Genomic DNA, 124,165 nt, shown 5'->3' with positions numbered 1-124,165 from the left:
GCAGGGGCTGGGAATCTAATAAATGCCTGGAAATAAAATTACAGTATATTTTTAATAAGAAAACATTTCTGCAGTTAACCAGAAACTTATTTTTATAATTATATATAGGAGAAACTTCAAGTAGGAAATTACTTTTAACAGAAGTACTACTTACTTATTAAGTGGTAAATGATAGATATAACTATTATAATTAAAAATAGCAGAAGCACTTAGTGGCTAATACTTATTGATTCATTGACAATAGGCTAGCACTAAAAAAATACAAGAGTTATATTTAATAAAATGTTCTCTGCTCAATATTACCTATTTTTATACTGCTCTTGAAATAATGATGGCAAGTTCTGTATTTTAAAATCAGGTTGAAGCATGATCTAGTTTCTTTGTACCCCTGACTTCTTTTTAAGAAAGTTTTTTAGCTTCACAAGTTCTGTAAGGACACCTCACAAACCATTAATTTCAGCTCTGATAGACAAAGCAGGCAAAGAAGACAGTTCACATTCTTTATTATTGGGCAGAAAAATGACACCCTAAAATACAACTTTCCCTGAGCACCACTTTACTACCGTTTCTTCAATGAATGAGTAAATGAGATGCAAGGCCAAACCAGCATCTCTGGGTTAAAATTCCAAAGTGTTGACAGGAGGACCCTCAAGCCATTGGCCCACAGTACAAATGGAAGCTTAACAAGCAAATTAGAACTTCCACCTGGAAATTAGGAAGCTGAATAGCTTGTGTGAGTATAAAACATTAACCTCTTCCCCCAAATCCATTTACAGTTCCTCAGTGGAAGTGTTAGTTTCGCAGCTTAAAAGATACATGGAAGAAGCATGAAGATGAGAGAGTCATAGAATCTTAATTGTTATGGCAACAAAAGGTGGAAGGTCTTAATGTCCCAGCCTAACAGGACCTGTGTTTATACAGGAACATCCAGAGTCAGCAACCAAGGAGTACAGGACAGGATGAGACAGCTCCAGGGTGGGCACTGCCCTCCACAAAGCCTCTGGAATCTCTTTCTTTGGTTGACCAGGCCTAATCACCTAAGCTTCTTTCTTTTGTCTCTTCCTCTTGGGGGTACATCCCACCTCCTAACCTCATTAAAGCTTCTTTCCACTCTGAGCAGAGTGTGAAAATGGTCCTTTTTCCTCAGTCCTAGAGACTCCAAGTCCAAAAGCTACTCCAAAAAAGGAGGAGTTAGAATTTTGGCTGAAATTGCCCCTTTTCCTTATATCCTATAACAATTAGGATGTAAGGCATGCTAAAGGAAAGAATGTACAATGAAAGAACCAAAGGACAGGTTGTTTGGGCTCTTCTTATAAAATATGGTTATCTAAACACATAATGGGGTCATGACTGGGCAGAAAGAGGGCTTAATTCTTTGTGAGAAGTATCAAATAACACCCTTCCTTTTGGCTTTCCCAGAAACGGGAATCTTTTGGGAGAAAAAGGAATTAAACACCTCTCTTGAGTTTAGACAAAGAGATATCTGGTCAACAAAGTAAACCAGTGGGCAACGGCAGGGAGCAGGAGGTAGTGTGGCCAGGGGGCAGGGCTGGGCATTAGAATTTGGATTGCAAAAGGGAGCACTGAGTAGGCTGCTTGCTGGCAACCGAAAATAAACTCAAAATGAACTGAACGACCAGGAAAAGCTCTTATCACCCTTATCAAAACTCCCAAGGGAATGGCACTCCAAGGAGGAAGTTCTTTAATTCAGCTGCTACTTTTCTAATTTGTGTTCTCAGCCAGTCAGGTTTGTCCTCATGTTGTTTCCTCTCAAGGTAGCAGAATGGCTGCTCCAGAAATCACCTCCACATACAATGTCCTGAGGAAGAAGCAGGCATTTCATCCTTACTCCTTTTAGAAACCTCCCAGTACATATACTGTCATGTCTCAGTGGTCAGAACTATACCATATGTCTGGCCCCAAGCAATCCCTGATGCAGGAAATGCGATTGCCATGTTTGAATGAGATGATAAAGATTCGGAGGTGAAATGCTCCAGGTGAAGTAATTATTAACTTTACTTATAGACAAAGGGAAGGAACATTATAAGATATTAAATGTGTCAGTTAGTAGGTTCCTTTAAACCTTTCTGCCCTCTGAATTGTTAGTTTTCCTCCTTCTTTTTTAAACACTTTTATTAACTTTTTAAGACTATGTTGTTCACTGAAAACTTTTTGCTAAAATATTAAAAAGAACAAATTTTAAATGATTCAAAATTCCACCAAATGAGTTATCTCCTTCTAATGGAATAAATGTTTATTGAAAAAATTTTTAAAAGGTTAACATTTTACAAAGAACTAATTTTAAATGATTCATAATCCTGCAGAGATACCCCCACTAATGTATTAGTAAGTATCTCTTCCATCTGTTATTTGTATACTATCTATACGTACACAAACAAAAATTGGGATTATAGTGCGTATACCACTGAGTGGCCTGCTTTTTTTCAGTAAATGTTACTGTGATTGTTTACATTTCCTTTCTCATCGTAGTAAACTAATGGTATAAATCATATTATTTGGAACACCTTCACCACCAATACGTATATATAGTCTACAGTTCTCTTTTGAAATCACTAATTGCAAAAGAGTTCCATTTCACATTGTCACAGGATGAGGTTCTTGGTTCCAGCTGTGTGTGGGGGTGTAGAGGGCGAAGTGGTCTGGTCAGAAAAGAATTAAATGTTATTCACTAAAGTCAAATAGACCAACGTTAATTCCTCTGTGAAGCATTACCTGACTCTTGTCTGATCTGAGGAGATTTCCCATTCTTGTGCTCCAGTGCTATCTGTTGTGTGTGTGCTTAGAAGCCATTCTGCTCCTCTACGGTAACATCCATGAGTTGTGCTATCATGGGGAAAGCAGGGGTGACCTCTGATTCATTGCTGTATCCTCAGGGCCTGGTACCAGCAGACACATTGAATATGTGTCTTATCGAACAAGTGAAAGAATGAATTAATTAATGCATTCACAGGAGAACAAGCTCAGGATTTTATTTGCTCATTTCCTGCAATGCTTTATCTATTTAAAAAAAGAAGCAAAGTGTGATTTATTCCAACAATACCTTGACTATTTTTTGTATGTTTAAGTATCAATGAGGCATGTGTCTAAAAAAACCAGATGTCTATAAAAATCAAGCAATAATTTGACAACCAGGTGATGGATGCTAAGGAACTGCATTTTTCTGTGCACCCATGGTGTATGAAGTATGGCCTAGATTCATATCTTACATTAAACATCTTCCTTAGAATTATCTAAAAAGTCTGAATTTGCCTGGCATGTCAAGGTATATAAGTTATTCCCACAGCTATCCTGCTGCTGCTATTAAAAATCATATGGTTCTATACACAGAATATAATTTTCACATCATCATCTGTTCTGAACCCTGGGTTGTTTAGATCACAGACTGAGATTCCTCCTTAGCACGAAAGCATTTCACCGGCAACAAATGTTAGTCACCTAAAATCACCATTGAGGTGACTAAGCACAAAAATTAAGAGATATACAATGTTTCTATGTATTCAAAAGAGAAATAAAATCGAACTGGAGATGGTCTGCAAATTTTGAAAGACTATTGTTCACCACTAGAAGAACACAATTGAGGTTTTGCTTTACTCTGCTTAAAATAGGAAGTGGAGCCCAAACCTTAGCAAAGGGAAGTCCAAAGGGTGATGAGGGACTGTGCTAAATTTGAGAACCCAGGAATTGTAATTGGAATAAATATCTCACTAGTTTACTGCTGTTAGCCAGAAATATTTTATTGCAAATAACAGAATCCCAAATCAAATTAATAAAAGTTAAAAAAAAAGCCTTCAGACACTAGGATAGGGTTACTTGGAAGTCAGGGACTAGAACCAGGAACAACTCAACAATTTTTTCTTCCCATCCCAGCCGTCACCTTTATCTTCTGCTTCTTCCTGAGCATCAATCTCATTTTCTTGGGTTTCTTCTTGTGCCAGGGATGTGACAGCCAGCAGTTCTGGAGTCACAGCCAAGTGGCCAAGCTTCCCCCTTCACTTCGGAAAGTTCATGGAAAGATTATGATTTCCCAGTGGTGCCGTTATGTGCTATGATTGGCAGGTTCTCCAGAACCACAGGAAGTGGGAGCAATCAGTTTCCAAGAGGAAAAACCAAACTGTTACAAGAAGAGGGGCAGAAGTCAAGGTAAGCAAAAAAAAAAAAAAAAAAAATCAACACAAGTCCCACTACGCCAACCATGTTTCACAATCATTTTTTATATCACATTCCTCAGTTTTGCCACTATAAAATTACAGGGCAATTCAATTCCTGTCTTATATAATGTCATCTAATACTCACTATTCTAAAGTGTTTTAAACTTTTTCACTCTAGAACACCAAGGGATCACTGTGACAGACACTTGATGGGTTTTACACAGCTCCTTCTATAAAAATGCCAACACGATGAAATTCTAAGCCTTAGTTTTCACAAATTAAAAGAAGTGTTTTTAATTGAAACACAAAAAGTCAAGTTGGAGAAAGATGCATATTTGAAGTACCTCTTCCCAGTTTCTAAGATTTCTAAAAGCATTATTTCCCAGCTCATTAACAACCTGTTATTTAATTATAAGAGTAACAACATTAAGGCTAACAAATATAATGATTTCCAAAAGAAAAATGTTGAGTATTTACAGGTGCCTATGGTGTATGTACAGAGCTTCTCAGCTTTGTGTGCATAAGCTGGTATCCCTGGTTTTCCCTCTGAGATGTGCTTCATAATAATTCATAGTACACTTAAGTGAGGCAAGGTGACCTATAGGTACAGCTACAAAGAAAAGTGCTCATAAGGCACAAACTGTTTATTCTGTAAGCATTTATAGAAAATATTCATTCTTCCTCACCTACAAATCTATGTCTTTGTTTAAAAAAATAAGTGATCAGAATGTGTAAAGAAGTGCTTGCAAGAAGATAATTAGAATCTATTCAAAAGATATTTATCTGCCACAAGTGTGATAAGCCCACTGATAACAAGCTAGTCTCTCCAAATACCCTACATATTCTTCTTGATTTGAATAGTTACTTGTACAAATTAAGCTAACTGAATTCCATCCCGTTAATCTAAAAACACTTAATGTTCTTCTCGTCGTCTTTAGCTCCTACAAATTTTCAGTTTGTTTTCGAACAGTATCAGTTCCATTCCTATGGAATTTAGTGTCTTAGTCTGTCCCCCAAATTCACACATAGTCATCTCCTCTTCCAGGATAAGACATTTATTTCCCTGTGATCTGACACAGTCAAGTTAGGATATAGTAAGGAGAGTTCATTTACAAAGGAACTGATGACCAACACGCAGGAGGGGTGTAGGGAAACTACATGTGATACTGCATGGACCTGAAGCTCGGAGCAGCAGAGCTGTTCCTACTACTAGGCACACAGGGACAAAGACTGCGGAGGTTTTTAAAAGCCAAAGGACAGTGACCCACAGATTGGTGCTGGCCCAGTAGCTGTTACCAGACTCCAGCGAGCTAGGTGCAGAAATTGAGGGCCAATTTTTACCAACTTAGATAGCAATTCAGTAGAGTGATTGTGTATCTGTTCTATCAAATAATAAGAAATGGGGCTTGTATTTTCCTATGTCTCCAGTTTTTATTTCACTTTTTTTAGTAATTCTTTTGCAATGTATCTACAAAAGTAATATCCTGTGACAAATGGGAAATGTAAAAACACAAGCTAGCCCTTCATCACTGATAGTTTAAGCAGTCTGCTCTGAAAAAGATCCCCTGGTCAAGAACTACCCTTCAGTTGAGCAATAAAGGCAGTCAGAGGAGATCCAGCAGGAAAACAGTGCAGGAAACTGATAGCCCATTTTCAGTCTCTTCCCTCCCTCCTCTCTCCTAATGGAGTCCCTATTGACTGAACCCAGTGATATCCACACAGGTATGTATTCAGGGGCAAAGAGCATGATACAAAAGGGAAGATGGGTCTCCACTCCATCCAGCTGCAAGTTTATGACCCCAACATAGTAAGGCCCCCATCACCAGAGTAATGTCATGTGGGACATACTCCCTGTCCCTGTCATCAAACCTATTGCTTCTCTGCTCCAGGTTTACCCTTTAATACACACTCTGCCATAAAGGACAGAATTCCTTTAAGCACTTTTCCTTTACAGGGAGCATCTTGTTAAGCTTTCTCAGATGAGGGCGCTGGAGGGATATGCAGGAGGAAGAAGCTGTCCTGCTTTGTCCAGGTGCTATATGGTGGTCAGCTCTGTGGGTGGAAGACATTTGGCCAGGCTCTGCCCCAGAACATATAGTCTCTCTGCAACCTTGCAACCAAGCATGCATGGTTTTTAAAATAGAAATCATTTTAGAGAGTTGGTATGAGTACTTAAATTAAAAGCACATGAGACATACATATGTTAGCATGATAAAGAATTTTCTTTTAAGTGCATGAATAACTAGTCCAAAAACATACAGTTCTCACAAGGTGAACCATGAAAATGACTTTAATTTTATTCCTTTTACAACTGTTTGGGAGACTGGACACTGGGTAGTCCCACTCCTACACCTAGATGAAAACTCGGGGAGGCTAAGTGAATGTTATAACACAGGAGCCTGGGAGAATATAAAATCTTACATTCAGAAGGGAAGAACTTCTGGGAAGATAGCATCGAGGTAGATAGGCAAAGCTCAACTCTCTCAGGAAAGACAGTGGAAAAAGGGCAAAAACCTACCTGAGGTAGCTGCTTCGGGATCTATACAATGGGAAGGTGCTGCACATCATCCAGGAGGGAGCAAGACAGATAAAGAAGCCAAGGGAAAACCTTGAGTTCCTAGGCCCTGTGGCTGGACACATAATGTATTCCCCACCCTCAAGGCAAAAAAGCCTCAGTAAAACCCCTGGTTCCCTGCAGCCAACTGAGTGGGAGGGAGCATTCCTGGGAAGAAGAGGGGTCTAACAGAGGGTAGAGAGTGGCTTCTTTTCCATGAAATTAGCCAGCTGAGCCCCCTTTGAATCTCAAAAAAAGACCCCAGCCAGCACTAAGGAGGTCCTAGGAAGAGGAGAGAAGAAATCTGATCAGGCAGGCTGACATACCCCACCACCCTGGAGAGAGAGGAACTGGATCAGCAAGGGGGCAGAGGCAGGTGCCCAACCAGCCCAGCTCCACAAACTGTTAGAAGACTAGCTCACCTGAGGGAATGGGGGCAAGACCCCAAGTTAGCTTTCAGAAGCCTATTTAATCTGCGGGACCAGTGTTGCTCAGTGGAGTAATGCTTCTCTTGTATATACAAGGTCCCTGGTTCAATCCCAGTATATCCTCAGAGAAGGGAATCCACTACCTTATCAGGCATTCAGCTGGAATGTATAGATAGGGTTTTTTGGTTGTTGTAGATCTTGGATCTGTTATTTTTTATCAAAACCCCTTTTTTTTCTCCTTTATTTGCTAAAACCAGGTACATCACCTGCAGACGGCAGACTGCAGGGTGATTGATTGATGAATAGAAGCAGCCTGAGAAGCTCCTTAGGGCCTAAGAAGGCAGGCAGTTTTTCCTGGTTTGTTTTTTTGTTGTTATTGTTTTGTTTTAGTTTGTTTTTCACTTTCTCTGTTTCCTTTTTTTCTTTTACTTATTTTTCCAAACTACTTTATTTCCATTCTTTCATTCATTTTTCTATCTTCTGTCTTCTGTTGCTTTTCTTTCGTTCTACCTCTTCTTGTTTGGCCTAATTTCTTATTCCTTTCTCACTCTCTCACTTTTTTTCTTCTTTTCCTCTCTTTTCATCTTTCTGGCCTTTCAATTAACGCGATTCTTTTCTCTATTATGTTTCATTTTTTCTAGTCCACCTTTTTTATTCTTATTCCTTTGTCTTTTTATGATTTTTTAACTCATATTACTTATTTATTCTCCTACCTCTTGTACAGTTGCTTTTCTCCCTTTTTTTATTAGTATTACTATTATTCTTTTTCTCTTCTATTCTCTTCCCTTTTCCCTGGTCCTAATATTTTTTGCAAGGGATTAAAATAAGAGGAACCAAGAGTCAAAAAGAAACCTTACCCCCCTCCACACACACACACAAACAATAAAATTAAACCCTAGAGTAGAAAGAGAAGCTAATCAATCTAATAAGCTCATTAAGATAAATAGATGTCTAGACACCAACAAAAATTGCAGGCCATACTAGGAAACAGAAAGACATGGCCCAGTCTAATGAACAAACTAAAAACAGGAGGAGCTGCAGAATGTGGAACAACTAATCAAGGATGTTCAAATAAATATCATAAATCAACTTAATGAAGTAAAAGAAGAGATAATGGATATTAAGAAGACACTGGGAGAACATACTGAAGAAATTGTAAACATACGTAAAAAGGTAACTGATCTGAGGGTGATGAATGGTACAATGCAAGAAATCAGAAATACACTGGAAGCACATAACAGCAGATTTGAATAAGCAGAGGAAAGAGTCGGTGATATCAAAGACAGTACATCTGAAATCAGACAGATAATAGAAGAGATAAATAAAAAGATAGGAAAAATCCAGCAGGGACTTAGGGATTTGAATGGCAACATGAAACACACAAACATATGCATTACAGGCACCCCAGAGGGAGAAGAGAAGGGAAAGAGGACAGCAGGAATGTTGGAGGAAATAATGGCTGAAAATTTCCCAATTCTTTTGAGGGACATGGACATACATATCCAGGAAGAGCAGCACACCCCAAACAGTATAAACCTGTCAGGCCCATGCAAGACATACACTTATCAATATGTCCAATGCTCAAGATAAAAAGAGAATACTGAAAGCAGCAAGAGAAGAGAGATCTATCACATACAAGGGAAGTTTGCTAAGATTAAGTGCTGACTTCTCATCTTACCCATGGAGGCAGGAAGGCAATTGTATGACATAGTTAAGGTGCTAAAAGAAAAAAATTCCAGCCAAGAATTCTATATCCAGCAAAGTTGGCATTCAAAAATGAGGGAGAGTTCAAAATATTCACAGATAAACAGAAATTAAGAGTTTGTCAAAAAGAAACCTGCCCTTCAAAAAATATTGTACTAAAGAGAAAGTTTCCTTTCAAACTTTCTGCAGTTTGGAAGGAAAAAAAAAAAAAAAAGGAGAAAAGTGTTGGAGGGTAGTGCAGGAATGAAGATTATTGGTAAGAATAATGAAAAAGATAAAAAGAGAAATAAAAATAAAAACATAACATGACATATATAAATCTAAAGACAGTAATAGCAGAGAGCTGACACAACAAGATGATGCAACAAAAAGAAACACAGATTCCAGTGCTGCTGACAACAACAGAAGTGGACAAAGAAGAAAATGCAGCAAATAGAGAACAGACAACTGGGCTTGGGGGTGGGGGGAGAACAGGAAAGAAAGAAAGAAAGAAAGAAAGAAAGGAAAGAAAGGAAGGAAGGAAGGAAGGAAAAAAGAAAGAAAGAAAGAGAAAGTTTAAAAAAAAATAAAATAAATAATAATAAATATTAACATTGAATGTTAAAAAAATTAAACTCTCCAATCAAGAGACACAGATTGGCAGAATAGATAAGAAAATATGATCCATCTATATGCTGTCTACAAGAAACACACCTTAGACCCAGGGATGTAAGGAGGTTGCAAATGAATAGCTGGAAAACAATTTTACATGCCAACAATAACCAATAAAGAGACAGGAGTAGCTTTACTAATATCAGACAAAATAGACTTTAAATGTAAAACTATTGTAAGAGACAAAGAAGGACTCTCTCTATATATATATATTTATATATGGGTAGTCTATCAAGAAGAAAAAACAATCATAAACAATGCAACTAGTCAGGTAGTGAAAAATACATGAGGCAAACATTGATAAAACTAGATGGAGAAATAGAAGCTTCTAAAATTATAGGGGATGGACTTTGATACACCATTATTAGCATTAGACAGAATATCTAGACAGAGGATCAATAAAGAAAAAGAGACTATGAATAATATGTTAGAGGATCTAGACCTATTAGATATATGTAGAACATTACATCCAAATACAGCAGGATATACATTTTTCTCAAGCACACGTGGATCATTCTCCATGATAGACCACATGCTATACCACAGAACAACTCTCAACAAATTCAGAAAGTTTGAAATTATACTAAGTAATTTCTCTGACCATAATGGAATGAAGCTGGAAATCAGTAAGGGGCAGAGAACCATATTAGCCACAAAGATATGGAAGTTAAACAACACACACTTAGACAATCAATGAGTCAAGGAGGAAATTGCAAAAGAAATCAGTAACTACCTTGAAATGAATGAAAATGACAGCACAACATATCAAAACTTATGGGATGCACAAAAGCAGTGCTAAGAGGGAAACTTGTAGCCATAAATGCCAATATTTTAAAAAGAAGAGCTCAAATCAAACACCTAACTGCATACTTGGATAAATTATATATATATATATATATATATATATATTTAAAGATTTATTTATTTATTTATTCCTCCACCCTCCAACCCCCACCCCAGATGTCTGTTCTCTGTGTCTATTTGCTGCTTGTTCTTCTTTGTCTGCTTCTGTTGTCAGCGGCACAGGAATCTGTGTTTCTTTTTGTTGCGTCATCCTGTTGTGTCAGCTTTCCGTGTGTGCAGTGCCATTCCTGGGCAGGCTGAACTCTCCTTCACGCTGGATATCTCTCCTTACGGGGCGCACTCCTTGTGCATGGGGCTCCCCCATGCGGGAACACCCCTGTGTGGCACGGCACTCCTTGTGCGCATCAGCACTGTGCGTGGGCCAGCTCCACACAGGTCAAGGAGTCCTGGGGTTTGAACCATGGACCTCCCATTTGGTAAACGGATGCTCTAACCACTGGGCCAAGTCTGCTTCCCTTGCATAAATTATAAAAAGAACAAAAACCTAATCACAAAGCAAGTAGAAAGAAGGAAATAACAAAGATTAGAGCAGAGTTAAAATGAAAATGGAAATCAGAAAACATGAGAAAAAATTAACAAAACAAAAAGCTGATTTTTTGAAAAAATGAATAAAATGGAAAAACCCTTAGCTAGACTAACAAAAAAAAAAAAGAGAGAAAGAGAGAGAAGATGCAAATAGATATAAGAAACAAGGAAGGGGATATCACTACTGACCCCACAAAACAAAGACTATCATAACAGGATACTTGGAAAAATTGTATGCCAACAAGATGGATAACATAGATGAAATGGACAAATTTCTACAAGCACATAAGCAGCATATATTGATGAAAGAAAAATTGAGGAATTCAACAGACCAATAAGTAACAAGATTGAATCAGTCATCCAAAACCTCCCAACTAAGAGGAGCCCAGGACCACATGGCTTCACAGTTGAATTCTACAAATCATTCCAGAAAGAACCAACACCAATCCTGATTAAACTCTTCCAAAAAACAGAAATGGAGGGAACATTGCCTAACTCATTCTATGATGCCAACATCACCCTAATAGCAAAGCCACACAAAGATCTCAAAAGAAAAGAAAGCTATAGACTGATCTCTCTAATGAACCTAGATGCTAAAATCCTCAACAAAATACTTGCTAATCATATTCGACAACACATCAAACAAATTATACATCACAACCAAGTGTGTTTCATCCCTGGTATTCAAGGATGTTTCAACACAAGAAAAATCAATCACTGTAATATACCACATTAACAGATCAAAAGAAAAAATTACATGATCATTTCTATTGATGCAGAAAAAGCATTTGACAATATACAGTACCCTTTCCTGATTAAAAAAAATGCTTCAAAAGATAGGAATAGAAGGAAACTTCCTCGAAATGATAAAGTGCATATATGAAAAACCCACAGTTACCATCATATTCAATGGTAAAATGCTAAAAGCTTTTTCTCTAGATCTGGAACAAGACAAGGATGTCCACTGTCCCACTCTCTTATTTAACATTGTGTTGGAAGTACTCGCTCAAGCACTTACAAGAAAAAAGATATAAAAGGAATCCAATTTTGAAAGGAAGAAGTAAAAATTTCACTATTTGCAGATGACATGATCTTATACATAGAAAACCCCAAGAAATCTACAACAAAGCTTCCAGAGCTGATAAATGAGTTCAGTAAAGTGGCAGGATATAATAGCAATGCACAAAATCCAGCAGCATTTCTGTACACCAATAATAAGAAATCTGAGAAGGAAATCAAGAAAAAACTCCATTTATGATAGCAACTAAAAGAATCAAATATCTGGGAACAACTTAACTAAAAATGTAAAAGACTTATATGCAGAAAACTATATAACATTGTTAAAGGATACCAAAGAAGACCTAAATAAAAGGAGGAATATTCCCTGTTCATGGATAGGAAGAATAAAGATGTCTATCTTATCCAAACTGATTACAGATTTAATGCAAACCCTATAAAAACTACAGCAGCATTTTTTACTGACTTGGAAACACTACCTATGAAATTTACTTGGAAGGATAAGGGGACCTGAGTAGCCGAAGACATACTGAAAAAGAAAAATGAAATTGGAGGAATAACTCTACCTGAGTTATAAAATATACTACAAAGCTTCAGTGGTCAAACTGCATAGTATTGGCACAAGGGTAGACATACTGACCAATGGAACAGAACTGAGAGTCCTGACATAGATTCTTGCATATACATTCAACTGATATTTGACAAGGCCACTAAGTCACTCAGCTGGAAGAGAATGGCTTCTTCAACAAATGGTGCTTGGAGAACTGGATATCCATATCCAAAAGAATGAAAGAGGATCACCATCTCAAACCCTATACAAAATTAACTCAAGATGGATAAAAAATCTAAATGTAAGAGCCCACACCATAAAGCTCCTGGAAGAAAATTTAGGGAAGCATTATGAGATCTTGTAGTAGGAAATAGTTTCATAAACTTTACAGCCAAATCATGAGCAGTGAAATTTTAAAAAGAGATAAATGGGAACTCCTCAAAATTAAAAAATTTTGAGTTTCAAACAAGTTTGTTAAGAAAGTGAAAAAGCAGCCTACTCCATGGGAGAAAATATTTGGGAGCCATCTATCCAACAGGAGCCTAATATCCAGCATATATAAAGAAATCCTGTATCTTGAAAATAAAAAGATAAGCAACCTATTTTAAAAATGGTCAAATGCTCTCAATAAAGAGATGGAGTGGACATAACCATCCTAGGGTCCACAAGGTGGAGGAATAGAGTATAGATTAGAGTGGACTTACTGATATTCTACTATAGAACTAATGTGATTAGTAATGGAAGAAATTGTAGCCACAGAAAGTGGCCACAGTAGCTGCTGAGTGTAGGGAGAGGAAAGAAGAGATATGATGTGGGGGCATTTTCAGGACTTGGAATTGTCCTGAGTGGTACTGCAGGGACAGATGCTGGACATTGTATGTCCTGCCATGACCCACCAGGTGGCCTGGGGGAGAGTGTAAACTACAATGTAAACCATTATCCATGTGGACCAGCAGTGCTCCAAAATATATTCACCAAATGCAATGAATGTCCCACAATGATGAAAGGGCTTGGTGATGTGGGAGGAATGTGTGTGTGTGTGGGGGGGGGGTATATGGGGACCTCTTATATTTTTTGAATGTAACATTTAAAAAAAAAAAAAAGAGAGAGAGAGAAAAATGGGCAAATGATTTTAACAGTTCTCCAAGGAAGAAATACAAATGGCTAAAAAACACATAAAAGATGCTCAACATCACTAGCTATTAGGGAAATGCAAATCAAAACTACAATGAGATATCATCTTACACCTATTAGACTGGCAGCTGTTAAAAAAACAGAGGACTACACGTGTTGGAGAGGATGTGGAGAAAGGGAGCACTTCTTCACTGCTGGTGGGAATATAAAATGGTGCAACCATTGTGGAGTACAGTTTGGCAGTTCTTCAGGAAGCTAAATAGAGAACAGCCATATAATTCAACAATCCCACTGCTGGGTATATATCCAGAAAGACTGAAAGCAGGGACATGAACAGATACATGCACACCAATGTTCATAGCAGCATTATTCACTATCGCCAAAAGTCGGAAGCAACCCAAATATCCATCAACAGATGAGTGAATAAGCAAACTATGATATATACATACAACGGAATATTAACTCAGCTGTGAGAAGGAATGCAATATTAGCATATGGAATAACATGGATAAATCCTGAAGACCTTATGTTGAGTGAAGTAAGACAGCACTGAAGAGCAAATATTACAAGACCTCACTGATATGAATTAAGCAAATTGAGCAGACTCACAGAGCTAGAATCTGGAAGATAGGTTTACAGGAGACAGAAAATGAGTAGCAAGTAGCAAGCCAATGTCCATATGGATAAAATCTACAATAAGGTGGAAGGATGTAGTTGTGCAGTGGGTGAGCTTGGCAGTGTTGCAGTGTGGTTAGGTTCAGCAGAGCTGGTCTGTAAGGGAAGTGTGGGGAGGGTTTGAATTGGACAATCCATGGAACTGGGGGATGGATCAGGGGAAGGAGTAGGTAAATTCTGGGGATTTGCAGGTCTGTGGTTAAAACTAAAATGTTGGGAATACTTGGGAAACATGGCAGAGGAGGGTTACAGGTGCAGGGTCTTGGATGTGGGTGGGTACATGGGAAAGGATGCACCTGGGGCTGACTTCTATGGAATATGTAAGTATTCATTTTGTCATAGTGTGCTATGTCAGTGGGAGGAGACCCACAAAATAATTTAGGTAATAGTAAGCTCCCATCTTGGGGAGTCTTGCTATGTTCTCAGTTAGAGGGACAAGAATTCCTACAGAATATATGTGGTGCATAATAAAGAAAACAAACCAAATATGTCAAGCCCTCAATATTACTGCAAGTAACTATGAAGCTTATTCTTCAAAAATTGAAACTTAGTGATTACCATAATTTCCAAGGGGAGGGGGATGGAAGAATAGATTAGCTGGAATGTAGCACATTAGAATTGTTCACCATGATCTTGCGATAACAGTTACAGGCCACTTCAAATTTTGTCAAAACCTATAAAAGTGTACGATCCAAAATGTAAACCATAATGTAAACCATTGACCATTGTTAGTAGCAGTGCTTCAATATTTGTATATCAATTGTAACAAATGTACCATCTACAAATAAAATATTATTAATTGGGGAGAGGGGACAAGGGGGAGGACATTGGGTATATGAGAATCACCTAAATTCTCCAAGTGACTTTTCTGTATCCTAAAACTTCTTTAAAGGTAAAATGAAAAAAATAAAACACTAGGGGAATATATGAAAGAAAATGTCACTGTATGTACAAGACAACAGATCTTATAGTGATGAAAGACACAATATCTAAAGTATTTTATTATTTAAATTATTTTAAATTTTTTTATTTTATTTGTTTTTTTGAATTATTTATTTTTCTTGTTAATTTTATTCAATTATTTTGTCAGTTTCATTTTTGGAGAAGTTTTGGATCACAGAGGGGACACAGCAGTGGTGGGGGAAGATCATTTGCATGGGGTGTCAGTGATGGGCAGATGAATGGGAAAAGGTTTACTTGGGGAATGCCAATAAAACACATGAATATGTTCAAGTGTTCATGCGACATTGTCTCATTAGGTGGCGATTCACACAAAAACCAAAAGAATTTGAATTCCCATTCTGGGGAATTCTGCTACATTCTTTGATAGGAAAAGGAGAGTCCTCTGAGTGTAAGGGCAATGCCTAGTGAAGGAAGACAGACCATTATGCCAGGTCCTTGGAATTGATGATTGTACTTATGAACCTTTTCTTGTGAAATTGAACCTTAGCCTAGTATTATATACTGCCTAAGAGTTACTTCCTGAATGTCACCTTGTTGCTCAAATGTGGCCTCTCTCTAAGCCAAACTCAGCATATAAACATACTACCCTCCTCCCAGCATGGGACATGACTTCCACGGATGAGCCTCCCTGGCACCAAGAGATTGTTACCAAGAACTAACTAGCGGAAACGGACTTTGGCCCAGTGGTTAGGGCGTCCGTCTACCATATGGGAGGTCTGCGGTTCAAACCCCGGGCCTCCTCGACCCGTGTGGAGCTGGCCATGCGCAGTGCTGATGCACGCAAGGAGTGCCGTGCCACGCAAGGGTGTCCCCAGTGTGGGGGAGCCCCCACGCGCAAGGAGTGCGCCCGTGAGGAAAGCCGCCCGGCATGAAAAGAAAGTGCAGCCTGCCCAGGAATGGCACCGCCCACACTTCCTGTGCCGCTGATGACAACAGAAGTGGACAAAGAAACAAAAGCAGACAAAGAAACAAGATGCAACAAATAGACACCAAGAACAGACAACCAGGGGAGGGGGGGGAATTAAATAAATAAATAAATCTTTAAAAAAAAAAAAAAAAAAAGAACTAACTAGCAATGCATGTGGAAAAAGACCTTGACTGAAAGGGGAAAATGGTAAATACAAACGAGTTTTTATGGCTAAGAGATTTCGAAGTGAGTCAGGAGGTCATTCCAGAGGTTGCACTTTGCACATCTCAGCAGGATCTCATTGACTACCACAGTAAACAGTGCCTCAACAGCAGGGCTTCTAAGGGCTCTAGAGATATCCAAAAACTATAAGCAGGGCAGACAGCTCAGTAATTTGGCACCCTGTCAATGGGCCTTACTTTGGAATTTATGTTCCCCAGTGTAAAAGAGTTAGACTCCTTTATAGTTTCCCTACACATGGCTCTTCTGCCCCTTTTATTTGAATTAATTATAATTAGCACTATACCTGATAAATATATGTCCCAGGTCCGTTTGTATGCCAATGGAGCCCTAATCTCAGCAGAGTTGCAACATCTTGTCACCAGTTCATTGGACTCACCCAGGACATCTAACAAGGAGAAATGATGGACAACGTCCAACCCAAGGAACAGAGAGTGTCTGCAACTGCAAGCAAGATAGTTCTATCCATCTGCCCCATGAGATCTAGGCCCCTTTCAATTAGAAGCAGAGTGCGCATGACCCGTCTCCAAATTCTCAAGATTGGGGAATGAACAATGGACTAAGGCAGACTTATTATTATTCTACTATAGACTTATTATTGTTGTAGCGATGGAAGAACTCTTATCATTGATGTTAAGGTAGTGGCCACCAGTGGTTCTGAGGGATGGGAGAGGGAAGAATAGGTATAATATGGAGGCATTTTCAGGACACTGGAGTTGTCCTGCATGGCACTGCAGTGATGGATAGACGCCACTGTATATTTAGTCATAGCTTACAAAATTGTATTGAGTGTAAACTGTAGTCAGTGGTTAGAAGCAATGCTTCTATAGGGGTTCATCAATTGTAACAAATGTACCACACTAATGAAGGATATTGTTAATGTGGAAAAGTGTGGGAGGGGGAAAGAGTGGGTCATATGGGAATCCCTTATATTTTTTATGTAGTCTTTATGCAATCTAAAGCTTCTTTAACACCAAAAAAAAAAAATTGTAATTAAAAAAAAAAAGTATTTGAGGGACCCAAGATATAGACAGTACTTTCTAATGCAAACTCTTCTCTTTCAGCACTTTACATGGCTTCAATATGCATAAATTATTTTACCAATCCCCCCTGTGACTTTAAGTCACTGTCTTGGATCAGTTGTTGAAATTATCCAGTCCAATATATCAAACAATATGTCAATCTTTATTCAAAGGTAAGACTCTGGGAAGGAATCTTCTTTCACCCCTCTTTCCACCTTGTTTGCCAACTGTGACTTCTGGGCACTCCAGGGTTAAATGCTTGGGTGGAAGGGAAAAAAGAAGGGATAGAAAAGTTTATACTTAATAGATACTGTCAAAAGATGGCTTCATGTTGTCTTGACCAAACTACTTAAAGCTAAGCCTTTCTCTTGTTGGTCCTTTTAGGATTTTTCAGAAGGACTTCTGCCCAATGATGCATTTTATTTCTCCAATTGGCCCATCTAGCTCAGTCTCTGGTTTTCTGGAACTCCACTACATATTGACCTTCTCTTTTCAAAATAAGACCTTTTCTTGCTCATGATTTTAAATTTTTCCAGACCAGATTTCTTGCCACCACCACCACCACCACCATCATACTCTCCTCCATATGGTTCATGTTGCACCTAAGGAGTATTCATGCATCCTTTGTCCCAACAAACTCTAGGAGTGAAGGTCAAACTGAATGAAACAACTCCCCTTCACTCTCCCTGGAAAGCAGCTTTACAACCCTCCTCCCAGCCTCTATATTTCCTGAAAGGGAGTCAAACACCAGCCCACTCTGCAGTAACTGCCACTTACCCTTAACAAACACTCTGTGTGGCCCACTGATGAAGTCTGCCACAAAATATAGAATGAGACAACTTTTATAAATTTCTCTTATAAAAGCCTTAAAAGAAAGCAGTTCCCATTTAGGACTTTCCTCTGTAACTCATAACTTTTCATCTTTCTTTTTCTTTCCCATGATCCCTGACCATACATCCTTTTGATTACCACAAGGATGGTCATAAATTAGCCATGGATTGCCTCACTGGAATTTTACCACAAATTGATCTATACATTGGGGAAAGCATGCACAATCACTGCAATAGGAATTAGGCCTTTATATAAAGTTTAAAACATGCAAGCCCTACCCATTAGAACTATTCTTAGGTCATCCTTCTGTATATATCCAAATTAAACAAAGTTGAGATTTAGCACTACCTACTTATTATCTACAAAAATCAGACAATAAATAACATTACTAATCCCAACTTTGCTTATGCTAAATAGGTTTAAAAACTCATATATAGAGAAGAGAAAAACATTCAGCATTTACATTTGTTTTTGGCCAATTCCTGCTGATAGTATTTAGTTTCACAGTTTTGGATAGGAATTTGGTAATCAGCAGAATTTATACAAAAAGATCAAAATTGGTAGGAAAAGTTTTGTTTGGGTTTCCTAATGGTAATCACTAAAACTTCTTTGGATTTAGACTGTCCTGTGAAATACACAGGATTTCTAACAGTAAATAAATAGTAATCCCAAAAGGCTGAGATAGAGACTATAATGACAAATACAGACTTGTTAGACAATACTGATTGTAAGGTAAAACTGCTCCAGGTTTGATATGAAGTGATGTGAAAGAAATCATGAGAATCCCTAAAACAAGCAGGCTCCTGAACCAGCTGCATCAGAACCACCTCAACAGTTAACACGCTTTCCAAATGAAAATTGTGCATTGACTACCCAATATCCATTCTTTGTATCTTAGTAGCAGGACCCTGATTTTCTTGATGGCAGTGTATCCAGCTAAAAGCAAACTTCACACCTTCTTTTGTGGGTTGGTGTGGCCCATGTGATTAAGTTCAGATCAGTGAGTATAAGCAGAGGCTGTTGGATATGACTTCTGAGAAAATTCCTTAAAGGGGGATGAAGAGTGAGTGTGAACTTTTCACCTTTCTACCCAATGCTTCTTCCCGCAATGTGGAATTTAGAGTTTAAGACTGAAGCTCTAGCAACCATCTGGGGACAAGAAGCAGTCTTAATGATGGGCGTCCAGGGAAGCACAAGTGACTCAAGCAATTGGGCTCCCGTCTACCATATGGGAGATACAGGGTTCAATTCCCGGGGCCTCCTGGTGAAGGCAAGCTGACCCAAGCAAAGAACTGGCCTATGCAGAGTACTGGCCCATGCAGCAAGCTGGCCTGAGTGGAGAGCTGGCACAGCAAGATATGCAACAAAAAGAGACACAGAGGGGAGACAATAAGAGATGCAGCAGACCAGGGAGCTGAGGTGGTACAAGAGATTGAGCACCTCCTTCCCACTCCAGAAGGTCCCAGGATGGGTTCCTGGTGCTGCCTAAAGTGAAGACGAGCAGACACAAAAGAATGCACAGTGAATGGACATAAAGAGCAAACAATGGGGGAGGGAATAAATAAATAAATCTTAAAAAAAAAAAAAGATGGGAGTTCACAGAACAGAAATATCAAAAGAGCCTCAGGGAAGGGAGTTGCAGGTATAGCTCAAAAGTTAAACACCTGCTTCTCATGTAGGAGGTTCCAGGTTTTATACCCAGTGCATATTTAAAAAAAAAAAGAAAGAAAAAAATCAGCCTGGGCACCTAATGACCTTGCCAGTCCTAGATGTTTCTTCTTGGCTTCTTTTATAGGAAATTAACCTGGCATATATAAGTCCTTTTTATTATATACCATCAAATCCTAAACAGAATGATGCTGGTATTTTCTTGACCTTACCAAATTTCAACAGTAGAGTTTCACTTTCATACAACTATAACTACCTAACAATGCTGCCTGATTGACAGTGACTACAAGTCATTTTGATATGTTAAAATATGGCAGAAATGTGTGTCTTAGAAATGGAACAGGTATTCAGAGTTTTCAGTTTATTCGGCTGCCTTAGCTTATCTGAAACTTTATGAGTAGTCATTGATTCTACAGAAGGTGGGAGTCCCCAATACAAAAAGTGAAATGACCGTGAGCTTTTGTATAGCTTTATGCATGTCCAGCACAGAAAGGAAACTGAGGAAAATTCAGTCTAACACAGGTATTGCAACCCACAGCTGTGTGGAAGGCAACATGTCAGCAAGAAAGCAGCTATAGTATCATCAGTTGGTGAATTTATTTATTATAGGGTTAAGAACCTCTTGTACTGTAATGGACCTTAAATTTCCAGAGGGAGTCTGAAAATCATGGTAGTCTACAAATAAAAAACAAAGTGAGACCCAAAGGAAGAAGATGCCAACCAGAGCATGGAGGAGAGACTGGCAGTTAAAGTTCCCCTGGCACAGGCCAGCAGTAATTAGCTTGGTAACTACACCTACGCTAATTGCCTGGCAAACTCATAGTGCTGTTTGGGTTCTTCTCAATTAATTCACTTTTTTAAAAATAATTTTGTTTTAAAGATTTTTTTTTTTAATTTATTTCTCTCCCCTTCTCCCACCTGGTTGTCTGCTCTCTGTGTCCATTCGCTTTGTGTTCTTCTGTGACCGTTTCTATCCTTATCAGCGGCACCGGGAATCTGTGTTTCTTTTTGTTGTGTCAGCTCTCCGTGTGTGCAGCGCCATTCTTGGGCAGGCTGCACTTTCTTTCGCACTAGACGGCTCTCCTTACGGGGTGTACTCCTTGCACATGGGGCTCCCCTACGCGGGGACACCCTTGCGTGGTACGGCACTCCTTGTTCACATCAGCACTGCTCATGGGCCAGCTCCACACGGGTCAAGGAGGCCCAGAGTTTGAACCACGGACCTCCTATATGGTGGGTGGATGCCCTATCCATTGGGCCAAGTCCACTTCCCATTAAAAAATAATTTAAGTCTCTGGTTAAAGAAATCCTTTTAGAATACCCAACTCAGGTTGGCCTTAGTAAGCATTCAGGGATTATTATAAAATTGCAATTCAAGGACTGTTATAAAACTGGATTCCTTTGTTGACTACACAAAGCAACTGTTCTGGAAATGAACTGTGGCACGACTGGACTTCCAAACTGTGAACAGAGTATCCTCACTTAGGGTGAACCAGTATTGCAACCACACAAAACTTAAACTGGTAAAGGAAAGAAAGTAATATTCCTATAAAATGAATCAGCGATAAACAGATTTAGAAAAAGGAGGTGGTTCTGGAAACTGTTGATGAATTATTATTAACATTATGTATTTTTTACTAGGTAAAATAAAATAAGTAGTCTATAGAGACACAGCATAGCAAATCAATTTTTACTTTTCACTCCCTCCCTGTATTAGAACTATACAGCCCTGCCTTTTGCCCTATGACTTTGCAGCACCTCCCTTACAAGGGCCAATCCTAGCTGACCCACAGCCTGCAAAAGAGCCATCCTGGAGAGCCCAGGCCAGATTACAGCCTCAGACTTTCGGAGCGATTTGTTATTCAGCATTATCATGGGATTAAGAGTCTGATTAGTACTCAATAAATGCTTATTAGTAAGCATTGTTAAAAACTAAATAATGAAAAAATAAAAGTATGTAACCCAATATATGTCAATTTTGACTTGTCATAGTAGCAATCTTTAAAGTCTAAAGACATTGAATATTCACCTAGTACATGAAAAAACTGCGACATTCATTCACTGTAATGAATGCCTTAGTATAAGATGTGTTGGCTGATAGCTTTGTGCTTTTTTCAAATAGTTATTCCGGATAATTTAATCATGGGTTTCCATATCCTACCTTCCACCTTCAACTATAACCTCCAATAAGTAGTATTATTCATTTATTTGTTTGTTTGTTTTGCTCTTTGGGTCTTCATGCCTTCCTGCCTCTGTTCACTTCAGAGTTGAGGAAAATGGCCAAAAAATAAGCAAATGGAGACTATAACAAGAAGCACTCAGAAAATCCACATACACAATGACCTGCACCAAACGAGAATTTGTCAAACTATCTCATATTAATATAATGTTGTAAATAGCTTCTTATCCAAGACATAAAATCTCTTCTTTCAAAAAGTAAAGATTATTTCCTAAGACTGAATGCAAACAGACAAAATAATAAAAATACACTCTATGTTTACTGATATTAATGAACAATTAATCTTTACAGTGTTTGCTTGTTGAATCTCTTTGAAACACATCGCCAAATTCCTTTTTATCTTCCTTCCCCATAATATTTGGTACATGGTAATCACTCAAAAAGATACATATTAAAAATGAAAAATGAATGACACAAAACATAGTTTCAAAGGTGTTTACTATTTAGTGAAACAATAATTTTTTAAATTTTCGGTCACAAAAAGAAATATACAGTGCCATACATGCTAAGTACTCATCGAATTTGTATCATTGCTAAGCAAAACCATTTTATGCTCTATGAGAAGATGTAATTCCTGAGATCATTGTTGGCTTTTATCAATCATTTTCCTCACAGTCAAATCATCTTTCTGTAAGTGACATGGGAGTGTGAATTGGGGCTGGGATGTTCGATTTTAGACTGATTTTCTATACCTGCAAAATGAATAAACAGGCCCTATCTTTTACAAAAGATACAAAAATAGCTGTGGTGTGCTGATTTTTTTTCCCCCCAAAGTATCCCATATAGCAAAAATGTAAGCTAAACACAAAAGGAGTCTTTTCTTGATACACAATCATGCAAAAGAAGCTTGTGTTCTCTAGTTGATCAGTCCTTGATGTATAGCAGCCCAGCTGTTGCTTTGCATTTATTTTAAAACTCTTTGCTAGATAATTGTGCTCATCTTTAAAATTAAATTGCTTAAAATTTCATTCGATTTCTTTCTACAAACCAATATAGTCTTCACATTCACAAAACAAATGCATTGTACACCTGGGAATTGTACTGTTCTGCCATTTGTAGTGGGTGCATCCACGACATAAATTATTAAAAAGAAATTCTGTTTTTTATGGGTTCTGCTAAAGTAAACTCTTAGAGATACAGTATCAAAGGCTGCTCTTACTAGGGATAACAAAACTTTATTGATTTCATAATTCATATTGTTTTAGACAATCTGGCAAGTCCTTAACTGAATATAAAACAGAGCAAAAACTGTGAGCAATTGTTCTTTCTTCAGTTCTTTAAGGCCTTGGAATCATTTATATATCTTTTGTATACATTTTGATTCTCTTCCACATTTTGATGTCCTTGCCCTGAAGAGACTAGAATAAATTAATTGAAGCTAAGCCACTCTGAAACCACTTTAACTTTGACCCTACCATAGAGTTCCAAAGCTTTACATGACCTAGTGTGTATTTTTCTCTGGATCTTGGTGTCTGAGTGATTGTAGAGTCTTGCTTCAGGATGGTTTTCTAATATGTGTGAAACAGGGAAAAGTGGATATTGACGAAGGATCCCATAGATCAGGCACTTTGAACTGGAACTAAAAACCTTTTGAAGGCTTTAGCAACAAATAATGGCCTATTTCACAGATCTGAAACCAATAACTAGTCTTCTTGACCTAGAGTTGAAAACAAATTATCTTTTAACTAAATAGGATCAGCTTAAAAACCCCTTTGGAGATGTTTTATTATTGTTATTATTTATTAAATGCCTTCATTAACAAAATCATTTCATTTTCTATTACTCCAATTCAATTTCTCCTGCAAACAAAGTAATGAGCAGAATGGCTGTGAATCCAGTTAACATTCCAGCATTCTGAACAATGAAGAAGGTGAAATCTGTTTTTCTTCCAGTTATCTTTTCTCTCAGCATCTCATTCATCTCTTGAAACTAGAAGAAAAATACATTGTTAGATAACTGATGCCATCTTGTGGTAAAACATGAAACAGTCATTTATAGATTTGTGTGAGGATAAAATGATCGTTTTTTTACAGATGTTTATTTAGTATAGTTAACATGCTAAGGATAACTAGCCCTTTTATCTATCAACAAGAATCAAATAACTGAAACAGTGTTCTTCTCTAACGATGTCCATCTGTGAGGTGGGAATTATCTCATTCGCTCTTTCTCTCCAGCACACTCTCTCACTTGCTCTCTCTTGCTCTTTGTGCTCCATCCACACCAACTTTCTTTCATGCTTTCAAGTGCATCCAATTCTTTCCAGTCTCAAAATCTTCACACCATGTCATACACCTGAACTCCTCTCCCTCTGATGTTTCAGTGGGCTAAATCCTTCAGATCTAAGCTTAAATCATACCTGAAGAGATGCTTTCCTTAGCCTCTGTAAATTGACATTAGATTCCTTGTTATCATATCTTTTTGTAGATATCAACTTTGCTTTTTTTCAGAACTTTTCTATTATTTATAATTATTTGCTTATTTGTATTTTCTTGTTTAATTTCTGGTTTCCTTATTTCTAGATAGAAAGTCCCATATGATAGGACTGTGCCTATTTTGTTCACTCTAGGGTCCCCAGTGCCTTATGAATTTCTGGACCTGGCACAGAAATATCAATAGATAGTAGCTGATAAAATAAATTTTTAGAAACCACTATACACTAATTCCTGGCTTCTTCAATTTGCTTCCTTCTGCTTGTTCTACCTACACAAAAGGATATGGTCATTAAATAAATTATGCACTATTCTAGGATTGAAGATTGTAATAATCTCACTGCAATGAAAACAACTAAAACCCCTAGCAAGTCCTGTGTTTAAAAGCCATTCTTTCATAAGTACTGTATGATTGTGCTGTTATGAACTAAATATATTGTGTAAACTCATGGAGTTAATAATTAGAGCATAGGTCACCAGAAAACAGAAGGAGTGTAGAGATGGAAAGCTGAGGGTTAATCTTTGCAGAATTGGTAAAAAGGTTGTTTGTAAATCTTTGGAAATGAATAGAAATGTTTAAAGCATATGATGGTATTTTTAACTAGCAATGCTATTGTATGGGTATGACAGTGGTTGAAAGGGAAAGTCTAAGGACATGTATATTCTAGAAGGAAAACTACAAACTGTAACATGGGACGGTATAAGATAGTAAAACCTCATGTAAAACACGAATATGGGGGATACTGAATATATGACTGTTTTTACAAAATATAAACACAAATATACTAGAGAGAAGGAAAAATAATAGCAGCTATATATGGCAGGCAAGGCATAGAGAGATTAAGAGGTGATGAGTTTTGTTTGTTTTTTGTTTATTATGATTATTATGGGAATAATGAAAGTCTCTGGGAACAATTAGAGTGACAAATGCACAGATATGTGATTACACTGAATACCATTGATCATATTCTTTGGATGGATTTATGCCTTATAAATATGAAACAATAAAATTGATTTGTTTTAAAAAAGTCATTCTTTCTTAGCAAAACATTTCCACTGAAAAGGCTACATGAAGAGATCTGTAAATGCCAACTTTCCAAAACATATTCCAAAATAATTTGCTATATATGCGGTGGTGCATTGTACCAAAGTTCTGAGGGATGTACAGAATTCATAGTCAAGCCATGTGCCTGATTTAAGAAAATTTTTGCTTGAATAAAATCAGTGACAGATGGGAAAGCAATCTGAAAATAAGCAAAACTGCTATAAGTATATAGAGCATCTTTATCATTATTATTTCTTTAAATTGAACAACTCTAATAGAGTCTATCCTTTTGTCAGAGAAGAGAGAAATTATGACCTAGAATAAAAATAGAGTGAGAGAGGGATGTTGTGAAAAAATTATATATATATACATAGGTGCACGATGGTTCTCAGTGATGAAATTCTTGCTCTTATAAAGGTCTGTACAAAACAATAAACAGTATTAGACAGTCATAATTTGGAACCAAGAATGCAGATGAGGGAAAAATTAAATTATTAAATTAAATATGTAATACATACTCAGTTCCAAATGCAAAGTAAAGAGTCCTTGGTTTTCATACACTTAGCACACTTTCATTTTATAGAAAGCTGTCCATGGTTCCTTTCAAAATGCAAAGGGCCATTGATACTTCCTCTCTTGCAAACACATACACACCCACAGATAAAGGCAGACATACCATAGACATAAATATATCCTGACCCAAATAAATGTTGTCCAATTTTAATTTTACCAATTTTTATTTATCAGTTTTAGTTTAATCCAAAAGGCTTTTTACTGTTTAGATCTTTGAAATAATGGAATGTTATTTACCCTAGCAAGTTATTCCTCACTAAAAAGAGGGAAAAGCCCTTGGGGACGTGCTATAACAGAAGACAAGGTGCACTCATCATTAGGCAAAAGGAGACCTAGGAAAATATCTCTAATTTAGCAAATATAAATAATTTTATCCTCAATTGATAAAATCATAGATTAAAGAATCCATGGGAATGACTTTCAAATAACTATAAATGCATACAACACAAGGAGAGTTATCTGTTGAGAATATTCTAAATTACAACAGAAAGGCCTTCCACACTGTGAAAAGCAGATCACCATTGGTCAACTCATAACCCAGATGTTCATTTTTAAATTTTAAATTCAAACAAAAGAAAATTTTAAATTTCTTACCATATCTGCCAGAGAAATATAGAGGAACATGCCTCCAGCAAGTGCAAATATAATATTCGGAGCAAAATTGTTGCCCACCAAGATGCCAAAAGCCAGCCCAACATAGCAGGAACATGCAGAAAGGTAGTTAAACAGCAATGCTTGTCGGGTGCTCATTCCTGAACTGAGTAGGATCACAAAGTCCCCTAGAAGAAGAAAATAGCAGGTGAATAGTTTTCCTTGTTTTAATGATATAAAAGATAATCATCAATACCCATCAAGGGCTCCTTCATTTTGACACATCAGCAGAACTTTAAGAGCTGGTCACCTGAAATGAGTCGTTCGACCAACTAGTAAATTGACTTTTACATAGTAGCAGAGACTCTTACCTAACTCATGAGGAAACTCCTCACACAGGATGGCTATAGAAGTGCTGAGTCCCTGAAGAAGAGACAAGGTGAAGGAAGCCCCAATTGCCAGTCCATCAATGAAATTGTGGAGGGCATCACTGAGCGTTATCATCCAGGCAAGTGTCCCTATTTCTGACAGGCTGGGCCCCTTCAAACAGGTACATGAGCTTGACTCCCTTTTTCCATCCTGTAAAATAGCAGAAAATCAGCCAACATGATAACGAAAATTTCTTGAAAGTGTAAGAGATAGAGAAGGAGGTGAGTTATATCTTGACAGAAACAAGTCGTTCCAGCATAAAGTCTTCTATAATGTATAGGAGCCTCTAATAATATAGAAAAAAGGAAACTACAAGTAAGAAGAAAGGAAATGAATCAATTGTCACCCTTGAACAGGTGACTTAAAGACACTTTACTTTAGTTTCTCCTAAAACAATCCTTTTAACTTGTATGAACAAATTCTTAGCACTGATTTCCTAAAATACAACAAATAATAACCGAAGAATTTGATTTATCTGCATACTTTAAAATAAGTGACTCAAAGACAAATTTTAAAGTCCTTGCCATATTTCAGATGAAATGTGAAATCCACATTTAAAGCATCAAATCAAGGACATTCTTGCAAATTATCTGGGCCTCAGTTTCTTCAACTGTGAAATGAAGATAATGTATTAAATGATTCATTTATTTTTTAACATTTATTAAATCTCCACTGTAACTTCCAGGGACTGTGTTGGATATTTTAGGTTGTAATGATGCTCTAAATTTCAATGGTTCTCTTACAAATTTCTTGAAGTGTGATTGCAATAGGCTTGCATTTATCCTAACACTTCTTTATATTTACAACAAAAATGTGGTCTTTTTACTTTAGAGATAAATCGTAAATGTAAAACATAATGAACAATCATGATTTAGTGCATGTTAAATGGGTGACATGGGTAAGAGATGCCCAGGAGGAAGAGGAAATGACTGTCAAAAGATAAACAAAGGTGGTCATGGAAAAAGTCATAGAAGTAGTGACCTGGGTTTTGCTAAAACTTACTATGCAAAATATATATATATATTTTTTTAGTCAAAAGTTATTTTTATCTTCCAATTTGGTTTACCTAATACTTGTTTATAATTTCCTTATTTACTTGTGATGATTTAAAGAAAAGACAGCAAGACTACTGAATCTGTATACAAATACTCTTAATTCTGCAAAGGAAATTAAATGGATGTATTGGCCATGATTCTCTTACTGTTAAGTACAGATATTATTGAGTCCATTTATTATGCCTCATATTAGCCATATAAATTTAGGTCAGAAATGATCCTGTTGGTAGATTAACTGTTATAGATTTTAATACTTTTAGAACAAACCAAAAGAAGGCAAACATTCACAGACTTCTTTTATAACTCACCTGTAACTAAACCATGAGCAGACAGAACACTAAGTTCAAGTCTCTAGTTGTTACAGAGTATTCTCTCTCCTTTTTTTAATATTTGTTTTATTTGTTTGCTTGCATTCTTGTTTCCTTGTTTGACTTGTATACTAAATGTGAAGGGATTTCTATCAACCCTAAGGAGGAAAATCTATCTATTGACAAGTCCACAGTTCTGTAATGTAAGAGAACAGGGTTCTAGCCTGGCTCTGACAATAAATACTGCATAATCTTCAACAAGGTTCTCAACATCTTTTACCTTAGTTATTAATGGAAATGAAGTCCAAAGCAAAGCATAAAGTCATCAAAATGGAAAGAGAAAGAATATGATGCACCAAAGTTTTAAAAGTAGAGGGAGAAAATTTAAAAATAAAAATAAAGGGGTGGGGATGAAGCCAAGAACGTAGCATAATAAGGAGTGCCTGGTGTCAGCTTTTGCTACGGGACAGTTAGTAGTCCCCAGAGCCATCTAAACCACCTATTTGGGGGTCCCAGGAGACCAGAAGAGTATCCTGCAACATCCTTGAAAGCATGGAAGGAGGAGACTGTCCATCTGCAGAGAGGATTCATGAGTAGAGCCCTCCATGCCATAGAGGTCAGTGCCCTTGGAGCAAGCCACCTCATGAGCTATTCCATGACTGGAATTGGAAGCTCCATTTCCCGAAAAATGGGGGAGGAAGACACGGTATGGCACTGACTTTGGCTACTGATTTAGTACATCGGCAGGCTAAAGTAAAACCCTAGGAACAGCTAAACTTTGAGACTGTCCAAGTCAGAAGGAGGCCCATAGCCACCATTTTGATTCTGCCCCAGCATGACAGGAAGCAGGGCTGATTGAAAATCACAGTCCTGGTAGGGACTGGCTTCTTTCCAACCAGACCAAATTGCAGCTCTAGCCTAAACCCCAGGCCCACCCCTAGCAGAGAGGAAGCTGGGGGACCTGCACCACCTGTCTGGGAAACTGCAAGCCACACTGCAGAAGACAGTGCCCATTCTACTATCATCGCGCAAGCCTCCTCAAGAAGCTATTCCATGACTAGAGTTAGAAGCTCCATTTCCCATAAACTGTGGAAGAAGAGACAGTGGTCCACCAACTCAGCTACTGATTAGTGGACTTGACTTGCTAAAATATAATCCTAGAAACAGCTAGGGATTGAGCCTGTCCAAGTTCCAGTAGCTACCATTTTGACTCCACCCCCAGCATGAGGGGAAGCCTGGTTGACTGAAAATCTAGTGAAGTTAATCCAGTTTCTTTCTAAGATCAGACTGCAGCCCTAGCCTAGGCTTTAGCCCCACCTCCAGCAGAGGAAGCTAGCGGGACCTGCACCAGGATCTCCAGGAAACTGCAGGAGTTTTCAGGCCACACGAACTGGTTTGTTGAGTGCCTTCACATCCATCTCCACCTCTGTGCCCCCATAGGACAGAAGGAGGCTGGTGTTCCCTCAAGGCAACTGCAGGCACTTTTGGCTTGCATAAACTTGACCATTGGGCACCTGGGCTCCACCCCCATCCCCAATAGGAAGGAGACTGTCTGTGTTTGTCCAACATCTTTGGGTAACCGCAGGTGCTTCTGGTCCACGCAGCCTGGACTGGTGGGTAGTTGTGGATTCATCCTCACCCCCTAACAGGAAAGGAGAGGGCTGGTGTTCCCAGAGCCTTTCTGGGCAACAGCAGACTCTTTCCGCCTGCATGGACTGAACTGTTTGATGCCTATGGATCCACCCCTACCCCAATACTAAAGGAGGGGTCTGGTGTCTCCACATCCTCTCCAGGCAACAGCAGATACTTTTGGCCTACAGGGACTGAACTGTCAGGTGCCTGTGGATCCAACCCCAAGTCCTAATAGGATAGGAGGGGACTGGGATTCCTCAGGCTTTTCAGGCAATGGCAGGTATTTTCAGCCTACAGGTACTGAACTATTGGACGTTGGTGGTCCATTCCCACCACCTAATGGGCAAAAGGGACAGTACTCCCTCAGTCTTTCAGGACAACTGCAAACATTTTCGGCTCACATGGATTAGCTTGTTAGGCACTCCAGAGGGTACATTCCCACCCCTGGCAAGAAAGGGGTCTTGTTCTTTGTCAGTTTACCTGGGCACTGTGGTCATTTTGGACCCACACAGCATAGATTGCTGCCCACAATAGCTCCATCCCCATCCAAGGTAGGGGAGGAATGGGATTGAAACTTCATCAATCTCTCTGGGCAACCACAGACAGTCTTGTCCTGCCAACTTAGATTATTATATATGGCTCTAGCTCTGTCCTACCCCTGACAGAGGAGGAAGGTGGGAGAAGCTTCATCAGGTCCTGGGGCAACATGGGCAGCTTCAGCCTCCATAGTTTACAGTACCAACTATATTCTCAACTCCTACTACACAATGAGCAAGGGAGAAAACACAAGAAAGCCCTAAACTAAAGGGAAAAACTGCACCCAGAATAAATACATCTAGCAAGCCAGATGTGAAAACACCTACAAAAACTTACAATCCACACCAAGAAACAGGATAATATGGCCCAGTTAAAAGAATAAGGTAAGCCTACAGATGATATAAAGGAGTTGAGACAACTAATCATAGGTGTTCAAACAAATCTCCTTAATAAATTCAATGAGATGGCTAAAGAAATTAAGGATATTAAGAAGACACTGGGGGAGAACAAAGAAGAATTTGAAAGCATACATAGAAAAATAGCAAAGTTTATGGGAATGAAAGGTGCAATAAATGAAATTAAAAACACATGGAAGGAAGCAGATTTGGTTCACCTGATAGAGTGTCTACCTACCACATAGGAGGTCCAGGGTTCAAACCCAGGGCCTCCTGACCCATGTGGTGAGCTGGCCCATGCAGTGTTGATGTGCACAAGAAGTGCCATGCCACTTAGGGGTATCCCCCACATAAGAGAGCCCCATGCACAAGGAGTGTGCAACGTAAGGAGAGCCACCCCATGTGAAAAAAGTGCAGCCTGCCAGGAATGGTGCCACACACACAGAGAGTTGATGCAGCAAGATGATGCAACAAAAGAAGATACACAGATTCCCGGTGCCGCTGACAAGAATACAAGCAGACACAGAAGAACACACAGTGAATGGACACAGAGAGCAGACAACTGAGGGGGGGGGCGCAGAATAAATAAAGAAATAAACACACTAGAGGCATATAAGAGCAGATGTGAGGAAGCAGAAGAAAAGATCAGTGAACTTGAAGACATGGCCTCTGAAAGTGAACATAAAAAGAACAGATGAAGAAAAGAATGGGAAAATTTGAACAGGGTCTCAGGGAACTAAATGATAGCAAGAGACGTGCAAACATACATGTCATGGGTGTCCCAGAAGGGTAAGAGAAGGGAAAAGGGGCAGGAGGAATATTTAAAGAAATAATGGTGGAAATTTTTCCAATCCTACTAAAGAACATAGATGTCTGGGCCAAAGAGTACAACATACTCCCATCTGGATAAATTCAAATAAACCAACTCAGAGCCACATACTAATCAGAATGTCAAATTCCAAGGAAAAAGAGAGAATTCTGTGAGCAGCAAGAGAAAAGCAATGTATAACATATAAGTGATACCCAATAAGATTAAGTGTTGATTTCTCATCAAAAACTATGGAGGCAAGAAGGCAGTGGTATGATATATTTAAGATACTACAAGAGAAAAACTGCCAGTCAAGAATTTTCTGGAAAGATTATCTTTCAAAAATGAGGGTGAGATTAGAATATTCACAGATAAACAGAAACTGAGAGAGTTTATAATAAAAAAAACTGACTTTGCAGGAAATACTACAGGGAGTATTACAGTCTGAAAGGAAAAGACAGGAGAAAGAAGTTTGGAAGAGAGTCTAGAAATGACTGTATCAGTAACAGTAACTAAAAGAATCAAAAATAAAATGACAGATAAAATGCAAAGATCAAAATGGTTGAAATAAGAATTGCCTTTATAGTAATAACATTGAATATTAAAGGATTAAACTCCCCAATCAAAAGACAAAGACTGGTGGAATGGATAAAAGACTCACTTAGACCCAAGGACACCGATAAACTGAAAGTGGAAGGTTGGAAAAAGATATTCCACACATGCAGTACCAAAAAAAAGAAAAAAGAAAAAAAAAAAAAGCTGGGGTAGCTGTATTTATATCAGATGATATAGACTTTAAAAGCAAAACTGTGATTAGAGACAAGGAAGGACATTATATATTAATACAAGGGATGATTGACCAAGAAGAAATAACAATCATAAATGCACCTAACCAGGATGCCCCAAGATACATGAAGTAAACACTGGCAAAACTGAAGGGAGAAATAGACATCTCTACAATAATATTTGGAGACTTCAATACACCACTCTCAGCTTTGGATAGAATATCTGGGCAAAGGATCAATAAAGAAACAGAGAGCTTGAATAATATGATAAATGAACTAAACCTAATAGACAAGTACAGAACAGTGCACCCCAAAACAGCAGGATATACATTCTTTTCAAGTGCTCATGGATCATTCTCCAGGATAGACCATATGTTGGGTCACAAAGCAGATCTCAATATATTTGACAAAATCGAAATTATACAAAGCACTGTGTGATCATAATGGAATAAAGTTGGAAATCAACAAGTGGCAGAAAAAGGGAAAATTCACATGTATATATGGAGATTAAACAAAACACTCTTAAATAATCAGTGGGTCAAAGAAGAAATTTCAAGAGAAATCAATAAATATCTTGAGATGAACGACAATGAGAATATAACATATCAGAATCTATGGGATGCAGTGAAGGTGAATGTTGAGAGGAATATTTAAAGCCCTCAGTGCTTACATTAAAAAAGAAAGCACTAAAATCAATGACCTAACTACACAGCTGGAGGAACTAGAGAAAGAACAGTAAATCAAGCAGAAGGAATGAAATAACAAAGATCAGAGCAGAAATAGATGAAATTGAGAACAAAAAAACAATAGAATTAACAAAACAAAAAGTTGTTTCTTCGAGAAGATTAACAATATTGACAAACACTAGGCTGGACTGACTAAGGAAAAAAAAGAGAGAAGCTGCAAATAAATGAAATAAAAAATGAAAATGGGAACATTATTACTAACCTCACAGAAATAAGTAAGATCATAAGAGGACACAATGAACAACTTTATGCCAAAAAAAAACTAGACAATGTAGACAAAATAGAAAAAAATTTTAAGAATGTACAAACAATCTACACTGACCCTAGAAGAAATAGACCTCAACAAACCAACTAAAGAGGTTGAAACAGTCATCAAATAGCATCCCATAATGAAAAGCCCAAGACCAGACAGTTCCACAGGTGAGTTCTACCATGCATTCAAAGGTTTAATACCAATCTTACTCAAGCTCTTCCAAAATATTCAACAAGAAGGAATGCTACCAAACTCATTCTATGAAGCCAATATCACCCTAATACTAAAGTCAGGCAAAGATATTATGAAAAAAGAAAATTACAGATCCATTTCTCTAATGAATACAGATGCAAAAATCCTCAATAAAATACTTGCTAATCGAATTGAACAACACTTTAAAAGAATTATTCATCATGACCAAGTGGGTATTATGCCAGGCATGCAAGGGTGATTCAACAAAAGAAAATCAATCAGCATAATAACCACATTAATAAATCAAAATCACATGATCTTATCAATTGACACAGAAAAGGCATTTGACAAAATACAGCATCCTTTCTTGGTAAAAATACTACAAAAGATAAGAATTGAAGGAAACTTTTTCAACATGATAAAGATCAAATATGAAAAACCCACGGCTAACATTGTACTCAATGGTGAAAGACTGAAAGCTTTCCCATTGAGTTCAGGGATAAGACAGGGATGTCCATTGTCACCACTGTTTTTCAATATAATGCCAGAGGTTCTAGCTAGAGCAATCAGGAAAGAAAAAAATAAAAGGCATCCAAATTGGAAAGGCAAAAGGAAAACTTTCACTATTCACAGATGATATGATCCTATATCTAGAAAGTCCCGAAAAATCTACCACAAAGTTGCTAGAGTTAATAAACGATTTCAGTAGAGCGTCAGGATACAAGATCAATATGCAAAAATCAGTGGTGTTTCTATACACTAGTAATGTGCAATCTGAGGAGGAAGTCAGGGGAAATTTTCCATTTACAATAGAAAACTACCTTTAATGGTTATTCCTAATTATTCCTAGTATTTAAGAATAAATTTAACCAAGGATGTAAAGCACTTGTATTCAGAAAACTGTAATGCATTGCTAAAAGAAATTTTAAAAAAGACCTAAATGATTGGAAGAACATTTCATGTTCATAGATTGAAAGACTAAATATCATTAAGATGTCAATTCTACCCAAACTGGTATACAGATTCAATGCAATCCCAATAAAAATTCCACAAGTTTTTTTTTAAACAAATGGAAAACACAATTATCAAATTTATCTAGAAGGTAAGAGACCCTGAATAACCAGAAACATCTTAAAACAGAAAAGTGAAGTGGGAGGACTCTCGCTTCCTGACTTTCAATCATATTACCTAGTTACAGTGGTTAAACAGCATGGTATTGGCATAAAGATAGACACATAACCAATGGAACTGAACTGATCGTTCAGAAACTGACCTCTATATCTATGGCCAAGAGATTTTTGACAAGCCTTTCAAACCCATCCAGCTGGGATAGAACAGTCAATTCAACAAATGGAGCTGGGGGAACTGGATAGCCATAGCCAACAGAAAGAAAACCCCTAACTCGCACCTTATACAAAAATTAACTCAAAGTGGATCAAAGAACTAAATATAAAAGCAAGTCCCATAAAGCTCCTAGAAGAAAATGTAGGGAAACATCTTCAAGACTTGGTGGTAGATGGTGGATTCTTAAATCTTCCACTGAAAGCATGAGCAACTAAAGAAAACATGGATAAATGGGACCTCCTCAAACTTAAATAGTTCTGTGATTCAAAGGACTTCATCAAGAAGGTTAAAAGGCAGTCCACTCAATGGAGGAAAATATTTGGAAATCACATATCTGATAAGGGTTTGATTTCCATTCTATATAAAGAGATCATACAACTCAACAAAAAAAGAGCAAGCAATCCAATTAAAAAATGGGCAAAAGATTTAAATAGACATTTCTCCAAAGAGGAAATACAAATGGCCAAAAAGCACATGAAAAAATGTTCCATATCACTAGCTATTAGGGAAATAAATGCAAATCAAAACAATAATAAGATATCATCTAACACTGCATAGAATGGCCATTATTAAAAAACAGACAACAATAAGTGCTGGAGAGGATGTGGAGAAATAGGAACACTCCTTCACAGCTGGTGGGATTGTAAAATGGTGCTGCCTCTGTGGAGGACAGTTTGGTGGTTCCCCAGGAAGCTAAATATAGAACTTCCATGTGATCTAACAATTCCACAACTAGGAATATATCCAGAACTAAAAACTATGACACAAGCAGACATCTGCAGAGCAATGTTCACAGCAGCATTATTCACAATTGCCAAAAGATGGGAACCACCCAAGTGTCCATCAAGCAATGAATAGATAAACAAAATGTGGTATATATGTATGATGGAATACTATGCTGCAGTAAGAAGAAATGAAATTGGGATACATATGATAACATGGATGAATCTTGAAGACATTCTACTAAGCAAAGTAAGCCAGACATGAAAAGACAACTATTGCATGGTGTCATTAATATGAACTAAATACCAAGAATAAACACATGGAGTTAAAACCTAAGAGTATAGGTTATTAGGAGATATGAGGAAGGTTGAGAAGAACTACTGATACTTAATGTATGAAGAAGTTTTAATTAACTTGACTGTAAGTGTGGAAATGGATAGAGTTGACAATAACACATAGTGAGTAACAACTGGTTTATAAAACAGATCGTGGCTGCAAAGGGTGGTCTGGGGAGGTAAATGTCAATTGAAAGAAAGATAAAGAATAATCTAGGGACTGAATAACACAGTGAACCCAGAGGTGGATGAGAATTGTGGTTGAGGATACAAATGCAAGAGTGTTCTTCTGTGAGCTAGAGCAGATGTACATCACTATTGCAGGATGGTGGGAATGTGAAGAAGCATGGGAAAACTACAGTTGGTATGACGTATAGACTGTGGTTAACAGCAATACTATAACATTCTTGCATCAATGCCAAAGATGTACTGTGTTGATAATGGAGGTGTATGGGAAAAGTGTGCCAAATGCACACTGTGGACCATGGTTGGTAGTAATAGTCTGATGATATTATCTCATAATTTGTAACAAATGTTCCACCATGATGTGGTGTGTTGGGGAAGGGGTGTTGTATGGAAATTCTACATATGTGTATGATTGTTTTGCAAGTACACAACCTCTGCAATAAAAATATATTTTTAAAAAATAGGGTGTGTTGGGGGAATAATATAAGAAATGTAAGATAAGGAATATAGTTAGTAGTAATATTTTAATGATGCTCTTGCATAGTTTGTAACAACTGTTTCACAACAATGCAATGTGGAGGGATGATGTATGAGACCCCTGTTTAATGTTATGTATGTTTATTTTGCAAGTTCGCAATCTTTACTATACACTTATTGTTTATGCATGTTCATGTAGGAATGATATACTTCAATAAAATATATATTTTAAAAAATAGAGGGGAAATTAGGGAGAATCCCAACATAAATTTGGAGAGGAAGAAAGCAAAAGATTTTTTCTTTTAAGTACAAAGATTAAAATGAGAAATGAAGGAATTGAAGTGTTTAAAATTATTAAAATGAAGAAAGCAATAGGAGTCATGGAAGCACAAAAGGAGGAGATAGAGGAGTAGGAGTAGAAAAGGAGGAGGACAAGGAAGAAGAGGAGGAAGAAGAGGAGCTGGAGAGAAAAAGACACAGAAATGACTTGGCTATCCTGCTGTTGGATAAGGATCATATAAGTAATGTTTTATCCCTGCTCCAAAGTACTATGCAGGGTAGTATAGAGGATGAATATCTATTTTTACCATGTACAAAATATAAGGTTCAGAAAAAAATTATAAGACTGCATGTGTAGTAGACACCTTTTGTAAAAATAAAAATCATTATAATTGCAGGATGTTCTAAGTACAAATATATCTGGAAGAGTATATACAAAAATGCTCATCATGGTTCTTTCTGGGAAACAGTACTCTAGAAAAATTTTTTTTTAATCTTTTCTAGATGTTCTGAATTTTTGCACTCATTATATATTATTTTAATACTCACAAAATAAAACAATAAACCCATGAGAGGGGTTGGGAAGGTTAGAAAAACAAGAGGGAAAAGTGAATCCATGAGGCCTTGGGAGTTATTATTGGTGAACAAGGTGAAGTTAGTGAAACAGGCTGCCTGCCAGGTTTTGTTGGCATTGAAATATGCATCATTTCCCTCCAAGAGGATGAAATACCTCACTGAAGTGCTCCTTTTGTGTGTGTTTGTGTGTGTTTAACGTCTCCAAGGATTACCTCAATAATCAAATGAAAGAGAAGGCCTGATTATAAATGTCACACAGTCTCTTTCATCAGCCACAGAACATTTGCTTAATGAGCCCATACACAAAGGGGCCATAGTGGTGAGGAGAGAAGTTATTCACAGATTAAGCATTTTTCCCTTACCAGGGTTGATCAGCACTGAAGATCACCCAACCTGTCAAAAGCCAAAGTCAATTAGAATCCCTCAAAAGTCACCATTGTCCAATGGAGTAAGGGGAGCCAGTTGGCTATCTGTCATAACAGGATGATTACATTGGGTCCCTCTCATCATAGTGGGGGTATTCCTTGTACTTACAAGGATAGACACTTACGATATTCTTTACCTGCCTTCAGTGCTTCTGCTAGCACCATAATTCACAGATTTAGAATATGCCTATTATACAGCCATGGCACAAATTGCCTCCAGACTATTTTTCATCAAAAGTAGTAGAGAGACCAAAAAAAAAGTAGTGAGACAATAGGCTCATGTTTGGTTAGAATTCACCAAACATGTCATCTGCCCTCTTATCTAGAAGAAAGTAGCTTGATAAAACTATGTAATGCCCTGCTGAAGACACATCAGGGTGCAGACCGAGAGATAACATCCTGAGAGGATGGAAATCTACCAATAGGATATAGCTATATGCTTCAAACCAGCAAGTAAATATATGATGCCATCTCCCATATAGAGGAAGCACAGATCCTAGAAAAATGAGGTGAAGATGAACGTAGCCAATCTTTTATACCTACTAACCCACTTGAAGATTCTAGCTTCCTATCCCCAAGATCTTGGGTTTGAAAGTCCTAGTGACCAAAGGAGTAATGCTTCCATCAGTTAACCCCTATGCCATTTTCTGATTAATTGAAAGTAGAGACTAATACCTGCAATTTTGGTGCAGATGAGGAAATCACTATATTAGTTAGGATAATGGTACCCATTGATCAAGAGAATTGAGTTGCTGTTACAGAATGCGAACAAGGACAATGCTAGGAACTCAGGAAATTCTCTGGACACCTCCCACTACTTCCTTCCCAATAGATCTGGTCAAGGGGAAATGCCAGTAACCCAATAAATACCACCACACATGCGTATCTAGCAGGAATGAAGGCTTGGGTCACCCACTTGGAAAAGGACCCCAGCCAGTCAAGATGATGACAGACAGTGAAGTAAACTTAGAATGTGTAGTAGAAGGAGGAAGTTATGATTACCAGCTTAGGTCTCAGGACCAGGTATAGAAGTAAGGAGCAGCTACAAGCCTCTTTTCTCTCTCTCCCACTATTCTATATAAAGAACACTGATGGTGGCCAACATTTTAGATCCAAGTTGCAATATAACTGAAATGATATCACATGATAATGCTATGGTAGTTGATGGGACTTTGTGCATCCCTGTGTTGGGGGCATGTACTCAGAGGTTGATGGTACAAAAGGGGGAATATGCCATATAGCGTTCATTTCGCCCTCCAGATCCAATTTCCACACTTTTATTCCCAGCTTTCCAGTCCAAGAAGTATGGGCTCTATCAAAAGACTGCCATGCCCAATGGGGTTAACTACCAGGTCAGATGGCCCCTCTTTGGAAATGGTGTTTATGTGTGATGAATCTGGACTCAGATGGGATCTCCCTTCATAAGACTTTCATGCTAATGTGCTGGAGGTGCAGTTAGTGTTGGGGTTTAAGATATATTTAGGGGATTTGAATCTCTGGACTGACAATGTGATAGCCAGGTCCTGAGCCTCAACAGACTCCAGCACCTACAATCTGATTTTTTGGACTTACCACACTCAGCTAAGATGGAGTTGAAGAAGGACAACCACCACACCATGGAGCCTAGAGTGATTACAACTGAAAGTGGGAGGATTGCATCCAGCATCCATGTGGAATCTGAGCCTCCTCTTGACATAGAGGTGCAATGGACACAACCAATCCAATGTCCACATAGAAGAGGTGGCATTGGATTGGGGAAAGTGGACATGGTGGCTGATGGGTATGGGGAAAGGCAGGAAGAGATGAGAGGTGGAGGCGTCTTTGGGACATGGAGCTGCCCTGGATGGTGCTTCAGAGGCAATCACCGGACATTGTAAATCCTCACAGGGCCCACTGGATGGAATGGGGGAGAGTATGGGCCATGATGTGGACCATTGACCATGAGGTGCAGAGGTGCCCAAAGATGTACGTACCAAATCCAATGGATGTGTCATGATGATGGGAACGAGTGTTGCTGCGGGGGGGAGAGGTGGGGTGGGGGGGTGGGGTTGAATGGGACCTCACATATATATTTTTAATGTAATATTATTACAAAGTCAATAAAAAAAAAAAGAAAAAAAAACTGATTAAAAAAAAAAAAAAGACTGCCATGCCACTGGCTCTGAGTTGGCTCTGAGTTGGTTCTGGTCAAAGAACTCCAATCAAAATTGGAGGAAATGAGAGGGCAATTTCTTCCCTTAGTTTCTGACTTGAGGAGTAACTTGGACTGGCAATATCTCCAATTAAAGATCACAGTGGCTCCTGTCAGGTTCAAGTAACTTCCTTTTCCCTTTGGGCATCCTTCCTTTTCCCTTTGGACATAGGTTAATAGCTCCACTCTTACCAGCCCCAGGTTATTGCACTCTACATCCCACTCACAGTTTTGTAAATTATCCCTTTGGGAATAACCCCTCCTCTATTAATTCTAAGTTGAGTGTAAGTTGTCCATCAGGAAATAACTTTTTTCTCTACTTTTTATTTATCCTTATTTGAACATACCAACTCTTTCTAGAAGGAGCATGACACTAAAGTCTAATGTTTTTCCCATTACAAGGCATTCACTGACTCTATATAGACTATTAATATGTTTTAATAGGTAAAGTAACAAAAAAGAATTATATAGATATTAAAGTATTAAAGTATTATGTATTATGAAGAGGTAAAGGCACTCTACACATGTAAAATTTTAATGTGCTTTGCTTCTATAGCTAGATTTTCTAGAGAACTCAAGGCTGGTACTTTGTAGCTGGTAGTTCCCTTATCCTTTCCCTCACCGTGATGTCAGTCTCAGCTCACTATAACCAAAATGGAACTTCATATGAGAAAGGGGAAATTAATCTACCTTCAATGCATATAACCAAATATAATGGAAATGCTCTTAGTCTCTAGTCATTTGGCTTCAGGAAAACCTCATAACTATTTCTAAAACTCCTTTGCTAATGAATATAGCCAATAACAGGAAAATAACAATTTCTAGAAACCATGAAAACTCTTTCCTTTCTCTCCACCTGTTCTGTGAAATGTGAGCAAAGTTGTTTTGGTCTTCAGAAGCTGCAGTGATTATCTTTCATTTTCAGTTTGGGACAATATCATTTTACCTCCTTGAAAAAATAATTTAGGAGAAACCTGAAGGGTTTTCAAGAAATCAGCTACTATTTTGCCAATGGAATTTAAAGTATATACTAATTAAATATTTACAGTTACTCTAATGGCCTATTTACACCACTCTAAAAGCTGCCTACTGTTGTTACAAATGAGGATAGCATTAAAGTCCTGGTACATATCGAAAACAGGATATCACTTCTTATAAAAGGCCATATAATGAACTCCCCAGCTCACACAACTCTCATTGGTACTGAGGAGTCTTAAAGGGAGTCAGAAAACACCAGGAAACTGGTTAAATTTTAATGTAAATTGGAGAAACTGGTTGCTAGTATCCTGAAAAGTAGTGCTTCCAAAATGCAGGAATATCTGTATTACTCAGCACCAAGGCTTCCAGAGTAATTCAGAGGAGGAACTGAACCCCAAGTGACAGCCGCCTGTTGTGTACTCATTGTTTGACATGAATTATGTCTAGAAGAGATGAACCACTGAAGATCCCACTCAATGCACTAGAAATGATCGATTCGCCCTTCCAAAAAAGAGAAAGTATTCTCTGACTGCCAGAGAAGATCGAGAAACACAAGGCTCTGAGGGCAATAAGCTTGGGAAAAGTGGTAAAGAGGCAAAGAATGATAGATGAGAAGAGGGAAGAGAGCAAGAGTTATCTGCAGCCACCGTGAAAGAATTGGCAATTAGACCATAATAGAGGTGGCAAGAAGTCGGCAGCCTTTCAGCAGAGAACAAAGTGAGCCATATACAAACAGAAACAAGAAACTGTCCTCTGTGCGGGGACAACAAGCACCGTGGTCTTTATTTCAATCGTTTTGAAAAGTAGAGCCCATGTCTACTCCATAGGTGCAGAGTGAGGGTGAGAATACCCAGGGGATAAGTGTACCAGGACCTCAATTACTCTTAAAGATGGAACTGTGGCACTCTGAAGATTTGGTGAACAATGTTTTAAAAAAGGAAGCTGTATACGAGAGAGTTGAGCATGGAAGATACAGGACATACCAACAGAGTACAGAACAGTAACAGTGACAATAATTGTACTTTAACATACTCACTGCTCATTACATTCCTGGCACTGTTCTAAGCATTTTATACATACCAAGTGAATCCTCACAGTAAGCTCATGAGTTACCACTGTTTTACAAAGGGGAAAACTGAGATACAGAGACATTAAGTAGCTTGCCTGAAGTCTCATCTCTATAAAGGGGCAGAACCAAGATTTGAACCCCTATGCCAAACAAGCTAAGTCCGTGATCTCTAGGAAATGCAGGGTTTTATTTTCTGTGTTGTTCATTCTGTTTACCCAGTATCTAGCTCTGCAGATACTCAGTGATTATTTGTTGACAATAATTAAAAATGTAAAAATATGTTTTACCTCATCACAGCTTCAAAAATCATTGTCACATGAATTATCTATTTCAATCTTTCCAAAGAGTAAACCCATTCATGCACAATGTATAAAGGGCATGCACAGAAAAATGTCCGTTAATCAATCTCAACTTAGTCCATCTATATAATATAAAACTCACAAAGTATAGAAGTGTTTTTGTTTGTGGTTTGTCAATTCTTAGCAACCTAAAAGTGTAAAACTAGATAAATCTTCGAAGACAAGGATGATTTCATTTTCATTTTAGCCCAGGGTTTAGAATTTAGTAGACATTCAATAAATGTTTCTTTTAAATAAATGATGGGGAGGGGAGCAAGTTTTTGTGCTTGAAATGATACTCTAGTCAATAGATGACAGAGGGCTTCTACCTGTATCCCAGTGACCATGAAAGAGCAGCAGATGTTCATCAGCAGTCACCTTGCATGAGATACATTCTTCAGAAGATTGTTTAGGGGCAGTGGATAAAACTTAAAAGTAAAAGTAGGGAAGTAGATGTGACTCAAGAGGTTGAGTGACCACCTAACACAGGGGAGATCCCGGGTTCAGTTCCCGGTACCTGCTAAAGGAAACAAGCAAGACAGCAAGCTGACAAGACGGGGCTGGCATGGTAAGCTGACAACATGACACAACAAGGAGAAAGAACGAGGAAACACAACAAGAGACTCCAAAAGCAGACAGTGGATGTGGCTCAAGCATTTGGGCACCTCCCTCTCACAGGGATGTCTCAGGTTTGGTTCTGGATGCCTCCTAAAAAAGAAGACAGAACAGAGCACACACAACAAACAGACGCAGAGAGCAGACAGCAAGGTGGGGAGGGGATAAATAAATACATACATACATACATATATAAATTTAATATAAATAAATAAAAGTAGTAACAACAAAGGCAACTAATATTGAGGGCTTACTGTTTGCAACTAAATACCCTTCAATGAGTAGTACTATCACCATTATTACAGATGAAATAAATGAGATTAATTGAGGTAAGGACTTGACCCAAAGCCACAGAGCTAGAAAAATGGAAAAGCCATGACTTAAACATAGGCTATGTGACTCCTAAGCCTATGCACTAAGAACTAAAAAGCCTGGTCGAGGAAACTCTAAGATTTTTAGATAAGAAATTTCTGAGTTCAGTAGTTTATTATTGTAATGAAGGATTATTTTATTGCTATTTGCCAACTTCCATGCTGGAAGGTGCCAATGATTTAAGTATCTTTGGTTTCGAGTAGCATACAGTAAGCTGATATTCTGAGGTTTGTTACTTTAGATACACTTTATTTTTTTTACTTTTATTTATTTTTTAATTGTATTTTTTTGAAAATACACAGATCACAAAAAAAGTTACCTTAAAAAATATAAGAGGTTCCCATATATACCATACCCCACCCCACCCACTCCTTCCACTTTAAATACCTCTGATGACAGGGGGTAGAAGAGGACACCAACCTCAGTTTTAAAATCTACTTTATATAACCTGTTGTTTACAGACTGCGAGGACAGATGGAAAAATACAGTTGTTTTCTTGACTGGCCCTTCCTAAGTTTGTTACATAAAACGAAATAGCATTTTAGAACCAGAGATTTATTTAAGATCATTACTACTCTAACATTAAAATGGGTTATGATTTACAATTTTCTCCAATGTCATTTTATACCAGCATCTGCTGTGCCCAATCTACTCTATCTTCTTCTCTGTTCCTAAAACTGACCAAGTTCTTTCCTACCATACAAACTTTGCACTGATTATTTCCTTGGCCTTAACATTCTTCTGTTTGCTCTTTGCATGACTAGTTCCTTCTTACAATCCAGATTTTTAGGTTAAATGTTTCCTCCTCAAAGTGGCCATTCCTGACCATCCAAAGTGAAGTAGCCACCTAAAACCCATCACATCACATTTCAATTCCCGGCACAGCATTTGTAACCCTTTGGTGTTGGGCTGTATGCCCCAATGGAATGAACAAAAGTGCCAGGAGAGTAGGAACTTTTTCTACTTCACTATGGGATCTCCATAGTATAGAACAGAGCCTGACATTTGGCAGGTGATACATCATGCATTAAAAAATGACAGGATGCATGATTGAATACCATCTTCCTCACCTTGACTATAATTTCATTGATCTAGCCTGTGGACTAGGGTTTCAAAACATGAAATTTTACCACAAAAGAAGTTTGCTGCAACATGGAAGCCCAATTTAAGATCACCATTATTGTTCTAATATTGCATAACTCTGATACTTTTGTCAAAGTCACAAACACTAAAAATAATTAGGAGAAAAGTGAACTACTGTTGCAAAAGTGATGTCTGCCCAGGAAGAGTGTGGTATAAATCTATTTTCCAAATGCAAAACCAGCATACATTTGACTGTTTATTTTTCAGCCTTGAAAACTATTATTGATGATGTCTCACTTTAGCTTTTCTGACATGTATTTTGTAACCTACTAGTAAAAGAAGTGAAATACAAAACATCAGACCATAGACCTAAATGGTTCATGGAACCTTCAAAGGTAATCTTCACTGATGCTTTCTTAGCTATTGTATGATTCTAATCTTAGTCCACCTTCAGTGAGCTGCTACAAAAGTTTTATAAAGTCACATTCATTAAGCTCTTTGATATTCCTAAATAGAAAGGGATGCAGTAAAATAAAGTCTTTTCTTTTTTATTTGAGTATTCTGGTATCCAATAGAAATAAAAAGCACTAATATTCCAGCCACTTAAAAGAGAACTGGGCTCACACATTGGTCTTCCTACTGATAAGAACTCAAAACTTGCAATACTTCTGAATAAATTAGGCTGATGATTAGCATGGTGAACAAAGTCAAAGGCAGGAAAGAATCACCATAGCTGATAAAAATAAATATGAAGTCATTTATTAAATTGGACTAAGGTCCTCAATAAAGCAGTTAAATTCCCTATCTAAAAAGCAGGCAAAGAGTAAAATCAAGTTTCACCACCAAGTCAATGATTTTTATTCTAACTTGAGGGTATATTTATTAAGAGTGTGCAATTAATTTGGTCTCCAAACACCTTCAATTATTTTTTTAGGAGGTATCAGGGAATAAATTCAGGACCTTGTACATGGAAAGTAGGCACTCAACCACTGAGCTACATCTGCTCCCCAATGAGAGATGGTATTTTTGCCCGGTTTTTTGTTTTGTTTGGTTTTGGGGTTTTTTTGCATTTAGAATGTACAGGGCATAGAACCTCGGACCTCATATTTGGGAATCAGGCATTCAACCACTAGCTACTTCTGCTCCCCACCCGCAATTTTTTATTCACTAAGGTTATCAGTGAAGTATCTATCAGTAGTTATAAAAATGGTATTTGTGGCCTGGACATTTTTATCAGACATAAAATTGAACAGATCTGAATATAGAGACAGATGTATATCTACAGGGATATGTGTGTGAATGTGTGTGTATGTATGCGGCAGTCTGCTAACACTCTATTGTAAAATATCAAACTCGAAAAACATTTTGGCAAGACCACACTTAATTTGTAGGAAGCTTAACTTTATGTTCTTTCTCATATAAGATCCCTATTCTGAAATATATAGACTAAATATAACATGGAATAAAAGAATATAGCATAAATTCTGTTTCCCCAAGTACTTGTCCTGGGACAGGGATTTCAATTATTATAATAATAAAACACCTCATGCTTTGGCAAATTTCCCTTCATGCAATCAACTGAGTAAAAAGTACTCACCAGGTGTTGGCCCAGTATTTCCAAACTGTAGAATGTAGCATGTAAAGAATATAGCACTATATAAATATGTTTAAATGGCAAATATTAGAAGCCAAGAAAAAAAAGAAAGATACTCTAGCTAGTCCCATAATTATGACATGGACATTCTTTATAATCCAACATGGAAAAAAAAAAACTTGTACAAAGTGATAATAAAGTGGCACCAACAACAGAATATGTATTAAATATTTTTCATTACTTACACTAGTTTGCAACTGTGCTTTCTATGCAATTGGACTACACAACACTTTCTGATGCTCAAAAAAATTTTGCTTGAACCTTTAATATTTTTCCCTCATTTCTTAAAAGAAAACTATGTTGGCATTCATTCTCAATTTTAAAAATCAGTCAGCATGCATGACAGCAACACAGCAATTCTTCATTATGCTAATGGGGAAAAATTAACTTGACATCAAGCCTAATTGAGTAAAACCTCACTAATTCTTCTAAATAAGGATAAGTCCTGCTTGATTAGTTAAAGCAATTTATTATAGAACATGTTTAGATAAATGGACTTTTATTGCTCTCGAACTCATACTAACAAACTGGCTTCATCAGCCAGTACATGGTGCGGTAGAGGTCCTTAAAAAACCTGCCACAATATATGGGTAAAATTAATTTAGCATATCAATAACACAATAGGAAGTTGGTCTGTCCTTAGACAACTTAAAAACTTTAGGTACAATCTCATCCACAAACGGTTCCAAAAGCAATTTTTATAGATGCTCCCAAGATACTCCATAACTCAACCTATAAACAAAGTTTAACAAATCATAATTTATCAGGTATGACAGATTAGCACAGTTAAACTCATTACAAGTTATGTTTCAAAAGTTCATTTTTAAATTAACTGTTAGAAATCATAACTGATTATAGCAATGTTCCCTAGAGGAAGTTAGAGTCATGTACGGAATGATCACAGGCTTGGGAAACCAGGCCCCAGGAGGGGATCTCATTGTAGCTTTCCATTTATTGCCTGCATGACACTGAGTGAGTTAATAAAACACAGTCTTAATTTACTCATCTGAAAATAGATTTAATACCTATATCACAATGTTGCTACAGGAATTAACCATAATAATAGCTATAAAGCACCCTCTAATATTATACAACACACATTTTTTCAAGTATTTCTCTACATCAGAGCTATGAGATCATGGAGGAACTTCAGTGAGTACAATAATCTCTTTATATTGTATGCAAAATTCAGTGGTTCTCTGTATTCTCCTGGTGAATAAGGCAATGGGTACTGAGATGATGTCATCATAACACGGTGACAAGAGACACCCCCTGAAACCTCCCCAGAGATTTATGAAATAAAGGACTAATCCCACATTCTTAGAGTTCTGGAGGATGGTAGAGGAGACTCAGAAGTTGGAAGCACTAATCAAAAGATGGTCAAATAAATTTCCTAAATCAATTCAAAGACATGAAGGAAAATATGGCTAAAGAGATAAAGGATATTAAGAGGACAATGTGTGAGCATAAAGAAGAACCTGAAGAAGTAAAAGAAACATAACAGGGGGCCAGATGTAACAAAGTGGTTGAGAGACCGCTTCCCATGTACGAGGTCGTGGGGTCAATCCCCAACATCCCCCAAAAAGGGAAACATAACAGAAATCATGGGGATGAAAGGCACAGTAGAAGTGTTTAAAAATACATTGGAGGATTGTGGGAAGACTATGGAGTCAGACTAAGTAGGCCGGGCTCAATATTCACAAAAATAACAGAGAAAGAACCAAAAGCTGTCTGAGGAACCTACCTAGAGAGTCAGCAGAAGAGGACAGTGCTACACAACACCCAGGGGGGTGAAGAACAGAGAAATGAAGAACCCAAAACAACAAACCTGAGTTATGAAACCCCCACAGCAGCAGGAAAGGGCTCCCCTCAACCACTCCCACTATATTAAGCTGGGGTAAAAACCTCTGGCTCACTGCCACTGACTGGGAGGGAAACACACATCTTCCTCCCACTCAGCTATTTCAAAGGAAAAGGGAAGAGGAGTTGGGGATTTTACTTCAGTGAATTTGGCCAGCAGAGCCCACTTTGAATCTTGGATCTGGACAGACCAAAACACAGGAAAGCCAAGACTGAAACACCTCCATGGGAAAGGTGCACCAATAAGTGTAGCTGGCTGGCTGGCCTGGCAATTGAATGGACAAAAACTGAAAGATTTAAATAAGTTGAACCAAAGAGCAAAGAAGAGCTGTGAAAAAAACAATAGGCAAGAAAGAGATTGACCATCAGAGCAAATTCATAAACATATTCAGATACCTAGATATCAGCAAAAAATTATAAGCCATAGAAGGAAAAAGGAAGAGATGGCCCAGCCAAAGGAACAAACCAAATAACCTGAAAAGATATAAATATTAAGACAATTAATCAGTGATAATCACACAACCCTCCTAAATCAATTCAAAGATTTGAGAAAGATATGACTAAAGATATAAAGGATATTTTTTTTAAAAACTGGGTGGGCATAAAGACAAATTGAAAGTCTGCAAAGAAAAGTAACAGACCTTATGGGATTTGAATAACATGATGGATGAGATTAAAAATACATGAGAGGCACATTAGAGCAGATTTGAGTTTCTCAAAGACAGAATTACTCATTTCAAAAACAGAACACCTGAGTTGGAAAAGACAGGAGAACAGAAAGAGAAGAGAAAAAATGGTACGGAGTCTCAAGGAATTAAATGACAATGGAAAACACACATTTACATTATCAGTGTCCCAGAAGGAGGAGAGAATGGAAAAGGGCAAAAAGAATATTTGAAGAAATAACTGAAAACTTCCCATCCCTTATGAAAGACATAAGTATCAATATCCAAGAAGGAAAGCACATCCCAAACAGAATAAATCCAAATAGACCTACCCTGAGACACATACTATTCAGAATGACAGAGATAAAGAGAGGATTCTGAAAGCAACAAGAGAAAAGCAAAGCATCACATACAAGGGAAACTCAATAAGATTAAGTGCCAACCTCTCACCACAAACCATGGAGGCAAGAAGAAAGTGGTATGGTTTAAGGTACTGAAAAGGGAAAACTGCCAACCAAGAATTCTTTATCTGGCAAAACAGTCCAGTTCAAAATCTTCACAGACAGACACAAACTGACAGAATATGTTAGCAAAAGACCAAAATTACAAGAGATACTTAAGGAAGTGCTGCAGCTTGAAAGTAAAACAATGGGATGGGATTTGGTGAAGAGCATAGAAAGAAAGATTATTAGGAAGGCTCTCTAAGCCAAACTCAGCATATACATGCATTACCTAACCCCCAGCATGAGACATGATTCTCAGGGATAAGCCTCCCTGGCACTGAGGGATTACTACCAGGCATTGACTGGTGACACAACTGGAAAAAGACCTTGAACAAAAGGGGGAAATGGTGAAGACAAATGAGTTTATATGGATAAGAGACTTCAAAATGAATCAGGAGGTCATCAAAGGGGTTGCACTTATTCACATCTTAGCAGGAGCTTACAGACAAAGTATATACTACCCCAGGTAGTGGTGCTCCTGAGGGCTACAGGGACACCCAGGTACCTACAGCCATGTAAGATGGTTCCAGAGTTTGGTGCCTTGCCAGTGGGCCCACTTGGAAATTTGTGCTCCTGAGTGTGACAGAGTTGGACTCAGATAAACCTTCTCTACACGTGCCTCTTCTGTTCCTTTTACTGAACCTGTGGTTGGCACTGGAGTTGGTACATGTCCAAGAGATTTGAACCTCTGTGGCAGCTGGGCCCTGAGCTTCAGCAGAGTTGCAACACCTACTTTCCAGTTTGTTGGACTTACCCAGGCCAGGTGACAGGGAACTAAGGATGGATAATCACCATACTAAGAAATGAGAGCATCTGCAACTGCAAGCAGGAGAGTCCCATCCATCAGCCATGTGGAATCAAAGTCCCCTCCTAATTAAGAGGTGGAGTGGACATCACCATCCTAGTGTCCTCAAGATTGGGGAATAAAATATGGACTAGAGTGGACTTACTGGTATTCCACTATAGAATTATTGTGACTCTAGGAATGGAAGAAATTATACCACTGACATGGAGACAGTGGCCACTGGAGTTGCTGAAAGTAGGGAGAGGGAAAAAAGATGTGTAATGTGGAGGGATTTTTGGGACTTGGAATTGTCCTGAATGACCCTGCAGGGACAGATGCAGGTCATTAAATATCCTGCCATAACCCACTGAATGGACTGGGAGAGAGTGTAAAGTACAATGTAAACTATAATCTATGCTGTGTAGCAGTGCTCCAAAATGTATTTATCAAAAGCAATAAATGCACCACACTAATGAAAGTTGTTGATGTGGGAAAAGTGGGGGGTGTGGGGAGTGGGGCATATAGGAATCTCCTTTATTTTTTAATATAGCATGTTGTGTGATCTATGTATCTTTTAAAAATAAATTAAAAATCTATTTTAAAAAGATTATTAGGAGGGATAAATTAAGAATAAAAAGACAGGTATAGAACAATATGATGACAGAGAGCAAAAGCACAAAATGGATGAAGTAAGTAATGGTTTTCAGTAATAACCTTAAATGTTAATGGTTTGAACTCTTCAATCAAATGACACAGACTGATAGAATGAATAAAAATATGAGGCATCTATATGTTGTCTACAAAAGACCCACCTCAGATGTAAGGATGGAACCAATTTAAACGTGAAAGATCAGAAAAAGATATTCCATGCAAATAGCAACCAAAGAAGAGCTAGAGTAGGAATACTAATATCCAACAAAATAGATTTGAAATGCAAAACTCTTAATTATAAAGGATGAAGAATGTCATTATATATTAATAAAATGGGCAATTCTCCAAGAAGAAATAACTGTACTAAATATTTATGCACCCAACCTGAGTGTCCCAAGTTACATTGGTAAAAGTGAAGGGAGAAATAGATGTCTCTACAATAATAGTTGGGGACTTCAATACACCATTCTCAGTATTGGACAGAATATCTGGACAGAGGATATATAAAGAAACAGAGAACTTGAATAATATGATAAATGAACTAGACCTAAGAGACATCTATAGGGCATTGCACCCCAAAACAGCAGGATATACATTCTTTTCAAGTGCTCGTTATCCCTCTCCAAGATAGACCATATGTTTGGTCACAAGACAGGTCTCAATAAATTTTAAAAGATTGAAATTATACAAAACATTTTCTCTGACCATAACAGAATAAAGCTGGGAATCAATAATTGACAGAAAAGGGGAAAATTAATGAAAATATGGAGATTAAATAACACACTCTAAAATCATCAGTGAAAATTATAATAAGAAGAGATTGCAAGAGAATTCAGTAAATATCTTGATATAAATGAAAATGAGAACACAACATATCAAAACCTATGAGACACCACAAAGGCAGTTCTGAGAGGGAAATTTATAGCATTCATTGCTTACAGTAAAAGAAGAATACAGAGCTAAATTTGAAGATCTAATTGCATACATGGAGGAAATGAATAAAGAACAGCAAACTAATCCCAAACCAAGCTGAAGAAAAGAAATAGTAAAGATCAGAGCAGAAATAAATGAAATTGAGAAGAAAAAAATAGAATCAACAAAATCAAAATTTGGTCATTTAAAGAGTTCAAGAAAATCTACTATCCCTTAGCTAGACTGACAAAGGAAAAAAGAGGAAAGAGGCAAATAATTAAAATCAGAAGTGAGAGGTGGGACATTACCACAGACCCTACAGAAATAAGAAAATTCATAAGAATATATGATGAACAACTGTATGCCAAAAAACTAGACAATGTAGATGAGATGAAAAAATTCCTAGAAACTCACAAATCCTAATCCTAGAAGCAATAGAAGACCTCAACAAATCAATCACAGTGAAGAGATTGAAACAGTCATCAAAAACGAAAAATGAAAACCCCTGACCATATGGCTTCACAGGTGAATTTTACCACTCATTCAAAGACAATCTAAAACCAAACTTGCCCCAGCTCTTCCAAAAAATTAAACAGGAAAGAATGCTACCAACTCATTCTATGCAGCTAATATCACACCAACAACAAAACCAAATAAACTTACTTGGAAATAAGAAAATTATAAGTCAATATATCTAATGAATATAGATGCAAAAATCCTCAAAAAAATACCTGCAAACCTAATCCAAAAGCACATTAAAAGAATTATATACCACAATCAAGTGGGTTTTATCCCAGATAGGCAAAGATAGTTCAACACAAGAAAATCAGTGTAATATACCAGATTGATAAATTGAAGAAGAAAAATCATATGATCTTGTCAATTAATGAAGAAAAGTCATTTGACAAAATACAGCACCCTTTTTTGAGAAAAACACCCCAAAAGATAATAAATAGAAAGAAGTTTTCTCAATACAGCAAAGTGCATATACGAAAAACCAGAACTAGTAATGAACTCAATGGTGAAAGACTGCAAACTTTCCTGCTGTTATCAGGAAGAAGACAAAGATGCACACTGTCACCAGTGTTATTCAATATTGCATTAGAAGTTCTAGCTAAAGCAATTAGCCTAGACAAAGAAATAAAAGGCACCTAAATAGAAAAGAAAAAAGTAAAACTTCCACTATTTACTGAAGGTATGATCCTATATCTATAAAATCCTGACAACTCCACAATAAAGTTACTAGAATAGACAGGTTCAGCAAAGTGGTAGAATACAAGATTACTTTGCAAAAATAATAGCATTTCTATACACTACTGATGTGCAATCAGAAGAGGAATTCAGAAAAAAATTCCACTTACAATAGTGACTAAAAAAATCAAATATTTGGGAATAAACTTAACCAAGGATATAAAAGACCTGCATTCAGAAGAATACAAAACATTGATAAAAGAAACCAAAGAAGACCCAAATAAATTAAAGGACATTACATGTCCATGGATTGGAAGACTAAGTATCATTAAGAAGTCAATTATACCCAAACTGAATTGCAGATGCAGCGCAATAAAAATCCCAGCAGCATATTTCACAGAAATGGAAAAGCCAATTATCAAATAGCCCAAAATACCTTAAACACCCCAACAGCCCAAAATACCTTAAAAAAAGAAGAACAAAGTTGGAGGACTCTCACTTCCTGACTTTAAAGCATACTATTTAGCTATAGTGGTTAAAACATCATGGTACTGGCATGACCAATGGAACCAAAATGAGAACTCAGATATAGATCCTCATATCTAGAGTCAAGTGATTTTTGAAAAGTGGGCCAGCCCTCCCAGCTGGGCCAGAACAGTCTATTCAACAAATAGTGCTGAGAGAACTGGATAGCCATATCCAAAAGAAATTAAGAGGACTCCTATCTTACACCTCATATAAAAATTAACCCAGAATGTATCAAGGGCCTAAATGTAAAAGTGACAACCATACAACTCTTAGAAGAAAATATAGGAAAACCTCTTCAAGATGTTGTGGCAGGTGGTAGTTTCTTAAACCTTACCCTAAAGCACGGGCAACAAAAGAAAAAGTAAATAAATAAGAATGCCTCAAAATTAAACACTTTTGCATCTTAAAGGACTTTGTCAAAAGGATGAAAATGTAGCCAACTCAATGGGAGAAAATATTTGACAATCACATATCCAATAGGCGTTTAATATCCATGATATATAAAAAGATCATACAACTTAACAGTAAAAAGACAAACTACCCAATAAAAAATGTGCAAAAGACTTGAAAAGATAATTGTCCAAAGAAGAAACACAAATGGTGAAGAAACACATGAAAAAATGTTCAACATCACTAACAATTAGGGAAATGCAAATCAAAACCACAATCAGATATCATTTGACATCTATTAGCCTAGCCACTATTAAAAAGTAAAAAACTGCAAAAGTTGAAGAGGATGTGGAAAGATAGGAATGCTTTTTCAGTGTTGTTGGGAATGTAGCCACTGTGGAAGTTTGTTTGGCAGTTCATAAGGAAGTTGAATATAGAGTTGCCCTATGACCCAGCAATACATCTACTAGATATATACCCAGAAGATCTAAGAGTAGTGACATGAATAGACATCTCTGTACACCAATGTTCATAGTGGCATTATTCACAATTGCCAAAAAAGTGGAAACAACCCAGGTGTCCGTCAATTGACGAATGGATGAACAAATTGTGGTGTATACATATGATAGACTATTATGCAGCTTTAAGAACAAATGAAATCATGAAGCATATGACAATATGGATGAACCTGGAGGACATTATTGTTGAGAGAAAAAAGCCATATACAAAAGGACAAATACTTTATGACTGTGCTGTTATGAACATAATATATTACATAAGCTCATGGAATTAATCATTAGAATATAGGTCACCAGAAAATCAGTTAGGGTAGAGAATGGAAAGTTGAAGGTTAATCTGTGCAGAATCTGTTAAAACATTACTTAAATATCTTTGAAAGTGAATGGAAATGGTGAGAGCACATCATAGTGTTTGTGAATAGCAGAGTTATTATATGGGTACGACAGTGGATGAAAGTGAAAGTCTAAGAACATGCATATTACTAGAAGAAAAGCTTAAAAATGTAAGATGGGACTGTATAACATAGTGAGACCTTATGTAAAATACGAATATGACTGTTATTACATATATAAGACTGTTTTTACAAAATATAAATACAAATATACTAAAGAGAAAGAAACAGACTAGCAGCTATGTATGGCAGGGGAAGCATAGAGAGACTAAGAGGTGATGAGTTTTATTTGGTTGGTTGGTTTTTGTTGTTTATTATTATTATTATACTGGAATAATAAAAATGCTTTAAAAATGAAAGATGTGATAAATGTACAACTATGTAATTATACTGAATACCATTGACTGTACACTTTGGGTGGATTTATGCTTCATTAATATGTATCAATAAAATTGATTTGTTTAAAAAATAAATACATTAGAGAAATAGAAACAAAATAGCAGCTATGTATGGCAGGGGAAGGATAGAGAGAGGTGATTGTTAAGGGATAGAGAATTTTTTGTCTATTTTATTATTATTATTATTATTGTAGTAATGAAAATGCTCTAATAATGATTGATGTGATGAATGCACAACTATGTGATTATACCAAATTAATGTACACTTTGAATGGACATATGCTTTGTGAATATCTATCAATAAAGTTGATTTTTAAAAGAAAGACTGGGAACCAGCAACATCCTTAACTTGATTTTTGCTACCAAAATAAAGGAACTTTGGGTCTGACAGATCTAAGTTCCAATCCTGATTCTAACATTAACATTATTAACTTCCCTGAAATTCAATTTCCTCATTGCTAAAATGAAGATAACCACATATACTAAATCAAGGTGTACAAGCAATAATATTTGTAAGGTATTGAATATAATTCAGGTATCACCACTTCTATCAATATTGTCCTGTATGCCTTTGCCAATGCAATGATATAAGAAAAATAATTGATTTAGAAGAACTCAAAAGGAAGAAAAAGTGTTAATTTTTGCTTTTTCATGTCTGCAGAGAAAATCCAAAAGAATAAATGAAATATAAGAAATAGTAAGAATGTTCAGCAATACCATGTTCTGCTAGATACAAAATCAATATAATGAAATCAGTATACTCCTGCAAATCACTTATAACAAGTCAGAAGACATGGTAAAAAAAAAGATAACATTTACAATAATTGTAAAACTACAAAAGAACTTAGAATTAATCTAACAGAATAAAGATACTTATATAGCAATTTACCAAAAAAGTCATCTGACCCCAACTAATCTCTAAGTCCAATGCAATGTTCATATGGAAGAACAAAGATAATTTTGAATGAATAAAACAAGGTGAGGAAACTCATCCTAGGAAATTCAAGGCCTACTAAAAATTACAGCCAAGGAACAGAAGTGTCTGCAACTGCAAGCAAGATAGTTCCATCCATCTGCCCCACTGGATCTAAGCTCTCTCACAATTGGAAGCAGTGGACATCACGGTCCCAAAATCCTCAAGACTGGGGAATGAACAATGGACTAAATTAGACTTATTATTATTCTACTATAGGCTTATTATTATTCTAGTAATGGAGGAACTCTTATCATTGATAAAGGCAGAAGCCACCAGAGGTTCTGAGGGATGGGAGAGGAAAGAATAAGTGTACTATGGGGACATTTTGGGACATTGGAGTTGTCCTGAATGACATTGCAGTGACAGATATAGGCCATTGTACATTTTGTCATAACCTGTGGGGTTGTATAGGACAAAGTGTAAACGATGGTGTAAACTGTAATACATGGTTGGTAACAAAGTTTCAATATATATTCATCAGTTGTGACAAATGTACCACACTAATGAGAGATGCTGTTGACGTGGGATGGTGGGGAAGGGGGAGGGAGTGGGGCATATGGAAAACCCTTTTTGTTTTAAGGTAACATTATGTAATCTAAGTTCCTTTAAAAATAAAAATAAGGGGGATTGTGGGAACATAGCCAACAGATACGGCTCCGCTCTCACTAAAACAATGGAGAAAGAGTCAAAGGCTGCCTTGGCGACCTGCTTTGGGGTACAGCACACTAGGACACTGCTTCACAACTCCCAGGAGAGTGAGGGACAAAGACAGGAAGAAGTCTAACCAACAAGCTGTGAGGTTTTAAACCTCCTGGCTGCCAGGAAGGGCTCCCCTCCCCCACTCCTGAGATATTAAGCAAGTGTAAAAACTCCTGGCAAATTGTTTCTGTGAGGAGAGCAGACATCATCCTCCCTGCCAGCTCCTTTCTATAGATATAGAACAGGAAGGTGCTGTGAGTCATCTAGGAGGGTCCTGGAAAGATTAAGCCAAAGGAAAATCTTGAGTTTCTCACCTCTGTAGCTGGAAGAGGCACATGCACCCCGCCCTCAGGACAAAGAGCCTAGGAGAAGCAGTGGGCCCTCTGCTCTGACCTGAGTGTGAATGGGAGGAAGAGGAGTCTGGGAGGGTGGAGAGTGGTTTGTTTGCCGTGGGTTTAACCAGCCAAGCCCCTCTTGAATATTGGAAAGGACCCCAACTCTACAGGAATGGGGAGGAGGGTCTCCTCAGGCAGGCTGTCACACCCAGCTGCCTAAGTAAAGAGAAGAATTACATCAGAGAGGAGGCAGAGACAGGCAGACAACAGATCTGCAGGAATCCAGCGGACAGCAGGGAATCCAACCTGCCAAGGGAAAAAGGGCAGATAACCTTCTGAAAGGTTAAGTATCCTGAGGAGGTAGGCTAGCTCAGTAGAAGAACTCCTGCCTAGCATACCCAAGGTCCCTGGTTCAATTTCAGGCTCTTTTTTGAGAAGTGATCTACTGGATTATCAGGCATCCAGCTGAAACTTCATGACAGGGAACTCACAGACATTCTCTTTGTATTAGCTTTTCTTGGATTTCTTTTTTTTTTTTTTTAAGTTCCCTTTTTTATTTTCTTTATTTTACTCACTAAAACCTGATTCAAAACCTACAGAGGGCAGGCTGCAGGGTGATTGATTAATGAATACCAGCAATCTGAGAAGATTTTAGGAGTCGAAGAGAGAAGGCTATTTTTCTGTGTGTATTTGTTTTTTGACCTTTTTCTTTTCTTTCTCCTTTTTTAAAATGAGTTACTGCTGTTGTATTTCTTGTTTATTGTGTTTCCCCTTCCTTTGTTTCTCAGTTTGCGTGTTTTTTCTTTTGTCTACTGATTTTCACTACCTACACTATTTCTTTTCTCTCATTCATCTTTATATCTTCTGTTTTCTGTTACTGGTCTTCCATTCCACTTCTTTTGTTTGGTCTTCATTTTTTCTAGTTTTTATTTCTCTCTCATATTTTCTGTTTTCTTTTTTTTTACTTTTTTTCTTTCTCTTTTCTTTTCCCTTCTCATTATTCTGGCCTTTTAATTCATTCTATATATTTTTCTCTATTCTGTTTCTTGTTTCATTGTTTCTATGCCAATTTTCTTCTGCACTTCTTACTCTATTAATTTTTCAATTTCCTAGGTCTTGTTCAGCTCTTCTCCTACTTTTTACTATTACTGTTACTATTACTTTTATTCTCTTCCTATCTCTTTTGTTTTCTCTGTTCCTAATTTTTTTTACAAAGGAACATAGACAACTGCAAGTAATAGAATAAGAGGTTTGAAATGTCAAAGTGAAATGTTACCACATACAAAAACAACAAAATAAAACCATATAGTAGAGAGGGACGCTAAATCAAAGGAGAAATTCATCAAGATAAACAGATGCCTAGATACCAGCAAAAATTACAAACCATACTAAGAAACAGGAAGACATAGCCTAATCAAAAAAACAAACTAAAATCCAGGAGGAGATGCAGAACATAAATAACTAATCAGAGATGTACAAAAAAGTATCATGAATCAACTTAATGAAGTGAAAGAAGAGATTAAGGATATTAAGAAGATACTAGGATAACATACTGAAGAAACTGTAAACATACACAAAAAGATAAAGGATAAAGATAAAAGATAAAAGATAAAAGATAAAGGTGATGAATGGCATAATCCAAGAAATCAAAAATACACTGGAAGCACATAGCAGCAGATTTGAACAGGCAGAGGAAAGATGTGGAAGACACTACATCTGAAATCAAACAGATAGTAGGACAGATAGATAAAAAGAAAAAATTCAGCAAGGATTTAGGTATTTCAATAACAACACAAAACACACAAACATATGCATTATGGGCATCCCAGAGGGAGAAGAGAAAGGAAAGGGGGCAGAAGGAGTGCTAGAAGAAAGAATGGCTGAAAACTTCCAACCCTATTGAGGGAGATGGACTTAGAAGTCCAGGAAGCACAGCATACCCCAAGCAGTATAAAGCAGCCCTATTCCAAGACATCTACTTGTCAAATTGTCCAATTCTCAAGACAAAGAGAGAATATTGAAAGCAGCAAGAAAAGAGAATCATCACACATAAGGGAAGCTTAATAAGATTAAGTGCTGATTTCTCATCTGAAACCAAGAAGGCAAAAAGACAGTGGTATAACATCATTAAGGTGCTAAAAGAAAAAACTTCCAGCCAAGAATTCTGTATCTAGCAAAGCTGGCATTCAAAACTGAGAGTTTAAAATATTCACAGATAAACAAAAATTAAGATAGAATGTCAGTAAGAAACCTGCTCTTCAAGAAATACTAAAGGGAGTCCTGCAGGTTGAAAGGAAAACACAGGGGAAAAAGGGTTGGAGGATAGTGTAAAAACAGCTAAAGTGATACAAAGAGAAATAAAAACAACATACTGATATTCTATTCACGAACTATTGTGATTAGTAATTGAAGAAAATGTGGCATTGGTGTGGAGAAAGTGGCCATGGTGGCTGCTGGGGATAGGGAGTGAGAGGAAGAGATGTGATGTGGGGGCATTTTCAGGGATTGGAGTGGTGCTGCAGGGACAGTTACCAAACATTGTATGTCCTCCCATGGCCCACTGGGTGGACTATGGGAGAGTGTGGGCTATGGTGTGGACCATTGACCACGAGGTGCAGACAATTCTCCAAAGAAGAAATATAAACGGCTAAAAAGCACATGAAAAGATGCTAAAATCCCTAACTATTAGCAAAATGCAAATCAAAATTACAATGAAATATCATCTTACACCCATTAGACTGGCAGCTATTTTAAAAAGCACACAGAAGACTACAAGTGTTGGAGAGGATGTGGAGGAATGGGAACACTCATCCACTGCTGGCGGGAATGTAGAAGGGTCCAGCCATTGTGGAGGACAGTTTGGCAGTTCCTCAGAAAACTAACTATAGAGCTGCCATATCATCCAGCAATTCCACAGCTGGGTATATACCCAGATGAATTAAAACAAGGACATAAACAGATATATGCACACCAGTGTTCATAGTGGCATTATTCACTATTGCCAGTTGGAATCACCCCAAATGCCCTTCAACAGAGGAATGGATAAACACATTGTGGTATATACAAACATGGAATACTATTCAGCTGTAAGAAGGAATACAGTATTAATACACAGGATAACATGGATGAATCTTGAAGACATTATGTTGAGTGAAGCAAGTCAGCACTGAAGGACAAATATTACATGACCTGACTGGTATAAATTAAGCAAATGAGCAAAGTTAGAGTCTAGAAGATATGTTTACAGGAAATAGAAAGGGAGAAGAAAATTGTGAACCAACGCCCATAAGAGCAAAATGTATGATAAGGTGGAAATGCGTAGTTGTACAGCAGAGGGGCATGACAGGGGTGCAGTGATACTATTGGGTTCTGTGGTGCAGGTTTGTCCAGGGATAGGGTGGGACGGATGTGTTGGACTGTCCATGGAACTGGGGGGAGGTTTAGGGGAAGAAGCAGGGAACACTGGGGATTGACAGATATGTGGCTAAAACTACAATGTTGGGAATGCTCTTTTGGCAATATAGCAAGGAAGGGTTACCGGTTTTGGGTGTTGGATGTGGGGGTCATTCAGGACGGGGGCACCTGGGGAAGGCTTCTAGGGTGCGTGTAAGTGTTTATCTTGTCATAGTGTGTTATATCAATGGGTGGGGACCCACACAGTGAGTGAGAAGGTATTGGATTGGACTCCATCAGGGGGAGGTACACTAAGTTCTCCAATAGAGGGACAGGAGTCTATCAAGAACACGGGCAGTGCCTAATAGGAGAGGACAGAGCCGTGTGTCAAGCCCTCAGTGTTGTTGCAAGTAACTATGAATCTTGTCCTTCAAGAAGTGAAACGTGGTGGTTGCCAGGGGCCCCAAGGGCAGGGGAAGGGAGGAATAGAATATATTCACCAGGGGCATTTTGGGGGTGATGGAAGTGTTCCACATGATCTTAAAATGATGGATACAGGCCATGTTAAATTTCATCAAAATTCATAAAAGTGTATGGTCCAAAAGGTATACCATAATGTAAACTATTGACCATGGTCAGTAGCTATGTTTCAATACTAGTACATCAATTGTAATAAAAGTTCCATCCACATATAAAATGTTATTAATAGGGGAAGGGGAGAAAGGGGGAGAATGTTGGGTATATGGAAGTCCCCTGTATTCTGTACATGACTTCTCTGTAACCTAAAACTTCTTTGAAGACAAATTTTAAAAATTATGACACTGGGGGAAACAGAAGAAAAATTCACTGTACATATAGGACAATACATCTTACAGTGATGAAAGCCAAAATGTCAAAAAAAAATTTTTAATGTTATTCATTATTTTTTATTATCCCAAGTTTTTAAAATTTTTATTATTTTTTATTTTTTGTGTTTTATTTCTTATTTTTAAAACTATCATTATTATTTCATTTTCTTATTAATTTTATTTGGCTATTTTATTGGCTTCATTTTTTAAGAAGTTTTGGATCACAACTGTGGCAGGGAGGATACTGATGCAGGGTGTCATTTATGGGGGATACATGGGAGGAAGTTCACCTGGGCATACAAATAAGGCATATAAATGCATCCAAATGTTCATGAGGCATTGTTGTGGTGGGTAGAGATTCACACAATAACAAAAGAATATCAAATTACCATCCTGGGGAGCTCAGCCACATTCTCTAAGGAGCACCAAGAATCCCCCAAGTACAGGGGCAATGACTAGTGAAGGAGGATAGTCCATTGACAAGCCCTTGATATTGATAACTGTACTTATGAACCCTTACTCTTGAAATTGAAATTTAGCCTCATATTATAGGGTACCTAAGAGTTACCTCCTGAGAGCCTTCTTGTTACTCAAATATGGCCTCTCTCTAAGCCAAACTCTGCATATAAATACAATAACTTTCCCACATGACTCCCAGGGATGAGCCTCCCTGGCATGGAGGGATTGCTACCAAGCGCCAACCAGCAATGCAACTGGCAAAAGACCTTGACCAAAAGGGGGAAAAGGTAAAGACAAGTGAGTTTATATGGCTAAGGGACTTCCAAGTGAGTAAGGAGGTCATTCTAGAGGTTAACACTTAAGCATGTCTCAGCAGGATCTCATTGACAGCCTAAGTAGATACTTCCCCAAATAGCAGGGCTCCTGAGGGCCCTGGAGACATCAAGACACAATAGTTAGAGCAGATAGCTCAGGAGTTTGGTCCTTTGCCAGTGGGTCTACTTTGGAATTTATGTTCCCCAGTGTGACAGAGTTGGACTCAGTTGTGGTTTCCCTACACTTGGTTCTACTGCTCCTTCTATTTGAACCTATAATTAGTGTTAGAGTTGGTAAGTTATACATACAAGAGGCTTAAGTCTTTGGGTTGTCCATGTGCCAGCTGGGCCCTTAATCTCAACTGAGTTGCCCCTCTCCAGTTCATTGGACCCACCCAGGACAACTAACAAGGAAGAGATGATGGACAACCACCACACCAAGGAACTGAGAAAGTCTACAACTTCAAGCAAAAGAGTCTCATCCATCAGCCATATGGGATCGAAGCCCCCTCTCAATTAGAGGTGGAGTGGGCATCACCATCCTAGAATCCTCAGGACTGGGGAATGAATTATGGACTAAAGTAAACTTACTGGTATTCTACTATAGACTTATTGTGATTCTACCAATGAGAGAAATTATAACATTGATGTGGAGGCAGTGGCCACTGGTGGTTCTGAAGGTAGGGAAAGCAAAAAGGAGGTATAATACAGGAGCATTTTCAGGACTTGGGAATTGTCCTGAATAACATTGCAATGACAGACATAGGACATTATATATCTTGCCATAACCTACAGAAATGTGTGGGAGAGACTGTAAACTACAATGTAAACTACAATCCATGCTTAGTGGCAATGCTCCAAAATGTATTCATCATTGCAAGGAATGTACCACACTAGTGAAGGATGTTGTTAATGTGGGAAAATATGGGAGGTGTGGGGAGCAGGTCATATGGGAAACCGGCTATGTTTTATGTAACACTTATGTAATCTAAGTAACTTTAAAAAAATAAAAATAAAAAATATATTTAGAAAAATAAAAATTATTTTTTAAAAAACTACAACAATTAAGGAAGTGTGGTATTAAGGGGAAAAAATAATAACAAATGAAAAATAATAGAAGCCTTCATACAGACACAATGATATAGAGAAACTTGACGTATGGTTGAGATTTTACACATTGGTGGGGACAGAATGATCTATTTTAAAAAGCTGAAACAACTGACTAAACAGAAAAAAACTGGATCCCTATCCTACATCATATACGAAAATAAATTCCAGTGGAAAGCAGACTTTTAGAAGAAAACATAAAAGAATTTTCTTTACATTGGAACAAGGAAGATTTCCTAAACAACACGCAGAGCACAGAAAACGAAGAAAAGTATTGATATGTTTACAACTTTAAAACTGACTCTTTCTGCAAAGTAAAAGAGTGTAAAAGCAAAAAGACATTCATGCATGGACTTGAAGAATTTATTTGAAACCCACTCAATAAAGATTAGCTTCCAATATATATATAAAACTCCTACAAATCGATAAGAAAAATGCAAACAAGTCAACTAAAAATGTGCAAAATACATGAGCAGGAAATAGAAAAGTAAAATTACAACCAATAAGCATATGAAAACTGTTCTTTTCACTCGTAATCAGAAATATACAAAGGCAAACCACAAAAAAACATGCTATTTCACACTCATTGAATTGTCAATAAATTATTTTAAACGCATAACCATTTGGAGAGCAATCTGTTGTTACTTAGTTTAATTAAATATGTGCATAACCTCTGACCATTTTTCACACTTTTATTTACCTCAATCTTTCTCAAGAAAGGCTCAGTGAGACAATTAATCTCTAATGCCTTAAGGCAACCTCTATACATAATTAGTTTATCTTCTGTACATTTAGAAAGCTACTATGTACCATTCTTGAGAGAAGAAAGAAAATAGTCTCAAATTATTGTCAGGCTTGCTTGCCTCACAGAACTGCAGCTGAGAGGAGCTCAGTAGCACTTAGAAATGTGAGTGTAATGGGGCTATTTTGGTGTTGTCATTAATGACTTGAGTGATACTACTGACAGATACTACTTTGGAAGCCTTAATTTCCTACAATGCATGGGACAGTCTCACACAAAGGATTGCTCTGCCTAAAACGGCATTAGTGGTCCCTGCCTCCACCCTAGATAAACCCTCAAACAGGGGTATAATGAGATATGTATAACAATGTATATGGCATCCTTATTAGTTATAACAAAAAGCAAGAAAGAAATAAGCTACCATTGTCAAGAAAAATGGATAAACACATAGAAGTAAATTCATAGAGCTAAAATGAATTAATTATAAGCACTAAAACATGGGCCAAAAAAAGCAGCATGCAGAATAAAATACTCAGTATAACCTTTTTACAGTTTCAAAACAGCAAAATCCAATATATTGTATATGGATGTATAGATAGAAAATAAAAATATAAAAATTTGAAGATTAAGTTCATATACTGATGAGATATATTTATACAATGGAATACTACCAAGCAATAAAAATGAGTGAACTGCTATTACAGGCAACAACAGAGACAAACGTAATATTGAGTGAAAGAATCTACATACAATTTATTACATTCTTTATGAAAAAAAGATAATTATTCTATATTGTCAGAAGTCATATGGGAGGAGCACAAATGAGGTTTATGAAGTAGAGGTGCCATTCTGTTTCATGTCTAGGTAGTGGTTACATAGATTCGGTTTGAAAAATTCGTCAAGCTGCACAATGATCATTTGTGCTCTTTTCTGTATGAATATTTTGCCTCAATAAAAATGTTTACTTAGACAAATTTCAATCATCTTTCTCTCCAGTCTACCCACTCCCACTCCACGCCCACCCTGAGGGCTCCCTGACTATCCCCTTTCTGTTAATCACACAATAATTTTCTTTAGTAATCCAGACTCAGACTCTGAGTCATTTTTTATAATAATATATTTTTTATTTGTTTTCAAAATACACATAGATCACAAAAAATGTTGCCCTAAAAATATAGGAGGTTCCCATATACCCCACTCCCCACACCCCTTTTTTTCCCACATCAACAACTTCTTTCTTTAGTGTGGTGCATTCATTGCATTTCATGAGTACATTCTGGAGCACTGCTACACAGCACGGATTAGCACCTACTCTCCAGTTCTTTGAATTTATCCAGGTCAGTTGACAGGGAGGTAAGGATGTACAACCACCACACCAAGGAACCAAGAGAGTCTACAGATGCCGGCACGAGAGTCCCATTGATGTGGGCTATGGGTGGAAGGCTCTGTGTCTCTTCAGAGATAACTAAGTTGTTTGACTTGTGGGTGTGGAACGGTAAGAGGCTGCAGTCCTGCCCTTAGGGACAGTGGCAGTGGCTCCAGTCCCAGGAAATGTTTAACAATGCAAGGGCTATAAACTTTAAGTATTTAGGGGAAATGCAAAAACCAAATACGCTAAAGGCTTATCTAGAATGTCTGGAGTCCATGCTAAAAGCTTACCTAAGATGTGGAAGATATATGCTAATTGAAGCCTATTGAGAACTGAAACAAAGGGACCATTTGGCCTTTCCTCTCTGTATAAAAGACGTTTGAAAATCTTGTTCAGGGCTCGGGATTCAAACAGAAAGCTCCCGAGTCCGGCCGGCCGTCAATAAACCATTTTTCCTTCTCAAAATCATTCCTGAGTCCTGGCCTCTCTATACTCAAATAATTGAACTTCTCTTAAATTCCACAACATTTTTGGCGACTCCGCCAGGACAATAAATGAAGGCCAGAGACGGTAGCATTTTGCTGCCCCTTCCAAATCCCCGAGGAAGCCGGGAGGACTCGGGTGAACCCCAAATCTCGGCGCCCCTGGATTAAATTCAATCCAGAAAAGATGTGGGCTCCACCAGAATCTTCCCGACAAAAATCGAGGGCAATGGAAGGTCTGAAGAGAAAGATTCTGGGAACGAAAAAGAACTCCGAACATGGAAGAAGGTAAGACTCCCCGGGTGAGCACAGTCTGGAAGGCCCTAGCTTTAATTGCTAGGAAGGGGAGGCTGATCACCTCCGGAGAGAACCCTAGTAGCCCCAGAAGGCTGGGGGGAAGCCGTTCTCTCTAGGCTTGGGAAAAGGAGGAAAACCAGGGAAAAGCCCTGGTGTTTTGGGTTTGTCTAACTGCATGTTAGAATCTGGTACTGGTCTTATATCCACTATAGGAGTGGAGTCTCGATTTTAATAGGAAGGGCTATTTATAGGTTCAAGTCCTAATGTCCTGGAAATTGGTCTAGATTAAGGAAAACAAAACTTGGTTACAGGAAAATGGATCAGCTTTTCTGGTGGAGCTTGGTCTGGGTGTAAAGTTTAAACAGTGGAAAAGTCTAGCTGAAATCTTTTGTTATGGTGCTAATTTGTGAATGAATTCGCTTTATACCAAATGTTAAGTGTTCTGAGGTTTGTGATGGCTGTGGGGGCAGCCATGGTGAAAATAAATATATAAACTTATGAGTCAGATTAGTGACCTTTGTGCTTCTGTCTGTGTCAGCTCAATGTTAGTGTTGGAGTTGTGTCCTTATGTAAAGTAGAATTACAGCTGAGCTGGAGCCCTCCCTTGCCATTGGCAAGGGGGTGAAATGATTCTGGGGCAAAAGCTGAGGAGTCTGGATGTTTGCGGAGTCTAGATGTTTGTGCATGCTCTGCTGTCTTGTCTCTGGTCTGGCCCTTTGCCGGGGCTTGGAGGCCATCTGTGTCCGTGCCAAGCACCCAAGTTTGTTGGGAATGTCCCAGTCAGGGCGGCTGGGTTCCTGGGAGAGTTGCCAAATTTGAGTAGGTTCTGTCTGCCCATTTTGGGTGAAAGCTGGAAAGCGGGGAGCGGCTTGCCCCTTTCCAGTGAGTACACCCTTCTATTCATAAGCCGCATTCCTGTTTGTTGTGCACCCGACTGCCTGGAAGGGGGGGAAGTGAAGGAGGTGAAAAGCAGAATCAGAATAAATGCAGTAAAGTTCCCTCCTTAGGGTGTCAAAGCCAAAATACGTTTGCATTCTGCTCAGGTTCTTAGAAGGTATTGTAGTAACCTTAAGTAAGAGAATGTGTTCTGTGAAGGTAAAATTTGTCTTAAGAGTATAAATAATTATAAAAGTTTTACAAAGCATTGTTTAAGGTATTTAAGTGGCTAATTGCAGAAAGTCATTATTTAACAAAACTGAATTGATAATAATAATAATAAAAGGCAATTTTATAACAAACTTATTCGGCAGCCAATCTCCCCTGCCAACTTGCTTCCAAAAAAAACTGTTTCTGGTATTACATGCTACTAAGTATTTAAAGTGAAGAAAAGTTCATTATTTTAACAAACTTGTTTAGTATTAATGGCAATTATATGTTGTAAGAAGTTTGCCTGGTAACTTAGTATGTGGGATATATGGAGTGTGTTTTTATTGTTAAGGAAACAGAAGATGATTTTGTCCTAAGATAAAATGATTGATTATTGGAAAGAGTAGAGTGTGGGACAGAACCTGAATGAATACTGAAAGTGTAGAAGGTTTGTGGAAGGAAAATTTTTATGATTAAAATTGAATAAGATCAATATACAAAGAAAATCTTTTATCAATAGCTTCTTGTGCTTTAACCTCCTCATTTCCTCAGTGTTTAAAGAAGAGTCTTACCTCTTTAAAAGAACATTTATGTTCTAGAAATCAAATCCTGAAAAGTAGTTTTTTATTTCAAACTAACTGCAAGAGATTCATTCTTTTACTTTAAAGGAAAAATTAAGGTAATAAGTTCATTTAATATGTTATAAGTCGAATGAAAGGTATTTAAAGGTGTTATAAAATTAATAGGTTTTCAAAAAAATTAATAAAACTGTAACTAAGAGTTAAAATCATTTATAAATGCATTTATGTTATAAAACAGTGGAAAGGTAATAACTGAAATTATAGCTGGGTGAATTTAGCTTGAAATTATTAAGTGTAAACTCTAAACTAACCTTTCCTTTGTTTATGGTTACTTCAAGGCCAACCTCACCCTTTGCCTTTGCCTATGGTTATTTCATAATTGAGAAGAGCTGGGACATCACTGTCTCCTCTCCTGGTATTAGTAACCCTTTCTCTCATGAATTCAAGTGTAACTTAAATAAATTGCTGCCTGATAGAATAAGGTTAAATGACCACTGGAGTTTTATTATCTCCAAAACCAAAAAGGGGGGTGGAGGGGGAAAAGTCTCCTGCCTTGAGGGCCAGTGTTCCTAAGAGTGGCAATTCATGAGAGAAAGCAGTCTGTCTCCCTGAGGCTTCAAATAGCCTCAGTAAATATATATAAAATTAATCTTGTTGCTTATCCAAAATTCTGCTAATTTCAAAGTAAAATATAAAGTTCTAAAACAAAATGGTGCTAAGGCATTGAGAACATTTTGGTTATTACAATCCATTAAGTAAGAAAGAAAATTCTTGTGGTAAACTGCATGGTCATAGTGCAAATTAAGAAGAGTTTCAAAAGTCTTTGAAAAGTTTAAAGTAACTAAAGTCATGTTGTTGTGTCAAACTATTCATGTCTGCCTATTTGCTCAAATTGTTGAGGTTAAATATGCAGTTATATAAGAAATATGTATTTCTGGACCCCTAATTAATTAAGCTAAACAGTATATAAAATAATGCAAATTATAAGTAATATCAATGAGTTGTGTTTGTGTCTAACTCTTTGTGTCTGCCCATTTTAAAAAAAAGCTCAATGTATGTCTTCATACATCAGGATAAATATCAAATTAACAAATAAAAATTCTTAAAAGAGGTCTATTCAAATTGTTAAAAATTAAATATGCAGTTATATTTATAAATATTCTTAAAGCCCAAATTAAACTAAGCAGGATGAAAAAGTCACAGAAATCTGATTATGGAAACAATTGGGAAAGGGCCTCCTCTTTGCAAGAGCTTTTAAGGCAAGACTAGGTGTGGCAGATTAAACCTATCTACTAGGCTAGGGAATTAAGAATCAGTTTGCCTGGTAATTTCCCAGTTTAAACCTTTGTCAGCCATAAATTGGAAAAAACAAAACAAAGATTAGGTTAATTTTCACATAAGAAAAATGTTGATGTAACCCGGCGGCCTGCTGCCTCAGTCTCCCACTCCCGGGTTGGACAGCAGTGGAGGAGACCAGTTTAGGCCAGTCCTATGGGCAGTGGAAGGATGCCCAAGAAGGAGCTAACTAAGTCGGTGCCATTTCAGCACTAAATTCTATTCCTTATTTGACAAAGGGGGGAGCAGGTAAAAACTAAAATGGTTGGAATGTGATAGAGGAAGCAGTTAAATCAAACTTTTGCGTGGGAAAGTTAAATCTCAGATAAGCTGTAACTTCTGAAGTATCCAATCTATGGAAAAACAGGAAGAGCTTGCATGCTAGGCTTAGGGGTATAAATTGTGTGATTTTTCTTTGTTCGTGGCACCAGCCATATCTGGCTCTGCACCCCTTCTTGCAAGATTGAGAATAAATTATTTTCTTCTCCACAATCTGGTGAGCCTTATTTTCTTCCAGAAGATTTCTTTCCAACAAAATAAAGGTAATTAGTGGCTCTATTAACAAATTTCAGTAAGTAAAGGAAAGTCCATAAAACTATGGAGAAATCTTTCCTGGGTTATGATTTTTTAAAAATTAAGTAATTGTGTAATGTGTTTTAAAACCTGGTAGTCAGTATGCATGTGTTTTAAAACCTGGTAGTCAGTTATGCTTTTAAATTAATAATTTTCATAACTTAAAGAAAAGAAGTTTTTAGCTTCCTGTAAGGGAAAAAGAGAACATTCCTTGCATAAACTATTATGGTTTCAATTTTATTTAACTTGAGTGTAATCTCCCATAGTTAATTTATAAACTAAATTAACATTATGTACGAAATCTTTAGAGTAATGAAAATTGTAAGCTCACATTAGTGAAATTAGGCTAAAGGAAAAAGATTGTAGATATGCTCTCAAATAAAGAGTAAATTTCTTTGGTAATTGTAATTTAATAAGTTTATTTAAACATGAGGTGTCTAGTCAATGCGGTTATAGTCAATTATAAAGAGTTTGTAAACCATCCTCCAACTGAAAATGTTTAAATAGTTCTAGTTCTAGAAAAGTAATTGTTAACTAAAACTTAGATTGGTTATTGGTAGCAGAAATAACTTCATGATAATAAACCTGTCTGAAGGCCACTGCAAAGTACACATTTAAGTAAATGGTAATAAAAAGTTATCTTGATTATATTGGAAGTCTTCTGTTTTCATTTTAACAATGAAAAATAATATTTTTCCTCTATTACTAAAGTAAAGTACCTACTGTTATCTTCATAATAAAATTGTGTAGACAGTCATTTAATATATGATGTGTTGCATTAAATTGCTTAAAATATATATATAAACAAGGAATAAACGTTAACATTATCAAACTCTTGTGCATTCGAACCAGGCCTTGTATACATTACAGGTGGCCTCTCCATGTGAGTTATTGGCTAGGCTGGTCACTGACCCCTCAATTAAAAATATGTGCTACATCAGTCTCTGGTTCTGCTCCTGAAGTCGATGGAAACTATATTTCAGTTTCAAGCTCCTGCAGCCAATAATGACTCGGTACAGCCAAGTGTACAATGGATATCACCTCCAGACTGGCACTGTTTCATGGTGCCAGAGAGCACTATGCACCAGGCTAGTAGAATACTGGAAAATCTCTCTAAGATGAAGGATGCTGCAACTTGTTCACTGCGTTGAAGAACATGCTAAGTGGAGCCATGATACCAGGATACTGTAAGTAAAACTTAAACACAATTGGCATTATGGCCTGCTCTCATGGAGAGACAACATGTAAGGTATTGCAAACCTGAAACTCAAAACTAATAATTGCAACTCTGAATCCTTATGCATTAAGTAATACATTAGTTAATATTAAGTGCTGTACTTTTATCCTGTACTAAATATATGCCTAATAATTGTAATGTTATCTTTTCTATTTTGGATCAAGTGCAGAAGTATATTAGACATGTTAAATTCCTGGTAAAATCATTTTCTAAACAGTTAATAACATGTCTATAGAATAAGGTGGCAGTCTCAGCCAGTCTCAGTCAACTTCTATATTCTGCTGTACTCTGCTGTGTAGCAAAAGTGAGGCTTGCTTGCTGATGGTGAGTCACCTATTGAACAAGTCAAAATTGCTAGAAATTGTACAATGAAAACCAAGGTGTAAAAATCTTTATTCTGTAGTTCTGATCACTCCCACAGGTGAAAACTAAGAGTATTTCCAAATTAGTGTTCTAATCCTGAGTGAAGCCAGTTGCCCAAGGAGTGCCAGTTCACCAGGAGCATCTGACAGAGCGAATGAGTGTCAATCATTGAACAGCTTGGAATGTGTCTTCAGACAAAGCTAAGTGTCTGTTGCAATTTCTCTCTAAAGATGGATAACTTAAAAAAGAATATATATGCTGTTCCCACCAGCTTTTAAGGAGTGCCATCTTTATAGACACCTAACCTTGTCTACCTCTGTAATCCAATGTGTCCTCTTTTAAAAACAGGTATTCCAAATTTTTAATTAAGTTTGTTTCTTTCAGAGTGAACATCTTATTAACCATATGAAAACTTCATCCAACTTCGTACAGAATGCCAGATCCATCTTCCTCCAGTTAGAATAAATTAAAGAGTTTTACACCTTATTAGGCAATGACTACAGCCCATGACCAGCAGGAAGCAGTTACAGAAAAGAGATCGTCTCCCTTCAGCACCCCTTTTAAATTAAAGGTGTAAACTCTTTAAGAGTAAAATAAAAGTAATAGATGGATCTGGAACCTGACTGGAAATCCACGTGAGTGCCAGTGGCAGCAGAATAACTGCAGGAAGCCCCTGCCCAAGATTCTGCTGTCCAGAATGAAAAGTTCTAAACTTCTAAAAACAGTCCTGGATGCTGTACTAAAGACTGATAAATAATCAATCAAGACAACAAACAGCCATCCACCTCATAGCTCCAACAATAATTATGCCAAAGCTTAGCAAGTAAACTTTGGCAAAAGGGGGGGAATGATGTGGGCTATGGGTGGAAGGCTCTGTGTCTCTTCAGAGATAACTAAGTTGTTTGGCTTGTGGGTGTGGAACGGTAAGAGGCTGCAGTCCTGCCCTTAGGGACAGTGGCAGCGGCTCCAGTCCCAGGAAATGTTTAACAATGCAAGGGCTATAAACTTTAAGTATTTAGGGGAAATGCAAAAACCAAATACGCTAAAGGCTTATCTAGAATGTCTGGAGTCCATGCTAAAAGCTTACCTAAGATGTGGAAGATATATGCTAATTGAAGCCTATTGAGAACTGAAACAAAGGGACCATTTGGCCTTTCCTCTCTGTATAAAAGACATTTGAAAATCTTGTTCAGGGCTCGGGATTCAAACTGAAAGCTCCTGAGTCCGGCCGGCCATCAATAAACCATTTTTCCTTCTCAAAATCATTCCTGAGTCCTGGCCTCTCTATACTCAAATAATTGAACTTCTCTTAAATTCCACAACACCATCCACCACCCATGTGGGGTCAAAGCCTCCTCTCAATTGAGAGGAGTAAGCATCACCATCCCAGGGCCCTCAGGATGGAGGAATAAAATATGGATTAGAGTGAACTTACTGGTATTCTACTATATAATTATTGTGGCTCTAGCAATGTCAGAGTCATTTTTGATCATTTGACTTCTCTCCTCTCAACACCAGCAAACCAACTCTTGCCAAGACCAATCAGTATTAACTGGGTTGTTTTTTGTTTTTTTTAAATCAAATTTGCCTTTTCTTCTTCTTTCCCACCAACATCAAACAGATTCTCTGTTTTTATGTCTTCCTCCATGCTTTGTAAATCAAATTGGAAACCAGAAGTTTTTGGAATCTTATGCTGATAACTTTCCATAAAATGTTTTGGTCCACTGTGAGCAGTACTCTTTGAATGGAGTTTTAAAGATTCTTAGATAAACACTATGGAGGGTAGAAATTTCCATATTTCTATGGAGATGTCTAGGGAAACAGAGAGGAGCTCTCTTTGAATGTCTTGTCTTTGAATGACTTTTCCTTCTTTTCTTTTTTTACTTAGTTTATTCAGCAGAAATTATATATGGGTGAGGCTATAAACAGAGGGAAGAGAAAAATCTAAAATCAGAGGTCAACTTTACATAATGTTTTCATTATGTTTGCCTGGACCTGAAAACATGTCAATGGATTAAAAATTACAAACTCCACAAAAATATTAATCATTTAAAAGTTTATGACAATTAACTAAAATGCTCCCATTCCATATGGATTTCAGATCAGTCCCTGACTGAGCCCCTTAAGTAAATGTCAGTCCTTCAAAAAGATTAAGTAGTACAGACTTTGGATTCTTTCAAAGCACTTTCATATGCATGACTTATTTGAGTCTCCCAGCCAGCTGGGAATTGGTAGCACCAATGTTATTTCTTTAGGAATTTGTCCAATAAATAGTGATGCTACCAACCTCCCTGTGTGAGAATGGGAGTTTTTTTTTGTGACTGATTTAAAGAGTCATTACAGATAATCTTAAATCGCTCCTGACACTGGGTATCAACTAAAATGTTTTTGCCAAATTTAAATAACTAGGACATGGTTTTATCTGAAAAAGCAAAGGTAATTCTTAATGGAAGATTTCCCTTCTTGGCAAGTTCCTCTGAGTAATATTTCAAGACTCTCCATTTTAGTTGTGATTAGATTTAGTGAACATAAAATATCTCAAGTAGTGTAACTTTATTCACTGATACACTATCTCATCTTTAAAATTATGACTTTAACATTTTGTACCATTAAATTTTTCATCTTGACAATTAAGCTACAATATTTCCATATCCAAATTTTTAAAAAGTTAACAGCACTAACTTCAAAACTTGATTCAATTTTAAGAGATTTTATGTGCCCCAATTATTTCAATAATATGGCAATCAGAGATATCTTCCATACATAATTAAGGTTTCATTATTTTAGTGTCCTTTCAAATTAACTGAATGTGTCCAATTGTGACAGATACAACTGAACTTATTGTGTGCATAGCTGGACAACTCTGATAGAGAATTCATGGTGCAAAGACTAATAATATCATAATTCAAATGGGCAAATTAAATTAGACTCTGAAGTTCTGTTCCATTAAGTGATAGCAAATGTTTCAACTTCTCTTAGTCTGAGAGAAGGTTAATGACAGGCTTGCAGTCATTTACATTCAGAAGATTGTCTTTATTACCAAATGGCTTGGGACTTATAAAAATAAACTTCAGCTTCTAGGAAAAATATTCAAATTATAGAAAGATAAATAATAGAAATGAGAAAGTGTGAAATTCTATATATTACCTTCTCGTGTTATTCTATTCTAGTGGAAAATATGAAAATAGACTTTTTTTAAAAAAACCTGTATGGTCTAATACAAAGAAAAAGCCACCTTCAAAGCAATATTCATAATTAAGCATATAGATTTGGAAGTTATCCCCAGAGAAATGAAAGATGAAGTGATAAGATTTGATGGGTTCACTGTGAAAAAACCTAAGAAAGGAAAGAAAAGAAATTTGTTGATGGAAGAGGACGGAAATTAATATTTATCACATGCTTACAATTTGTCATACATAATTTTACATAATTGATTCCTAACAAATATTTAATTTTCACCAAAAATATCCGTAAATTATGGATCTCTACTCACTTAACAGGTGAGCCAAGATTCGGAGATGTTCATTAGTTTTTCCCAAATCACACAACCAACATTTTATTGCTAAGACCTGAACCTCCAAAAGCCCTTGTTCCTTCCTTCACTCCCATCTGCCCTGCAAGGAAAAGCTTCAGAAAGCACCAGGAAAGTATTAGCTAAACTGCCAATAAAACAAGCATAGCATCATGTCACAGAAATCACCTAATGAACAATTTCAAAAGAAAGATTGGGTTCCTTTGGAAAATCTGCCTTTATATTCCTGGATTCTGCCAATAATAGGTAGCAAATATTTGCTAAATAATGGGAATGTCTCAGAAAGAAAGGAGGATAAGGATTAAGAATATGGCATGCAAACATAGGAGAGTGTCAGGTGTTGATTGAGAGTAAAATGCTGAGAAAATGGTATCAAAATATAATTAGGAGGGTTACCTGTTTAGGATGTTCAGAGGGGATGGTCTGATGCAGATGGACTCCTGGGGAATGGCTGAAGGCTCATTTTGCCAGGGTGGGTTGTACCATTGGGTAGAGATCCAAGAAGTGAGAGTTGGGGTGGACCCACATCCTGGGGAGGACTAATGCCATCAAATAGCGAGAACTGTATCTTTCAAGAGAAAGGATGGCTCCCAGGGCATTAGGGCAGTTGAGAAAGTCAGGCCGTGAACACTGCTGCAAGTATCTCTGGACATGGCTTCTCGGGAAATGGAGATTGGCTGTCGCTGTGGGCTCCAAGGGGAGGGGAAAATGGATGTGGAATGGATGGAACCAAGGTAAATGTGGGGGCAAGAGAGGAGTTTCGTGAGAGTACACAAGGATGGATATAAAACATGTAATATTACACCAAAAATATATAGGGGACGACAGACTAATAATGTAAACCATAATGTAAAACATAGGATAACTAAAAAATTTAGAAAACTGTATAGCCTAAAGTATGGACCACATTGTAAGCACAGATGTCACCTTGTTTGAAAGCTATTATTTCGGAGTCTGTACATCAGTTTCAGGAAATATGATATGAATAAGTTAAAAGATTATCACTGTGGAAGGGAAAAGGTTTTATGGTGGATCTGTGGGAGTACTGTACATTGTATATATGAATTACTGTGATCTAAGACTCTTGTGAAGAGAAGCTCAATAATTAGAAAAAAAGAAAAGAAAAAGATAGGATGTAGAAATTTTTCCAAATCAATATGTACTCTAGATCTAACCTTTAAACTCATCGCTATATTCCATTTTACTAGTAAGGGAAACTGACATTATATTGGGATTCACTTTACAGGAAGTTTTGGATCACAGAGTGGTTCAACAATGGCGGAGGAGGAATACTGATATGGGATGTTATTGACAGGCTGTATATGGTTGACAGGGAGTTATACAGGGCATATGTCCAGGGTGCATGGTAATGTTTAGATATACTCATAGTGGAAACAATTAAAAACAACAGCTGGGGGGGTACTGGGTTCCTGGCCAGGGGGGCTCTGTCGTGGCCACTAGGGGAGCAGTGGCAGTCCCCCAGGTGCAACGGTAAGAACCAGGAAGGAATGAGGGTCCAACAGTGGGCTCCTGATACTAATGGCTATGCTTGTGAGCCTATACACCTGCAATAAGAACAAGGCCTAGAGTAGCATTGTGCCTGGGAGTTTCCTCCTGACAGCCTTCATGTTACTCAAATGTGGCCACTCTCAAAGCCAAACTCAGCATGTAGATGCAGTGCATTCCCCCCAGCATGGGACATGACACCCAGGGATGAGCCTCCCTGGCACCGAGGAATCACTACCAAACACCAGCTGAAGATGCAACTAGAAAATGACCTTGAATTAAAGGTTCAATGTGGATCAGCAGAATATCCCTGTCTACATATAATAACATGACTTCAAAATGCTGTTTGACCTAATGTAAGGGGGAAATGGAAAGGAGAAATGAGTTTATATGGCTACGAGTCTCTAAAAAAGAGTCTGGAGGTTGTCAGAAGGATTGCCCTTATGCACAACTGAGCAGAGTCTCAGAGACAGATAAAGTAGATACAACCCCAGGTATTGGTTCTTGTGAGGGATAAAGAGACCCACGGGTTCTATGGTCATGGCAGATGGGGTTCACTGCCATATCAGATGGCCCTTCTTTGGAGCTGGTGTTTCTGCATGATGGAACTGGACTCAGATGGGATCTCTTTTCACAAGACTTTCATGCTACTTTACTGGAATTGTAGTTGGTGCTGGGCTTTAAGATATATTTAGGGGATTTGAATCTCTGGACTGACAATATGATGGCCAGGCCCTGAGCCTCAACAGACTTCAGCTCCTACACTCTGACTTATTGGACTTACCCCACTCAGCTAACATGGAGTTGAAGGTCAACCACCACACCATGGAGCCTAGAGTGCCTACAACTGAAAGCAGGAGGAGTGCATACAGTATCCATGTGGAATCTAAGCCCCCACTTGACATAGATGTGCAATGTCCACAGAGAAAATGTAGCATTGGTGTGGGAAGGGTGGCCATGGTGGCTGCTGGGTGCGGGGACGACTCCTTCAATCTCTTCACTTGTAATTGGTCCATTGAGGTCTTCTATTTCTTCTAGAGTCAGTGTAGGTGGTTTGTGTGTTTCTAGGAATTTGTCCATCTCCTCTACATCATCTAGTTTCCTGGTGTACAGTTGTTCATAGTATTCTCTTATGACCTCTCTTATTTATATGGGGTCAGTGGTAATGCCCCCCTCCTCATCTCTGATTTTCTTTATTAGCATCTTCCCTCTTTTTCTTTTCCAGTCTATCTAAGTGTTGTCAATTTTGTTGATCTTCTCAAAGAACAAACGTGTGCTTTTGTTGATTCTCTCTTTTTTTGTTGTTGCTCTCTATTTCATTTATTTCTTCTCTGATCTCTACTATTTTTTTCCTTCAGCTTGGTTTGGAATTAGTTTATTGTTCTTTTTCTAGTTTCTTTTTATTACTCATATAGTTTTAAATTTTAACTAATTGGTAATATATTAAGAAAATAACTGATTTCTGCTTTGAAATCTTTTGATGTTCAAAAACTATGTGAGTTAAAATAGTAAATAGATTCTTGTGAAATATGGTAGACTAGACACAAATATTTATCTCTACTCCCTCCTGGAACCCCCTAAAATAAAGGAATACAAAAGCCATAAAGTCACAGGGATAAAAATAATGGGAGGTGATATGGCAGAACTGAGATTATTATTTTGGAAGATGAAAAGAATAGGATAGGTCTAACAACACAGAGGGAAAAAGTCAACAAGAAGCAAGGTGGTGCAGGCCCCAAAACCGCAGAAAACTTCCACTGAAGGTGGAAGGTAAAGAGTGGAACTGAAAATAAGAAAATTATTTGTAAGTCTAATTGCAGGGAGTGATTAGAACCCTAGAGTCTTAACCTCCAAGCCAATGCAGCAAAAGAACCAACCCAAATGATGACTGCAGATTATCCCTTTGAAGAAACAGAACCAGAGAGACCCTCAATTCATGGATGCAAAGCAAACCAAAGACTGCAGTGAAGTTCAGTATAGAAGACAACAATATCAAGTAAAAATACGCATGGTATCCCAGTCCCCTTTCTCTTCCCTTCACCCTGGTTCCTAACACAGGAAGCCAGGAACACACTCACCCTACCTACTTCTAGCAAAAATGTGAGAAACCAATTACCCGAGAGAAAAGACCAGTAGGCAAACTCCACACATACACACAGAGCTTCCAATCAATATTCTGTACCTCATACTTTTTAAAAAAGAATACGTTCCCTATTTTTTCTAAATATATATATATATAAAATATTTCAATTATGTTATGGAAGGACAGATATTTTGTCTCTTATATCTCACTGCTAGATCCCCAGAATAGAATAGTGCCAGGTACATATCAGGTACTTAATAAATACTTGTTGAATCAATTAAATATGTTTACAACCTGTTGGAATATCATGAGGACTCAAACACCTCTAAAAGATTATCTTTATACTTGTAGCATATCACTTCATATTAGTCATTAACAAAGTAATTCTAACATCACCACATTTTGTTGCTAAATTATACTTCATTGCGCCGCAAGTTTAAACAGTAAAATCCTAACAGTTAACTTCTCAAAATAGCTAATATTATTTTTCCTTTTATCATAAAAATACACAGATCATATCCTTTTATATTTAATAGGATCTATTCTTTTTAAAACAATTCAACTTTATTGTTACATATTAATAAAGCTTGCAATTCATCCAAAGTATACAATCATTGGTATTTGGTATAATTACGTAGTTGTGCATTCATCACTTCAATCATTATTAGAGCATTTTCATTATTTCAATAATAATGATAACAATAAACAAAAAACAGACAAAAAAACAAACGAAAATTCTTCACCTCTCAATCTCTCCATGCTTCCCCAGTTGCACATAGCTGTTCTTTCTGGCTATTCTTTTTTTTTTTTTTTAATCCTCCCCACCCCCCACCCCACCCCCACGTCCCCTGTTGTCTGCTCTCTGTGTCCTCTGGCTATTCTTAAACATTTATATTTTTAAGCAATTTTATTGAGGTATATTCATATACCATGTGATCTATCCAAAGTGTACAGTAAATGACTTTTAGTGTAATCACAGTGTTGAGCATTCATCACAACATTGTGATGAAATGAAGGCACAAGAGATTTCATTTAGAAAAAGAGACTAATTATGTACTGCTGAAAGAATGAGCTGGGTAGTCCCTCTAGTGGTTTTGAAGAGCTAACACACTTCTCAAAGTACCTAACATTCCTAAGGGATAATATAGTAAATTAATTAAATAAATATAATATTAATATAAATCATATATTTATATTTTTTAATATATTGTATTATAATAAATATAGTCTTTCAAATCTGTGGGCTTAGGGGGAAACAAGACCTTCCTGACTGCATAGCTACTGAAGTGATGCTGCACAGGCACTGAAATGACCCCTGCACATGGCTCTACAGAAAAGGAAAGATGGAAAAGTGGCAATAACTGGTCAAATGGAATCCTGTGCAACCCTTCCTCCCTCCATACTTGCCTTCTTACCACCCCTTTACTATCCCCACCATGTCTCAAGACATGAATGCAGGCACATCCATCCACTCATACACACACACGCACACACACACACACACTGTACTGCTGTGCCCAACATTTATTGTGTCTGGGACAAGGATAGTAAGGAAGTTGCACATCATTTACTTAAATACTTTAAAATTACACTCAAACTAACCAACTGTTAAATAGAATATCTTCTATGCTCCTACTATGACAAATATGCTTCCATGACAACAAAATTTTAAAATATATGTGTAAAGCTATGGTTTTTATATTACTGAATATAGACAAAATACCACAAGCCACTATTAAATTATCACACTTCTGAGTATTCTATGATGAGCCAGAAATGTTTGAATAAGTAATAAAATAAAGACATCCCTGAGTCATGTATTTTAATTACTCTATAACTTTTTTTTGGTTTTCCTATATTTCAGCAAAATTAAAAGTTATGCTTTCACAATCTAGACTGTCACATATTTTGTGTTCCATTTATAGTATTGCCACGTTAGACTACTTTTCATAACCTGTAATTCTTAGACAGTCTCTTGTTATTTTCAATTTCGAGAAATTTCACTTTTTTGAGACAACAGCAACTGAATTGTCAACAAAATCTTAAAGCAATACTTGGACTCAGAAATGAGCCATAGATTTTACGTATCATGTTCAATCATCATAATGGGATCACCCAGATTAAATTATTTTTATCATATAAAATATTAAATATGTTAATTTTATTTTTAAATTACTATCACTTATATTGCAATATCTGTTGCCTCTTTTTTCAAACAAATCAATTTTACTAATACATATAAACAAAGCATACAATTTATCCAAAGTATATAATCAGTGGTATTTGGTATAATCGCATATTTGTGCATTCATCACTTCAATCATTATTAAAGCATTTTCATTATTTCAATACTACTGATAATAAACAAAAATCAGACAGACAAGAAAATTCCTCACCTCTCAATCTCTCTGTTTCCCTTGCTGTACATAGCTGTTATTCTGGCTATTTTTCACAATTATTTATTTGTTTAAAAGCAGTTTTATTGCAATACATTCACATACCATTATAATCAATGGCTTTTTTTTAAGCTGTTAAAAAGTCCTTTATTGTAAAATTGTAAAATAAATAGAAAAACAGATTGAAAGAAATTACAAATTTTAAAAGACAGTGCAAGGCCAGGTTAGGTTTAATATAAACAATTATAAAAAATAGCACAGCAACAAACATTTATAAATGTAAATAATAATTCAAATATAATAGACATTAATTATATAACATTAACTATATTAATTATAACATAATTCTAATTTTTATATTACAGCTCTAACTCTTGGACATAATAATCTCTAAGAATGAAATAAATTTTTGGTTTACTTATTTAATTTCCATTTAGGCCATAATTCTTTCTAGGTAATCAAATTCCTATTTGGAAATTCTTCATATCTTATTGGAATGAATTACAGCAGATAAAAATTTGCCAACTCATAATTTCATAATTTTGAGAGGCAGAGAAACTCAAAAGCTCTTTCAATAGTAGTCATGCATGCTAAATCATTATTGATTCAGATAGAGTACTTTAATTACAGAATATGAATAAAAAAGGGTTAAAGAAAAATGAAGAATCCAAAAATATATCTCTTCTCCAGTCCTCCTCAATTAAAAGCAAGTGTTTATTTTGTATATGAAAAAATTACAGAATACTGATCACAGAAACAATTCACCAGTTACATGGAGTAATTATATTACATAATATAATATAATATAATTGATTATATAGTATAAAGAAATTATGTATATAGTAATACACTATAATGTTGTTATTTTACATTTATCTGGTCTACTCCAGCTCTTTTTGGTTACTATTTACATGGAATACCTTTTTCAAATGTTTCATTTTATTTTTTTTTTAATTTATTGGAGTACTTCACTCACACATAAACATACATAAACAATCAGTGTATAGTAATAGTTGTGAACTTACAAAATAAACATAAGTAGCATCATACAGGACTCTCATAACTCACCCTACCACCAACACCTGGCATTGTTGTTAAACGTTTTTAACTAATGATTAAAGAGCATTGTCAAAATATTACTACTAACCAAAGTATTTCCCCCCAACCCATGCTATTATTATTATTATATTTATATCATTTACATATAAACATACATAAACAATTAGTGTATAGTAAAAATTGTGGACTTATAAAGCAAACATGCATAACATTATACAGGGGTCCCATACATCAACTCTCCACCAACACCTTGCATTGTCGTGAGACATTTCTTACAGATTATGAAAGAATATTCTCGAAATCATACTACTAATTATAGTCCTTATCTTACATTTGGTGTATTTCCCCCCCAACTCACCTTATTATTATTTTTTAAATATATTTTTTATGACAGAAATTGTAAACTTATAAAACAATTATGTACGTGTGCAGAATTCCCAAACGACATCCATCTATCAACACACCACACTGTGGTGGAACATCTGTTACAGATAAAATAATATCATCTGATTGTTACCATGTCCATAGTGTACATTTGGCACACATTCTCCATACTGCCCCATTATCAACGCAGTACCTCTTTGGCATAGATGCAAGCATATTACATTATTACTGCTAACCACAGTCCATAGGTTAATCCAGCTGTATTTTTCCCAAGCTTCTCCACATTCCCACCACCCTGCAGTACTGATGTACATTTGCTCTAGTTCACAATGGACACCCTTGAATCTATGCTATCAACCACAATTCTCATCCACCTCTTGATTTACTGTGCTATTCAGTTCCTAGATTACTCTCTAGCATTTCATCAGTTGGCATTTACATACCTAGACTACCATTTTCAGCCACATCCCCATTTATAAACTAGCTGTTACTCACATTTTGTTACCATCCACTCTATACGTTTCCATACTTTTACATTAAAGCCAATTAAAACTTCTACATACATTAAACATCAATAGTATCTCAGTCCTCCTCTTATCTCCTTTAAGAATCCACCACTTTCCACCGGGCTTAAAGCTATTTTCCTACAATTTCTACTAGAAGCTTTATGGTCCTTGCTTTTATTTTTAGTTTTTTTAATTCATTGTGAGTTAATTTTTGGATAAGGTGTGAGATAGGGGTTCTCTTTCCTTCTTTTGGCTATGGATATCCAGTTCTTTCTGCACCATTTGTTGAATGGACTGTTCTGCCAGAGCTTTGTGGGTTTGACAGGCTAGTCAAAAATCACTTGACCATACATGTGAGGATCTATTTCTGAACCATAAAGTTGGTACCATTGGTCTATGTGTCTGTTTTATGTCAGTACCATGCTGTTTTTAACCACTATAACTAGGTAATATAATTTAAAGTCTGGAGATGAGAGTTTACTTTCCTTTTAAGATGTTTCTGGCTATTCAGGACCCTTTACCCTTTCAAATAAAATTGATAAATGTGTTTTCAATTTTTTAAAAAAATGCTAGTGGAACTTTTATTGGGATTGCATTGAATCTGTATATCAATTTCAGTAGAATTGATGTCTTAATCATATTTAGTCTTCCAGTCCATGAAAATGGAATGTTCTTCCAGTTATTTAGACCTTTTTATATTTCTTTTAACATTGAGTTGCAGTTTTGTGAATACAACTGCTTTACATCATTGGTTAAGTTTATTCTTATTTGAGCTTTATCTGTTATATTTTTTTCCCCACTCTTTTGACACTTTTGGTTATTTTTATTGGTATAATCTTCATTTCTAGACTCTCTTCCAGGCCTTTCTCTCCTGTCTTTTTTTTTCAGACACTAGCACACCCTTTAGCATTTCCTGAAAATCGGGTCTCTTGGTTAGAAATTCTCTCAGTTTCTGTTTATCTGTGAATACTCTAATCTCACCCTCATTTTTGAAAGACAATCTTGCTGATATAAGATTCTTGGCTGGAAGTTTTTCTCTTGTAGTATCTTAAATATTTCATACCACTGTCTTCTTGCCTCTATGATTTCTAGTGAGAAACCAGCACTTAATCTTATTGGGTATTCCTTATATGTTATGCATTGCTTTTCTCTTTCTATTCTCAGAATCTGCTCTTTGTCTTTGGCATTTGACATTCTGATTAGTATGTAGCTCAGAGGTGGATTTTTCCAGATGGGAGTAAGTTTTGCTTCTTGAAATGGATATCCATGTCCTTCAATAGGGTTGGGAAATTTTCTACCATTATTTTTTCAAATATTCCTTCTGCCCCTTTCCCTTATCTTCTCCTTCAGGGACACCCATGACATGTATGTTTGCACATCTTTTGCAGTCATTTAGTTCCCTGAGACCTTGTTCAATTTTTTCCATTATTTTCTTCATCTCTTCTTTTGTCATTTCTTCAAGCTCACCAATCCTTTCTTCTGCCTCCTCGAATTTGGTATTATATGATCCCAATGTTTTTTAATTTCATTTATTGCACCTTACATTCCCATAAGTTCTGCTATTTTTCTATGTATGCTTTCAAATTCTTCTTTGTGCTCATCCAATATCTTCTTAATGTCCTTAATCTCTTTAGCTATCTCATTGAATTATTAAGGAGATTTTTTTGAACATCTATGATTAGTTGTCTCAATTCCTTTATGTCACCTGGAGGCTTATCTTGCTCCTTTAACTGGGTCATATCTTCCTTTTCCTTGGTGTGGATTGTAATTTTTTGTTGATGTCTTGGCATCTGGATTACTAGAGTATTCTGGGTACAGATTTTCTCCTTAGTTTAGGGCTTCCTGCCCTTTCTCCCTTGCTGGTTGTGCAGTAGGAACCAAGGATGTAGTTGGTGCTATAAGCTGTGGAGGCTCAAACTGCTCTCATTGCCCCAGGAACCAATAAAGCTTTTCCCAATTTTCTCCTTTGCCAGGGGTAGCACAGAGTCACAGCTGTGTAGAATAATCCAAGTCATGCAGGCCTAGGCTGCAGTTGCCCAGAGACAAATGAGGTTTCACACCCCTTTTTTCCCTGCCTGGGCCAGGGATGGAGCTGCAGGTGTGGGCAGCAATCTATGCAGTGTGGGTCCAAGATGACCACAGGTGCCCCAGTAGACTTCCAAGTATTTTGTTGTGCCAGCCAAAGGTACCTGCAGTTACCTGGAAAGGCTGTTGCAGGGCCCACCAGCCTCCTCCCTGCCAGAAACCTAGGCTAGGACTGCAGGCCTATCTGGATGAAAGAAACTGGTTCCTACCATCACTGTGATTTTCGGTCAGCCAGGCTTCCCCTCAGGCTGGAGGCAGAGTCAAAGCCTCTTTCTGACTTGGACAGATTCACACTCTAGCTGTTCCTAGGGTTATACCTTAGCCAGCCAAGTCTACTGATCAGTATCCAAAATCAGTGGCCACCTATCTCCTCCTCCCCTGTTTTTGGGAAATGGAGCTTCCAATTCCAGCCACAGAATAGCTCCTGGGGCAGCTTGTGCTGCCAAAGCAGGACAATCACTGGCCTCTGTGGCTTGGTCAGTAATTTCCCGGAGAGGCTGGCACAGGTTCCCCCAGCTTCCTCCCCCCCAGAGGTGGGGACCCTTTTTTTAAGAACTACCCCTTTCCTCCATCCATATTTCCTTCATGGCCAGACAAGAAGCCCAATCTATTAGCACTTAGACTAGTCTACAAGTGGATATCTAATTCAAGCTGTACAAAGGAGACATCTTTCAAGAATTCTGGATTTAGGACCGAGAGAGTCAGATAAATTTCCCTCCAGTAGCTGAAATTTTAAGACATAATTCTCAGGACTTGCTACTGTGTTTCCCACTTATGGAAGGAATAGGCCCACAGTGAAAGAAAAGATTGCTTCTAAGAGGCAGGGAGGAGAAGTAAAGAGTCCCAGTGCTTCTAGCAGTTCTATGTTCTTGCTCTTCTTTAGTTTGGTTTTTGCTTTAGAGATCCCACTATCACTTTAATAAATGCATATTTTTGCATAACTAATTTGTTTTTCTTCTGTCACTCAAGACCAAACTTGTTCTAATACATGGAAAATAATCTCTGCTATAAGTGGTTATAAAAGGTAAATAGGGAGTGAATGTGGCTCAAGAGGTTGAGCACCTGCCTACCACATGGGAGGTCCCAGGTTCAGTCCCCAATGCCTCCTAAAAAAACAAAAACAAACAACAAGTAAAACAAACTCTAAAACCAACTCAAGGAAGCCAGTGTGGCTAAGTGGTTGAACACCAGCTTCCCACATATGAGGCCCCAGGATCAATCCTCAGCACCGGGTACCTCAAAAAAAAAAAAGCAAATAAGATAAAATAATCAAGTGTCCAGAATATTACTTGGCATGTAATAGTTCCTCAGGAAAGAAATGGTACCTATTAAGATTATTGATAAGATGGGAATACAAATTCTAAACTAAATAAGCAATTTTAATAAACACAATTTTAATGGCTTACAAAACATCTTTCTTCTTGCAGTTGCAAATCATTCAAAAGGATTCTTTGATTTTGGATGTTGAAAGAATTGCAAAAAAACAAGTGGAATGTTTTTAATTAATTCTGCTACTTATTATTGCATAAATCCAATTAAGATACTTTTCTATATTTCAACAGTTTTAGGGAATAATGAAGTTGCAAGTCCAGGTCCAGGAATCCTTAATTTCTTGCTTAAGTCACTTGTTTAGAATGAACATATCAGAAAAAAAGTGGAAAATCATGCAGATTTACATTCCACTTACCCCACATATACAGGAATAAGTCTTATACAATCTTAAATGTACAAAATACTAGACCGGCTGTATTCCCAGCAGTTAGGACAAAGCAGCCAGTACAGTAAAAAAAAAAATGGAATCAGCCTACCTGTAGAGATACTACACTGACATTATCAAGATGGATGTGTCCATTAGGTTCTGTGATAGCTGGATTTGTGTAGCACATTACACCATTTGTGACTGGTAACATTTTGGGTTGATGAGTTTTTTCTTGAGAAGGACTAAAGTCGTGATTTCCAAAGTGGTTGTGATCACTCTACATGGGAATAAAAAAAGGAAGAAGAGGTTACAGAAAGAAAATTAGAGTTCTCCCACACAAGAAAATAGAGGGTTTGCTCCTTTTTATTTATGAAAGGATATTTTTATGTTATTTTATATTATTCAATGTGATATTTTTAAGTTTATAAAATTTCTCTCCCTTTAAATGAATTCTCATTTATTAGCCACTGTTGATTCTTTTTTCATGTTAAGGGAGATATACTTTCTTATTTGATGAATATGAATGAAATATAAATTATGCACAACTATTATTTTGACATTAAATTTTTAGTACTTGCTCCAAATCCAACAATATGAATCAAGTATTCTTCTTATATTTCTCAATATATTGACTCTTTTCTTTCTTCTCACATTTACAAGTCTAATACTGGATCATTCCCATAATTAAGAATAAAGTCCCTTGCCTATTTGCCTATGTAAAATAACTTTAGGGAATAAAACTTGGAACATTATAAATAAAGTCCATTTACCTGGCCATATGTCTTTAATAACATCTTAAGCATTCTTTCAACAAAGAAAAGTAGGTAAAATCCACCAAACACAGCAACTGCCTTCTCTACATAGTTGTCAACTTTGGGATTGAAACCAAATGCCTAAGGAAGAAAAAAAGGTAATTCAGGTTAAACCAAGTAATTTAACTTGATTTCTGGAAAATAATGCTATAATTTCTCAAAGTAAAATTTTCATCAAAATTCTGAGCCCACCTTCACATACAGGTAATATTAGGAATTTACTTGCCAAGATCACAAATTTAAGTAAACAAACCTTCAGGGATGGCATAAGAGTCTTATAACCAGAGGAAGCCACCACAGGATCTTACACAGTGTCCTAGCTATAATACCTGTAAGAATACTTGTTTCAAAATAGTAAACAGTTCAGAGTAAATAAGCAGCACTGATTTCCATCTTTAGAAAGTAATATTTAGTCTAGGTAATGCTAATAAATGAGACACTGATTCCCCACTTTTCCTAAAAGTAATATATTTGACCATCATATCCAGAGCCAAGCTCATAAAGAAAATATGGCAGACCACTTGGATCAATGTTTTCTTAAGAGAAATCCTCTTGCCCCTAGTGGATCCTGTTAAGTCCTGAAGAGATAAACAAATCAAGGACTGATCCCAAGGATAAAAAGGAAAAGAATATTTAAGATTAATACCAGACACACACATACACACAATGACAACAAAATAGTCCAAAGGTTTGGAATGGGCAAGAGCTTTGAAGTGGATTGTAAAGAGTCAAGGTGTCCATTACAAACAAGAAACATAAATTTTAAAGAATGAAATAAAATAAAATAATATAGGGTAGAGAGTATATGTGAAAAGCCACAACTTTAGACTATTTCACACATTGTAAATCTCACACCCAAACAACAGCTGCCTGAGTTCTTGCTCTTTGTCTCTGGTGAGGCCTCACAGCCAGATCTTTATTGAAAGGACATCTCTGTGCCTATGTATGCAGTGCAAAAGTGGCATAAAAATATCTACTCCACATATCTAACACAGATGTTATGAAAATAAAATGGAATAACAAAAGGGAAAAAATTTTGCTAAAGAAAGAAATCAGTCTATGGAAATTTGAGGTACAATTACAAAGACAGATCCTTTAGCGCTTACATAATTCTCTGATCACATCCATTATTCCTAAGTTATCATAGAAAGCAAAGAATATCCATAAATGCTGCTGAAGGAATCTTTTATTTTCCTGGTAGACATTCCTTACATAGTGCTAAATTTTCAACAATATAACAAACCTTAACATCATAGATGTGAAATCTCAAGTCTACATACATTCTCAGTTTGTTTAATCTAATTTGACCCACAAGGCAAATGATATGATATATATACATATATATAATATTAAATATATTATATGTATAATATTACACAATTCCATTTTTTAATCAGAAAACATGTGTTGTAGTCCCAGTCTTGTAACTAGCAGATTGTATAACTATAATCAAGTAATCAGCTACTGGACTTCAACTGTTTTCATCTAAAAATTAATGGCTTGATATAGATGTTTTAGATCCATTCTGGGTCATATAATAACCCATAAATTTTTGACCCTAAGAAGTTGTATCTCTGTTTTTGTATATAGCTATGAAAACTTAAAGAAGCTTTAGTTATAATTTTCTAACAACTGTGAGGTGAAAATGGCACTCCCTGAAATATTATTTTCTCTTTATTTGGATCTTGTCTCTATCTTTGTGCATGGAATTGAGGAAATACAGTCCATGTATACATATATTTCTCTAATTTCCCTTTGTTACACCCTCCTATTGGTATCTCTTTTTTACCTCCTCTTTGCCTTCCCCTCTCTTTTCCTCTCACTTATTCTCTTTCCTTTCTCTCTCTTCATAAAATGGCCATAATATAGATTTGAAATAAATCATGTACTTTATTTGTCAGTTAATTGGATAGTGTACTTTAGTCAATTAGATCAATAATGCATTTTATCAAAGGAAAAAACACTGCTGTTTATTTATCAGTCCTCAATGGATTTTCTGTCCAGTCAAAACAAAAAGAAACAAAGAAAAAGCTTTGTCAACTATGCTCAAATTTGTTTCCCAGTCTTCCACAGCTATTGTAGATTTCTGAGGGAATTTTACAGCATATCTTCAGTAAATTTGAAATTTCACACTCTTTAGGAAATAAATAACGAAACAGTGTACAGAAAAATTAAATTTGCCGAATGGAGGGCAGATGAAGTTTTAAAGCCCTCGGAGGTATCCCGGAGTCGTAAGAGCATGTCCTGGTGACTGACCTTCTAGAATGTTAATTTTGTCTCCGACACTGACATCCACTGCAACTTGGGACAAACATTAACATTTTCCATGATTCAGCTTTCTCCTACTCAAAACATTATAAACCAGATCATAAAATGCTGTGAGAATTATGGGGGGCAACAAACGTGCAAAGTGTTAAAACATTTTAAAGGAACAATAATTCATAGAAACAGAAAGCTAACATCCTTACCTCTGGAATAAGTTGGAAAATTGCATTTGAAAACAGAGTCCCAATAGCCAGTCCCACAAAAAAGGTCAAAATCTTAGGGAAATAAGGTTTCTTAATAAGTGGAGTCAAAGTCAAACCAAGGAGAGATGCCAGATTAATGATTGTCACTGACAGGAATCCATATCCCCAGACTGTGGGTCAGAGGAAGAAGGGTAGAAATTAATCAGAGCAAATGAGCAAATGAAGTCTTACTCAGCATTAAATTTGAAATAAAGTTCTTCTATAAAAGATTGAAATGAATTTCTTCCTTAAAACCACAAAATCTTCTCTATGAAAATTATAAAGAAAACTGAGGATATCGATAGAGCATAACAAATATTAAGAGCATCATTGTTTAAGCTTTCATCAGTCCTTTATCATCATTATGGACTCAAAGAATTTCATACGTAGAAGGGAATTTGGAAAACATCTAGGATGGTGATAAACACTCAGAGACTCAGAGGCTCCAGGCGATGATGTAATGGAAATCAACTGATCAGTTATGAGACAAATATTTGATAAACAATCCAATATGCATATCATAAAATACATATTTTAAAACTCAAGAACTGAGTTTTAAGTGGTAGCAAGTATAATTTTGACTCAACAAAATGTAGAGTATAAATTATGAAACTTAAACAAGTTCTAATTATTCTTATTCTAAATGTTTTCAGAATATAAGTATTTTACCAAGGAGTTCTATGTAGGTTAATTGAAAGCAATTAAGGAGAAAAAAAAAAAAGGCATGTTAGCTTCATTCAGATGGGCCCATAACCTTCAAACAAATGGGAGAAAATGTTTCTGATATACCTTCTGAAAGACTTGGTCTTTTTTTTTCGTGCTTGGGCTGAGTCTCACAAGGGTGAAAGTTCAATTGCTGTAAAACTGCTGGACAGATGACAGAGAAGTTAGAGGTGGTTATCTGGGTAGAGTTTGAAAAGCCATGAAGGGAAAAGATCTCTTCAGAAGATAAACACTGAAAAAGAATAAACAAATGTGTGTTAATATAATAAAAGCATGCAAAGATGCTATAGTCACAAAACATTTCCTCTATATGGATCCTACTAACTCTTTAAACAAAAGCTCACTACAGAAATGTATGGACCCCTAAAAATTGTAAAACAGTCCAAACTTCTGTTTAACCTAGAAACCAGAAAAACAGGAAAACAAAAAAACAAAACATTCTTAATCAAGTATCTACCTAGAACATCCACAAAGATAAGAATTGAGTTTAGGGTGTCCAAGGACTTTTTGAAAAATTAAAAGCAGACCAATAGCATTCAAAGAATTTGAAAAAATTCTTTTTTTTCCTACATTTTTAGGTTTCTCCCTCTTTTTACTTTTTCTTTAATTTTAATGGATATTTTGTGGGGGCTTATGGAGTCATTCTCTAAAACATTTCTTGTACGCAGATATCAGGCTCCCTTACAGTTTCACAGTTAAGCAATTCAACCCCCTTCCTAAATAGCAATAATAATTCCAATATACCTAAATTATTTAAAAATCTGTCTTTAGCACAACCTGTTGTTTGCTAAAGTTTTATTTGCTTTGTGATGGTGGGTAGCTTTTCTATACTATATGAAATCTCTAAAGTAGTGCTGTGCTGTTAAAAATTCATTAGCTATTAATGAGGCAAAGAATCTACCTTACAAAAAAATCTATGCAAAAATAACTCTTTAAGGGATCATTTTGCTCTTGGGCACATTTTAACTGTGACTCTTTTCTACATACTTGCATTTTTTTTAAAGAAGACTAAGGGAGGGATTAAAAGTGCTATTGCCAAAAAAAACTCAAGAACTACAGTGTAAAAAGCAGTCATTCATTCCAATAGGTGAGCCTATCTTTAATAAGTGCAATTGAAAAAAAGTCCTCTGTGCACTTCGGTCAATAGTTAAACCTTACTAACACCTTAGCTATGGATGGTATCAAGAATACAGAAGTTAATGATGTTTTACTACAAGGTGCTATAATTTCCTTCACAACAGAAACAATGACATTAAAGATCTCAGAATTTGGTACCAGAAGATCACTAACTGATTATAAAGGAAAGATGAAAAAACAACAGTATACCAAGATACATGCAATTTCCAAAAGCTAAAATCACAATTACCTCAAAGAAAATGGGCATTCAGACCTTATTTTAATGTCTAAGCATTTACCTACAACTGTCCATTATTCAACCCACTCTTCTTTTGGGTTCATTATAATAAGTATTCACCATCCCTAAAAGTGATATCAAACTCAGTCCCTGCTAACAGTCTTCCCTTCAGCCTAGAATAGAAAATAATAGACTAATAAAGGGAGAAAATAGCTCCATAGCCAAACAGAGAAGGGGAAGTGGATATAGTTTTCTCCATCACCATGAAGCCACCCAGGAGCATAATTGCTAGGCTCAAAAATTACAGAGCAGATGTGGTTCAACTGCCCACTGGATGATTCCAGGAATAAATAGGTGCAGTAGTACAAACACAAAGCTGCACTGTTTCCCTGCAAGGAAGTTTCAACCTACTTGGACTTCAAGTTCCCCCAACCATAAAACAGGAGGAAAAGGGCAGGCTGCCTAGATAATCTCTAAAGTTCTCTCAGAATTAACATTCTAAGACTTCCTGAAACTTGATGACTGTTAAGCAGATCTTTTCAGACTCAAACTGTGACAGACCTGTGGATTAGGAAATCCATTCAGTAAGTTACTGCCAGCATTTTTTTGATGGAGTAAAATAAAATATAATAGAAACCATAGTATATACCACACATAACAGAGATAAATATTGCATAGCCAACCCTTAGTTTGAGTTATACATCACACATACACACACACGGATAGTGGATCACAATGTAAAATTTAATTGACAGTCAATTAAAATTAAATGATGTGGGCAGTGGACTTGGCCCAGTGGTTAGTGCATCCGTCTACCACATGGGAGGTCCACAGTTCAAACCCCAGGCCTTCTTGACCCATGTTGAGCTGGCCGATGCGCAGTGCTGATGCACACAAGGAGTGCCATGCCACCCAGGGGTGTCCTCCACGTAGGGGAGCCCCATGCGCAAGGAGTGCGCCCCATAAGGAGAGTCGCCCAGTGCGAAAGAGAGCGCAGCCTGCCCAGGAATGGTGCCACACACACAGAGAGCTGACACAACAAGATGACACAACCAAAAGAAACACAGATTCCCGTGCCGCTAACAACAGAAGTGGACAAAGAAGAAAATAGACAGCAAATAGACTCAGAGAACAGACAACCGGGGTGGGGAGGTGGGGGAGGGAGGGGAGAAAAATAAATAAATAAATAAACAAACAAATCTTAAAAAAAAAAATTAAATTACAGTCAAGAGTTTGAAAATCACTGCTCTTAAGGATGCCCAAATTGCCCATTGTAGAGCATTAAAGACACTCTTCTAGATTTCACTAGAAATAAAAAACAGTGCAGTCAGATGAATTTTATATAAGCAATACTTTAAGACAGACTTCTTTATAATCTTGACAATCTGGGCAGCATTTGTGAAGAAATTTTGACTATGCAGATGATCATGGATAATGGAAGTATGACAGTGACAACTATTTAATCACCAGGGAGCAGTGAGATGGACAGATGGCAAAATTCAAGATCCTGCATTGTGATAAGAAAATGGGAACAGAGAAGCGGACTTGGCCCAGTGGTTAGGGCATCCATCTACCACATGGGAGGTCCGCAGTTCAAGCCCCGGGACTACTTGACCCGTGTGGAGCTGGCCCATGCGCAGTGCTGATGTGCGCAAGGAGTGCCATGCCACCCAGGGGTGTCCCCCGCATAGGGGAGCCCCACGCACAAGGAGTGCGCCCCATAAGGAGAGCCGCCCAGCACAAAAGAAAGTGCAGCCTGCCCAGGAATGGTGCCGCACACATGGAGAGCTGACACAGCAAGATGATGCAACAAAAAGAAACACAGATTCCCGTGCCACTGACAACAACAGAAGTGGACAAAGAACACACAGCAAATAGACACAGAGAATGGACAACAGGGGCAGAGGGGAAAAGGGGAAATAAATAAATAAATAAGTCTTTAAAAAAAAAAAGAAAATGGGAACAGAATACTAACAAGATACTAACAGAGGAGGCAAAACTGAATTAATGGCAGCCCTGGTTTATGTAAAATAGCTATCTCATAGCAAGTAGAATGCCTAATTTTGGACAGCAGCTTATTTTGATTTCAGACTATCTCGATTTTTATTGTATTTTGATTTATCAAAGTTCAACCCGAAACAGAAAGAAAGCAGATGTCCAAGAAAGGATGCAGTCTCCAGACAAGGAAATAGGATGAGAGCATTCAAACAAAGGACTAAGTGAAGAGTGAGGATGACAACAAAACCGGTTATACCATTACCCAAGAAAGTTCAAACACACCGTCTTCACTGCCAAAATAAACAAGGAAAAAAATTATTGCAATAAAGTAGGAACTTGAGGGCACCTCAGAAAACAACTCAGGGTGATTATTCTGATTAGTTTGTACCTTAAAATTCCACGTGTTTTCACCATCTCCTTCACAATTAAGTCCTGACAGTTTTTCTTCTTTTCATCTGTTTTTGTTTTGTTTTTATGACACTGATATTTTTGAATTCCTGATGTTTGCTGTGGCCTTCGGAGCTTTGTGCTACCAGAGGCACAAAGCCAACCAGCAGACACCCTAATATTCAGCAGGTTGCCTTTTCTTCCTAAAGACTCTTTCTAAATTTTGACTGAAATTCCTATTTGCTAGTATCTTGCCACATTAACGTCATCTCAAAAGGGCTTTAGATACATGAAACACCAAAGTAAGGTAAGAGGCAAGGGGCTTTAGCTGCATATTACAAATGATACCCCAATTATACCCAATTATACTCAAAATCATTTTAGCTAATTGTTCCATGCGCTTTTTCTGCTGCTTTCCCTACGCTTTCCTCCCCAGTTCTAACAAGACTGAAGTTTCTTGTTCTCAGTCTCTGTGTGAATCCTGAGCACTGGTGTGAGATGAGGCAGGAAGCAAGTTGAGTGATTAGGAAAGTTCTTCCTTCAGTATTTTTACACAGTTGAAATCTGCCTATAATAAATGCCATGACCTATGGCAAGATTTGAAATCTTACAGTTTGGATATCAAGTATAATAACCATGTAATTATATGATACATTGCATATATTCTTGCCATCATTCAACAAGTATTTATTGAACGTAAAAGTCTGGGTGTAATATTGACGGGAGAATGGAAGGTATGGGAAACTAGAAGATGGCAACCAAAAAATAGTAAAAAGATAATTAAGCCTCAGTACCTTCCAACAAGAAACCTAAATAACTGTGGCAGAAATAAAATCATTTACACCAATATCTATAAAACCACAGAGAAGGTGAGGCATAATGATAAAGGACTATGAGGGTTCATGAGAGAGAAATGATAGGCAGCAAAAATAACCAAAAATTACTTTAAGGATGAATTCTGGCAAAGTAGAAAGAGAATGTTGTTACTGATTAGATTAGGGAATCAAGGAAAGAAACATATGGGGTTGGGGTTGGCAAGTTTGGTTTGGACACCCAGATGGAAATGATTAGTGAAATTTCTCTGAGAAAGGTAGAGGCCAGAGATAAGGATGTGACTCTCTTCAGCAAAGGTATAACAGCTGGAAGGGAGATAATCAGGAGAGTATAGAAAGGAGAGTAAAAGGTTTGAGAATACATATATAATTTGTGCAAAGCAGGAAACAAAACCATAAAATGAGACAGGTTTGAGATAAGCTCAAACCTAAAAAATAATCCAGGCCAATAAAATCTGGGGAATACCTATTGTTTTGACCTGCCTGGGAGTCTTTCCCCAATTTCCAATAACAGATGGCCTTACTGCCATGGGAACCTATTCCATGTGATTTAGGTGGAAATGACCAGGGAACATTTAACCGAGACCAGTCCTTTCTATAGTAGATCTGCTGAAGAAGGCTTTTTCCACTAGGGTTGTTACACTAGACCATGAGCCTGGGGTTGCTCAAGCAATTTTCTTCCACTATGTAAAAGGAAGTTAACTAAGAAGTAGAGAATGACACATATCCAATACCATCACTAATCCCCTGGATACAGCCATACCTAAAGTTGATTCAGCCCATCAACTCTTCAGTTGCCTGAGATAATAAATTCCCTTTTTGGCTTAAGCTAGTGAAAGTTGAGTTTCTTTCACTTACAAATCAGATTCCTGCTGGATAAATAGAGTAACTGCTTTATAAATATTTTTTAAAGCTCATGAATGAAAACTACATTCAGAACTTGTTGGAGGGGAGTGGGACGTAAATTTTTCCACTTTTCTTTCTTCCTTCTTTAATGAAGGAATTCCTTAGGTAGAATGATTTATTTTTTCAAAAATCCAGGTAGCATTAATTATTTGTGTTACATTGTGGTCAGAAAATGAAGTACTACAATTTATGTCTTTCCAGTATTAATTAATCTTTTCTTCATTAATCAAGTAAATAATGATTGTTTTGCAAAGATATGCCTCTGAAAAGAAGGCATTCTCCTCTAAAATGTGGTATTTTTACCATTATTCAAATTTCTTTGCCATTATGTTATTAAAAGCAGTTATGACATTTTTGTTACCATGATCTTTTATAGACGTTAATGATGTACTAATCAATAAAAATTAATTTTGTTTGATTTCTCCTAAGTTTCCTAATATTGTTTGCTGTTGACAATCTAATGTTATGTTCTTCAATAAATAAAGATTCATGATTATTATACAACTTTATTGTTAATTGTGTTTTCTCTTTTGTTAATAGAAAATAACCCTCATTGACCTGTTTAATGCCCTTTTGTCTTAATTTCTTTTGCATCAAATATGGAGTTCCACTTTTTAAAGCGTCTCCTTTTCTTCTTCCTTTTAAACACACAGGTTATTTTCCCAACTTGGCTTTCTTATCAAGCAACGACCATTAAATAATGCAAAACAATAGAACCATCTGATCCTGTACCCATTAATGAAATATCATCCCATTCAAAAGTTGTCCCAGAGCTGGTTTCAGATTCTGTTTTGCCATGGTCTATGATCCTCTGAGAAGTTAAGCAGTTCACATTCCCAATAAAGACATTGCTAGGTGTGGCTGTATTCTCCCTATGGAAGTAAAGGTAGGTAGAGGGAGCACCTCGTAATTCATTTAGACTCAATGATGACCAGAATTTGAATTAAGCATCAAGTCCAGCCAGATTTTCTAGACTATAAAGTAACTGAGCCTCACAAACTGTTTAAATTCCATTACAAAGTCCCAAAGGAAGCCAGAGGCAGAACTGGAGTTAGAATCCAAGTCTGAAAGAACACTATTTACCCTGTTTTTTCTTAATGATTTCCTACCAGCCCTGATTTATGTCAGCTGACTTCTATAGCTGTTGCTTCTCAGCAGGAAGTACAGATACCTTCTGGACTTTGCCATGTATGCAGCTGAGACGAAAGCTGTGAAAGCCACCTTTTACCCCAAGCAAGTGACAACTCTCCCCTTCTTTGAACAGATGCCACAGATAAGAGGTTTAATAAGAATCTAGCCTAATCTTGCTCTATTCTGCTCCCATAGAAGCCAGTTCCACTTCTCCCATATTTTCATTTATTCATTTACCAAACATGGATTGATCTCACCTCTTCTGAACCAAATAGGAGCTTAAAATAAAACACACTTCCAGTCTTCAACAAGCTTACCATTTCATAGAGGAAGCAGATACATATAATACAATGTGTGGTAAGTAGAGTAATGAAGACATGGATGTGGTATTGTGAGATTAGTGAGAAGAGTTCAGAAAAAGCTTTCTGGAGGAGTTGATACAAGTGCTGAGTCTGAAATTTTAGTTAGGCATTTCTGATGGCTGGGGATATAAGACATGATTCACAAAGAATTAAATAAAGCATAAATCAGTAATGCAAGCATGTAGTTAATTGACAAGTGAATTACACAAACAATAGTTATTTAGGCAATCTAAGAAATGTAGCAGAGCTACATCCCTTGAGCTCTAAATACTTGCTTAACATATATTATCTATTTTAATCCCCACACCATCTACTAAAGTAGATTTTAGGAGAAATCTGGAAGGAAGAAAGCATTGTTTAGAAAATAAGTTGTCCATGATTAAAGAGCTTATATATGCTGAAGACAGAATTCAAACCCATATCTTTTCATGTCTTCTGACTTCTAAGCCAATACTCTTGCTGCTATACTATTTGTTGAGTGGTTGAACACTCAGAAGAACTCAAGTGATCAAAGAAACATTTAGACCCTGGTAAGGAGCATGTATTATTGCTCTTAATCATAAATAGAGTGAAGTTCTTAGATCATCTTTATGATCCTACCAGAAGTGGGACCTCAGAAACAATCCTTAAATTCAGACCTCAGCTATCTCACCATGGTGAAAGATCATTGTGATTCCCTCAGCCCTCTCCTAGATGCCCTCCTGTCCTCTACTCAGACAGGAAAATGGGACAGATGCAAGAGCCACACTCAGGCAGCAGAAGCTGACAAATCAGGCAGCTTAACTTGGCCCAACACCCTCTGCCATATGCCCATGTCTGCTGACATGCCATAAAGAACCTCCTGTATCAGGATCAGCAAACCCAGAATACAGGTGCGTGCGCCATCTTGAATGGCTAACACACAGAATGTTTTGTCTCCTACTACTATTCTAAGCCCAGTATTTTTGCATCTGCTTTAACAAGAAGCCAGCTTGTTAATACATCCACCTGAGCTACCTTCACATAACCACACAACTATGAGACCAGTACCACTGGCAGCATATTGTTAGGAATATATTAAGAGGGTGAAAGGTGAAGATCGAAAATAATTATTTAATGGAAAGGAAACCTCTGGAATACTGAGCTCACATCTACCTTAACATATATTAATACTAATATACTAGGGTATGCCTGGCATACAGTAGTGCTTCATAAATATTTTTTAAATGAATGAATGAAACTCTTACCTATATTTGTGGTATTTTTTAAACCAATTGTGAAAAAAATTTTAAGTTATAGTAATGACTTAAGCAGAATCATGAGGAAATAGAAATTAAGTGTTTAAAGGGCCCCCAATATGGCAACAGGTCAAAGACTCCAAAGAATAATTTAAATAATTAAATTTACAATGGGAGTTTTGACTTTAACAATTAGGAGGCCATTTCTGACAGCAGAACAAGTAAACAGTTCTATTAATTTAACCTTTCTGGGCTCAGTGAGCAATGTCATGGAATTGGTTTAAATGTACCAAACTCACAACAAGAGCCTTCAAAACATCTGAGGAAATCTCTTCTAGACAATGGAGCTACCTAACCTCAGTTACAAAAACGGACAATGTTGAATTTACCCTTACCACTGTGATCCTGGAAAACAGCAAAGTTAAAGAAATCCCTCTACAGGAAGTGGACTTGGCTCAACTGATAGAGCATCTGCCCTCCATATGGAGGGTCCAGGGTTCAATACCCAAGACCTCCTAACCCATGTGGTGAGCTGGCCCACGCACAGTGCTGCCGCATGCAAGGAGTACCATGCCATGCAGGGGTGCCCTCCACGTAGGTATGCCCCACACGCAAGGAGTGCACCCCACAAGGAAAGCCACCCCATGTGAAAAAAGCACAGCCCACCCAGGAGTGGTGCCACACATACGGAGAGCTGGCACAGCAAGATGGCACAACAAAAAGAGACACAGTTTCCCAGCGCCGCCTGACAATGCAAGTGGATGCAGAAAAACACAGTGAATGGACACAAAGAGCAGACAATGGGGGGGGGGGGGAGGGGAAAGAAATAAATAAAATAAATAATTAAAAAGTATTTTTAAAAAGAAATCCCTCTACCCTTCCTGTTCCAGAAAATGACTTACTGAAAAGAACCTCACTTCCCCAGTATGACTCTGATAAGATTTACAGATACTGTTCCACCGTTTCTTGTTTACCTATGATAAGGCCAGCAGTAGACCCTCCAATCTCATAAATGATTAGGTCAATCGAATGGTCATTAGAAACAAAATCCTTGTTAACCAAAGTGTGGTTAAGCTTCACTCCTTCCTCCAGGCCCCTGAACTTTATGGGTAACTCACAGAAGATAGGCTGCTTCAATATAAAACATTCTCTGATCTACTATCTCATCACTCTACTACACATTTCTCTACACTTGATCCTTTACTTCCACTTCCCACACGATTGTTTACTTACTTCTCTATAAAAAATGTTTTAAAAAGCCCCTAATCCTAACCCTTGAGACACTTGGAGACCTTATGGTCACAGAGTTCTCACTATTGGCAATAGTCCCTTTCTCCTTTTGGAATAATCCTTTTGAATAAAGTTTCTTCTTATCAAGTCCAGATTTGTTTCTTATTTGACAAAACTGAGCATCACTTCCCACCTCCCTTCATTTCGCCTCCTTCCTTCTCTCTCCTCTCTCTCTCTTTTTCTGTGCGTGTGTGTCTATATCGACCTCTACCGATCTTCTCTTGCAGGTTTTACCCTCTTAAATTCTGCATCAAAATTTCCACTATTGTTATCAAGATAAAACACAGAATTTCCTAAGGGTTGAGCAAATGAATACTCTGCAAAGATATTCTCTAGGTTGAAGGTGGCTAATTAACTGATCAACTGATCCCAACTCCATTTCTTGGAGAGTCATCTTTTCCACAAGTTTTCTAATGCTTCTTACTGCAGCCACTATGATGCTAATACATTACCACCTTCCCACCCCAGTAACCCCACATACACACTCACACATTCACGAGCAAATCTCCTCAAGAGGGGAAAGAAAGCTCCTTTCCTAGATATATTATTTAAAGGGGAAAGATGCTTTGTTTAATGATCTTTTATTAAGGGAAAAAAAGATTATTATAAAATAATATATATAGAATAACACCACTGCTGTTTATATGGTTATATACAATCTAGAGGGCTATGGGAGTGAAATTATGCATAGCTTTTATGCTTTCCTTTCTGTTTCTCCATATTTGCCAAAGTTTTAGACAATGTACATGTATTTATGACTCAATTAGAAAAATTAAATTAAATTACGATTTTTTTTAATCTCTTTTTCTAGGTTTCTCCCAGCATAACTGAGAAAGGCTGCTAAGTTTTTAAATTTTTACTAAACAAAAAGAGAAAAGGAAGAGAACATTTCAAAACTACAGTATGCTTTTTAGAGAGGTTTTACGAAGTTTTCTGACTTTTCCACAGCTATGATAAGTTTCCCAGCCTTGTTCCATAGCATCTGGTTTCTCAAAGCCCTCTCACTACTAAAACCTGGCACTGTGACACAGCACATGCACTTGGTCTGGATTCTTGACTTCCCAGCTCTGCCTTGCCTCCAGGTGCCACTCTACCTTTCATCTCAAACAAGACAGTCCCTTAGGTCTTCCCCATCTGTTGCACTAAGGCTTTTTGGTGTCATCAATAATTCTTAAGAGTACAAAGAGGTCCTAAGACTCTGAAATTTGAGAACCTAGCACATAACAATTACACATAGACAAGGCTCTTATACCATTTAACCAAGCAGTTAGGAACTTCTTATCTAATACATCTCTCATCTTATTTATCCTAAAACCCTGCAAGATTATTTAAACTGAAACATCACCCCTTCTCTCCAGTATTGTGCAGTAGGGAAAGCAGTGGCTTCCCAGACATGATATAGGAGAATTTTCAGTGAATTCACTGGATGAAACCTCCAAAGCAAAAGTAAGAATTGGACTTAAAGTTTTAACTTTGAACATAGGTATTTCTCTCATTCTTAAAGTCTACCCATAGTAGAAAACCAAAGTTGATTAAAATGTCTTTCTCCAAGAAAACTTTGAATCTCTGAGTTAAGAAGACTATTATTGCTCAAAAATTTTTTCTGAAAAAAAATTCATTTGATTAAAAAAACTTCATTCTATAAAAAAGGTTCATGTAACACACAAGAAAATCCATCTTGTGACCATTAGTACAGATACATTTGGTAGAAGCAGTTGTTCAAGAAGTAAATATTTTAAAAACCAAACCAGGTAGGCAAAATTACCCAAAAGGAGAATTGACTGAGTTATAACACCTCCATAAAGCATTTTGAGCCAGGAAGGATTCCATGCCCTTCTATACTATAACACATGCTATCTACAGTATTCAAATTTTCATCTTATTTCCTAGTTAAATATGAATTCCCCAAGAACAGGGACCAGTCAGTATCATTGCAGCCTCTGGAGCTTGAGCCCTGTTCCCTTTACATAAGTCAATGAGGCTAGGTAAATGAATGATGATTAGTAACTTTTACAAAATCTGTGATAATATTAATAGTTGCCCTGGGTAGAGAAAGTAAGGCTTTTTAGGCCATAATATGTCACATGGTAAGAGACCAATATATCCTAACTATAATTATTTCTATTATGTGAGGCAGGTTAGTATAGTGAAAGGGAGAAGGTGGCTGAGGCCTGGCAGACAACATGCCCAAAAGACCACATGGCCAAGAGACCCTGCCCAGAAACCTCCTGAGAGGAAGGTTACCAGAAAGATCCCGCAAAATTCTGGCCATGAGAATCTCATTTGAAATGCGAATTCCATTTGGGGTCAACGGAAAGCCCTGGACACCCTCAAAAGGCCCCATCATTGGCCCCTGAGAACTGACAAATGGGGCAACCAATCAGCAACCAATCAAAACAGCAAACAGCGCAGGCACCTCCCCCCATATGAAGTGGGAAGAGGAAAGACTTTACATAGACCTGATCTGGGGCCCATGTGCACATCTCACTCTGTGGTATACCCACAGTCCATGCCTGAGACGGTGTACTTTTCTCATTTTCTAATTTCTTAGTAAACTCTTTACTCCCTTGCCTACCCTATGGCTTGTCCTTAAATTCTTTTATGCAACATAAGCCAAGAACCTACAAGCCCAGAACACAGAGCCATGCAGTAACATTATTTGGCGAACAGAGACAGGAGACAGGAGGGAAGTAACACTCCCCAAAACCTGATGAAGACAGGTAAGTTTTTAATTAAAGCCTGTCTCTGCCCTCTTTCGTCTGTGCCCAAGACTCTCACCCTGGGCTGTGCCCAGAGGTTTGCTCCTTACTCAGTCCCGCCCCAGGAGATCCTGAAGTTCCTCTTAATCCATTACTTTCAGGGTCCCAGAGGGTGTTTGCCTGGAAGCCACAGAGCAGTCTCTGCTTCTTAATTGCCTCTTAATACCTGGTTTAACTGTGAAACTTGGTCCCTGGCAGTGACCATAAAATTAGCTCACTCTCAGGGCCACTTTCTAAGACCCCTGAAAGTATAGGCCAAAAGAAAGGTAACATTTTGTGTATCTATGTATCTTTAAGGGAAAAAAAAGACAATAAAAAAATATATATATTGAAAAAGAAAGATCCCTAGCCTTTCCTAATGGGAAAGCCTAGCTTAGAATCCAAGGTCTGGGAATCAGACCCAGACATCTCCAAGACCTGTAAGGTGCTGAGGGCTCCCAGAGCATAAGGATCCCAATTCCCAGAGCATGGGGACAGCAAGCAGGGCTCCCTATCTCCAGTATGCTGGCTCAGTGAGCAATCCATTCAAACAGGTTAGCAGTGGAACGTCACCAAAACTTACGAATGTGTTTATTCTCTCCTAGGATAATGGGCAGCTTCTAGTTGGCACAACCCCTACTGATGGTCTAAGAAGGAAGAGGCTCATCTTTTCCTGCCATACCATGTGGCCACAGTACAGCCAAGAGCGGGCTCTGTAGACAACCCTGAATTCCAGTTAAACCGGTGTAAAAGAGAAGGAGATGACAGACAGATCTGAGGGCCGGAGACCACATGGTCATGCCTCCTTAAAGAGATGATGAAATGTACTGCCTCATACCAAACCGGCCCATTTTAAATAAGCTCGGGGAAATTACTCAGAGGCAGAAACTAGAAACCCAGCCTTATTTCAAAGAAAGCTGGTAGAGGCAATAAAATACCCTCTTGTAGCTCCTAACTCTAGAGGACAGATCCTCCTAGGAACTCCAGTCTGCCTCAGATATCCACAGAAAGCTGCAGAAATTTTCCCTGGGCCCCCCAACTTCCAATAACTCCCTTTTAGAAACGTCCTTCACAGTTCTTAACAATCTAGACCAAACCGCTGAGGAGGGAAGCAGGTGAGGAGGGGGCAGGCCTAGGGCCCAGAAACAGCCTCACCTTTTAACTGCCACTGTTAAAGGCACCCATCACCTCAGGGTTACCCGAATTCAGGTTCAACATCAGCAGGAACCTGGCCCCAAGTGCCCCTCCATGTTGGGGTCTAGCCCCAGGGGAGAATGGAAAGGGCCTGAAGTCACACATGAACCTTCAACCAAAGGAGCCCCAGGTGACCCTTGACCTGGCAGGTAAGATTAATTTCTTAATTAACATGGGAGCCAATTACTCAGTCCTAGCCTGCACTCCAGACCTAACCTTGGTTGTGCCTAATGAGGGCAATGAATTGGGAATCAAGATCTAGGCCACTTACTAAACCTACCTGCCCATGACTTTAAAGGTTCCTGGCTATTCCTAGCTCCCTACCTATTCCCTTTTACACTTTATCCTTCCCGCGATAGAAGCCTCACACGACTTTATCCCTTGCAGGAGGTAACTACTGGGAAGCAGCCCCCAGAGCAACCCAATTCATATCTTATTAGGGGCAGGGCTTCTCTGGACCCTTTAGCACCATACCTAGCAGCTGCCCCGGGAGTTTCCTACAGGAATGCAGCTGGAGGGTCCCGCATGAGGTTTCTGCTGTAGATGGACACCAGGAGCTTTGAGTTAAGGTGGTTCTAAAGGCAGGACTTTCCCTAAGCTAAGTAAGCGTATAGAATTTTCTCTTCTCCTCTAATCTGCGCTTAACTTTGTGTTTAACTTTTTAGATCTGCATTTAACTTTTAAAATGTGTTTACCTTTGTTAGTCTGTTTCTGCCTGGGAACTCATAAATCAGATTTGGAATTCTGTTACAAAATGGGTAACAGTGAAAGGTAACCTAAAAATTAATCTAAAAATGTCAATACTATCTCACAGTTGTATGTGATATATTTTTCACAAGTGGAATTAGATTAACTGCTGTAAAAGCAGAAAAACTTAGCAACAAATGTTACTAATAAAATCATTTTAGTTGCTTAGTTAATACACAAAAGTGCTGAATTTGTTCTAAGGTAAAAACTTACTAGAAACTGTAACTAAGATCATTATACAGATGCCTTTATATTATAAAACAGCAGAAGGATAAAATCTGAAGTTGAATAAATCCAACTGGGTGGATTTAGCTTATACTTATTTGTGTGATGGTAATCTTAGACTAATTTACCTTTGTTTATGGTTACTTCAGGTCTAGCCTCAACCTTGTGTATGTTCATGATTATTTCAGGGCTGGCCTCACCTTTGTGGTGGTAACTACTTTACCACTTTATTCTCCCCTGTTTGTAACGTGGCAATTTCTGCCCCCTTTGGTTCAGGGGAAGGCAAATTTGAGAAACCCCTGTCTCCCGTCTTTCCACTGGTACCAGTAACCCTGCTTTCTCATGACAACAGGTATGGACTTAATTGCTGCCTGGTGAAATTCTGAACCCATGGGGTTTAATATCCACTCTTCCAGCCCAGCAGCCTTCAGAGTCCTGTTACCTTTGAGGACTGGGGAGTGGGGGACCTTCCACCTTAACTGTTGATGTTCCTAAAAGCAGCAAGTCATGAGAAAACACAGATTTACCTGAGACTTCAATGACCTCAGGGAGTAAATATTGGAATTAGTGTTGCTCATTCAAGGTCTGTCAAAGTCAAAATGGGAAACACGAAAAGCTAAAGCATTGGAAATAATTTGGTTATAAGCTAATAATTAAAAGGAATGAAATTCTTGTGCAAAACTGTGTGGTCACAGAGCAGATTAATTAAATACAGCCTTCAAAGAGACCTTTTAACATTAGTGAGTTGTGTGCTTGTGTCTATTGTGTCTGCTTATTTGTTCAGTGTATATATTCATACCTCAGGATGGTAATATCAAATTAACAAATGAAAATTCTTAAAAAAGCTGTATTCAAATTGTATAAAATTAAATAGGCACTTATATATGTAAAAGAATATTCCTGGAGCCCAAATTAGGCTAAGCAGAATGGAGAGGTCATATAGGAATCTGAACATAGAAACTTTTGGGAATGGGAAAAAGATTTTCTTAAGCTCTTTGATTTACCCAGCCACCAGGGCCTTCTCTTTGCAAGAGCTATGAAGGAAGGGCTAGGTGTGGCAGTTAAAACTCTGTCTTCTAGGCTCAGTTTGTTCTGTAATTACCCAATTTAAACCTTTTAACAACTTTAAAATAAGATGGTTAATAATCCTATTACCAAATTTCAGTAAGTGTAAGAAAAGTCCTTGAAAGCTATGGAAAGATCTTTTCTAAATTATGATTAAAAAATAAATGAAACAATTACAATTATTCCAGAACTTAGCAGTCAGTATGCTTTTAAAGTAAGAGATAGATTTCAATATATGTGAAACTCTCTTGTGTATTCAAACCAGGCCTTCAATACACTGAATGGTGCCTCTCCATTTGAGTTATTGGTTAGGTTGATCATTGACCCCTAAAACAATAAAGGTATCTACCACATCTCTGGTTGTGTTCCTGAAGTTGATGGAGAGTACGTTGCAGTTTCAGATTCCTGCAGCAGTCAGCAATAGCTCGATATGGCCAGATGTACAATGGACATTGCCTCCAGACTGGTTCTATTTCATAGTGCCACAGGGCACGATGGAACAGGCTGGTGAAACACTTGAACCTATATTCCTAGCTTCTCTCTAGGATCAACTGTTCTGCAGCATGCTGGCTATGTGAAGGACATAACAAGTGGAGCAATAATTACTAGAGTAATGTGAGTAGAACTTAAACACAATTAACAATATGGCCTGCTCCCATGGTGAGATAACATATTTGGTATTGCAAATCTGGAGCACAGATCTATTAACTGCAGCTCAAAGAGGAACTTGTGCATTGATTAGTATTAGGTACTATACCTATATACCTGATGATTATGATGATATCATTTCTATTCTAGATCATATGCAGAGGGATATTGAACATGTTGAAAGTCTTGGTAAATTTAATTCATTTTGTAAATAGTTAAAGTGCCTATAACATAAAGAAATGTTATTTTGCGTGCCATATGCTTCTCTTGTTGTTTCCTACACTATCTTTGTGAATTTACGTCCAGGGCAGTGCCTCTCTTCATAACTCTCCTAACTGTCCTAAGCATAATCACTGCTGTGGGAAATGGGGTTGGCAGTTCATACCCAAACCTGGCAGGTCTACCACAATCTCTCCCTATAGTTAACCAATAGCACAAAAGAACTCAAGGAAGAATGCTGTTTTCCATCAGCTTTGGGAGGATGCACTTGAAGGCACCTGGCCTTTCTCACTTTCTTAGTCCAGTATGCCATGGCTGGCCCCTCTTTGGGCCCTCTTACCACCAGCTTCTTTATCCTTTTAGTTAGACCATTATCTCCAAAATTGTAATTAAGTTTATTTCTTACAGAATCAACATCTTTTTAGTCATGCAGAGATTTCATCCATTCCAACCAGAGTGCTAGACACATCTTGCCTCAACTACAGTAGAATAGACCGAGGGTATTTCATTCTATCCAGCAGGAAATAGCTACAGAAGAATGACCATCATCCTTCAGTGCCCCCTTAAAAATAAGGGTGTAAACTCTCTAAGGGTGGATTTGAAGCAATTTAGCATAGTGAAAGGAGGAAGGTGGCTGAGACCCAGCCAACAACATGGCCATGAGACCCCATCTGGGCACCTGAGAAGAAGGTGGCCAGAAAGATCCCATGAGACCCCAGCCATGAGAATCTCATTTGGAATGAGAATCCCATTTGGCATCAAGGGAAAGCCCCAGATACCATCAAAGTCTCACCATCGGACCCTGAGAACTGACAGGTGGGGCAACCAATCAGAACAGCACACAGCTGGGGTCCCTCCCGCAAAATTATGAAGGGAGAGGAGGAAAGATTTTAAATAGGCCTGATCTGGGCCTTTTTAAAGTCTTACTCTGCAGCACACAAGCAGTCTATACCCCGGTCGTGTACTTTTCTCATTTTCTTCTTTCTTAATAAGCTGTTTACTCCCTTGCCTATCCTACGGTGTGTCCTTAAGTTCTTTTATGCGACATAAATCAAGAATCTAGAAGCCCAGAACCCAGGGCCATCCAGTAACATTATGTACTTTTTAAAAAGACACGGGTTTGATTATTAGATATGGAAAGAATGAAGAGCATTTTCACAAATGGATCCAAATCATAAAATAGAAACCTGGCACCTAGGCACACTAAGCTCTTAACATGTAAGTCAAATGAATTACAAGTGTCTCTCCCTTGTTTCCCAAAACCTCTTTGAAACAGTGATCACACAAAAACAGTACATGATCAACTTAAGTAAGGGTGATATGATAGATCAGAATGGGTCCACTGTCTCACAGGATCCATGGCAAGTGAACCAAGCATGACCTCCTCTTTCTGTCCCACCTCCCAGCTTTTCACCTGAACTAGCAGGTTGGAAGGCATTCCAAAAGATCAAAGTAGATGGTGTTTATCTTCAGGGCATTTACCACATCCTTTAGCCATGCCTGCTCTTCCAAGAAGTCTCTGGGAGCAGAAGCCTGACAGTTACCTTCTGATTATCTCTAGGTTCAAGTGCCCATTACATCTCATGCAAAGCACTGCAACTACCTCCTTAGTCACATCTCAGCCCCCCTCCAAAACATTCTACACTACTATGCCAGATTAATTTTCTGAAAACACAGTCTGATCCCATCTCACTTTTGTTTGTAATACTTTAATTAGACATATTCTATCTTGCATTTCAGTTACGTGTGCATATGTCATATATCCTCCAATAAACTGTAAAGTCATGTGAGGGCCCAAATTATCTTACTCATCTTAAACAATCTTCACTCATTTATTAAAAAAAAAAAAAAAAAAACTCTAATGAACATATTAGATTATGTACAAGGCACTTCAGTAGCTCCTAGAAAGATGAGTCAGGCAGATCTCTTCAAAATCTAATGAGTATGTGGGGGTGGGGGAGCGGTGTGGAGAGGAGGAAGTAAAGAATTAAACAGAAAATTGTAATACATATGTTATTATTTATGTATTACAATTGTAATATATAATTTTATGATTGCCTAAGCACCAATTAATATAGGATCCTATAGAAAGTGCTCCTGCTAAACTCTTGAGCAGACGAAAAAAGGCTTCCCAGAAGTGATGTCTAAACTGATCCTTAAAGCATAAGTGGCTGTGTATGGAGAACCAGGAACTAGTCAGTCAGTCCATTAAGACTGAAGTGGCAAAGGATAAGTCTTGAGAAATAAACAGAGACCAAATCATAAAAGGCTTTTAAGTCACATTAAGGCGTTTGAAGTCCATCTTGAAGGTATTGCATTGTTTTAATATGATGAGTGATATCAGATTTATACTTTAAAATGAACACTAAATATAGGATAATAGTCATTCAAAATTCTGTTGAACATATGTACGGTTGTTACATTTGCATAATAAAAACATATTTAAGTTCAGAAAAGAGAGAAATTTGTGAATTGGTGCTGGCTGTGATGCCCTAGAAGGGTTTTACAGAAGATTTTAATAGATTTTTTTTAAATGTAGGATTTTGATAGGGAAATTTAAGGAAAAGATGATATCCCAGGTTGGAAGCAGAAAGTATACAGGGAAGATAATGAGCTAAGACGTGGTTGAACAAAAGTGTAAGGTGAATTCACAAAAGAATGAATAGCTCAGTTTCACTGAGCGCTAAGTCTGGAGAGGGAGGATGACACAGAGGTTGCCAGCCCTTCAATGCCAAAGTCAAGGCTGAGATTTCACGGCTACAAAACAGTTCATGAAGGAACTTTGACAGAAGAGGGCATACTTCAAATATTGCTTTAGGAAGATGGAAAATAGATTACAATATGAGAAAAGCAAAGTTTAGGCAACCAGACTTAAAGAATAAGATGGCAGTAGGAATGTGAAGGGGGAAGGGAAGGAGCAGGATAGCTGCTACCAGATACCTATCAAAATAAGAGAGGAGGAGAAGCAGAGGTATGAGAGCGCTAGGGTGAAACAAAGGTTACCTCACCCATTCCCACACCGCAGAATCCCATTAACCCTCCCTAGGAGACGGATTATTTGAATGGAAGCATTTCCAGCAGTTTAGTATAAGATGGAGAATGAGGGTCTTCTCTTTTATCAAGCTGTGTAAGCAGCATCTTAAGATAAGAATGTGGAGGTGAATTGTTTGAGAAGAGGAAATGAAGGGGAAGGAACATTTGGGGCCCTCAAACTTTCCCTTTGATTGGAGAATGAGAAAGAAATATCTGAACAAGCAAAAGGCAGCATTCAGGACGTTCTTAGACCCTAGATTAATAAGCCCAGGGTATGCAGATATTTGGGGCTTCCCTGTGCTTTCTAGTAACTCCTGGAGATAGATAAGACCTATCTCCAGTGACAGGGGCCCCAGAGACCCTTTTGTCTAAAAGGGCTCTCGCCTCTCTGCTGTTTGGATTTCCCCTTTTTATTGGCACTTTGCACCCTCAGTAACCATAAGAAGCAAAACAATAAATTGTTCTATTGTTTCTAGTTTGAATTTACATCACTTTGTTCTCCCAAAGCAACAAGTTATTTTAATAGTTCTTAGAGATACTGAAAAAAGAACTAGAAAATTGTCTAACAAATCTCTAGAGTACAGTAGTTTAACACCTGAGAGAAGCCAACCTAATAAATACTACAGTGCACACACAAATCAACAATGCCCTTTGTAGATAGATCTTGTGGATGATTCAACAAATCACTGACCTGTAAGAGCTAATTTTTTTCCCCAGGTTTTTTCAAAGTCAGGAAAATCAAGCTTCCCACAACAGGCCCATTGTTTATTGTTTATTCTACTATATTGCAGGTGAGGAAACAAGTAGCCTTCTTTAAAGTATGGAGACATTTGTGGCCTTAAATTTAAGTCCAAACTGGATGGTTTCAGTGCCCAAGCATACGTGAATGCCGAAGCTAAAAATTCATCAATTACCAAGAAATTAATGGATTCTTCAGGACTGACATTTCATTTGTCATCAGTTAACTAATGATTGTTATTTTCATTAGGATTTTTTAAAACATCAAATAGATGTTTGTGAGACCTGATTAAGTGATGTTTTCTTTGGCTTCCCTTTGTTTCCAAACTAAATACAGGCTTCTTCCTGTCTCTTTTGATTCAGGCAGAGCTCATAATGAAGGTAGTTACATAGGCAAACATTAGAAAGAGAAACAAGATGTTAACATACCCATAATTTATTTATTAAAGCATCCTAACCTGTACATAAACTGGGAATCACATTGCTGACTAAACTTAACCAATTTTCCTAATTTTGGTGTTTTCTAGTGACTATGCCAAAGGGTTTGGGGAGTGGGGGGTATGTCTTTTGTGCCTCAAGACACCTCAAGATAGGACAATTTAAGTTAAAACAGTGTGTGGGCTACAGATATTCAACTTCATGTCAAGTGCCCAAACTTCACTCCAACCATATGACCATCTCTACCCCTACCTAGAAATACTGGATTCAGCTCAGCTATTTCTCTTACTGAAAAAGATACAACTATCAGCCAGAAAATACCTAGGAAGTTATTTGCCTTGTTTTATTTTCTAAAAATCAGTGTAATATGTGGGCATTTTGGTTTTTCCAACATGTCATTTTTCAGACATTTAACCAAAGGTACTACCCTTGAGAAAGCTGGAACTATAAATAGTTTACTATGAAGAACATGCATAAGGGGGCCACAAAACTTTACTCGGTCAAAGAGAGATCACCCTTGGATATTCTGTGGCATCAGAAAGTTCTTCTTAAGCATCATATATTTTAATTGAACTAAGCTATTGCTAACAAAAAGAATACCAACGCCACCTACAATGTTATAAACAAGGAATTTATCTGATTCAAATTTCCCTAACTGTAAACTAAGGTCAGATATTCCAAGAGGGGAATATGGTTATTCAGCATTTCCCAAACATCTTGAATCTCAAAAACTTTTTTTTTTTTATCACAAATTAGCAACTCCCAGAGGTGAGGAACAATATGGAAAATAATGCATTCTGCTATTCACCACCCAGGGTCACTGAGACAAAAACAAAGGGAAAAAAACCAAGGCAGTGGGTTAACCCACTCAAAAGAGCAGAGGAGGGGACATAGAGGTTTGACGGTAGAGAAATGCTGAAAATCATGTATCTCCTGCTTCACAATTTTAAGAAATACCCAATCATAGAATATTTATTATGGCTACAACAAGGAATCTATAATATACTTTTTTTTGTAATACGACTTTTGTTTCTCTATAGGTACGAGCTTTATTTAATTGCTCCTAGGTAGTCTGAGGCTGTACTTAAAACCCTAGTGGTTACCAAGTACCTATATAATGTTGTGTATATGCACTAAGAAATATTTTTATTTCAAATGAATATTAGACTGAAACACTTAACGTAACCTGACAGATGACTAGAGACTAAGACTCTAAATCTAGTTTTGCAACCAAGTGGATGTGCTATCTTGGTCTCAAAGCCTCCTCAGTCTGTCCATTTACACAGCATAAGGGCCATTCAGCTACATATGACTCACGTACCGTACACAGGAAAGACAATCTACATCATATCTGGTTTTTAAGTGGCAGTTATTACCCACCAGGCAACAGTTAAGGAGGGTGGTACATGATCTCTTCTTCCGCTGCCACTTTATAGGAAATGTATTAGCTGCTATCTGGGAAGATTTAAGAAGGCCATTCCTATCTAAAAGACGTCTCTTGAGGTGGCTTCCTGCCCTCAATCTCCACGACCTGCTCAAAAACTTTTCCTACTCAAAAACTTTTCGCAAGTTGCAGTTTTATGCCTGATAAGCAAGGATCTCTCAGCTCATCAGGCATAAAATTTCAGTTTTCGTCTGCCAAATCCCTTGAACAACACGCGCCCTTTAGCGCTAATTAACAAGACCTGAGAGTCTAGTGAAATTCAGGTACCACCAGTTACCACCTCATACTTGAAAACCTAATGAATTCTTTCTCCTGCACTTTTCCCAAATAAATACTGTTCATACAAAAATGAAAACCTGTAGACACCCGACAGTGAAGAAGGGCAGCCCAGGGTCGGTCTGGCAGTACCTGGTTGAAGTGCAGCTGCCCCAGTTCTTGCGGGACGCCCTTCTCGGGGGCGGATCCCAGCTGCTCCAGCAAGCGCCCAAGCTGCGCCACCGACAGGCTCCGATTCGCGCCGAACACGCTCAGCACATCCTCGCTGAAGGCAAGCCGGGACTCCGCCGCCTCCCGTCCCAGGCTGGCGGCCGCCAGCAGTAGGAGCCCGGCCACAGTCCGGACCGGGGACATCCTGGCCAGGGCTGCCTTTGAGGGCCCACCACGGGCTGGCGCACGCAGGAACGTGCAGGGCGCACCGGCGTCGGTGGCCGAGGGCTCGCGGGTCAGACGGCTGCGCTGGCCCGAGTCAGCAGTGACTCGGGGCGCCCCTTGTCCTCCGCCGCCTTCGAAAGAGCAGCAGCTCGCGATCCTCCGGGCATTGAAGAAGCAGCGCGGCAGGGGGTGAACGATAGGCAGAGCGGGCCCCGGAGCCTCCTGGAGAGCCTCCTGGGGGAGCCTAAGATAAAAAGGGACAAAGGGGAACAGAGATAAAGGCCACCGGGCCACTAGCCGGTCGGCCTTGGGAGCGCGGCGTGGCCGGAGCCCTCGAACTGCCCGGCCGGGCATTGAGCCAGCTGCCCCGGAGCTGGGTTAGCAAACGCTCCGGGATTTGCGTATACTGTGGTGACACACGCTCCTCCCAGATATAAAGCCCAAACCACGCCGCTTCTTAGGAAGAACTAAAACCGCCACTAACTGCAGAACCCCACCTCCTCTTCCTCTCAGTTCTCTTCCTAGCAGAGAGAAGGGGTGAGACGTGCAGTCCCAAAGCAACTTCAGAAATTGCCCTGGCATTTGAGCGGCTAAACGGGATCCTCCCTCTCACCCGATCTCTTTTGTGGGCCTGGAAAGCTGGTAGGAAGGATTTCCTAGCCTCTCACCTCACCTGTCTCTTTCTGTCTCTGCGTTTCTCTGTGTCTGTCTATGTAAACTCAGGCTGGCTTGCTCGCTCGCGCGCACTCTCTCTCTCTTCCCTCCCACTTTCTCTTTGGCCAGTCTGCTGTGACACTACAGGATACAGCCCCGCGCCCTTTACAGATTAGAGGAGGAGGGCCCGGTCCCCGCCTCTGCAGCACGTGGTGACACAGTCCCCCGCCTGAACTCTGCGCGCGCGTCCACGCCCAGGCGCTGAGCCACTGGCATCTTGCCGCTGGCCTTTCCTCTTCGCCTCTGCTGCCCGTTCCCTGCTCAGCCTTGTGGGTTCCCCATCTTCATCCCTCTTCCGGAATTTACCTGGATGCCACCGCCCTGTGGAAATCCCTAACCTCTCCTTTTAGGAGTTCCACTTCTTTGTTACTTGATGAAAGGTCACTGGAACGGCGTCGGAGCTCCTTGTATTGTCAAAGAGATTGGCAGGAATTGCTTTTTTGTTGTTGTTTTACTTCTTAAAATCAGAGACAAAAGAGGAAATTAAATCTATAATATAGTAATGGGCTAGCTGAGCCTACACTGCCCAAGCCTGTCCTTCTGGATGCAGCATGGGATAACCCGAGGGTCAAAAATGAGTGTTTGTTTAGATGAGGGTTCAAGAAAAGTTGACTTAGGTGTGAGAGCAACAAGTTTGTGTAAGGTGAATGCAGTGTTTGAGGGATAAAGGTTGTGTCTGGTAGTTATGATTGTCCAGGTGTAAAGTGAAACCACGATTCACTCTTACAGGCTAAGGACAGTAATGAGAGGAATTCAAAGGCCTTTTCTTGGCCTTTCACCCCAGGAGTGTGCAACATCCTAAAACTGCATTCTAAAAGACGCACTAGGTTCAGACTAGGGATAGGAGATGCAGAGGGGGAAAGATCCTCATCTCCCATGAGTAGCTTAAATATATAACCATGGAAGGAAGAGCCAGATGGAGAAAATTCCAAAAGGATGAGGACCTAGGTCAGTACAGAAAAAGGACCTTTATGTGGAAAAGAAACTGTATTCTAGTTGCTGTGTGGGGTAGTGAGTCCTCATCATTGAAAGTAGTTCACAGTGAACCACAGCAATTTAAATCCAGTCCCACCTTGGTTTCTGCAAACACCAAGTCTTGACTGGGGCAATCCTGACGATAACCTAATGTTAAAATAAGTTTAGTTCCTTAGTTGATAAACAAAAGTGCCCAGCTTGAACAAAATGAAGCCTGAAACTAACAGAGTAGGGGATTAACAGATGATTATTACTGTTGTAATACTGCATAAATGCTTTGTTGTTGTTCCAGCATGTTGTAGAATAGCCAAAAGTTGATACCTGAAATTACTGAAACTGGCTAGCCTGAACTAACCCTTGTGTAGGATCAGTCTTAATAAAGACAACTTTCTGATGACTATTCTAAACTGGACTCAGTTTATGGTGGAAAGATTTCAGGGACTCCGTGAGCTTGAATTGAAAAAAATCAACTTATTATCTTTATTTTCTCTGACCTCTAAGTGAAATCTAGCATTTCCTTCACTAATGAATGTATGCAATAAATAAATTACAATAGTATTCATTTCAGCTGACTGGCAAAGGGGTCTGTGGAACAAAAAAGAACCCATGCTTTAGATTATCCCTACTCACACTTGTGTACACCTGCTATTGCGATGGCCATTCTAAACTAGCCTTTGTTTTACCAAAGTAGGCTTATCCTTGTGTACGCTTACTAATTTTGATGGTAACTACTCTAACCGCCCCCCCCCCCCCGTTTGAATCCATAAAAATCCTAAAATTCTAAAAATCAAGGAGGCAGATTTGAGACCCTGTCTCCTGTCTCTCTACCCATGTTAATAACCTGCCTTTTCTTGGGACAAGAACCCAGAGGAAAATTACAAGTTACTAACTTCCAAATTGGTAAAACTTATTTCTAGATCTTCCATTCTAATGAATTATGATCGTGAAAGTACTACTCAGATGATGTTTTAGGGCCCAAAATATGGCATTCTCTCAGCAATATTGGTGCTGAAGAGAAAGACTTCCATTTTAAAATACAAATTTTTTAAGGAAAGTTTCCTTAAATGATTTTAAATGAGAACAATGAAGGAAGCACGCCAAGAGCACTGATTAGGAAGTTGAAAGAAGCCCTTTTTATTGCTGACTCAGCCACCTGTGTACCTGAGAATGTCATTTGATCTAACCAGGATTCAATTCTCTCACATATAGAGCAAAAATTTAGGAAAGAGAATTTTATGATTCTTTCCCATCTTTTTTATTTCTAAATATCTGATTTAGATGTCATCTAATGGAACAAAGGAGAGAGAGAGAGAGGGAAAAAAAACCTCTAATTGAAAGGATAGTCAACCTCATCTCTTACTTTTTCTTTTTTTTTTATAGTGCAAGATGCAAAGTTTTTATTTGCGTTCTTACCTAATTTCTTTCTTTTTTTACACTTTTTTATTAAAGTTAATAGATCACAAAGAACATTACATTAAAAAACATGAGGTTCCCATATAACCCACTCCCCACCTCCCAACCCAATCATTTTTATAAATTGCATTTTTTGAATATATATACATCACAAAAAATCTTACTTTCTCTAATAGTTCAAAATTCTCTCCATTATTTTGTTGTTATTGCAAATAAAGGCCAAACTTGCCTCCTTTAAATTTTTCCATGGATACATTTCCCTGTGGAAGGACTAGTGAGCAAATCTAAGAGATGGCCTATCCCTTTCTTTCTTCTCCTTCCACTTGTAGGAAAGGACATCTGCTCCCTTTGGTGGAGCAGAGCACAGTAGATGTCTGTCTACACAGAGGGAAGCCACAGTGGCCAGAAACAGGTGTTGACACCTGAACAAGGGGAAGAGGGCATCCAAGTAGGAGGGCAACCTTATCTGTGCAGTTATAGCCCAAGGTGGGTAAAGAGGATATCCAGATTGAGGGAGAGGACATGGAAGATCAGAGCAGACTTGCTTAATAGGATAAGCGAGTGCATGAATCCCAGCAGAGTGTCAGAGGCCAAGCATGGTGAGGGAAGCATGGCTCTTAGAGCAGGGTGTCAGGGCTCAAACTGGAAGGAGGAAGGCAACCAAGATATGCAGCGGCCTAGCATGGGGTGTCAGAGCCAGAACAAAGAGTGAGGAGTATTCTGGTATGGAGGGGGGGAGGAAGCCCATAGTGGAGAGTCACAGCCTGAGTGAGTAAGGAAGGCATTCACACTTGAGGGTAGTCCTGCACAGAATGTCAGAGACTGACCAGAGAAGGAGGATGACCCTGCAGAGGGATGAGTATAGCATCTTGCTGGGAGTATCAGCACCTGTGCAGGGAGGAGGGCAGTTGGCATGGCATGTCAGAACCCAAGGAGACAAAGGAAGGAATCAGTAGGGAAGGAGATGGCAGCAGAAATGGAAGATTAGTTATACAGATTAATTAACAAGTAGATTAATTAACCAGTTTTTTTTTCAGTCAGAGAAGGAAGTTGCGAAGCTGGAAAGGGAGAAAACTAGAATAAACCCTATGGAATTAAGTTAGAATTGGAGATATCTGTGTAAACTCATGTATATATACTGACACTATATATATCTAAATATATATATGTACATATATAGTTGTAATATCCTCTAACTCTGTCCACTGAGAGTGCCTGGGAACAATGACACCTCAATACCATTAATACCATTATCCATTAAACAGAACCAAAGCTCTTTAAAGAAAAGTCTGACTCCAAGACTGGGGCAGGCAAATGCAAGCTGAACCTGATATCTCTTGTGCCAGAAAGCAGGGAAATGCTCAAAGAATGTGAGAAATACATATGAAAGTATTTGGGGATAATGGAGTATCAGGTCAACGACTTACTCTCAAATGGTTCAGGGGAAAACAATTATTTCAAAAGTTTAAAAATAAAATTTTGGATATAATAAGGGGAGGAAAAAGAAAGTTCCAGAAATAAATTACAGAGAAATTAAAACTAAATTTTTGCTAAAATTCCAATTTGATTATTTCCAGTGAAATTACTCATTCAAATACACTTTTTTATATATGCATCACTGTCTTGGAATAAAAGAGTTAAAGTACACCTTAAGAAGCTTATAGTTACAGGACAGAGAGATATGAGATGATTATTATAATGGAAATTTTAAAAAGAGTTAGAAGAACTTATGCCTGCAGGGAACATTGAGCAAATAATTCAAAAAGCAGGTAATGCTTGAGCTTGAAGGAAAAATAGAAGTTTAACAGAAGGACAAGTACATTCCAAGATCATGGAATGCAAAATAAACCCTGGAAAATCAAGAACAAAAGAGTCCATGTAGCTGAAGAATCTGGAACAGAAAGACAGGATCTGGAGAATCCGGAAAAGTCTAAAAGTCTCACTGACTGAAAGATGGCTCAATCTAGTTGTGTTCCAAAAGATTGTTTATGATCACTCCCAGCAAAAATATCCTTAGTGAACCCTGTACTATAGGTACCAAATAATACTTGTTCTTCATTGTTACAAATAGGTCACATGTAAAATTCTCAAATAAGACCAAGATAACGACTCTATCTGAATCATATATGTCTATGCAGCCGCCATGTTAGAGACAATGCAGGTAGGAATCAGATTCCTGCAAGGCTCCAGGAACTCATTTCCTTATCTATAAATTGGAGATTAAAATAATATCTGCTCAATCTATTAATACATCACAGAATCACTGTGAAAATCAGATGTGATAAAGTATGTGAAAACCTTTATTTAAAAAAGAGCATGCAGGTATTATAAGCTAAAGCAGTAGGGTAATGTGACCTGCATAATAGGCCTAGGAACCTTTCATTAGAAAATGGATAAAAACCACCAAAAGTACCTTGAAACAAAAACAATCTTATACCCAAGAAAATTCTTGAGTTTCCCCCCACCACCCCTAGGAAATTGATGCACAAAACATCAGAAATGGGAGGAACCATAACAATTATCTGTCCCAGTCTGGTCATTTTTTGGGTAAGGAAAAGAAAACCCAGGAGGTTAGGTGATGTAATAAGTACATTAGGTTAGAACATAGGCCCAAACCTGTCTCTTTCCATTTTTACTACCACAAAATAAACACCACTCAGTGTTTCAGGAATAATACACACATGACTTTCATTTACTTGAATAAATGAAAAATGTGATTACCTGTCTTCTCCATAGCTCTTCTTCCTCCTTTTCCTTTGATTCCTTTTTAATGGGCCATAATCCTCAGCCCCTTTACTCCTCTGTAGCTCACCCAGCCCACGGTTTCCGTGCTTTATAATTATATGGTTTTTTCAGGCTAGCCTTAGATTTTTGGAAAGTTTGAATGGACTAATGTGAAAAAATAAAATTAATTAATTAATGGAAAATGTAAGAGGCAAAATATGTTGTAAAACAGTTATAAGTAACAATGTGTGTGTGTGTGTATGTTGTGTTTGCACTTATGTTAAGAAAGGCCTGGTGGAATAGGCACAAAGCTGTTTCCAATGTTTTCCTCCTAAGGTGTAGGATGGGGGAAAATATGGAAGGCTGGGGGTAAGGGGAGAGTAACACCTTTCCCTGAAAAGAAAAGGAGGGGACACTTGTGTGTTTTTTTTTAAGATTTATTTCATTTATTTATTTCTCCCCACCCCCTTGTTGTTTTTCACTTGCTGAGTTGTTCGTTTTCCTTGTTTCTTTAGGATGCAACAGGAGCCAAACCTGGAACATCCAATCTGGGAGGGAGGTGTCTAATTGCTTGAGCCACCTCTGCTCCCTGTTTTGTCGTAGCTCTCATTCTGTTTTTCCTCCCAGTGTCTCTTGTTGCATCATCTTGTGTCAGCTCATCGCACCTGCCCCTCAAGCCAGCTCGCTGTCTTCTGTAGGAGGCACTGGGAACCTCTGCTCCCTGCTTTGCTGTGTCTCCCACTATGTTTTATTTTCTCTTATGTCCTTGTGTCAGCTTGCCACGCCTGCCTGTCACACCATCTCACTATCTTCTTTAGGAGGCATAGGATCCACACCAGTGACTTCCCGTATGGTAGGCAGGAGCCCAGTCTCCTGAGCCACATCCGTTTCCCTCCCTTTTTCTTTACACAACTTCCATATTATTTGAATTTTTGAGAAGTTATAGCTTACTTTTATAATTAAATGGATAAAATTTTATACAAATGTAGTTGGTGATAGAAGTCTAAGGAAACCTCTAAATTAGGAACATGGAGAGTAAAATTCTGAAGCTGCATCTCCATGGACCCAAGGAAGAGAACCCTGAGCAGCAGACATGAAAATCCAGCATGCTTCTTTAACATAAAAGATTAACAAAAATAGCAGAGATTTATAGAAATATCACTTAAAGGCATCCAACTCCTTTCACTCCTTGAATCTTGAATAGCAGGGTGATGTGGAATGGAGTAAACTGACCAGTAGGTATGACTGATTCTCCATAGTCCCATATCTCAACTCTCCCAACCTTAAAGTTCAGAGTCCTAAAGCTTGTTTGAAATTGTGCTGCTAGAAAATTTAATATGAAAACAAAAAAAGAATTTTATTTTCAAGATAAACCTACCCTTAGGGAAATGTATGAATGAAACTTAGACAAGGTGCTGTTTTAGACAAGGTGCTGTTTTCTCCTCTGAAACTCTCAACCCCTTATTACTCAGGACTCATACTGTCCTCCCTTTTCTTTCCTTCCCTTCTTTTTAAACCCCTTAATCCCATTAAAATATAAAAGATTAAAAATGAAAAGTGATAACTGTCAAAACACTACCTTTTTGCCAAGGGTATCACCGGTTTATCTAGTTTGCAAAACATTTTTAACTTAAGAATTTAAATGACACTATTGAAATGAATTCTGATTTTATGACCAAGGAGACCATAGCAAACAGAAAGCAAGTATTCTCTCTTCAGAATATGCACTATTAAGAGTTTAAATCTACATAAGAATCTTTTTGACCAGCCTCACTTCTAAACTTTTCCACAGTCGTTCATAAACAATTATCTTGATGGAGAATAAGTGCTTTATAGTCAATATTTACTTGCACTATTATTAGGTAGTCAGTCATCTTGCCTGGTGGTAAAGTAATGATGCTCCACTTAAAACACTTAAGAATATTTGTTCTCTAAGGAATGCATCCATGGACTCCTCCAGTCAAGGTCTCCTGGCAGCAAAGTATTGTTGGAAGAGAAATGAAGTGAGAATTAGGAGACTAGGGTTCTCATTCTAACTGAAACAATGTGAGCAGTTTCATAGGTTTTGTAGTTGGAATCTATTCTGTATATTTCACAGGTTTGTTTTGAGAGTTGAGAAAGCACGAATTAAAGCATTTTTTAAACTAGAAAGCTCTATATGAAGCAAAGGAAAATTAGAATTCTGAACTGGTCAAATCAGATTGCAAACTCATTTTAAGTGTGATTTACAGCATTTGAGACACTACTTGTCTGTCTGTTCATACACATATAACAACATCAAAACTGGTTTGATAACTCATCTTCTCAGAAAATTAATTCTCTTTGGTTCTGGGCCATGGTCCAAAAAGTCCCCTCCAGGAAGCACTGCTATATTCTACATGTATAGAATTTGCCATTTTATCATAGAAACTTTAATGTTTCCTGTTTCTATTTTTTCTCTGGATACCTTAGTTTGGTGTGCTTAAAAAGGAGGAAATGTATTCTTGGCACCCACAAATGAAAACCCAGGATTTGGTACCTGTGGTTTTACATTTAAGTATGATCCATTCTTGTATGAAAGGCTTAATGTAGATAAGTGTTCTTAGAATAAGTATTATTTACACAAAACTACAGCAAAAACAAGATAGATATTTCAGGGAAAGAGTGGTTTTGAACACACAGGAAACTCACTGCCCAATAATAACATAACTTAATACTCTAATAACTGTAGGAAAGTCTTCAATTTGTATTTGGAACAGAAGAAAAATTTGTCAGATATAAAGTCTGAATCCACTGAAAAAATAATGGATTTACTAAAGTCCATTTTGTTATTTTTTCAGACGTTATTTCCAGAATGTTTTCACTGGATGCATGTTTATTTCTTAAAGGCTGTGGACAATGGATCACCCTTGAATGTCTTCTAGGAAGCTCAGAGTCCAGTTTTTACTGCAAGTTACCTAAAACAGGTTTGTTCTTTTCCACAAAGTGAATAACATAATTCCCATTGCAGAATGGAAACTAAATTAGATATGAAAAAAATTTTCATGTTAAACGAAGCTAAAACTCAGACAAAAACACCATGAGTCCTAGCGAAGCTCGCAAAAAGCGGGAATAAGTAGATACTTTGAGCCAAAGTTCTGTTTGCCTATTAACTCAGTTTCTCGCCTCTAAAAGAAGTGTCATAATGGAATTAATTCTAGGAAAATACAGCATTAGGATGGATATTTTCAATCTTTTGTCTCTCATTGTAAATTTGAAGTTAGGAGAATAGAAGAGGCAAAGAAGGTGGAAGAGATATTCTGTAATGGCTTGAATTTGAGAATAGAAGCTTTATATTTCCTTTGATATTTCCCAATTAGTTTTATTATTAAAAACACAATCAGAACTTCACTTGTCTTGAAAAAAAATGGTAGTTTACAAATGGTTTTATTTTCAAACTAACTCGAGAATTTATTGTATATTTGAGCCCTCACCCTACACTGTAATTGTTTTTTAAATTGTTTTCACTATGTTAAGTGTTACAGGAAAATGTTGCTGATAGTCTTAATTTAAAAAAAAAAAATCTTGAATTCATTTTTTAAAAATAAAATCATAAATGTGCATAGAGGAAACAATTGAAGTAAATACACAAAACCATCAACTGTGGTCATCTCTGCATCATGGGAATATGAAATATTTTTTTCTTTCTGATTTTTTATGTTTTCTAAATCTTCTGAAAATGATTTCACAATTAAGTTTTTAATATTATTTTTTAAGCAGCAACTAAATAGGGAGTTAGAAAGCAGAGTAGAATGATGATAGAAACAATATTTCATTGAAAAAATGTTAAAATGGTCTGCAACTGTCCCATTCCAGATTTCATGCTTATGGGGTTTCCTTTCAATTGAGCAAAGAAAATTGTTTTCTCCTTATCTAAAGGGTGAATTACAGACTAACTTTTAAGTGCAAGAACTGGGTAAGCAACCCTATATTTAGGAGGGAAAAAATCCCTCAAGGCCAGAAATTTTATGCTCAGTAAAATTTCCCAAGTATAATTGCAACCTCCCACATATAAAGGGAAAATTTAGACTACAACTTTAAAATTCAAATGAGTAAGAAACAACAAATGGTCCAATCAATTCTGGGTGGCTGCCACTTTGCAGAGTTTTAATTTTAAATGTTACATAGAAATAAAGTCTAATTTTGCCAAATTATTTCTTCCCTCTTAATCCTCCAAAACATAATACAAAGAAAACTTTCAATCAATACTATGTTAAAGTTTTCAATCATTTCTAATAGGACACTCCCTATTTTATTCTTCTCTGTTTTGTGACTCTGGGATTCAAATTTTTTAAAAAGACTCAGAAAAATCATGGAACAAACTTGGAGCCAAAACAAATTTGTCAACAAGCGAGTCCCAGGACAGAAATTTGAAGCCGATAAAGCTTAGTGTCCTTTCTGCTTTTTTATCTTGAAAGAGGTTTGTAAGGCCTCTGTGTTGACCAAAGCTGGAGCATTAGATTAGAAAAATGACTGGGATTAGAAAAGCAAAAGGTGTGTGGAGCTTTACAGCCAACATACTCTGCTTTATGTATATGAACCAAAGAACAGAGTTTGGTGCCTCTGTAGATCAAATCATATGAAAAATGTTTTCTAGAGTAGGTTCAAAGATGCATGGGTTTTCAGACAGAGAACATTTATATCACTGTCATTTTTTATTCTTTTGTGTTCTTGCCAACACTATAGAATGCAATGTTTATGACTGTAGCATAGCTCCAATGCCACCAGCAAAAGTAATATCTGCAGTTACTCTCTCTAATCTAAATGATGACATAATCACTCTGATGACCTGGGCAGGTCTCTTGGAAACCTGTAATGAAGAGAGTAGCGTCCCCACTCTATCATCCAGATTAATGTGT

The 124,165-nt window shown here is 37.6% G+C and overlaps 1 protein-coding gene across 1 annotated transcript; it reads right to left on the bottom strand.

Annotated features, from left to right (window-relative positions):
* Nucleotides 1-22,562: 22,562 nt before the first annotated feature.
* SLC39A8 (solute carrier family 39 member 8) lies at nucleotides 22,563-113,867 on the bottom strand. Its single transcript, XM_023590852.3, has 8 exons — nucleotides 113,220-113,867; nucleotides 90,911-91,076; nucleotides 90,083-90,252; nucleotides 87,573-87,695; nucleotides 86,912-87,079; nucleotides 27,151-27,358; nucleotides 26,783-26,967; nucleotides 22,563-24,070 (listed from the first exon to the last, which is right to left on the bottom strand). The coding sequence occupies exons 1-8, from the start codon at nucleotides 113,814-113,816 to the stop codon at nucleotides 23,921-23,923; spliced, it is 1,767 nt and encodes a 588-aa protein (XP_023446620.2). The 5' UTR covers nucleotides 113,817-113,867; the 3' UTR covers nucleotides 22,563-23,920.
* Nucleotides 113,868-124,165: the final 10,298 nt, after the last annotated feature.

The sequence above is a fragment of the Dasypus novemcinctus genome, chromosome 1 (genome assembly GCF_030445035.2).
Source record: "Dasypus novemcinctus isolate mDasNov1 chromosome 1, mDasNov1.1.hap2, whole genome shotgun sequence".
NCBI lineage: Eukaryota > Metazoa > Chordata > Mammalia > Cingulata > Dasypodidae > Dasypus > Dasypus novemcinctus.
Note: the sequence above shows the minus strand (reverse complement) of the source record. Positions and strands in the feature narration are given on the sequence as shown.

Excerpts from the sequence above, each read along its gene's own strand:
- SLC39A8 (XM_023590852.3), bottom strand. The coding sequence starts at position 113,816 with ATGCCCGGCCGGGCAGTTCGAGGGCTCCGGCCACGCCGCGCTCCCAAG. Across the intron at positions 27,359-86,911 it reads TCAGTGTAGTATCTCTACAG|GATGGAAAAAGGGAGTCAAG; the intron begins GTAGGCTGATTC and ends GCTATTTTACAG. Across the intron at positions 24,071-26,782 it reads ATATTTCTCTGGCAGATATG|TTTCAAGAGATGAATGAGAT; the intron begins GTAAGAAATTTA and ends TTTTTCTTCTAG.